Source organism: Lepidochelys olivacea (genome assembly GCF_965140295.1).
Source record: "Lepidochelys olivacea isolate rLepOli2 genome assembly, chromosome: 12".
NCBI lineage: Eukaryota > Metazoa > Chordata > Testudines > Cheloniidae > Lepidochelys > Lepidochelys olivacea.
Genome location: NC_140422.1, coordinates 16,661,852 through 16,805,188, shown reverse-complemented (window position 1 = coordinate 16,805,188; position 143,337 = coordinate 16,661,852). Strand labels below are relative to the sequence as shown.

The 143,337-nt window shown below is 41.1% G+C and overlaps 1 protein-coding gene across 1 annotated transcript; it reads right to left on the bottom strand.

Moving 5' to 3' along the window:
• Positions 1–45,443: 45,443 nt before the first annotated feature.
• On the bottom strand, positions 45,444–125,865 carry LOC311528902 (plasmanylethanolamine desaturase 1-like; the record flags this gene model as incomplete). The annotated part of the gene is made up of 8 exons (XM_084644397.1): positions 45,444–46,008; positions 46,702–46,773; positions 48,067–48,279; positions 63,160–63,304; positions 74,055–74,146; positions 85,062–85,181; positions 124,774–125,160; positions 125,802–125,865. The coding sequence occupies 8 exons, from the start codon at positions 125,863–125,865 to the stop codon at positions 45,980–45,982; spliced, it is 1,122 nt and encodes a 373-aa protein (XP_084500523.1). The 3' UTR covers positions 45,444–45,979.
• Between the last annotated feature and the right edge of the window lie 17,472 nt (positions 125,866–143,337).

Here is a 143,337-nt window from a genome sequence, read left to right as displayed (position 1 = left end):
CATTACTTTACACCTGAAAGTCCATCAGAGAGTAGATGTTTTTCAGGTATCCACCGAGTAGCTAAAGGAACAGGTGCAAGGAGGAGTGCCACTCATCCTAAATGTCATGAGAACAACCTCAAACTGGGTGACTGATCCTAACCAACTACTTGGAGATCAGCATTTTCATCAGATCCCAGTGCTTAACAGGATTAAGCCATCGCTTGCTACACAATAAAAAGTCCTAAACTCAAAATATCTTTCAGAGTCACCATCACTTCACCGTTAGAATTGCACACAGGGATCAAGAGCAGTGGATGGAATTTAGAGTCAGAGTGGATATTTCATTTAATCATAAGTCCTGGTGATTGAGCCATTGAGCTAAATAGCCTTGCAGGGGCACATTTTCTAACATCAGTGGCTATGTTGCACTGCAAATTCAACATCCATCTGTGCACAAACCCCTGGCTTAGCATGTGCAAATGCATAGTTAATAGGTAACTGTTAGTGCAAGCACTTATTTGGCAGCCACAAACTAACCTCTTGATTTGGAAAAGTTGTCCCCATCATTGAAAGTGGATATTATTTTTCCTACATCCTAGAGGAAGCTGGTAGAGTCAGGAAAATATGGATACTTAGTCTCTTTCCAGCAAGTCAGTTCCTTACAAACTGACTAATGCAGTATTCATTGAGAGTATTCAATATTGAACCAAGTCTAACAGGGCTACATTGTGACAGGTGATTCAGCAGGTTTGCAGGCGGAGAACATTCCACTCTGTTGTACAGTCCAAGCATGACCTGTCAGATTGCAGTCTCTTGGTGCACCGCAGGGGGAGGCAGGGAAAAAGCATCCCGACCCCAAACTTTGACCTGAAAAGTCCTCATGGGAAGCAGGTCCCTTGGGAAGGAATCGTGTCCCCCCACAGGCACTTTCTTTCCCTCGAGTCCCCATGTTGCACTGCAGCTCTGAACATACTGATCTCTGAATAGTTGGTCAGGATCAGGCACCCAGTTTGGGGGACTGCCCTTCTGAAGTTGGGATGATCCCATGACATTCAGGGCAGTGCCTAATGCCATAATCTGACCTACAATAATCTTCCTGGAGACCTGTAGGGCAGATGCCCAGAAATCCTTAAAATGGAGGAACAAACCCTAGGTTATATTCACAGTGCAGTATCAGACTCAGGGCAAGCTCTTCAGAAGTGAACATTAAGAGCGAGTAGTAGTATGTTCAAACCGGAATTTTGTATGTAGTAGTAGTATGTTCAAACCGGAATTAAGCTATCAGCTCACATACAGTGGCCTGAGAGCATGTCATTGCAAACCTGGAAAATACCTGATATACTTCATTGCATTCAACCACACAGAAAGAACTTGAGAAGAACACTTACCAGAAGGCAGAGGAAAATTGGTGCTTCAGTTACAGTTGCTAAACATCAACACAAACCATGTCAAGTCAACATCTACTTATCACACCTCCTTTAGTGTATAAATATAAACAGTAATGTACGGTAGAGCCTTCCACCTCTTGTGAATTGTGCATACACCACAACCATCCCTTCTTCTAAAGGGCTGTCTGCCGTGAGTTGCTTTAGCAGAGATGTCTCTGAAATCTCACAAAGATTAAAGCACTTCCAAATACGAGGTGCACGCTGACCCAGGAATAAGCTAGGTTTGTAGTCTGCTTCCACTGTCACTGCTTGCCAGGGGAGTAGCACCATGTCCCCTGCCACATCAAATCCCATTTCTCAAAGCACCAGCTCCTTCAAAAAGGGGCTTCTGGAAATGTTTTTTCAAGGCTAATTTTAGAGTGCTCAAGCATCCTCTGTGGAAACACAGTCTTTCTGCTGCAGTTCTGTGCTCCTAATGCAGACATTTTACGGCAGGTCGCGTCTCTTACAGAGTTATATTACTGCTCCCCATATCTATTTATTAGCGGACAGGTCACTGGATTGGGTCACAGAAGACTTGTGCGCTGTTCAGAACTCACTCTGCCACCCACCTGCTTTGTGACTGAGCAATCAAATGCTCTCTCTGCTTCCCCTCCCATCCTTTATCAGTCTTGTCTAATGAGCTTGCAAGCTGTTCTGGGCAAGGCTGTCTCATTCTATATGACTGGACAGTGCCTTGCACCAGAGGGCCTGGATTACAGCTGGGATATCTAGGCACTACTGAAATACAAACAACAAAATAAAAATGTACCCATCATATATCTGTAAAGGAGAGTGCAATAGGCCCAGTGGGTTGGCAGCAAGGACTCCACTTGACACAGCACTGACCTCATGGGTTCCAGAGTAACCTGAAATCTTTGCTCCCTAGGGCAGCTCCAGGACATCACCTCCAGGCTGGGCTTGTACTCAAGGGGGCAAGAGAAGTGAGAGCTCACTGGGTGTTCACTGCATGGTCACGTTGCATCACATAGTCTGTACAGTAGTCTGCTCAAGCAAATTCCTGGTCAAAGATGGAGGGCCACATTTCCAGCGGCCTAGAATAAAACCGGGAAAAGCTATTGTCAGTGAATGAAGATGTAGCGCTCCACAGGCCCCACCCTAAAAGATGGCCCTGAAGCCAATGACCAAGCACTCACACAATCCTGGACAAGGGAGGCCCCACCCCGAAAACACTGTGAATACATTCAAAGAGTTAATGCCTGTGTGCTAGAACAACAACGAAGAATGATTTCTCTTCCAGATCCAGAGAGGCCGATGCACTTGTTTTGGTCTCAGAAATGAATCACCATGTACAGAAAAAAATTCCTCAACACTTGTATGAATCATGCTCTCATCAATAAAATAGGAGAGAAAAGGAGTATTTTGCATTTCTGAAGACTTAAATGCTTGAGATACATAGGTGTTTGTGCACGCACAAAGGTCCATTCAAGAAGCTAAACAACAGATGATGAAATCAACCAGTGGAAAGGTGCACTGACGCATCCATTTGCTCATACACAAATTAACGAAAAGCAGGTGAACAATGAGCCACCACTTTTCTTCCCTGTACATTTTTGCTGAAAAATAATAATAGCCAGAGTCAGTTCAGCAATTGCCTGCACACAGCTCAGCATGTAGTTCAGTGAATTATTTGGCACATTGCACATTCAGTAAGATCCAACCTGTTTTAGGCTAGGATTTTCAAAACAGCCTTAGGGAACTAGGCACCCAAAATCCATTGAATTTCCAGTATGAATTTTCCTTAGGATGTTCTGAAAACCCCAGCCTTAACTAATAGAAGGAATATTTTCACAATGAATGGTACCCTAAGTACCTGCCTTATCAAATGGGAAGAGTCAGGTTCTACATAGCTGTGGTATCCTTTACATGCAGCTGATGCTGTATTTTGCAAAAACACACATCTGGCTTGTTCATACCACTTTCTCCTTCAGTTGATACTAAATATTTTTGGTCAAGTTCTGTGCCTCAGTTACACCTGAACAACACAGTGAAGCTGAGGCTGTATGAGAATTTAATCCTTTGTGTTGCTTTAGTACTAAATAAAAAAATTAAACCTATTTTATTTTTTCATTTTACAGTATACTAAATTCTGTCAGCATATTAAAAGGACAAACACTGAGGTGGTGATAGCAAAAATAAAAGTTTTAATTGTTATTTATTTTGGTGCAACAGAAAACTAAAAAGTGTGTGCTACTCTGAAGCTGAAGAGAACAAGCCTGCTGTTTTTGAGGCACTTCCCTTGCTTTCATTTCCTAAATTTATTTTAAAAGATTTGTTATTCATTTCAAATGTTCCTGGTATTGTGCAGCAATAACAAGGCGAAAACCATTTTTGCCAAATGTAGACCCTTGTTATGGAGAAAAATCCCAGCTACTCAGTTTTTTCTAGTCTGATTTTATACCAAACTCACCCTCATAAAAGCTACTCTTAGCACCCGAAAACGGTTGTCAATTGGGTTAAACAAGCGGAAAGAAAGGACATGGCAGTTTCCATAAGGATGGAATGAAGGATTTTCCAGCATTTTTTCCATTCAGTTTTGCTCCTAAATTTTTTTGGGGAAGACTACAGACAGAGAAGAGCACCATGCACAAATACACCTTACACAATAGGTACTTAAGAAAATAGCCCACTGTGTTTGGGAGAGTAAATCAGAAATAAAAATATTTAAATAATGTGCAAACAGAAAGTTAGAGATTGGCTCAATCCATAAAGTTCAGATCATGATCCAGACTTTCCCAAAGTTCAAGGATGTTCAGATCCATGTGATCTGGACTTGGGTATATCTCTAGGAAAAAGAAAGAATAAACGATCTCATTACATAGATCCAATACACTGAAACTCTCTTCAACACATAACGTGAACACATTTTATGTTTAGAAATCTATAAACCAGATCCAGTGTCCGTTGAAGGTAACAGAAACGCCCCCACTGACTTCAATGGGCTTTGGTTTCAGAGCATGGGTTTTAATTCTCCCCCCACCCCTTCCCGCAACTAACAGAGAGAGGGAGACAGAAAAGTGTAAGAGTTTGCTCCTCCTTCTTTGCAATATTCCTCTCCAGGCTACAGACCTCAGCAGTATCCACAAAAGTCTCCTTCCATCTTCTCCCATGTTCTTCTCTGATGGGCGTTCCATTGAACCCTCCTTGTTGTTACTGTACATTGTGGGCTCAGATGGATTTGATTTTTATTGTGTATGATTATCAACAGTTAATAACAGTGTTTACTTTCAAGCACTTCTTTCCATTTTTCTGATATTTTTTATTTGTATGAGGAAGTACCAAAAAAGGCTTGGATGTTCTTTTTTAATATAAAATCTAAAAAAGGCAGCTGTCACAATTCATAACAGATTTGAAGTAAAACCATAATATTGAATGACATATCTCATGATATCAATTTCATAATTGAGCATTAGATAGAACTGAGCACAAACGAATGCAACGGTTTTCCTGCATTCATCATAATAAAGACGATAAAAACATAGACGTTGCACTTACATTTTTGAAAGTTTCAGTAAACAGTGGAAGAAACTGATGACTGCAGCATGGGCCAATTAAAAGCTAATCCTTCCCAAACCTATCTGTGTGATGCTGTGGGAGAAATGGGCACACAGGGAACCATTTTGAGGCATGAGGACAAAACATTTGTGATTTAATGTACGACCCTGGGAGAAGTTTTCAATGCAGACTTCCTATGGTACCATGGATTCATTTTGTTCCATCAAATCCATAGCATGATGTCTAAACATGGTCCTCTAATGTATACAATTGCCAGGCAGGGTGGATGAAAACGAGAAGTGATGTTTATTAGGAACAGGGAGTAGAAAGATCATTTATAGGTTTTAAATGCAATGGATGGATGGCCAGTGAAATTATCCATTGCCAAGGCAATTTTCCTCTGCAAGGCTTTGTCCCTTTGAATAAAGACAACCAGTAAAAATGGAGGCAGTCATCCATGATGATACAGTGGCCATTCTTCTCTTTCAAACACTTGGGCATTTCCAGAATTGTAAATTGGTAGAGGCCAAAGTTTATCACGCTGTCATATTTGTATAGAGGAAGCAGAGTAACTGCTTTTTGTTTTCCTGCTGCCAGAAAGTTTAGTATGATTAAAATATAAAATGGTGTCTGGAATAGCCCTATAAACATGTCCACTCCCATCAGCATTAGAAATGTTCAGATCAAATTTATTTAACACAGTCCTGGAACAACAGCTTCAGACCGGGCTTTCACTGCTCTTTTCTCATCATCGTGGGAGTTACCACTAGCTCCATTTCCATGCTTTGACCAATTTTGAAACACTTTAGCCAACCCTCTGTTGCTTGAAATACCTCCCTTCCCAACTGCTCAACCAAATGCTCCATTCTCTCTCTCTTGCACTGTTCCACCTGCAAGTGCATCCAGCCCTTTTCTTTTGTTCAGGACTGCTACCACAGCTGCTAACTTATTTAAGGAGCGTTGTCTCTGCATTCTGCAGGAGAAAAGAGAGTGCAGAATCTTCAGATATTATTGAGTAACTTTTGGTTGGTTTCTTAAGAGACTGTGTAGTGTTATTTCCTTTACAGGCAGCCCCTTACCACTAGAATTTCTAAACAGGGAGGCAAATACAGACAGCATGTGAATTTGTAAAAAGGGACGCTTTTTCTGGTAAACAGATATACCAGGCAGATAGTTCAAGGATATATAGCTTAAGCAGCTGGATGGAGCAGGAGGGCCTTGATGATACTTTATTGGAGGACTTCACACAATTTAAAAAATAAATCTGCTTTGAAAATTGCGGAATGTCATACAGAATTTCTCTTATTTCCATCCATACTGCACTATTTACAATGACACATTTCAATAAACTCAAATCTTTGCAATTCTTCAGCATTTGAGAAACCTGGCTCTTCACTGAAGTCAATGGGAGGCTTTCCATTAACTTCAATGTGCATTATTGGATCAGGCCCTAAAGGATTAGTTGGATTTTTATATGGGGAGTGGGGAGGCCGCAAGAAAGAAAAATTCTGCTCTCGGTTACACTGATGTGAATGGAGCTACTCTCCATTTACCCTGCAGTATAACCGAGAAGAGAATTTAGCTCCCATTTAGAAAGTAATTACAGAATGGAGTTAAAGATATTTTTTTGAAGTGTGTGCTAACCAGTAAGAACTGCGCCACAAACAGAGCTGGGCTGGAATCGGTTCTCTCCTCTCACGAAACTATGAAATTTCAAAAACTGTCCCGTTCTGCATCAGGATGAACTCAAGACCTTTCCGAATATTTAACAAAAACGGAGAGAGCCCAAGACCTACCTCACAACTGGTTATGGGAGCCCTGGTCAAATCCCTCTTTGGCCTGATTTAGAACAGGACTTGAACCGGGGACTCCAATGTTCAAGGAAAGCGCCATAACCACCACATTACTGGGTAATCTGGGGGGTGGAGAGTGAAGGTGTCTCTTTTTCTCTTCCATCCTCTGCACATTCCCAAGGAACATTTCCTCTAAACTGACCTTTTGTGAGAAAAGTTTCCGTTTCAATAAGTCAGCATTTTCTAACCAAAGAAAAAACAAAAACATTTTGACTAGCCTCCAAGAACTGGTCATTTGACCCAAAAATTGATGGGTAAAATTCCTGGTACATCCAATGAGAGGTCTTTGTGATAGAAGCAGCTAGAAAAGGACTGAAGCTTTTCTCCTTAGAACCTACAGCTACAGTGTACTAATAAAGGGCCTGATTCTTACTGGCCTTACTCACACTGTGTTTGACATCAGTGGGACTCCTTGAAGAGGAAAGTACTAACCGTTAGGTGCATGGCAGAATGAAGCAAATGGAATTGTGACCCAAAATACAGTATTGCCAAACCAATAATAACCTTAGTAACCTCCCACTGGTTACACAACAGGATACAGATTTCCTGCAAAGAAATAGAATATGCTCAAATAATCACCCTGTGTTTAGATTTCAGTCTGAGAGACAGACAGGTTGATCATTTGCATTTGTGTATTAGTCTCCACTAAAACAACCAAAACAGGAAAAATAGTAAATGGGAAGTTCTTGATTAGAACTCTTCATCTGCTCTTACAGCTGTTACACTAGCAGTTCCTGGTGGCTTTAATAGGACTATTCGTGTGAGGTAAAATTACTGGTATGACAAAGAGGTTGCAAGATCAAGCATTATATTTTTAATATTTTAAAACCAGGAAAATACATTCTGTTGACCTAAAGACCTTCAGGTCTGGATTGGGATTTATAGGTATAGGGCTTGCTTTGGAAAGAATAGGAGAACTTTAGACTGAGTGAAAAGCACTTGTGGACAGGAGTAATTTGCAAAATTATGCAACACTTAATAAAATTGCCAGGATTCTGTCCCATTTCCTCTGGGGAAATGTGCAGAAAACTGCACTGAATGGACCAAAAATTGTTCTCTTGTTGCCAATAATTTCCTAACAGACTATTTTATTATTAGATATGTCACATTCATTGAACATCTCTGCAATTTTTACATTTGCCCTTTTCACACATGAAGCCCAGGACTGCACTAACATGAAGACTGAACCATGCTTTCTCCTTTCAAATCACCACTAAGCTCAGGCACAAGGCAAGCACAGATACAATTTGCTCTGTATTTGACTTGCTTGTATGGTACCTGGCGGTGTGGGTTAACAAAACTGACATATCCTAGCATTTCTCAGCTAAAACACTGGCTAAAACACTGCATTTACTGCCACCTAAGGGAACTAAGTAAGAATAGGATTGGAAAATAAGAGATCGTACAAAGCCAGTGACAATCTTGTCTCTTTTTCTCTGACTGCACAGTCTGTGATTTGAACAGTGTTTGTAGAGGTGGTCAAAAATTTTCCAACAGAACATTTTTCTTACAGAAAATGCTCATTAATTGATATGAAAACATTCTACAGGAACACGTGTGTTTTGTCAACATTTCATTTTGGAAAAAAAATTGAATAGAAGCATTTTCATAAAGCGAACACTTGAATGAAAGATTTCCATTTGTCATTTTGAATGACTTGTTTTATAATTTATTTTATTTTATATCATTTTATAAAAGATAAAATCAAAAATCAAAATAAAATAGATAAAAAGTTAAAATCAGAACAAAACATTCATTTATTTGACCTAACAAGAATTTTATTTATTTTTGGAAATGTCATTTAATAGGAAATCTCACAATTTTTTAAAATGTCAAAATTGCCCCAGAATGGAAATTCCCAGTGTTGACCAGCTCTAATTATATGAAATAAACCTTCTTTGGTATCTCTTGAGGAGATACAGCACAGCGGGCTCACATTCTTCTATACAGCTCAGATCAGTTTCAGTAACTTTATCAGCATGGCACATGTTGCTAAAGCTCATACATCATGGATGTACATGATTAAGCCTGCTCTCACAATTTTAAAAGTTTGGGACCAGATACTCCCATGTTAGGACAGCTTTACACAACTCTGCTGGCCCAAAGCTATATTAAAGCTAGCTGAAGCTGCCCATAAGAGGATTATCTCACAGCAGTTCCTACACCAGTAGGGTTGCCAGTTTTGGTTGGATGTATTCCTGGAGGTTTCATCACATGACAATAATTAATTAAAGATTAATCTTTAATTCCTGGAGACTCCAGGACAATCCTGGAAGGTTGGCAATCGTATACACCACCAGTCCTTCTTCCTGTAGCCAGTAAAGGGCAAAGCTGTGGGGGAAATGGGTGTAGCCAGGTCATCCTGTAGTGGCTTTGGTGTTTGAAGGCTTTGCTGGGGTGGCTTCTTGGGGCTTCCTTTGACTATGTGCTTCAACCCTTCTTCTCTCTCTCCCGACCCCACCTCCACACACAGACACTTTAAAAACAATGGTTGAAAGCCCTGCTTTTCCAGAGGAATAAGCTGTTTTAGTCACTCTCAATCCGAAATTTGGTGATACCACCTTTGCATTTCCACATTATGATGTCAGCTGTTCCCATGACATTGTTTTGTTTGTGCAGCACGTTGATGGTGCTGGTGGGGAGAGCTCAGATGTTAAATTATCCTGTCGCCGTAGTCTCAGACTACAGTCATCAGGCTTTCAGGGCTCCTAAAGCATTCCATTCTTGTAGGAAATACTTGAATAGCCATTGGGCCAGACACAGAGTTAGAACGACTCTGGAGCCCAGTGGTTAGGGAACTCGCCTGGGTTTCTATCCAAGGTCCACTGAATGCTGAAGTATTTATACAAAGGGGAACAGCTTCAACAGGAGAGATTCAGAGAGCCCCACCCCAGAATATCCTATAGCTTGGTGATTAGGGCACTTAGCTGGGCAAAGGGAACCCTTGGTTTGAGTCCCTGCTCTGGAGCAGGGATTTGAACTTAGATGTCCCACACCCCAGGAATGTGCCCCAACCACTGGGCTAAAGTTATAAGAGGGCACCACACCACCACCACCACCTCCATTGTGTAAGTCTTGCCCAACAAATAAAAACAAGACAGTTCGTTAATGAGTAAATGAACAGTTCTGACAGTTCCAAAATTTTCTTTTTTTCATTTCATATGAAATAATTGGCCAAAAATTAACATAAATTGGTGACATGTTTCAGTTGACTGGAATCTAAATTTTATGGCCAAAAAAAAAAAAAGTTTCAGCTGAAAAATTTCAAGCAGCCCAAGTCCAGGACACTTCTAACTAATCATGCCAAAACCCTGGCTCTGCTCCTCATGGTCTACATCTGTTTTACAGGCTCTGAGAAACGGGCTACTGGGTCTTATGTACTTCACTTTCATTTGGCATGAAAGGAAAGGAGATTTAAATCTGTAGAATTCTTAGGCCATGTCTACAGTACCCACCGGATCGATTTATCGCATCTCATGTAGACGCGATACATCGATCCCCGATCGCTCTGCTGTCGACTCCAGAACTCCACCAGGGCGAGAGGCAGAAGCGGAGTCGACGGGGGAGCAGCTGCCGTCGATCCTGCACCGCAAGAACGCGAAGGGATTCTAATTCGATCTAAGATACGTCGACTTCAGCTACGCTATTCTCGTAGCTGAAGTTACGTATCTTAGATCGATTCCCCCCCCTTCCGCCCCAGTGTAGACCAGGCCTTAGTCTATGAAAAAATACCTCCTCCCACCCCACTGTCCAGCTGGTAATAGCTTATCTAAAGTGATCATCAGGTGGGCCATTTCCAGCACAAATCCAGGTTTTCTCACCCTCCACCCCCACCCCTCCACATGCTATTACCAGATGGACAGTGGGGTGGGAGGAGGTATTTTTTCATATTCTCTGTGTATATATAAAGTCTGCTACAGTTTCCACGGCATGCATCCGATGAAGTGAGCTGTAGCTCACGAAAGCTCATGCTCAAATAAATTGGTTAGTCTCTAAGGTGCCACAAGTACTCCTTTTCTTTTTGCAAATACAGACTAACACGGCTGTTACTCTGAAACCTGTCTAAATCATTTGACTCGCACTGGCGTAAAACAGATATTTAGTCAGGAGGAGAATTGTATTGTATATGGTCACTGATGCTAATGGATCCAGATTAAACAGACTTTCTACCAGGTGTCTAGACTTCCCCTCCCGCCCCAGCATTTTTTTCAGTCTCCTGTAATTTTACTCATTTTGCAGGTAAAAATCTAAATACAGTACATCGCCATTAGAAGAAAAATGCACAGAAAGGAGTATTCAGATTCAGCTGAATCACAGCTGCTCAAGTCTGCGAGCCACACATAGATGCTGCAAAGATCAGATACAACATAATATTAGCTGTCAAAGATAATTAAATCTCATGTGCAGGTTAATGCATGCAAGTCAAAGCCTCAATTGAAAAGAGAGCCTGAAGTTGCAACAGAGAGAGAGGAGCATACAAAGGTCTGTGAATGAAGGTATCAGTCATCTACGGAGAAAGTTCTTGAAACTTTTTGGCACATAGTTAAAAGAAGAGAAAAGTTTAATAAAGACATGTAACCATTAGGGCCTACGTTTCAAAAAAATCCAAACTCCAGGCCATGAACAGAAATGTAATATACAGTTTTCATCCACAATCATGGTACCTGCCAGCTCAAAGTACTTCATAGTAAGTACCTGCACTGTGAGTGAAATTTACAGTTTCTGTGCCAGGTATATAATCTCTTAAATCCTAGTATTCTGAGATCATAAGCGGGACATATGCCTCTTATGGGATGAATTCACACTGGAGTGAATTTCACACTTCGTATGTCTGGATCTGTACATCAGATTTTAAAATTCAGGCCCTTCTAATATACATGAAGAGCCATTACTAGTATTAAAACTGTATGCTCTTTCAGAGGTAGGAATGGTATTCTGTAGAGGCATTGGGATATTTTGTGTTTTTTCCCTGATGGAATAAGCATGAGGGAGAATTTATATCTAGTTAATGCCCACACCTGCCAAACCTCATTCAATTCAGGTTGTAACTGTTTATCACAGATGTGATCTTAACAGGGAGTTTTGCTTTACTAAGGACCACAGAATCAGGCCCTTAGCTGAGTTCCAAACAGAATTAATCAAAAACTTACTTACCCACTTCTAGTCAGGAAAAAAGCCACTCACTTCTACAAATACCTTATTAAAGTTTCTCCACATTCAACAGGCTCTCCTCTTTCCCAGACTCTTGGAGACCATTTAACAAATTGATTGCTAGAGAACAGCACCTTTCACAAGCATCAGAGTAAAAAAAAATAGAGAAGTAAACCCCATATAACAAGCAGATACCCTAAAACAATGGAGGGTCACAATTCCACAAGCGCAAGACACAAGGATACTATCCGCACAGATTGAGGACCAAGGCGTATTAACATTTAAAAAAAAAACTTACACTGCTCAAAAATATTGTTAAATAATTTTAAGCTAAACATATTGAGTTTGGATTTTTAAAGAGCTAAGAGAGTCTGTTGGAGGAGAATTCAAGCCATGTGGTAAAACGTACAGCTGAAGTGCAATTTAAGGTTGATATTCCCTCCCTACCCTCTGCTCCATCAGAGTGGCTTTTCTTTTAAGCTGTCCCCGACACTCGCCTCTGAAATGCTTTTGAAGAAAGGAAAAAAAAAAAGTACTTGACAGTGCTACTAAGGAGCACAGCTCATGCTCAACTCCCTCCTCTTTGTGTCTGAATAACCTGGCTTGGCAATCCACACATACACACATATTTACTAGGAGCAAGGTTTCTCCTCATAGTAGGTACTTCCTACAGCCCCCATTACTGTAACACCTGTGTGCCTTACAGTCGTTAATGCAGCTATCTTCACAATACCCCTCTGAGGTAGGGAAATGCTATGACACTAGCTGCTAGGTGGGTGAGGTGATGGCAGAAGGAATGGAGTGAGGATGAAGAAAAAATGCGGGTCGTCGTCTCTTGCCTTAGATTTAGATTGTAAGCCCTTGGGGAAAGGACCTTCTTTTTGTTCTGTGTTGTACAGCGCCTAGCACAATGGGGACTGGTCAAATGACTGGGGTGCTACCATCATGCAAATAATAATAATAATAATGAAGCAAATAAAAATAATTGATAAGAAGTGTCGATGTTTCAGACTGGAACTGGTCTAGAAAGATTTTAACAGCTCAAAATATAAGAAGTTAAAGGGGCATTGTCCAGAATAAAAATGAATGGAGACAGAAATTTACTGAATATCCCTCACATAACCAGAAGTGCTATTGTCCAAATAATTGTCACATCATTGTGCACCCTTGTTAAGACTAAAATGGATTTTTTTCCAACCAACTCAGAGGTTTTTTCCTTTAGTTCCATGTGTAATTCCTTAAATAATTACACATGTAATAAATTAGTGAAAATCAAAGAAACTGCCCGTCCTTAGAAAACCAGCTTAATTTGGCATGCTCTGCTGCATGCTTCTAAATGCTCCAATTCTTTCAGGCCCCGCTTCAACCAGCAGCCGCCTCTTTGTGCAAGTGATCTTTATAAATAACAGCAAATTGAATTTGGCATTAAGTGAGGTGTGAAATTCTTAAGCAGGCTCCTAAAAAAAGGAGACATCAGGGTCATACAGGGGCTGCCATCATGTTTCCTTCAAGCACATGAGCTGTATTTGACAAAGAAATCAATTACAAATTACCAAGAACACAGCACAGTGCAAATCCCTGATCTCTGTACAGGCCTCAATATGTTTTTTAACTGTTGTTTTGAAATCAATTCATTATGTAGATTGCACTGGTCCTATTTAGCTATTTCAGTTCACCATCTTCACATGGCAGACCCAATCCTCAGCAAGGTGCCAAAGCAGCTATGCTGATTTACACCAGCTGAGGATCTGGCCCAGTGATTTGCTTACCATTGCATGGCAGATCATTTTACAATGCTCTCAAGGTGTCAATTCTGGAAACAGAAAACGTTTTCCATTCTGAACGCTCCACCGGCTTACTTTCAGTAAACATCTCCCACATATTCACATCACCCTCCTCCAATTCTACAGCAGTTGTGATTAACACAAGACACTCAGGGAGACTCCTCGAGTATGGAATTTCCACCCCCTTGGTCAATCACCTGCGTTTTACTGACATACAGGGCATGCTGCGTAACCACTATGCTGACTCAGGCTTTTCCAGGCAAGAAGGTAGACACTGAATGGGATTCCTTTGGCATTTATCCTGACCACTAGGAGTCAGTTGGCAAACATTACATTTGTTTAATATTTTGCTAATGTTCTAGGATATGATTCATTAGTATCTTTTAATTTCTTTAATTTTTTCAGAGCCTGTTGGTTCTTAAAGTATTTCCTGCCTAAACTGCAGCAATGTAGGAATGTACATGGAATGTAGGAATGTAGGAAAATGATGTTTTCGTATGCTAAAAGCCTAATGAAATATTGCAATTGTAGTTAAAAGCTGTATTTTAAAAATATATATCTCTATAGCTCTATAATGAAATATATAAATGAGACAGATTAGCTAGCCAAATCTTCTGAAGTGCTATCTTTTCCCTAAATATGATTGTACCTCTCTGAGACGTTTGGACCATAGTGACTGACATTTCAAATCAAGATGAATATCTCCTTGGAGCCTGGAATCAGCACTCTGTCTGCACAGAGTTGATTTTTTGTTTGTTTGCTTACAGTAGTTAAGTATATGAACACCAGTGCCTGGGTCAGCATGTCCACTTCATTTCTGAAGTAGTCTGACAGTGGAGTATCACTTAAATAATGGAACACACATCTGGCAGGCAATTGCTGAGGTTGGCTAAGTTTATACAAGGTCAATTCAACCTCTACATTTCTTTTTTATTTTAAAAATTAAGTAATAAGATGACATGGCTAACTGAATCCCCCGGATAGGCCTCCAGGGGGTCGTTTGAAACAGAGTGACCTTTTTTGGAGTTTTCTATTATTAAAAAAGTAAGCACTTTTTTATGGTATGAATCTGAGATACTTCCTCTTCAGAACATTGCAGTAGCTAGCTTGTGCTTACTGCAGAATACTATGACATTTCTTTTATAAAGAGGGTGGACAAACCGTAAGGTAACATATAATGTGAAGCATAAAGTACATGTCCCCTCCTTTAAACGAGGTAATATATCTAATCCAGTTCTGTATCTTGCAAATTAAGGCCTGATTATGCAAGTCTTCTATGTGGAAGATTCCCTAATAGGAATAATGTAGGATCAGGCTCAAGAATATATATGGTTTGTGTTTTTTTACTTAGTTCCTTCCTTTCACTTGTTTTTATGGAAGGACAATACTTTACAACGTTGAAAACACTGTCCAGCCCCTTAGTGTTCCATTATCTTCTTCCTCAAAACAATTGCTTTTAAAAGGATTAAAATCCAGTGTCTTACTTATAGGTACAGCTACATATGTTAAAAGAATTGCTTTAAGATATTTTTATAAGCAGCCAACCCGAGAAATGTCATGACAAATCAGAAAGATTTAGTGAAAACTTCATTTGTGGAGTGCTAAAATCAGCTTAATCCATACTATAAAAAGGTAGCAGCAGGGAAAAATCCAAAAATCCTAAATCTGCTTTATTCAAACGAGATGAACCTTTATCAGTTTTCATACATCTGTCCAAAGTAGATTGTTTGTGGCAGAGTTGGAAATCAACACCAGATATCCCTAGTCCCAGTTCAGTGCTTTCAGTACAAGACAATTTTCTGTCCTTTGAGTCTTCAGAATTTAAAAGAGAAACTCAAATACTTTTTACAGTTTATTTTATTCTCCATTGTTAGAAGATTTAAACTATAAACATCCTTTTGCTGCTACTTGGGTAGTTTTCACTTTCTCCATTTGGCAAACATTGATTTTCTATTCGTGTTTCTTTCAGAACACAAGCCAGCTGCTATATCTGATGAAGTAGGAAAAGAAAAGAAAAGAAAGAAAGAAAGGAAGAAAAAGGCTGCACTCTAAAGGATGGAAAGCAAACATACAACTACAAAAGTTTTTTTTCTCCTGCTGCTAATAGCTCATCTTAATTAATTAGCCTCTTACTCCACCTTTTCATGTCCTCTGTATTATGTATACATATATCTTCTTACTTTATGTTCCATTCTATGCATCCGATGATGTGGGCTGTAGCCCATGAAAGCTTATGCTCAAATAAATTTGTTAGTCTCTAAGGTGCCACAAGTCCTCCTGTTCTTTCTGTCAGCAGGAACAACAGCCCACTTTCAAACCCTCAGATCCTGCTAGTTCATCCCACTTTGGACTACACCAAATAGCTATTAACTAAAAGGGTCAGACACAACACCATCACAGCTCTGTTGTGTTTTAGTTCCATCTTTGGGAATTAGCTTCATCAATGATCATGTGAGCAGAGATCAAATAAAGAACAAGTTTTGTTCGTTAAGTTGTGCTCTTTTGGCCAGCTGGATGGCTCCTTCCTCAGCAGAGCACTAAATATTTTCGTTACCACAGACAGTATCTTCTGTTCTCATTATTTCTTGGCATCAAAGCGGTGGAAGCTTTTTGTGGTGCAGTGTTGTTTTGTGTTTTTTAAAGAGACTTAAAATTCAGAGGACAATCCCAATAGATATCAACATTAAGGCACAAAATCCAAGCTGAGATCAACCAAAACGTTACTTGACAGTATCCCTTATTTGGCTCTCCCTAAGTCTAAAGTGCATCTCCTCAGCCAATTTATGGTACTACCTTAGAAGAAGATCAGTCTCCTTTGTGCCAATATCATAATGAGGAAGCTAGCTCCTCCCTTTCTCCGTTTCCCACAATAACTGTTGCTTTCTGCACCAGCCAGCAACTGCCCAGATTACTGCCTCCAATCCAGCCCTTTTGTCCTCTGATTTTAATGACTCTTTAACAAATGTAAAGACCAAAGTAAACATGCCTTTGTAGACCCTGTGGAAAACAGTGCGAGACTTGCACTAAGCTTTACTTACAAAGTATTGAAATACAACCTGGATGCTCACGCAGCCAAGAAAACCATTCTCTCACATATAATCTAAAGCGACCTCTCTCATTAGCTGTGTTGAGTAACACATCCCCAGTTATGCATGGGGAGTCAGGTAAGACCCTCCTTTCACGTGGGAATGTGAGAGTATTTGATACATCTTGTAACAAAAAGTTTTCTGTTATTCAAACCATATGTTGCCATGCAGAACAACCACCTTCAGGCATTGCTCACATTATGCTTCCTCCATTTGTCCGAGTGGCCTTGAGGCACAGACAGTGCCATCTTCTGCATTTGGAAAGCACCTAGAACATTCATTTAGGAGTATCACTTTTCACTACCTCTATTCTATTCCATATGTAAGAGAATGATCTCCAGCAGTGCTAACCAGTTCACCCCATTTGCACCAACACCCAATTCCCTTCTAACTCAGCCACTCAGTGAGTCCAGAACTTTCAATTTGCTACCTTAAACAGGCAGATAAGTCCTTATTAACAATTTACTTGGACACTCCTTCCCAGCTGACTCCTCCTTCCCAACAGCAAAAAGTTATTTGGATGTGGAATTGCAGTCAGAAATTTATATAATGTTGCTCCTTTGCCAAGCAACAGCAGAATTTGGGGCCTTGTAAAGTATTACATTCATAGTAATAATTCAGGGGAGTTAGATTAAACACAGAAAATACTCTGTAAGGAAGGTTGCAACAAAACACTACCTTATTTCTTAAAATCCAGACTTTAAAACACAAGAACCGAGAGAGAGAGAGACAAAGCAGACTGCTCCCTAAGGCAGAGAGGCACAACTCACCCCACCTTGCTCTATGCTGGCTCTTTGTAGACTAACTGCTGCTAGGCCCAGGATGCAGGCTTCCCTATAGAGTTCTCCAGCCTACAAGCAGAACCAGGAAAAAAACCCATTGATTTTAAAGTGACAGCTCACAATTTTAACACAGTTTTCAATACACAACAAAAGGCCGATTGGAACAGCAATTGGTAACATGGAATCAGACATTTTCTTAGTGTAATTTGTTAATTTACAACATGTACATGAGTCCTGGAAATAAACCAAGGTGGCAACAGACACGCAACTCCCTTCGGTGGAAACCTCAAGTGAGGCACAACTGCCCTGTACCCAGAAACAGCTGTCTTGCTCCTCACTCTCTCTCCCAGGGCTCTCAACAAATCCCACCACCAAACCTTCTTGCTTAATGCACAGCCTCTTCTTCCTGCCCCAGGCCCTGCATTTTTCACCTGAGAAACTCCTAATCCAAGTCTGTTTATTGAGATCACATGGCCTGGAAAAGAGAGCCTGGGCAGCTACCCTCTTTTTGTGTAGCGGCTTTGCTGTACAAAGCAAGCTGAAAGCCTTCACTGCAAGGGCATTTAACTCACACAATATCCTTAACAACCCTCTGGCTGCCGATGGCACGTGACTATTTACGAAGAGTTTATTTCTTTGTGCCCACAAATCAGTGACCCCCTAGCGGAAAAGCTGTAACAATAAGAAATATGGCAAGTAGAATTAGAACCTGAACAACTGGACCTTTTTGTCACAGGCCCTTTAATGAGAATTATTTTAAAAACAAAATTCATATTTCAGTCTGGGGTAGCTCTTGAAATACAACTTTTATATACTTATAAAGAGATTGAGGTGAGCATACCTGTAGTTATCAAAGTGTGGTCAAAAGGATGAAAATTAAAAAATAACCCAAGGGACAATGTATACACTGAGTTGATTAAAAACTTACCTGAAGTTCAGTCTAACTAGCTGTTTGAAGCAGCAGTTACTCAATAAATACTCCGGCTGACATGTAAGTCAAGAGCAAGGGACGAAAAGCGGAAGATCCTAGTCTAGTTTCTGATCTGCGTTATGCCAATGTAAGTCCTTTCAGTGGCAGAACCTGGCACTTTGTGCGTGTGCCTGCAGGCACGTATCTGAGGGCATGTGCACAAAGGAAATATAACAGTAGCACAACAATCTTCATCCTGGAATGCTCATGCAGACAAAAATTCTCATGGTAATCAATAGGAACTTTGCCTGGATTGGGGCCACCCGGGCAAACCTAGGCACACCACAGTCCTAGGGCCATTGTGGTTCAGCCTTCATGACCTCATCCCTATGTCATGGCCCTGCTCCCACTTGGAGGGGCAATGGCTCCCTCTCTTGCCCATGAAGCAGTGGCAGTGCCATGGGGTCCCATAGGAGTGACAGTAAGGACCCTGTACTGGGCCCCTCTCTCTCAAGGCTCTTCCTTGGAAATACTTCCATGTTTTTAGTTTCATCAAGTAAATGCACCCTGGATGCAAGAGCAAGATGGGACCCTTCCCCTTTGGAGAGGTATGGGTAGCAGGGGGCTATTACTGACATTCATGGGCACCAGGTTTGTATAATTTTTGTTGGCACCCAGAACAGGTCCAAGCAGAGCTGTCCTGCCCATAGGATAGACCGGAACAATCGCCCCCGGCCCCATGCTTCAGAGGGACACGGGGGCCAGGGCAGCCTGAGGGGCTAGCGGGGGGGTCTGATGCTGGCAGCAGAGAGCAACCCAGCCCGAGCCTGCCTCGCTGGCTCCCCTCATCACTTGCAGGAGGGGGTGGAAGCCAGAAAGAGGTGGGGAGGGGGCTTGGGAAAAAGGGTGGAATAGGGGCGGGGAGGGGACGGAGCAGGGGCAGGAAGAGGCAGGGCAGGAAGAGGCGGGGCGGGGGATTGGGGTGGGGTGGGGGCAGAGCAGGGGTGGGAAGAGGTTGGGTGGAGCAGGGTGGGCTGGGGCCAGGTCACTCACTGCTTCTGGTGCTAGGCCCCCTCTAATGCCCCAGAATGCTTTGGACCTCACGTCCCCCTGAAACGTGGGGTCCAGGATGGTTGTCCCAGTTTGTCCTATGGACGGGACAGCTCTGATTAAATATAAGCCCAAACATTAGTGGAGCTGGGCTCACGTTCCTGCATATTGGAGGATCACGGGCACTACGGGCCCATATTACTCACTGCCTATGCTTACATCCTAGCTGCAGGGGTTTCTGGGAGGGTGGAGAGGCTGGACCTGCTTCATTCTTCTTGTCCTGTCACACACAGTTTTCAGGGGTGGTGGTGATGGTGCGGTCCCCAGAGCAGTGCATGTTGGAGTACACCATTGAGATACATGGCGCAGTTCGCCCCACTCAGAGTTATTATTCCAGGCTGTCTTCAGACTCAGGCAGACATTACTGTTACACTCCACTCAGATTTTCAGGCTTTTCCTCGCAACTCTGAGGGCTAGAAACTTACTTTGTGCCTTTTTTTTTTTTTTTTTTTTTAATGTGGAAGCTGAATTTCTGGTATATTTACAAGACTTCAGGAGCCCTTGGCATAGGCCTGTAATGCCCATGTCTTGATCCAGCCCTGTGTATAAAAATTGCAGGATTGGGCTCTATATCTCCCTACTCTAACTTGTTGGAAAGCAGTGTAGCTCACCCCACTGTATTAATGATCACACTGTAAGAGTCAAGGAACAGTCTTGAGCGAGAAAAGCTCTGGGTATAGCTCCCACTGGCAGTATGCCCAGAGAGCAGCTTCACTTTCGCTCCCTTAGAACGACAGTGACCACAAGAAACAAGACATTTTGCTTTACTCACCGAGCAGAGCTGCAGGACAGCCACCAAAAGCATCTCAGGTGCTATCTAAGCTGCACAGGGCCACCCACCACACCCAGTGGGTGGCACCAGGACGCTGCAGGGTCTAGTTACAGTGCTGGGACCACCAGGTGGCAGGCACAACAGAACAAACTTAATTCTGTCTCCAGCAGATTCCGTAAATTACACTAATGACAGACACAACGAATAAACCCCCCAACCACAGTAGGAAGTGCTATTGTTGGTGGATTGTACCTATTTTGGACAGATACCTACAGAGACGGGACCGTTATTTAACACCTGTATCTTACATTGCTTCTCATACCAATATTGAACTGTGGCCAAATGGAATTGATTATCCAGCTGGTCACATGTTAAGTATGGAATGTGACGCTGCAGTTAGACGGCATTGCTGCTCTGTCCCTGTGTAGGCCATTTCGGAGTGACATTGGCTGGAACTGGAGGAGAGTTGCTTTTCAATTTTATCTATCGGCCTGTAGCAAAGCAAGAAGGAGTAGAGCAGTGGTTCTCAACCCATGGCCAATCAGCACACAGCTGCAGCTCATGCGGCATCCTCAGGGCCATACAGGTAGTATATATATTGTGTGGATGCAAGCCCACATAACACAGAGCGCTGTATAGGCAGCCCACAATGGTAAATAGGTTGAGAACCACTGGAGTAGAGGAACAAAGGGAAGTGGAGGGGATTATCAAGAGTTGATGAAGGTGGTATCACACTGCTATGTAGGGAAGCATGCAGAATGCAGGCTACCACCATGGAGACTTTATCCAGTGCTGCAGTTCTCTCTTTCAGCAGCACATTCATATTTCTCTCTCTTCCTTCCAGGAAAGCGCTGCTTAACAAAAAGCTAATTTTACACTGAGAGGCAGTATCGGCAGCCCAGCTGGCCATGAGAATAGGGACAAAGCAGGTATTAGATGCTATTGTCTCCTAAACTAGACTTGCCTATCTGCAGGGAAGAAAATTTTAAAATGTAGCAAAAGAATAAGCATCGTAGCCTGTATCTGGAGGTTTGATTTAGAATGACAGCCTGCTCCATCCAAGGATCTCAAAGTGCTTTAACCAACATTAGTTAATTATCCCTTAACAAACATCCCTAACAAGAAGGTGTTATTCCCTGTATCAGATCGGGAAATTGAGGAACAAAGGTTCAGTAACTTTAATTCCCAAGGCTGTACAGTAAATGACTGGCAGAGCCAAGAACAACACCCAGATTTCTTGACTGCCAATCATGTACTCTAACAGCTAGCGGAGACTTTGGTTGAGGCTGGATAATTACCACTACAGTGGACTGATTAGCTCTAGAACAGGCCAATGTTTTTGCTGCTTTTTAATTGAAATTCAACTTTTCACTGTTGCATTAACAGAACTCTGGAACATTTTTCCAAAAGCAAATGACACTTTCTCCCTTTCTTCCGACCAACTCTGAATATGTGGATTGCATCCATACCTCTTGGGTGGAAATCTGATAAGAATAGCGCCCCCCCCCCAAATGATCTGCCTCCAAGTAGGATGGAAATGCCACAAGACTAGCCTTTTCCATCATATTTTGTCAATATTCTTCCAGACCCAACCAGGACTAAAAATATACATCTTTGCATTTCAGTTAGTATTGAATTGAATTACAGTAGAACCTGCAGGTCACGGCCTTGTTGTGCTAGATGCTGTATAGACATTTAACCAAAAAGACAGATGGTTCTGGTTCAAAGAAGTTGTGTGTCATGACACAATAGAACAAAACAAATGGAATGTGGGCGGGGGCGGAGAGAAGGTATGCATGAAATAAGCAGGTGTTGTGCCATCAGTAGTAGCCATTTCTTACCACCAGACTAGCAGTGTGGGAAATTGAAACACAGAGATGTAGGGAGTCAAAAATAATCAACGTTAGCCAAACAAGGTGGGTGAGGTAATACCTTTTATTGGACCGACTTCTGTTGGTGAGAGAGACAAACTTTCAAGCCACACTGAGCTCTTTTTCAGGTCTGGGAATGGTACTCCCAGCATCACAGAAGAGCTCTGTGTGGCTCTAAATCTTCTCTCTCTCACCAACAGAAGTTGGTCCAATAAAAGATATTACCTCACCTACCTGGTCTCTCGAATATCCTGGGACTGACAAGGCTACCATTACACTGCAAACAATGTTAGCCAAGCATTTTCAATTTCAACTCCAAACTAAGGTTCAAGCCAGTTATTTAACTGAATGAGTTAATCCTTTCCACAGCATTTATCTGAAAGAGAAGGATTCTGCAATTCCATTACAAAGAAGGGAAGCATAGTGCATTGGTTAAAGCCCAAGACTGAGAAATGGAAGACTCTACTACGCCATAGACTCCCAATATGCATTTAAGCAAGTAATTTAACCTGTCTGTCTTAATTTACTCATGGGCACAATGGAAACACTTGCACAACTCATTTGTGAAGCTTAATTAAATGTCTGCAAAGTGCTTTGAAATCCTTGGAAGGAACGTTTTGCAGAAGAGCTATGGCTTGTCATTCTAAAGGACAAACATTGTGGCATTTATGGCTCATATAGTCATTGACTAAGCTCATCCTTCCCATTTTTAAAGTTTTAACTAAGCAATGTTTAATGAAATTTGCTAGACTAACTGCTTGTGTTGTCTCTGCTGGTAATGCAAAAGCAAACTGCTGTAAGTACGGTACCCTGAAGGCAGACATTAGGAGTTTCTCTGTTGAATCCAGCAGAGAAGTTTCTTGCATCTCTGTTGAATGCCATCATGCTGTGATTAGTTAATCATTAAGTACATGGTGCTTTTAATTAACTGCCAACTCTGCTTGGGCATCTGTTCTAAAAATCACATCCGATCATGCTTTTCCCACTCTGTGGTTATGGAGCTCTTCAATAATACAATTGTTGCTCCGTTCTTCAGCTCTCCCTGCTGCAAGAGATCTCGTGCCCAGAAAACACTGCAAGGAATTAAAATGTAAATTAGTAGTGGATGGGTTTCTTTGAAGGGAAAAGTAGTAAATAAAAATTTTAAAAAATTCTTCAGTAACTGGTAAGAGAAAAATAATTTTTAAAAGCCAGTTTTGATTTTGGAGAGGTTCAAATTTTTGCTGGTGGAAAATGTGTGAAACAAGATTTTTATATTTTACTCTCATTACACAATTTTTGTAAATACTATACAATTTTTTTAAATTAGGGAAAATTTTCTCTGTTTTTCAAAGAAGACTGATCACAAATATAACAACCTCTGAGCCATTTCACTACACTCAAAGAAAGGAACAAATGTATGGGTCACATGCACACATCCACCCAGTTTACTCCACATTCAGCAAACACACTTCTCCAGCAGCTTCAGCTACATCTTTGCACACTTCACTGTTTTTAAAAAGGCACGTTTTGAGGATATATTTAAAAATGAGTTGATCACACACAACACAACAAACCTGGTGTAAACACCTCGGGGAATGATATGAATAGAAGAGGGTTTTTTTTTAAAGAAAGTACATATTGGTTTCAAGGAAACATGAAAACTGCAAAACTTGGAGAATGAAAAAGGTTTGGGAAAGATAACGAGATATGGAGACTTTCACTGCTGCTGTAGGTCTGGTTCAAATCTGACCCCAACTAGTAGCGTAAAAGCTGGCTGTGGCTATTTGACGGCATTTCTGAAATGGGAGAGGGGGTCAGTCCATTTTCTTGTGGGCATGCATCCAGATTACAACTGGTTCTTAATGGAAGTCTCAAGGAACCAAGAATTTGTGGGTACCTAAACCAAACTCCACCTCTCTCCCCTAGAAATGGTGGGCCAGATTCAGGTGGTGCAAAGTCAGCAGAAACTGCCGCCATCTCCCTTGCTGAGGGATTCCCGCAGTGTGGTGTTATGGCTAGTGTAGAACCAGCCAGAGAATCAGGGCATTGTAGCTGCCTATCTGCTGTCACTGGACCCCTCCCCATGCAGTCCTACTCCCTCCAGCTCAGGATTGGTACACACCAGCTCCGAATTTGGTCTGATAAGCGGTATAATTCCATTAAGCACCCACTTTCTCCAGCGCTGAGCTTGGCCCATGGAAAAGGCTCACAAGTGAAGTGGCCATTGCTGCTTCTCCCCATATTGTACATATTCCATGGTTTATCAGAAGGCAAGAGAACACATCAGTATGGCATCCCCAGTACTAAGAACAGGAGGAAGAGGAAACGTTATGAAGCTTTAAAAGATTTTGAAGGAGTGGAGTTTTGCTAGGTACATCTATTGTAACGTATAGTAAAACACCTATAGCGCATCAATAGCCAGTGTATAGCAAGTAGGCATGAGACCATTTTGGTTACTGTGACTTAAATGACTGTATCTAGAGCTATTTTTACATAAATAACGCCATTAGAACAGAAGGTATTCTCTCTCTTCTTTAAAATTATTTTTAAAATGTGTGAAGGGGTTGCATTTTACAGAGAAAAGAAATGTTTAGGAATTACATAGCAAACATGGTTTTCTAATTGTTTCCTGTCTGAACTATATCAGGACGCAGCACTTACTGAGTTCAAGGTGTTTATTGGAAGAGACTGTTTTCTGATGACATCTTAAGAACACTGTCACTTAGGCAACTGAAAGTGTTACTATAGTAACTACATCTTTTACAGCTCTGCTATTGAAGGACACTGACCGAGACGTTGAAAACGTGAGCTGGAGATTTGCTAGTTAAATGTTTGCTGATACTGAGCAAGCAGAAGGAATAAAGCCTATTTCAGACACACGCGATAGCAAACCACTTTAGACCTTCCTGAGAGTTTGAAAATGGGCATTCTTGTATGGGTAATGCAGCTTTGCCTTCAAAAACTGTAATGTTCTTAGAATATTCCAGGATTTCCAGCAATGACATTAAACATTACCTCAACTTGAGATAGGCCTAAGCCCTGACCTTTCCCCTAGTGCAAGGCTGTTAGGATCTGGGGGATTGCTTTAGAAAAAGCAAACAGCTGCTACATGTGCAGGTTATGAGATCTGGAATTTAGATTCTCTCATAGCTAGGGAGAGCCCATTGGTATGTGAGGACAGCAATTTGCATTCAGCTTGGTTCCATTCCGGGGTAGTGCTCTGAAAAAGAAGGGAGTTTGATGTCAGCTGGCTGTGAAGAGTTGTGGAGATGTAAAAGGGGGCATAGGAGTGAAGCTTCTGTTTTTGTCATCAGCAGTGCTGTCCAGATTAGGATTGGGTTAAACCCTCCAGTTCCACACTGCTTATAGTTTAATTAAGAAGTGCCAGGTTTGCGGCAAATGGGTTTACACTTCTTACTAGGTCCAGTCAAACCTTGAAACTTAAAAAAACCCTGAGAATGAAGCCACTGAGTTTCACCATCTCCTTCCCCCTGCAGGACCACCAAATCATTTGCTATTCTAATTATGCTGGTTAGCTGTGTAAACCGTATGGTATTGTTTCTGTTACCTGTCTGACTTATGCAACTAGCCAACAAAGCATGAATCACAAAGTTTTTACAATCAAGTACACAGTCAGTCAGTTCTCCTTTGGTAAGCATCCAAGCTTAAAATTTGCCATTTGTGGATATTTGTGCTAATAAAGCTTGAACACTAAAATATTAGAGGGAAATATACAGGAAAGGGTCATGAACACAGTCAGATGAAAATTCACTCTTTAATCTGAGTGAACGTTGGCAGACTATTTCTCTTTAAAATGCAACACTATAAGCTAGTGTTGTGGGTGGTCTACTGGTCACAGCATATGGCTATTAAGAATTGGGGGGAACTATGCACAGTAGTTCATGGAATTCTTGCTAATGGCAATGTGGTAGGGTTATTCTGAGGCCAGTTGAATTAAATTGTATAGTAAAAATAGAATGTGAGTGTGAATGTAAAAGGTGAAGGATAAAATTCTTCACAGTGAATCTACTGCCACATTTTGCACTAATTAGCCTACTTGCTGGCCGTCTCAGTAGAGAGGTTAGAACCAAATTACACACTTACCTCTGGAGGTGGTCTCTCAACAACAGGACAATGAGATGCAATGGCAAGCAGCAATGTTATAATAAGCCTGTGTTGTACCTTCCTGGGGAGAATGAAAAACTTCCATTTCCAGGGCTGTAAATCCACCACCTTGCCAAAGCACCCATTTAGCTACATTGATCTGAAAGAACTTCTTTTTTAAAAAGAACAGGAGGACTTGTGGCACCTTAGAGACTAACAAATTTATTAGAGCATAAGTTTTCGTGGGCTACAGCCCACTTCATCGGATGCATAGAATGGAACATATAGTTATACACACACACACACACAGATACGTTGGAAGTTACCATAGGTGTTTCACAGGGCTCAGACAGTTTTCTTTTTATTGCCCCTCAAAAAGAAAAAAAAAAAGAGAGATTCAGGCCAATGCTACTATTCATTTCCCTGTATTACACTGTGTATCTATTTCCTATTGGCAGTGCAGTGCCTTCCTCAGCAGAAACGTACAACTACCCCATCATCTGTAAGAACAGGGATGTAGAAAAGGCCAATTACCTTTTGAAGACAAGGAAATTACTTGCTTATAATTGAGTTCTCTGAATACGGTGTCCGCTATTAGAGCTACACACATCCTCCCACCACCCCTTGAGAGCTGGGGTTTTATTCCTATTTAAGTTATAATTATAATAATTAGTCTGAAAAGGATCTGGGAGTTGGGGGCTATGATATACCATGTAGACCCCTCAAGGCATATTTTTGTACTAACTCATTATGACCAGGTCCAAACTTTACCATTTAATCTAGTTATTCAATATCCAAGGTCACACCAGCTGACCCACGAGCATGAATCCTTAGAGGCTCTCACCTTCAGAGAACTACAATTAAAAGGTAAATAATTCCCTAGCCACCCTCTCTGGGAAGCAATGAGATAAGTCAGGGAATGGGATCCAACCACATTCTCATTATTACTCTAGTAACTTACCTAATTGCAATGGTTACAATTTACCAAAACAAAAATGCAGGAGAAGTTACAGTTAATTTAGAATTGGACTGGGCAAGACTCAGCCATCAGTTAACTGAGGGTTGGGTCCAACTGTGTGTGAGGGGTGTCACTCAGACTCCAAGCAAATCTAAAGGGCTAAACCCTGAGAAATCAAATTAATCACCACTTCAAGGTTTGTACAATTCATGCACTGAAACTAGGTCACAGCCTTCTCCATAATAGAGCCGATTTGTTTGGATATTTCATAATACGTTGTATTGATTCAATAATGATTTTAAGTTTCAAAGTATTTGAAACAAAGCTTAAGTTAAAGGGGTTTTAGACAATTTTAGAGTCCGTTACCAGTTATCTAAACTGCAGTTCCTACATTAAAATGTTCTTTAAAATGACATCACGATCTGGGACAATAGATTCCAAGAAATTTTCCCCCACCTGAATTTCCAGAATAGGATCAGCCTCAAGCTTTGCAAACCATTGGAACAATAACTTTCAAGTGCATAGTAAGGGAGCCTGTGTGATGGGGTCAGAGCTAAAAATAGTTCACTAGAGTACTAAGGTAGTTAGGTTTCAGAGTAGCAGCCGTGTTAGTCTGTATTCGCAAAAAGAATGTTAGTCTCTAAGGTGCCACAAGTACTCCTGTTCTTTCTAAGGTAGTTAGAGCATCACTCTTAGTGGCAGTAAAATAGCGTTGCTCAAATTTCAAAAATATTCACTTTGTGACTGGAATTTTACAGCAGAAATTAATTTCACCTGCAAATCAGAGACCTCCACCAATATTTGTGTCAACAAAATCAAATCCATCATGCCATGTGTCAGCAATACATTCCATTGATTACAAGGACAAAATTAGAGGCTGGATAAAGGCCTTTTAGAACAGGTGGCTTTTCGAATCTAGGTTAGAAGACGTAAGGCAGAAGAAGATTCTATTTTCTAGGTACAGAATATATTTTATGTCTTCTAGAAAACCAGAGTTTGGTACATGTTGGCTTAGGGTCATTATGATGCAATATGTCAAATTTCTATGAGGACATCGTAGTACACATTGACATTGTGCTTCCAGATATCTCAAGAATTGTAATTCTAGGACTAACTGAGCACAGTGAATGTCGTGCAGCACATAACACACAAACACCTAGAAACAAAGCTATAGGAGTCTTTTTGTTTTGCCTAGAAAACGACAAATGCTGATACTTTATGCTGAAGGTAACCTGAAGTCCTGGGAGCAGCAGGTCTGGCAGCCTCAGCTTGGTTCCCGACTGCACCCAGGCCTTCTACCCACAGGACACAATTAAGTACAATAGGTAATCTTTGCTCTGAAGCAGGTCCGCAAAATGAATTCTTTTATTCCCAGCCAGGGTTAATATCACATGAGGGAGCAATAGGGAGAAGTCTGCACTGTTATTGTCTGAGCTATATGTTTGCTGGAGATAAATAGACTTCAATTTCTAATGTTGCTGGTTCTGAAACATCCCACTGTTTTTCTAAATTAAATTATAGGGGCACTACCATACTAACAGCCAGGCACATTAACCACAGAAGCAACATTTCAGACCATTTTTAAGTCCTTGTGCTGTGGAATTTGAGGGTCAGGAGAAGCAATAATTTCAGACATTGGTATCTTAATTTGGACACTTAAGTGCTGATATGAATGTACAGTCTTGAATTTGGGTATGTGATAGGCTTTCAGGGACTCACACCCTGTGCAGAGATGCAGAGCTATTCTGAGGACTTACCCTGGTAGCCAGATCAGGTGAGTCTGTCAACTTTAATGTCTGAAACTCAGCTCTTGCCCAGGGCCATTAAGCTTTTCCCACAGGTCCATTGACCCATGGCCCTGTGGGTGACACCATTTATGGGAGAAGACTCCTTCGTCTTTACCCTTTTGACGGAATCCTAAGGGTGCAGGCTCAACACACTGTTCCTTCACTGCTTATGAGAGGGTAAAGGTTGTTTCATTATCAGATAGTCTAAAACTCAAGTGGTCTAATTAATTAACAGGCAAATTTATTAAGGTGCCAAGTACTTGATTTGTGCTCTTGCCAGCAAATTGTCAATAACATGTCTAAATGGACATTTGAGAGTAATAGTATGGTACTTGTGTGTAAAATTATAACTGCATCTTCAGGAGTTCTCAAACGTGACTCTTATAGCAGATTTTTATAAATCAAAAAACATTCCAGGAGAACATATTCATACTAAAGTTTCCCTATGGTAAGTTTCCCCAGGATGATCTATTCTTGTATTTAAACGTTACCTCAGTCAAAGCTACAGAAATTCATTTCCAGATCCTCTCACTCATACTGCCTAGAAAAACCTATACCAGCAGATATTATGAAATACTGAGCGTCTCAGACAATGTGATTAAATTCTCATTCAATAACAAATACATTACCCAATCTCTTGGTCTGGTATCTAGCACATCCTATAATGGTAAAAGACCACAAGTCTCTCCATTAAGCCTGCTTTCAGTACACTGCATCACCAACCATTAGTTAATTTCCTCATCCAATAGTGTTAATGTAGGCCGGTTGCTATCGATATCCACCTCCCAGTGGAAACACTTTCCTTTGAGTACCCTGTTTCATCAAGCTATTAGATGTCCTAAAATCCCTTGGAGTCCTAGATTAGTGAATTTGAACTTTTTTTGTATTTTCGTTTTGACTTTCACCTTTCTGAGAGATGTTGGTAGGTGAATGATTTCTCTGCAGTTTCCAAAGATATATTGGTTTAATTTAATGCAGCTCTGAAAACAGACAAAGACTTCTTCCTTTCCTAGAACAGTTACCATTTGTGAACACTACCAAAGCTCCTACTTTTCCCTTGTTACCTACAATCCCTCATCTCTCGCCTTTCACCTTCCCCCCCGCATAAAAACCAAAACCCCACACTTGTTATAATCAATCTGTAGCTATGAATTCTACATTGCAAGGTAGAAGCTTAGAAGTTTGTAGGACTAGCAAAGGAGATATCTTTCCTGTACTTCTTCATTACAATCACAAAAGAGACTAAGCTCTAGTGGTTAGAGCAGGTGATTGGGTTCTCTTCCAGGATCCATCACTGCCTCACTCTGTGGCATTTCACAAATCACTTAACCTCTCAGTCTACCCTTCTGGAGTACTACTTGTCTAGCTCCCAGGGATATTTTGGAACAAATTAGAGTTTATGAAGCTCCATAGCAAACACAGTGAGCATCACACATTGGAACCTAGACATGGGCCCAGGCCGGATCTTGATTAGTCTGGGGGTGTTTAGATCGGAGGTTTTGGTTCAGGCCCATTTCCACAGAAAACAACCTCTCCCCTCCCCCACAGCACACACACACACCTTTTTCAAGGAATATATTATGCAGTTAGGCTAATTTCTCTATACTTGCCAATGAGAGTTCATTTCTGATGCAGCGCCTTCTCAAGCTTGGGTTTTGGTCCCAACATCAACATTTGAAATCTGCACCTGGAAACTTGGCATTCATACCCAACTGTGTATGTTCAGCTGATCTGTCCATGTAAGTGCCTAGATGTGCAATTTTTAAAACCTCTCTGAAAACTGGCCCCTAAAAATGCAGAAAGTTGCCTATTTATCACAGCCAATGGGCAAATTTATCTTGTAACTTTATTGACACAAGCTATAGGAAAGAAAGCATATATGTGATATCCCCATGGTCGAAGGTGATATTCTTATGCCAAAATGGTGATTTACGGTAATTCAGCTACATGGAAGGAGAAAATGCTTCTAACGTTGTGCATATATTAGGGAAAAATGTTTTCCAGACTGGCAATGGTTCAGCAAGAGAAGAGAGGTAAGAGAAAGGACCCACAGTATTATTTTGAAAAAGCTTTTACGATCACATAAACACACTGAGGTCTTTTATAGTGCCTCAAGTTTGCAGTCTGTAAAACACACATTAGTACCCTTTATTAAACAATAGAGTCAGTGTTGTTCTATAAAATATTCCCTTGTTTAAAATACTCTATTTTTAAATTGCCTTCAGTTTTTATATCAGTACCAATCAGATGAACAAGAGTACATTACAAAATTCCAATTGGGTAAGCTAGCTTTGCTCTTTTATTGAGGTCATTGTCCACGTAATGTTTTCATTCTGGTTGCCAGGACACCATTCAAAGGCATTATGCAAGAAAACCCACATTATTACCTCACAGTTCTGTATCCACATTCTGCATCCTCATTAACATAGGCCAGCAGTAGGTGTCTTTACATAGAATTGCTGAGTTTATTATAAAATGTAGGGCAATAACGTGAGCCATTTGCAGTTAATCTCTTTGCAGTGGCAGGCTCAATTACTTCTGAAAGCACACTAGGGGGCTCCCCCACAGCCCACAAGATAAAAAATGGCTGAAACAAGCTGGAAGGCCATGGATAGTGGTGTAATGGACTGGCTGGACAACAAAAGAGCTAAGACCTTGAGGGTCTCCAATGACAGGGAGTCATTTCAGGTATGGAGAAAGAAAATTAGATATTTATTTCCCTTAAACGTCCAGGCAGTTCGTGGTACAAATCTGTAAGAAAAAAAAACGTTTCTTACAAATCTGTAAGAAAAAAAAAACATGTGAAAATGGCAGCAGTTCAACAACAATATTCTTATTCTCCTAGACACCTAAGAAAGCCGCTGTGGATTTCTTACCTCTATGAAATAAGATAAAAGATTTAACCTCTCCAGTGAGTCATATAATTTTGCAATGGTTCAACTCTTCTCCCTAAATGTACATAGACTGCTGACATAATTGTAGAAAACGAACTTGTTAAGGGTAGTGCAATTTCTCTCTTGTCATTCAGCTGAAAAAGATTCGGCGATCACTTGAGACTATGAAGAGCATGAACGATAATCTGATGAAGCAGGAAGAAAGAAAAGTGAAAAGATGGCTAGCAAAACAAGCTGAATTATCACCATCATCGTCGTTGTCATATAAGAACTTATACAAGGTAATGAACTTATTTTCCAAGGGACATCATGCAATACATAAAAACTATATAATAAAAACAAGAGTTGTGATTTCTAAATCAGTGGCTCTGCATGCTGCAGATGTAAGCAGACCATGCTGGTAAGGCAGGCCAGAGGTTGAGAGGGGAGTTCATGGCTGGGGAAAGCGGGACAAGTTAGGTTTTGCTTCATCCTCCAAAAATTCTATCCCACACAGCAACTTGAGCAGCCACCAATAATCCTTTGGGCCAGACCCTCGGTCACTGTAAATTGTCATAGCTCCACTGACGTAACTTGTTTCAATAGCCCCATGACAATTGGCTCCAGCTGAGCATCTGCCCCTCCTCATATGACCACACTTGAGGATTTCACCAATTTCCAAATAAATGGAAATTACATGAGCATGCCTCCAAATTCATGGATGCTAAAACACTGCAAAAACAACAATGCTTGGAGAAAGCAAACACTAGTGAATTTTGGCTTCCCATAAGCTTGGCTTGGACACGAATTTCTAGCAGCTGTCTCTGGTTTTGGCATTACACAGCAACAGAGGAATGTTTCTCAAGTTTTACTGTATTAACACTACCACTTGGCAGAAAAAGAAAGACCTGGACCCAGAAGATATTTGCAAATGTTAAAAAGAAAAACAAAACACACCCCTTGTACTTGTGGGTATTACTCATTCATCAGTGACTGAGGGGGCAACTGCGGCTGCACTGGGTCAAGAAGGTTTATAAGGTATTTTGTTGTTTTGTGGAGGGGGTTTGGGGGAGTTATGTGTGTCTACAGTTTACTGGCTGAAAGAAAAGGAGTACTTGTGGCACCTTAGAGACTAACCAATTTATTTGAGCATAAGCTTTCGTGAGCTACAGCTCACTTCATCGGATGCATACTGTATACAGTATGCATCCGATGAAGTGAGCTGTAGCTCACGAAAGCTTATGCTCAAATAAATTGGTTAGTACAGTATGCATCCGATGAAGTGAGCTGTAGCTCACGAAAGCTTATGCTCAAATAAATTGGTTAGTCTCTAAGGTGCCACAAGTACTCCTTTTCTTTTTGCGAATACAGACTACCACGGCTGTTACTCTGAAACCCGTTTATTTGCTGAAATTCGGTAGCATTTTTAATGTGAATAAGGCACCTGGAGGATAAGACAGGTGCATGAAAATTGGATATAAATTAACAAACCCCTCAGACATTTGGAGATTTGCATGAGAAGAAAGGTTGGAGAAGATTTTAAAAGCAAAACCTATCATTATCCTAGCTTCCCCATCAACCAATAGTGGGGGTATGGAAGGTTATTAAAATATACCAATTAAAATAAATTGACACTTCCTTCTCCTCCATACCCCTAACATTCCACCCCCAACTGTAAATGAGTCCATCCTTCTTGGGGAAGAGTTAAAGAAACAGCTAATTTTTCCCCTTTTTGGCCACTTCATTCCAATTTGTGGGTTGGATTTCATCTGGCTCTAAAGTTTCTAACACTTCAGATCCTGGTATCCTTAAGTAGTAGCTCAGCATCCCTTGGGAACTGTTTCTGGCATCTGTCTTCTACACTCTCTTGTGAACACAGAGGCAAAGAACTTTGTTGTTGTTGTTAAGCAATATGTCTACCCACTTTCTGTTAATGAAAGGAAGAACATGCCAAGAAGTTACATAGCTTTTAAGGGCCTATTTTTCTGCTATTCAATTTAAAATGCATACTAATAAGGATTATACATCTGTTACACTTATGTTTATCTTAGTTGATATTGGCAAGTTTAAGCGGTCACTGTACCAGATTGTATATATTAAAGATACTCACTGTATGCATTATAGGACATCTAAACCAGCACCATTTGCTAGCTGTGTCTACCTGGGATGAGTTTTCATTGAGAATAAAATAAGTAGCCTATTCTGGAGCAGTCTACCCCCAGTCCTGAAAAACTAAACCACCAACTGGATATTGCATAAATCTACTGCGGGACTGTCCAACCTTTGCCACACACAAGGCAGCACTCATCATTATAAACATGCTGCCAGATAACACTACATTAAATTGGAGTTCAGGTTGAGTACGTATCAGCAATTTAAGAGTAAAAGCTATAGGGATGTTGTCATTATCTAACAAACCAAGCATACAAAACCCAGGTAAGGTTAAACTTACAACAAAAAAATCCAAACATCTTACAGTTCGGAAATGTACAGTGTAGGCTCTCAACCAACCTTATTTCTGCCCTGTAGTTACACTATGCAATAACCATACAATTATGATTAGCACATAATAGGATCAGCATAGGGGATGATCCAGCTTTTCTTCACTGGCAGTAGCAATGGTGGGAGGGGCTGACCATTCAAAAAGAAGGCATCTTTGCTGGTCACCAGCCATTGTCCTCCCTCCCACTGAGAAAATAGGAGATGGCAGACATTTTGAAAGAGGGGAATTCCTCATGGAAATCCATGTGGAAGAAAATTATTTGTCACCCTCTGCAGAAATTTTTTTTGTCATTAAGAATTATGGCAAAATGCTTTTTTTTTTTTTTAAAGAACACCTTAAAATGTTTCCTGTGCACAAGATCTTAGTGAGTTTTAACTGTATGGGAGCTTTGAAGGTTCTACATTCGACTACTATTAAGACCATTAGAAACAAAAAATGGTCTGACATATGGTGCTAAATTTCTTAAAGGAACCATTTTAAGTTAATTTTAAATTATAAACTAAATTCACTCTATGCTCATGAGAAAGTGCTGTAATTTGTGGTAGGAAAGACTGTAAGTGCAGAATTCAACCACCCTTAACTAAGGACTAGGTCTTCTGTAATATAATTTTTAAAAGTAGATTATACCCCTCTAAAACTTGCTTCTACTTGAGATTTCTCCTTGATAGGTGAATGTGAACTGGTTTTTTGTTTGAGTTCACCAGTAATTAGAATGTGCTTATCACTCAGATACCACTGTTATGAAGATACATATATTGAAGATAACATATATTGCACCCCTGCTTTGTCCTGAACCTACAGCTAAAGAGAGGCCAATAATTTGGCCAGCCATTCAGCGTCTCTGACCTACACCCGTGTGCTTGACAGAATTCAAAACCTGTTCCCAATTTATTTTTTAATTCCTTTGAACCGCAGTGTCCAAAGTGCCCTGTGTTGCATTTATAGCTCCACGCTCTGCAGAAGCACAAGCACCATTTTTTTTTAAAAAAAAAAAAGACGACTACTTGCACCAGCAATTAATATGAATAATAAATATTTATTTTACAAGATACCATCCAGTGAAGCGAACCAAGAGGCAAACCAAGAAGTGAAACAAGTCTCCGAGAGAGGCTCCACTGAAACTCCTTGGAACCAGTTTGGTGACCATTTGCCCAACTTTGTCAGCTTTCTGCGCCTACCAACAAAAAGACCAGGTTGTGGTAGGGAAGATAACATTCAAGTCTTTATGAGGCTTGATTGTCTTTCCAGGTTTTAAGCAGCATAATCAGTTTTTCTTATTGCAATAATTAGAGTTTCTCTGACTCTGCTCAGAACAGTACTCCCTCTCTACTTTATTGGTGTAGCCCTGTGAATGGTTCTTTTAGAAATGCATCCCTGAACAGTAAAGTATTAGTTCTTCTTCTTCCTGTCATTTAAGTATAATTAAGAGATAATGTCAATGGAACAGAGCCTGGTCACAGGATGATTTCCTGCTGATAGGCAAATGGCAAGGTGAGGAGGCATTTAGTGAAAATTATATTTTATATATCCATATTCTGTGACTTAAATTACTATTATAACTACTGATTATCATCCAAACCATAACAGACAGGTGCAGCAAAGCCAAAGCTGCTGCGGGTAAGTCCTCATCAAAGAGAAAAACAATATTTTCATTGTCTTTGAAAATTAGCTTCCTTGATGCCCTAATCAATGAGAAATCTTTTCCCCTAAATGTAGTGCTTTACTATTACGAATAAAGAGGTTAATGGATTTAAATTGCAGTAGTTAAGAGTCTAAACATCAAGCAACTGATGTGGCAAATCCCAATTGTGTGTGTTCTAAAATCTGAAAGGAGAGACAGACATCAAGACTACAGGTGCCCGAGGCCTTGTCTACATGGGGAAGTAGATGTATCACAGACTGAATGACTAACCTATTAACTATATTTTCAGGATCACAATCTTTATACAACATTCAAAAGTAACTGAAGCAGCATGGACCTGAACTCTTCTCAAATCCATTTTTTCCTTCTAAGTTTGTATCTATTTTTTTGCCCTGGAGTTTTACTGAAAATTATGAGGTCTTCTTTTCACATATTGTTTGGATGCCCCTTTTATTATTCAATACACTTAAGCATCTCTGACAGCTAATTTTGTCACAAACTCATTTTATTCACCCCTCCAATTGCTCTCTTCTTGCTAAATCCACCTTGTAAAGAACCTTCCGTATTCTTATAAAAAGCTGTTCAGTATACAGCCAGTTTATCTACAAATAGATCCCTATATGAACACATTGTGTTCTCTCTCTTTTACTGGATGTACCCACCTATGAGTACAGTACAAAATGCTTCAGGTCCCTTTATGAAACCTGCCACTCAAACCCAATAAAGGAACTCCTAGTCTATTGCTCACCATCACTTAAACCAGTTCTCTCATAGGGTCTGATCCTGCAAGGTGATAAGTGCTCTCAATTCTCATGGACTTCAAACACCAATTTTGTGTGTTCCAATATCTGAATGGCGAAAAGGATATTACAGTGATCGTACCTTGCAGGATTGAGCCCTTAGTGCACATATTCAAATCCCAATCACAATGGAACCAACTGGATTCAAAAAAGATTTACAAGCAAGCCTCACCCTCTTCATCTGACCTTCTTTTGTGCACTTGTAACTTTGCTCATGCTTATATCTGCACATACGCTTTTCAAGCAGTAACACTAGTGAGTGCAGTAGAAATACTTAACACCTTCCTGCTGGGTTTGTAGGTGCAGGTTTTCACGCCTGTATTTTTCAGCTGCTTGTGGGTGATTGCACCAACAACACAGGTCATTTTTGAAAACCGGCCCAGAGTGTCCAGCCTATAGCTAAAGGGAACTGAGTTATCTTCGACGGACTGCATTTTTATTGGGCAATATTCTTTTATGTTTTCATCAACCCCCCAGGAGGTGATGCATAGTCAGCCATGGTCAAGCTGGCCGAGGATGTCTAAATCTGAGGGATAGGCAAGTCACAGGAAGAGCATACCAAACAGCAACGGGACCTGTTAAGATGGGAACTGTATGCTGTAAGCAACAGGCTGAAACTCTATTTAAAATGACAGTTTCAGTGCCACAAGTACTCCTTTTCTAGTTAAAATATGCATTACAGCTTTAAGGAGTGGAACTAAACAGAACTTGTGCAGGGGTGGGAGGTGCTGATAAAAGGCAACAATCAACATCTAATGATTGATGGTAGGTGGCAAATTGAGAGCTTACAGCATAATATCGGGGTGGGGGGGTTAGTGCAGATCTTGGATGAATATATAGGAGGACTGAGTAATGTACAATAGGGTGATAACAGTGCTTCTCAGTGCTCCAGCATGTAGACCCTGTATTTGGTTCAGATAGTTAGAGTTTAGGAATGGTGTTTAAAATATTAGAGAAAATACAAAGAAGGGCAACAAAAATGATAGAAGAATTATAGAATAAGAGATATGAGGAGAGACTGCAGGAACTAAACTTATATGGTCTCAAAAAGAGAAGACTCATGGGAGCGTGATCACAGTCTATAAATACCTCCAAGATAGTAATATAAATGAAGGAAGGGAATTCTTCAGTCTCAGAAGATAGCAGGACAAGGAGCAATGGCCTGAAGCTAAGGAAGGAAAAGTGTAAAACAGATTATAGCCTCAGCCTCAGTGGATGAATTCACTGTGGTAGGGAGCAATTGTTCTCTATCGACAGAAATGCACCTCCGCCTCCCCACTCCACTCAATTTGTCAAGGGAGGGAATAATCACTGCAAAGTCCTCTCAGACTTTACCCCTGTTGCCAGAGTGAACAGCCCCACCGTGTGGGTGTGATATGTTGACTAATTTTTCTCCAGATGTGCAATCAAATATCTGATTTTTAATAAGAACTACATGAAGAATAAAGACATTGTACACGGTAGGACTGCCATATGGAAATGTGTTAACACAGCATCATGAATTCTAGCAGAGAGGTAGCATTGTCTCCAAATAGAGGTACACCCTGTTTTCACACACACACACAATTAGATTTCTCTCCTCCTTCTAACGGTATTATTTCAAAAGATATTTTTGCACCTTCTGCAAACAGTGAATAAGATCCAACCCACATACTTACCCAGTGCACTTGGTGGTTTGCCTTCCATACATCTGCTTGACTCAACAGGGAATAAAAACTAAGGGGAGCTGCTCCAAATGAAAATCCTGTCACATGAGCACTCATTTGCTATCTATTTCAGAAGGCTCATCTACTAATCCAGGGATAGGAACAATGAGAATATGTCCCATCTCCTTACATTAGTGATAATTTTACAAGGGAAAGTTCTTTGACATTCAACCAGCCCTTTGTCCTGGGAAAAGCCTAGATGAGAAGGATTCTTTTTATGCTGCACTATAGACCAAATATCACATTTCAGGCGCTTGTGCCATCTTCTTGTCTTTCACCCTCTCTGACATTTGCAATGGTGGCAGCCTGCAAGTCCTGTGCATTTAGGAGGAAATATCTACAGACTTAGAGAGGCATATGCGTCTATCAGAGACAGAATGAGACCTGCAGGATAGATGAGAGATGACTGCAGAGACCATGATGGTGACCTGAAATGGTGTGGCTGTCTACTGAAGACGGGGCTGGAGGCAGATTAACACATCAATCCAGAGAGGTGGAGCTGAGATACAGAAAGCCACAATGAGGCAGTGGATCACTATTGATATTCTGCAAAGTCTTCAAATCACTAAGAGTAAAGCAAATGTACGTTAAACCCTTAGACCCCCAAAGAAGTCCCAAGGGTTCAAAGTTGCAGGATGGTAGACAAACAAACGCAGCTTCTCTCTCTCTCTCTCTGCCATCAGAAAAGCACCCTCCCTTTTTCTAATGAGACCCTTCTAGCTTGTCTATATAGACACTTTAAAAGCCCATCATCACATTCCCTGCTTGTCTCACCTCAGTCCCTAGCCCAAACTCCGCATTCTGCTCAGGTTGCAAGGTGCTGTTCCTTTTCAGTTATCCTGCTGACACTATTGGTGGGAGGCGGGTGGGATTTTAAGTAGACAAACTGGAATTTGATCCAGATATTGGGGGTGCACTACCCAGGCCCGATCCTGCTCAAATTGAGGATTGGCTAGATCACAGCTGAAAGTAGTTTTGTTGCAGGCCGTCATTTGCTCTGCTCTAGATTTGCACTTTGTCTGAAGTCTGATTTCTTGCTTTATGTTCGGAACTTTGGTACAAAAAATTCCACTTTAAGGCCTCAACCAAGAAAATCGTTGTAATTGTTAAACAATTATTATTTTTTTAAAAATACCATCCAAACTGGTTAAGTTATAATAGTCTAAAATTAAAAAAATATGGCCAGACATTTCATGTTTGGGTGCTCAGCACCTCTGAAAATCAGCCCTCTTATTGAGGTGCCTGCACATGGATGCTGGTGTCCAAGTTTATAGGCAGCCACGTTTGAAATTGTCGACCTATTTGTTTAAGACTCACTGCCTTGTAAAACAAACAGCTAAACATTCCATGTAGTAAGCAATTAATCTATAGAATGATTCAATTCAGTTTCTTTTTAAAAAGATCCTAAACCACTGAGATGATGCAGTAAAAAAAGAAAGATTTACACAATATATTTTGTCTACCCAGTTTTAAAAGGTGTTTTTATGGTTAGGATGCCCCCTCAATAAATTATTGCATGATAGAGCTGAACCTCTGTAAGACAGCAGTGGTTTATTTTTTAAATGTTCTCTAATCACATATTTACCAAACAGAGCACCATTGTCCCAAATGGGGCTCTTGGCTAATATGCTAATAAGATATGGCTCAAATCTGGAGCCAACATATATTTGATTGAGAGGCCAGACATCTTTGTATTTACACTTTTTTTTTTTAAACCAAACACCTTATTTGTGTGTTGCCTATAGACTGGAATATCTTCTGGGCAAATAAGATGCATTTTTAAAATCTCCCTGTGTTCAGTATTTAACCAGAAATATGTAGCCATTTTGGTCCCTTAGGGAAACAACATACATGTTTCATAACTTTAAAATAATGTTGTCTAATGAAATATTATGAAATAGGACAACATTAAAAAATTATACAGTCCCACTCTGAGACAGGTTTCAACTAAGTCTCGCATTTGCACTGCAAAGGCTCTTGCAAATTAGGTAACTGCTCATTTAACTCCCTGATTTGCTTACAGAATGTTCACAGCTGGTAGGAAAATATGGCCCCAATGTTTTTCCCAAAGCTAACTTCTATGCTCCCCTTAACTTTATGAACCATGGGCCTTATCCTGAAGACCTCCCTCAGGCAAAGAGTTCCACTAATGTCAATGAGACTACTTGTGTGACTAAAGTCTTCTTGCATAACTAACTTTTACAAGATGAGCTCCTATGAGAGTTCAGATGGCAATATTACTCTTAGCACTGAATTTGCTTCTGTAGCTTTCATTGTTTTCCTACCACAAAGGATATTTTAGAAGGCAGAGCTTTGTATTTAATGTACTCTATATGAATCGGAGAAAAATCTCCCAGTTTATGTTCAACTTTATATAATATTACAATTTAGAAAAACATACTGTTCTTATTTACAAACTAACAGGTAATAGTGGTTACCACTAAAATCTCAGCATTTGCTATCAGATACCACAGCTTGTCAAACTTAGAACAGTAAATAAACAGTGATAATTCTGATATTTTTAACAGCAACCAATGTACATGGTTCTCTCTGAATTAGCAACAACAAAAAGCAGATTTCTTTTTTTAAAGGAAAACATTTACTTGTCATTAGAGTTCTTTGGAGGCTTCATCCTTAAGCAGCTCCATTCCCAAGTAGTACAGATCCAGAAGACCAGGTCCAAAACTGGTGCAAAACTAGATTCACTGAGGGCTTGTCTACACTTACCAGGGCTTTGACACATGGCAATTGATGCATCCACGGTCGATTTTGCAGGTCTAGTGAAGACCCGCTAAATCGACCGCTGATCGCTCTCTCATCAACTCCTGTACTCCACCTGAACAAAAAGAGCAAGGGGAGCCGACGGGAGAGTGTCTCCAATAGACATAGCGTAGTGTGGACCCCAGGGAAAGTAGATCTAAGTACGTTGACTTCAGCTATGTTATTCATGTATCTGAAGTTGAGCAACTTAGATCGATCTCCCCTCCATAGTGTAGACAAGGCCTTAGCCAATTTCATCCTGGAGATGGCACGCTTTAAACATCCAGACTTGTATTTTATTTTCAAAATATTTTATAATAGTCAACAGGCATCTATTGCCAAGAAATCTATAATCTACTTCTACAGCTCTACACAGCAATTACAATATAACAATGGTCTCAAAATGGAAAATATTTGTTAAGCAATAGAAGAGAAAGGATGGGCCAATGGTTAGAGTGCTAATCTAGGCCTTGGGAGCCCTGGTTTCAATTCCTTGCTCCACAACAGACTTTCTGTGTGACCTTGGACGCATCATGTAGTCTTTTTATACCTCAATTCCTTACCTGTAAAATGGAGATAATCTTACTTCCCTACCTCACAAGGGTGTTGTAAGGATAAATACATTAAAGATTGTCAGGTGCTCAGCTACTATCGTAATAGAGCCCATATAAGCACCTTGAGTAGAGAGAGAGAAGCCGTTTAATATTTCTGATTTTTTCAGACCAGAAACACTCCAAGGATTTCACACCCTTCAGTGGAACTGACTTGTCCATGCAGACAGTATCTGCTGGAACTTCCTATGGCCCAAGAGGCAGCTTTTACAATCCTCACCCAACTGCCAGTGTCTCCAAGAAGGATGTCAGTGCAAGACAACTTTACGTGGATAACAACAGTTTCTCCATGCAAGAGGCAATATCCATGTTTCCCTCCTTGCAAAAGCTATCGGTAACAGGAGAGAAGTTCTCTTTTTCTAAACTTCATCTGCATGAAACAGCCTCTGGATCCCCAGCATTTGAAAGAAGGCTGAAGGGCATGCTTGAAAGAGCTTGGGAAGAGGAAAAATTCAAACAAACAGTGACTCTGCCACAGATCAGACCTGAAGAATTTTTGAGCTGCAGGTTAGAAAATGTTTTGTGAAAATAGCAAAGAGAACTCCCCCATAGTTTACAGATAAATGAAAATAGGTATAATGGGTATCATTAAGTCATCACTCTCTCCCAACAACAGCTAGCATATAGTGCTGCACAAAATATTTATTTTCTGGAGCTTGCATAGGAAATAACTGCATGTAGCATTTTGTGCTAGCTTTTGGCAAATGACCTTTTAATGGTGACTAGTAATGTGGGTTGGTTCAAAATGATGATGAATGATAATGAGAAATGCTTACTTCTTTTTAGAACCATTTGAAATATCAAATATCCTTACTGCTAGAGAGTGCAATCCAGGGAAAGCTTTAAAACAGAGGCAAAAAATACCTTGTAGACATACAGAGTAACCATCTTAACCCTGAAAATCTGCAGTTTGCAAATTATTTCATTTGACTCTAGGTATATAAAAATAAAAATACAGCTCAATGTTTTGAAACACAAATACCTAAAATCAGAAACTTAATAGAGGACCTGATTTCCAAAGGTGCTGAGCACCCATAAGCTCCCATTCTTGACTTCAAACCATTTTTACCTAGTTTTCAAAAGTTAGATTTATGTGCCTATTGCTATACACCACATATGGAAATTCTGACCAAAGTTTTTGAGATACTTGCAAGATACTTTTGCTCTCTCTTTTTTCTTTTATCCAGATACCTACGTTTGTCACAGAGCAATATTAACACCTTGCTACAGTTGTGTAAGGAATCAGGAGTTCACATAGACATTCATCCCCATATGAAGGAATCTGAAATCGACATCAATACTGTTCTCTCTTCAAACCTCAGTAGGATAGTGTAGAGCTTAAATTCCCTACCCTAAATTTTACTGTCATTAGATCAGTTTGTAATTTTCCGAAGTTCTGACAACAGCACATTAAATTAATTCCCATCTGTTGCTATCCTTTAAAGCTTTTCATGTTTTGATTTTTTTAAAAAAAAAAAAAAAAAAAGAGAAATCAACTTACACAGTTTTTCAAAATGTTATGGTTAGTAAAAAAAAGGCTAATTGGATTCAAAAGATGTTATTTGAATAACCAAAATTAGATCCACTTATTAGAATATTGTATTTCACTTACTCCCACTGGCTCAGACTGGATTCCAATTGGTTGTCGTTAGATCTAACCCCCTTTTACTACAATCGAATCTCTGATCAACACATTAATAACAAACAAAACCGTATTAGCAACACCAAGCCGTAAGAGGGAACCCTAAAGATAACTGTACCAACCCAGCCATCGGAGTTACACTACATCACACATTCACGGTGGCAGAACAACATGCCCGTGGCCTGATCAGAAGCAGCTGAATAGCTTCAGCTCCCCTTTCTTGAACCCTCCGGATTTGGCCCTAATTATACAAAGAAACTAGTTTTTTTACAAAATGGTTTTGTTTTTTTTAATTTTAACTTCCCTCTTCCTCATAAATCTGAGTTATAGTTCCTGTTATACAATATGTTCAGTTTGCTGCGTGCACACACACAAACCACCAAAGAGTTTAAATTGTTGTATGTGAAATGTTTGTTAACATGGTAGGAAAAAAGGAAATAAAATCACCTTCAACAAACCACACTGCGTGTGCCATAAGGACCATATTCTGGAAGGCCCCATCCTGGAATGTGTCAACCTCCCGCTCTGTTTCCTACAGACTTTAACAGGAATCATGGGTGTTCTGCATCTCCCAGGAGTAGGCCCCAATAGTCATGTCAACCAATCACATATCAGTGTTCCTAAATCCTAGTAACCGGTTTCCTGGTTTTGCCAGAGTGGTTGTTCTGCCCCTTTGGGTTCAGATAAAAACCCAACACTCCAGCAGCAGAACCTCTCCTGAACCTCTCCAGAACCTTTCCTGCCCTGCCTCTTCCCCCCAAAGCCCCGCCTCTTCCCCTGAGGCCCCATTCCATCTACTCCTCGTCCCCCCCATCCTGTCGCTCACTGCTGTTCCCCTCCCACCTCCCCACCCAGGTCATGAGGGACTCACCTGTGGAGCCGGGGCTGGGAGCGGCCCTGGCTGAGTAGGTGCTGGCACAGGTGATGACCCGGCACATCGCCCCCCGCAGTAACCAGACTTTGAGTGTCCAATCAGTAGATCTGACCAGACACTGTCAGGTCCCCTGTTCGACCAGATTTTCCAGTAAAAAACCGAGCACCTGGCCACCCTACTTTCTATATGGGATTGTTAGTCAATTAACATTTTAACTGCATGTACTTAGACTGAGCCTGTCAATTTGTTTATAGTGGGTAAAATTTTCCAAGGTGCCAAAGTGACGTAAGTGCCTAAGTCTCACTGATTATAAATGGGACCTTAATTGCTTTTGACAATTGTAGCAAGTATTCAGAACAAGTTCACAATTTATATGGGATCATTTTACTGGGAAAAAAATCTTGCAGGACAACAGGAATAAGCAACAGACATTTTTGTTTCGTCTGAGACGTGGCTGCGGTCATGATCATGGATGGCTGGTGCCTAAAGCGAACAGCTGAATTATTACCACAAACCTGTATTGCTGAGGATTAGCCTTTAAGGAGAGGCAAAGTTCTTCACTGTTCAGCACTGTTAACCTAGCACCATACCATTTTGCAGATGAACACTATTCAGGGCTCTGCACATGAAAAAATCCCCTACTCTCTCCTCCTAATGATTTAACACATGCAAGAGTGCCCCTTTCCAATCAGTAGACCTCTGAAAATCTGCGGATAGCCGCTTTATATCGGTAGTATCTGCAGACAATAGTTGTGGATCGGACATCAGATGCAAAGGGGCCCAACAATCAGCTTAGCTAGATTGACACACTAACATTTTGGCTTTTTCTGAATATAAATTCTGCCCCATTCCCAAGATATTTAAAAAAAAAAAACATTTTGGGGGGGTTGGGACAGCAGGTGAAAGATAGATTCCAAGTTTAAGAACCAGAGACTGATTTTTATCTCATTTATCTCATCAGGGTTCAGTCAGATACAATTCCATAGAAATCAATGGCATTACACCGACATATAAAAGTGTGAAACTAGAATCAGGTCAAAGACTCATAGTAAATCTGCTTCCTAGCATTAAAAAAACATCAACCCTACAATATGCTCCACTCAAGCAATTTGGTAAGGGGGGTTTCATTTGATAAGTATATTACAGATGGCTCTAAGATGCACGTATTTCTCTCATTGAAATATGCCTTTCAAAAATCAAGACATTAATTTTAGTTAAATTAAGATTTCATTCATTCTAAAGAATTTAAAATCACAGTTACGGACCCCATTATTTGTATGTTGTTTGTCTACTCAAATCATAAGATCATTGAGGTAGGCACTATGTCCTTGTGCTGAGCCTACAAAATGGAAACCACTAATTTGGAGTGGAGCCTCTGAAATATAAACATTTAACAACAACAAACAACAGTGGTTAAGACTTCCTAGTATTAAACAGTGTAAAAGGCATAATTTTCAAACCTGAGCTTCATTTCTTTTGGTGCAATTTTGTACCTACAGTAGATTGCCTCCACATTTTATACCTGCAGGAAAATAAATGAATGAACGGATTAAAGGGAAAAATTGAGTGAACAAATCATTGTGGGTTGCAAAACTGTGGCAAATGGAATCTCAGTTTAAAAATCATGACCAAAACACAGAAGTTTAAAATTTGGCTGTTTAAAAATAAAGATCTAGTCAAATTACTTTTTAGCCCTATACTGAAGCATTGCATCATGCAAATTAAACAATACAAACTCTTCAGCATAAAATGGCACAAAGCCAATTTATGTATCTTACTTGCACTGAAGCCAAAAGGTACTTCATGTTAATTAACATATCTTTTTTTTCTGGGTGCATTTATGAAGTCAGATGCATTGTGAGTATCCACCCAAGTACAGTAATAGGATACAGAAGTCCTAATAAATACAACATCAGGCATAATAGTCTCTTAAAACCAATCAAGATTAGCAATTACATTCAATTATTGTATGTTCCAAATACCATTGTATTTCAACTCCTTAGGATATCCAAGCTGGCAAATCATCAAATTTTTCTGTGACATTGCAAGCAATGCTCTGCAGAGTTTCAAAGTTTTCATAAACTCATTGTGCCAGAGGTTAAAATCCATGGTGCTAAAGAGATGCTTGTTTTCTGTAGATGACATAGTAGTTCTTTTTTTTTTTTCCTTTAAGAGTGCTTTATTGCATGTAAATCATCAGTTTGAGGTTTCTGACCTGTTAATGCTTCTATGATATTTTTCATTTTCCTCCAAAATCCTATTCTGTCCAATGGGTAATTTAGCCAGCCTGGAAAGGAAAAAGTGTTGGGAGTTAAAAATATTTTTTCAATCATGTCTCTTTTTTGTCTTTCCCCTTGCTAAAATATTATAACTTGCTAGTTACTGCTCTTCTTAAGCATAACCTAAGGCCATTGCCAACCCATACATTAATGATAATGTTTAAAGTACATGTCAAAGGACTGTTGCAAAGCACCGTTAACGCCCTCTGCCCCCATTCTCTTTCTTCCGCCGCTGCCATGCATTCTTACATTTCTAGAGTATCACATCCTTGAGAAGACAAGCTGTTACTAGCCTGGGAATCGTTCTCTTGAGCTTCATTCACTATCTTTTATGCACCACTAGATCACTGTACTTTCAGATCCGTGCATTCTGTTCAGTGCCCCAATCTCAATACTCCTTCTGTGGGCATTATAAACGCTTTCCACTTAAATTACCCTATGAGCTGTAGCTCACGAAAGCTTATGCTCAAATAAATTGGTTGGTCTCTAAGGTGCCACAAGTACTCCTTTTCTTTTTGCAAATACAGACTAACATGGCTGTTACTCTGAAACCTATTTGAGATCTATTTTTAAAGCATGGACGATCAAAACAAATTTTTAAAGGCATCCTCAATAATGGAGTAAATAAAAAAAAACAACTTAGTAGATGATTATGGATTCATTTGAAACAGTACCAAAGAATCATCAACACAGAGTTGGTACAAACTAGCTTCACTAAATCATAAGTAGCTTCTATCCTTGAAGCCATGAGCAATCTAAAAACATATTTCCTTTTATAGAATTTCTAGTCAATTTAAAATTACAGCTAACAATTTACAGAGAAGGAGTTTTAATATAAGCACAGGTATGTTAAATAAAAAATTTTTGACGTTACTGCAATATTTGTTTGCCAATTATGTGTGTTACATTCAGTTATACAAATATGTTACTATCTGTGATACACACATCATACAATATATGAAGGGTTGAATGCTACTACATAAAACTGTTCCTGTAATACGACAGTACTGTATAACATTGAAAAATCTCTCTCCTCTATGAGTAGAGTTTCTAACAGTCTAACTTAGCATGAAAGATAAAGAATTCTCAGCATTGCACTCTAGAAAGCACCAGATTTATGTATTTAAAACTCCAGTTTTAAAGTGAACACATCTTATTAGGAAGCAGCACCAAATGAAAAATATCCAGTGTGCAATAATCCATTCCGATAGCAATACATTTTTTCGACTTTCTAAATTCTTCCTCCCTCCCCCCATGTCACAACATGAGACATGTCATGGTTCTCAGAGTTTTTATTTTACCTGCAGTGATGCAAAAATAGGTTTCGTGGGGTGCTACGTGATGGATTCTGTGGTGGTTCCTCGGTAAAATGATGTGCAGATCTTGCAAAACTGTGACCCATAGAGGCAGCCCAAAGTAGGAATGGGACCACTTATGAATCTGATTAGTCACTGTGACAAAAATAGCTAGTGCAAACATAAAGCACTCCCAAGCATATGTCTCATGTATATATTCTGTACAGGGAAACAACCATTTGATTAGTAAGCAGTTTGTAAGACTTTATGCAAACACATTCAATTTTAAAAGCAAATTGTGCAAGAGAAAGCTAAGATTATGTCATTCAGTAATACAGAGATATAGTTATAGGCAAGAGAACAGTTCAGACTTTAATAGCTACCCTTATACAATAGCGTCAATGACTAAACAATGCTTATGACATAAACCATGAGCTGCTTTTTCCTGAATAGGTCTAAGCCAGAGTTGGAGAACTCTTACAGAGACAGCCAACCTATGCTATTTTCATTTTGGGGGTCCTAAGACATTAATGAAAAGCAGACATAACCCACAGACATAATAGCAGCCACAGCAACTACAGATGAGTCCATGCTAAACACCGCGTATTAACTTACACTCCGCAAAGTAAAAAGTGCGTTTTTGGGGTTTTTTTAGAAAAAAAAGCTCAACAGTCAAAACAGCTGGGAGTAAAAAAAGTTGAACTCTGGCATGGAAATAGGTCTCACTGAGAAGTGCCGAGTGCTGCAGTGGAAAACTATTTCAATCTGATTTACTTACAATTCACCAAAAAGAAAAGGAGGACTTGTGGCACCTTAGAGACTAACCAATTTATTAGAGCATGAGCTTTCGTGAGCTACAGCTCACTTCCTCAGATGCATATCGTGGAAACTGCAGCAGGCTTTATATATACACAGAGAATATGAAACAATACCTATTCCCACCCCACTGTCCTGCTGGTAATAGCTTATCTAAAGTGATTTCCAGCACAAATCCAGGTTTTCTCACCCTCCACCCCCCCACACAAATTCACTCTCCTGCTGGTGATAGCCCATCCAAAGTGACAACTCTTTACACAATGTGCATGACAATCAAACTGGGCTATTTCCTGCATAAATCCAGGTTCTCACATCCCCCCCACCCCCATACACACACAAACTCACTCTCCTGCTGGTAATAGCTCATCCAAACTGACCACTCTTCAAGTTAAAATCCAAGTTAAACCAGAACATCTGGAGGGGGGGGGGGTAGGAAAAAACAAGAGGAAACAGGCTACCTTGCGTAATGACTTAGCCACTCCAAGTCTCTATTTAAGCCTAAATTAATAGTATCCAATTTGCAAATGAATTCCAATTCAGCAATTTCTCGCTGGAGTCTGGATTTGAAGTTTTTTTGTTTTAAGATAGCGACCTTCATGTCTGTGATCGCGTGACCAGAGAGATTGAAGTGTTCTCCGACTGGTTTATGAATGTTATAATTCTTGACATCTGATTTGTGTCCATTTATTCTTTTACGTAGAGACTGTCCAGTTTGACCAATGTACATGGCAGAGGGGCATTGCTGGCACATGATGGCATATATCACATTGGTGGATGTGCAGGTGAACGAGCCTCTGATAGTGTGGCTGATGTTATTAGGCCCTGTGATGGTGTCCCCTGAATAGATATGTGGGCACAGTTGGCAACGGGCTTTGTTGCAAGGATAAGTTCCTGGGTTAGTGGTTCTGTTGTGTGGTATGTGGTTGTTGGTGAGTATTTGCTTCAGGTTGCGGGGCTGTCTGTAGGCAAGGACTGGCCTGTCTCCCAAGATTTGTGAGAGTGTTGGGTCATCCTTTAGGATAGGTTGTAGATCCTTAATAATGCGTTGGAGGGGTTTTAGTTGGGGGCTGAAGGTGACGGCTAGTGGCGTTCTGTTATTTTCTTTGTTAGGCCTGTCCTGTAGTAGGTAACTTCTGGGAACTCTTCTGGCTCTATCAATCTGTTTCTTTACTTCTGCAGGTGGGTATTGTAGTTGTAAGAAAGCTTGACAGAGATCTTGTAGGTGTTTGTCTCTGTCTGAGGGGTTGGAGCAAATGCGGTTGTATCGCAGAGCTTGGCTGTAGATGATGGATCGTGTGGTGTGGTCAGGGTGAAAGCTGGAGGCATGCAGGTAGGAATAGCGGTCAGTAGGTTTCCGGTATAGGGTGGTGTTTATGTGACCATCGTTTATTAGCACTGTAGTGTCCAGGAAGTGGATCTCTTGTGTGGACTGGACCAGGCTGAGGTTGGTGGTGGGATGGAAATTGTTGAAATCATGGTGGAATTCCTCAAGGGCTTCTTTTCCATGGGTCCAGATGATGAAGATGTCATCAATATAGCGCAAGTAGAGTAGGGGCTTTAGGGGACGAGAGCTGAGGAAGCGTTGTTCTAAATCAGCCATAAAAATGTTGGCATACTGTGGGGCCATGCGGGTACCCATAGCAGTGCCGCTGATCTGAAGGTATACATTGTCCCCAAATGTGAAGTAGTTATGGGTAAGGACAAAGTCACAAAGTTCAGCCACCAGGTTAGCCGTGACATTATCGGGGATAGTGTTCTTGACGGCTTGTAGTCCATCTTTGTGTGGAATGTTGGTGTAGAGGGCTTCTACATCCATAGTGGCCAGGATGGTGTTATCAGGAAGATCACCGATGGATTGTAGTTTCCTCAGGAAGTCAGTGGTGTCTCGAAGGTAGCTGGGAGTGCTGGTAGCGTAGGGCCTGAGGAGGGAGTCTACATAGCCAGACAATCCTGCTGTCAGGGTGCCAATGCCTGAGATGATGGGGCGCCCAGGATTTCCAGGTTTATGGATCTTGGGTAGTAGATAGAATATCCCAGGTCGGGGTTCCAGGGGTGTGTCTGTGCGGATTTGATCTTGTGCAATGCCATCCACAGCCTCAGAAACAACTCTGACATCATAATCAAAAAGGCTGACAAAGGAGGTGCTGTTGTCGTCATGAATAGGTCGGAATATGAACAAGAGGCTGCTCGGCAGCTCTCCAACACGAGTTTCTACAAGCCATTACCCTCTGATCCCACTGAGAGTTACCAAAAGCAACTACAGCATTTGCTCAAGAAACTTCCTGAAAAAGCACAAGATCAAATCCGCACAGACACACATCAGGTGATCTTCCTGATAACACCATCCTGGCCACTATGGATGTAGAAGCCCTCTACACCAACATTCCACACAAAGATGGACTACAAGCCGTCAAGAACACTATCCCCGATAATGTCACGGCTAACCTGGTGGCTGAACTTTGTGACTTTGTCCTTACCCATAACTACTTCACATTTGGGGACAATGTATACCTTCAGATCAGCGGCACTGCTATGGGTACCCGCATGGCCCCACAGTATGCCAACATTTTTATGGCTGATTTAGAACAACGCTTCCTCAGCTCTCGTCCCCTAAAGCCCCTACTCTACTTGCGCTATATTGATGACATCTTCATCATCTGGACCCATGGAAAAGAAGCCCTTGAGGAATTCCACCATGATTTCAACAATTTCCATCCCACCACCAACCTCAGCCTGGTCCAGTCCACACAAGAGATCCACTTCCTGGACACTACAGTGCTAATAAACGATGGTCACATAAACACCACCCTATACCGGAAACCTACTGACCGCTATTCCTACCTGCATGCCTCCAGCTTTCACCCTGACCACACCACACGATCCATCATCTACAGCCAAGCTCTGCGATACAACGGCATTTGCTCCAACCCCTCAGACAGAGACAAACACCTACAAGATCTCTGTCAAGCTTTCTTACAACTACAATACCCACCTGCAGAAGTAAAGAAACAGATTGATAGAGCCAGAAGAGTTCCCAGAAGTTACCTACTACAGGACAGGCCTAACAAAGAAAATAACAGAACGCCACTAGCCGTCACCTTCAGCCCCCAACTAAAACCCCTCCAACGCATTATTAAGGATCTACAACCTATCCTAAAGGATGACCCAACACTCTCACAAATCTTGGGAGACAGGCCAGTCCTTGCCTACAGACAGCCCCGCAACCTGAAGCAAATACTCACCAACAACCACATACCACACAACAGAACCACTAACCCAGGAACTTATCCTTGCAACAAAGCCCGTTGCCAACTGTGCCCACATATCTATTCAGGGGACACCATCACAGGGCCTAATAACATCAGCCACACTATCAGAGGCTCGTTCACCTGCACATCCACCAATGTGATATATGCCATCATGTGCCAGCAATGCCCCTCTGCCATGTACATTGGTCAAACTGGACAGTCTCTACGTAAAAGAATAAATGGACACAAATCAGATGTCAAGAATTATAACATTCATAAACCAGTCGGAGAACACTTCAATCTCTCTGGTCACGCGATCACAGACATGAAGGTCGCTATCTTAAAACAAAAAAACTTCAAATCCAGACTCCAGCAAGAAACTGCTGAATTGGAATTCATTTGCAAATTGGATACTATTAATTTAGGCTTAAATAGAGACTGGGAGTGGCTAAGTCATTATGCAAGGTAGCCTATTTCCCCTTGTTTTTTCCTACCCCCCCCCCCCCGACGTTCTGGTTAAACTTGGATTTAAACTTGGAGAGTGGTCAGTTTGGATGAGCTATTACCAGCAGGAGAGTGAGTTTGTGTGTGTATGGGGGTGGGGGGGATGTGAGAACCTGGATTTATGCAGGAAATAGCCCAGCTTGATTGTCATGCACATTGTGTAAAGAGTTGTCACTTTGGATGGGCTATCACCAGCAGGAGAGTGAATTTGTGTGGGGGGGTGGAGGGTGAGAAAACCTGGATTTGTGCTGGAAATCACTTTAGATAAGCTATTACCAGCAGGACAGTGGGGTGGGAATAGGTATTGTTTCATATTCTCTGTGTATATATAAAGCCTGCTGCAGTTTCCACGATATGCATCTGAGGAAGTGAGCTGTAGCTCACGAAAGCTCATGCTCTAATAAATTGGTTAGTCTCTAAGGTGCCACAAGTCCTCCTTTTCTTTTTGCGAATACAGACTAACACGGCTGTTACTCTGAAACCTTACAATTCACCAAAACTCTCACTGCACATGTAGTCGATTTTACATGGAGTTTGTGCTAAGCTCCTAAAAATCCAGCAGCTAGTGCTGCATTAGGTCCCACTGCACTGAAACCAGTGCACCTCCCCCCCTCCCTTTTTGGCAAAGTGATGGGGGTGCTAAGCATGTAAGAACTGTGCATTGCAGGACTGTGCTGCTGTGTGGATCCTCCTTTTCCTACCACTTCCACAGGGGATGGCATAAGTTCCCCTATAAACGACTTCAGCCATTCCTCTTCATAAAGCAGCCTCTGTGAAATGGCTCAGCAGCTGCTGAATAGCAAATGCGTATTTTGCCTCCCTTATGCACTGGATAATAAGGTGATACCACCTAGCTCTTATCTAATACTTCGGGCTGGATATTAGCCAAAGTGCACAGGTAAGGAAAATGTACTGTGTGTGTATAGCAAATTTAGTCAGATACTCAATTTCTTAGTCCCTTGAACTAACAGGAGCCATTTCCCAATGATTTCGGTAAAAGGAATCCACATCCTGCCCCATCCCCCCCTCCAAAGCCTACTTCATCAAAGGGAACATGCACAAGGGCAGGAGATAGGAAAGCCGAACTTCCGTTCCCACGTCTGCCATTCTTTGCCCTTCACAAACTTTATTCATTCATTTGCTACCCTTTTATTATGCCTATTTCATATGGCACAGCTCAGCACAACAAGGCAACATTTACCATTCTGTGATACCCTACCCGTAACAATTTTTCTGTATATTTAGGACAGAAAGGAACTGTGGAATCCCTGACCCCACTGTGGAAACTGTTGACTCTAATCGGTGACTACTGGATGTGTGCCCGCAAATAGATAATGTGCGTGCATGCACATGCCCATACACCCACAGCGCTCTGGCCATGTTGTGTAACAATAACTGAAGCACTGTTGCACCCACAGGTCTTTAATAGAGGACTGCTACCTGCTATCTTCTAGCAGCCAACTCGGGAGACCGTGAGATCCCCATTCTTTCTTTGTGTGTTTGTTTTTGGACACTGATGGGGGGAAAAGTCCCATGAAAGTGAAAGATTAGCAAGGAGCAAAAAGTGGGATAGCCAAGCTTTGTCAATTACATTAATGAGTCCACACAAATAATTTAATCTGTTTTCTGGAATATGTAACAACTTGTCGAGCATTTTTTTTGGATCAGAGAGAGCGAAAAGGCTTCCTAGTCAGTGCAGCACAGGCAAGCAATGCTCCAGATGACACTTAAATCTGTATTTCTCACCAAAGCGATCGCATTCACAAACCCTCAAGACACACACACACACACACAATTATAAAGACAATTATTTTAAGATATGACTATCAGAAAGGAATATTATGATTAAAAGTGATACTATTTCATTAGCCTCACATTTATTAGTTAAGACTTAAGTCTTTTGAAAAAAGGTTTGAACTCTTGTGTGAACAATCTCTCTCTGCCATTGCAATAATTTATCCGTTGTTCCCTCATACCACCACCAGATGGGGCTCAATTATAGCTGAATTAGTTTATCATTCTATAATTTTATATTCTATACTCACACAATTTATATTAGACACATTATTACTTTTAAAATACATTATAGTTGCATACTCTCTCCTCTAACAAAAATACATATTTTAATTTCCAACATAACCAGTATTATACCCACAGGACTTTCAAAACTATTTGCGACATTGCATGCCCTGTTTAGATTAAGTTTGCGTAAATAAGAAGAGCAAGTGTGTTCAAGAATTACAGTGCTAGTTTTGTAGCAGGCTTCTGCCTTACTGGGATCTATAACATATGGAGTGTCTCACTGCCTGTTGTGAAATCACTACAAGTACTTTAAAGCTTGCTCTCAAGCCAGTGCCTTGTCTAGTTCCGGGTTAAACGGTAGCAGCAGGATGAGATGCAATTTTATTAATTGTAGGTAGAAATCAATTACAATCAATCCAGAATTGTTTTTGCTTTATAAAAAGTAATTTTTACCTTAAAAAAAAAAAGAAAAAGAAAAAACCTCGTCATACAGCTTCAAAATTCAGTAATGGAAATGTCCTATTTTTATCACCTACTCTCTGGCTTTCTGGAGGCTTTCCTTATAATGTGGTGGGTTTTTTTAAACTTTCTCCTTCGCAGTTGACACAAGCAATAATTCCCATAGAAAATAACTGAGCTTCCATTTTAGATACTCAAATGTTTCAGGGCTGACTTGAAGAAGGAGAGAGCAAGAGCGAGGGCATTCGCCCACTTTCTCAGCCTAGGCAAGCCATGCTGGGCACTCTGGTCCACGTCAATCAGCAGCACTCTGTGCGTAGGATCAGCAGCAGCAGGGACCTCAAATGTCTGTTTGATTAAGAGGTGGCACCATGGCAGCCAAAAACAGGTGATAAAAATCACAAAATGGTAGAAAACACTGTAAGTTCTACAGATGCTTTGCTAGAGTGGTGGGAGGGACACGTTAAACATTAAGATGCACGCCCGTCAATCCATTCCCTTATTAATAGTTTAGAGCCATATTCAATATTTTAAAAGTGAATTTCTATGACTTCAGCTTTGCAGACTCCAGGGGGCTTATCAGGCCTAGCTCCTGCAGAGGCTAATCGTGATTCAGCAGCAAAGAGCAACACACCTCCCCTCATAGAGCCCCTCTGACTCAGGGGTTTGGCAGCACCCACTTGATTCACATGGGGCTTTCCACATCAGTATTTCCCGACAGATGTGGTCACAAGGGCATTTTCTCAAAAAAGGATTGACCTAGCAATTGATCAGCCCTCAAGATACGCTGGCTTTTAAATAAAATCTGAACACAGAAAGAGGTCTCTCTTTATATAACAATAGCAACACATCATGGTGTGAGTCAGCCAAACACTGATAATGTGTATTTTATGCCAAGATTTTTATCAAAAAGGGGAGGGAGGGTGCCTAAAGATGGGCTTCTAAATCCTTCTTTACCGCTGTAAACAAAACAGCCTGAACTTTTGTGAGCCCAGGTCATTTATGTAGGAGCCTAACCTTAGCCACCCATTTTTGAAAATCTTTGTCTGCATCTTCAAAACTTCCAAGTAGGGAATATAGGACTGTTTCCATGGCATTTTGATCATGGTGTCATTCCAACGTATTAGTATAAAAAAAGAACCTAAGCACCCTGCAACCACAAAGTTAAAATGAGACAGTCTCTTGGAGACCCTGAGCTTTCAGGGCCCTTTTCTGACTGTGTGTCCTGATTTCTGTCTTTTGCCTAGCATTGCTACAGCTCTTTGGTATTTTAGATCTTCACTTCCACTCTGTGCTGTGGGTGCTTTTCTGGGCCAGAAAGGAGGTCAGCTACCTTCTCTAGCCAGCTCCTTGTACACATGCTGCCTCCATCCTTGTTCGGCATACTTGACTGCAGGGTCTCAGCAGGGAGAAACATGGGCAGCGAGAGCAGAGTGGCCAGAGGCCACCAGGGAGAGGAGTCAGACAGTGAAGCCAGATATCTAGTGGGATTAGTACCATCAGTTCCCACCCGTTCTTAAGGCACATGATGTCTTTGGGTGATGGTCAGGAAAGGAACAGAAAGGCTAGCAGATGTGAAGGGAAAACAAGGAAAAGAGGTAGAGAGGATGGAAGTCACGATTTCGGACAGAAAGGTGGTAGGGGAGGGAGACAGAAAAGAAGATATCTCCTGCTGTCTGACTCCAAACATATTCCCAAGTAGCCAACCTGGCTACTAGTTCCACACAAGGGGAGAACAAAGGACAGAGAGGCCCATTCCAGGACTGTGAGAGTAAGTAGTGCGTCACCACAGGACACGGGGTAGGTTTGTCATAGGTTCAAAACACTTGGGTGAGCTTGGTGTAAAAGCTTTAAGAGCGTATCCTACCAAGCCCAGTCTCCAAACCTGTTGAGCTTCTCAGCTTTTTCAATAAATCATTTTGCAAATTCTTGTGTGTGTTTTTGTCAAATTGAGCAGCTCATGTTTTTATTTCTCCTGCTAGTCCTAGAAGCAGGCCAAGAACTATTTTAAAAGGGAAAATTGGAGGGTTTTGGTTATTTGTTTTTAAACTAAACCACAGCAATACTAGTTTTAACTGTAGAATTGAAGAGTGCTGTATAAATTCCTACCCAGGCCAATCCATCTAGGGCATTTCAGTTTCACACTGTCAGTGGAAATGAGCAGACAATACTTACAATGACCTTCCTCACTAATGTTTTACTACTTTATGTATTGGTATCACAATGGAATTTGGAGGGAGTAGGACAGGTTACCCTGTGGTAAGCACAGTAGCTTGGCAATGGCAGAACAATAGCAATACAATAGTACATTTAGAAGTTTGTATGTGGGCATGTCCTAAAACAAACCAATGGAAATACTAGGTGTTTATGGTTTAGAAACAAAGCAATTTTTGAAATTGTATAAATTCACCCTGTTGGCCAGTTGCAGTTCATGCCCTGATTAATGTAGCTCTGACTTCAAATCACTCTATACAGCTGTGAAAATACATTTTATACCAGAAGGAAAATACGTATTTAACTCAATTTAAGTTTCCTTTTCCTTTCTTTCTATGTCCCAGACCCACATTATACCTACAGGAAAATAACACCTCTGCAGCATGCCTAAATTTATTCTGGATTACTCAGACTATGCCTAATTTGAGACCAGATCCAGTTTCCCCAGGTCCCTACTCCAAAAAATGTGAGCTCAACGTGCTCCTGGCTCTCCCAGCTGACAACGTTACCTCCCCCACACAAGGTGAATCCCAACACTCCCTCTACATGGATCCTAGGAGCCAAATGTTGTGGCTCCACAAGTCCCCCTCATCCCAGATCCACGGACACTATCTTAATCTATTCTTGCATGGATTAAGCGTGGAAGCCAGATCCAGGACTTTCTGTATGCTCTGAAGGCACAAAGGGACTTGAGTTCTGGTGGATCTGGCCAGCTACGCATTTCTAGTTCCCAGCCTGCTGTATGGGGGTCATGGCTAGGGAGAAGAGGAGTAGCTGAAGTACCTCTACATGCCAGTTATTCCATGAGGCTGGAATGCGGCTGTGCACAGCTAGGCACAAGTTATACCAGTCATGTGGCAGTTTTAATTACCTCCTAAATCCAGGGAGTTCGAAAAGTGGCATAAAGACACCTTTGCATCTATATCCTGCCTCCCCTGGGTTCTGTGCAGAGTAGAGCTTGGTCACAAAGAGTGAGAGAACATTTTGAGCCCATCAGACTCCCTTTACTAGACTGACCCTGGGTGTTCCCCTGTACTTACAGTGCCCAAAAGCCTGCCAGATGCTGTACAGAAATGTATTAAAACACCTGTTCCCTGCCCCAAAGAGCTAACATGTTAAATACTGACAAGACAGGGACGGACAACAAGGGGGGGGAGGAGGAGAGAAGGGGAGGGTCCAGGTGGAAGAGAAGAGGCAGGGAAGAATCATAGTTATAGGATCACAAGGCAACTTCATTCTGGCACATGCACATCTTGTCATATTCCGTGTGATATGTTTGGTTTTTTTTTTTAATTACCACACCTATGGGTGATAAGGCAGAAGTGAGTTCACGTAAATGGGGGCAGGGGAAATTAAATGGTGGATTCAGAAAGCATGTTTCATGCATAGGAAAGAGGTGCAGCTGGGAGAAGGAAACAGAAGAGGCAGGGGGCAAGAAAATGCGATGGGTCAGGGAGGCAGGGCAGAGTGGCGGACAACTTTGGAAAAGTGAGAGCGAACAACAGAGTAACTACGGAAAAAGGGGATAAAAAGGTAAATTTAGGAAGTCACAATAAATAAGGTATTTAAGAGCCAAGTACTGAAATATGACATTTGTGCTGAACCCAAACGTCATAAAAATTTAACATTTTAGTTTGAACAGATGCTTAATTGTAGGCACTTAATGAACCACCATAAACCAAAAAAGATTCCTGATATGGTTGTAAGCCAGGTACTATACTGCAAAATGGCAGGGATAAATCAAGGAATCTCAGCCTGATGGTTTGGTAGTCACAATGAACAGTGTGTAGCAGATATAAAAACAATGTGCTAAATTCCAAACCAATTAACTCTAAGTGCTTGATTTAAAAAAATAGATTCTATTTAAAAATTAAATAGACAAAAATTATCCCTGTAAATGATGGGTAAGGACAAAAAGTTGAGTAGCCTTCATTGAGGATCATGGAGTTAAAAACTGGGCTTCATGTTAAGCCCTACAGAATTCAATGATAATACTGAAGTAACACAGAGGGTCATAAAACCATAGATCCTTAGTGGGGATTTTTAATATTCTAATGGTGAGGAAGTTCTAGTCTCATCTACTTCCTCAATCACAAGGCAAAACATAAAAAGGAGGTAAGATCTGGGGTTGTTAAAGGTCCAGTAGGCTCAGCATCCATAACATACTGCACACACGGCTCTTTTCATTTGCACTAAAAACGGAAAGGAGAGTGATTTATTTTGGTTACCAAAAAATGCCCCAAAACTTGACAGGTTCTTCCCAAAGTTTCTACGGCTTTTCTAACATTTCCTTAAGCTAAAGAGCTGAGCCTGAACTGCCAAGTTTTGATCTAGAGCTGCACTTCCCCAGAGTTTGAGGGGATTTGGATCTGATGTTTTAGTTCAAGTTCATCTCTATTAAATATCCCTTGTGGAATGTGAGGTTAAATGTCTCTTCTTTATTTGCACTCATTTCACACTGTCCCTTTTTCAGCCTTTGGACTGGTTTATCAACAAATTAACATGAGATGTTAGGAAGATTTTTAATGACTGATATATGTTCCTAACATTGTTGCCTGCAGCCCCATGACAGAGAAACTGCATAAATGTGAATCCAAGATTTTCAGCAGTTAACTCTTCCACTTGGAGCTGCAGCTGCTCAGATACCATCAGCTAGCTAAAACATGGCAAAAGACGGACATTGTCAAAAATCTTCTGAAGTGGCCAACAAGAATACCCATGACTGCTATGTACCGGACACTTGGGGAGAAAATGAAGATTGCATGCTATGACCAGATTCTCTTATTAAGGCCAGGGTTAGTTACGGGTACTCCGCACCTTGCAAGAGTGCTCAACACTTTGCAGGAGCAAGCCATAGACCAAATTACCTACATCTGGTTTGCATATGTACATTCTAAAATACAGTGCTGATGAACAGAGAGGTGAATTGATTATTCAGTTAGTGTCTGTCTCCCTGACCGCAGATTACGGAAGTTAATGTTGCTGTGGCAGGAATATAAGCACACTATGGAGAGCTCTGCAAATTATTTGAAGGAAAATTAATAGGAAATCTACACACTACGTTTATTATTTGTTAAATGCAATATGCTTGGCGTTGTACTAGATAGACAAAATCCAGAAAGCCCCTGCCACAAAAAGCTTTGAATTTAAGCATTATATAGGACATAATTCTCAAGGTACTATCATTTCTCTCACTTGAAAAGTTATCCACCTGTGTATTTTATGAAATCTTTTATTCCATTTTTTTTAAAGGATTCAGCTACGGCACCACATTTTGTCAAAGTGCTCTTGATCTGCATGTTTCTTCCCCCTCTTAAATGAGTTGTTAGTGGGAACTGAAGGGTCTGTTAAACCTAGAATACATTAACAAAATATATATAAAGCTAACTTGTGATATGCACTTTAAGAAACGGTTACACTGCATGTTTCCCAGCTTCTAGCTTCTTGATGCTCTCTGCCATGCTGTAGGTGGCATCCAATCAGAGAGACCGCCACTGAGGGCCAGGGAGAAGGGCTGCAGTTTTTTAATTTTATATTCCAGCTAAGTACAGGGAATATAAGACAGTAAGGTGTGTATAGCACGAATAATGAGTTGTGCTAATTCACAGAAATTCATTTTTTGCCATCACACACTGCTCCTTTTTCTATAGACCAACACTTTGAAAGTTCATTTTTATATGTCATTTACTTCCCTAGGGTGTAATGCTTCCTAAAAATACGGCCATTTCTTAGGCTTTGATAGAAAATTATTTATGTTAAAGTGGATTCATTATTCTGGACACACTGGAAGTGGAAGGTTTTATTTTATTTTTTAAATTAAGGTGATTTCAAAGAGACACATACAGCAAAGACCAATATTGTCAGCAGAGCCTGAACCTTACACATGGGTCTTCTAAGCACAGAAGGGATATCAGGAGGTTTATTAAATGAGGGAATGCTAGTCGCAGTTGGACAGGTCACTTGATTAAAAAGCACAAAGGAAAAACTGATTAAGACAACGAGGTTGCTGTAAGCAGTTACCCCACTGAACCCCAAAGAAAACAAAAACAGATCTTTGTGGTGTAAAAAAAGAATAGCAATTAAAGCTGCATAGAAAATATGAATGTGGGGGGAAGCCTGACAACTGGCATCAAGAGGTTAATTCTTCCATTCTTTTTAATCAGTAACTAGTTCTGTCATCTTTTGGTTCAGTGCAAAACCTCCCCAGAGAAGCACCTCCATTCTTTGAATGTCCATAAGGCAATTAGGTTTTACATTTTAAAACTGAAGGGTTTTACAGGATGAGCCAATTTATATGTTTCCATAATAAGAAAAGACTCAGGGCTACTGAAGGATCTATTACAAAATGGCTTAGGTAGTGCATTATTGAATCATACAAAGCCAAGAAGCTTCCAGGTCCCAAAGTCTTTAACAATCATTTTGTGGGAACCACTTGGGCAGAATACAGAACAGCTTCATTTTTGGAAACCTATAAAGAAGCCATTTGCTATTTGGAGTTCCTTCAACATGTGCAGTACAAAGCACTATAAACCTGAGGGTCAGGCTTGAACCCAGGCAGCGTTTGGTAGAAGGGTGCTGCAATAGCAGTGGGTGGTTAGGTTTCTTAGTTCCTGAGCCTTTTTATTGTCTTAATAATGCCAGTCAAGTCCCAATAATAAAAACAGTTGGGTGAATATAGCTGTGAGCAAAAATGGGTGATAGCTTTCAAACTGGAAAATTGTAACAGCTGTATCTACCAATTAAAGCTGTTCCATGAACAAATCTGATGATTAACTGGATATGTAATTAAGCCTTTATTATTAGTCTAATTGGATGGTTAGGGGAATTATTAAGGCTGTTAAGATTCTGTGCAGCAAGCTGGCTGTGCAGTACAGGCAATATGAAATTCAGCTCATTATTAGCAGGGCCAGGTGAACATGTGAGTGGAAATTCAGGCTAGCCACACCCCAGCCTTTCAGACCTAAACCAAATAACCCTGAACACAGAGTTCAGTTCAGCAGAGAATGCTGTGATATTCCACTGCAACTTGCATCAACTGGCCAAGCAAAGACTCACCACCGGGTTGCAGACTAAAGGGAGTTGATTCTCAGACACTGGCCCAGGACAGCCACAGTCTTGGACACCAGGTCCTTGAAGCCTATGTGGTAAGGAGCTCTTGCGACATAGAGATGTGGTTAGTTAAGAAGCAGTCTGCACTGCTGTAGTCCTTCTCCCTGAAGTGTGGAGAGGAGGAGAGAGCAGACTGATTCCCAGAAGAGTCTGGCACTCCAAGACTCAGTCCCTGGAGCACAAAGCAAAGGAATAAGATTGGTTTCAGATTCTTCAAATTTACCAATCTGTGTGGCTGCCTGCAAAACCTGAACTTTCCCAGGCTCACTTAGCTCATGACCCTTTTTGGATCAAGATTCTCCTTGCTCCATGCCTATACCTGCGACAGCAGTCAGTACACTTCAGCACAGACTCTGTGGAAAAGGAACAGCAAGAGACAAGCTGAGCATTAACGACAAAACGTACCTCCAGCCCACACTTTCAGCTGCCGCAGCTTGTGACCAAGGGACTGCACTTTGGAAAAAGACAATCCTCACCTTTAGACTCTCTCAGTGGTAAAAACCACAGGCCTGATTTCCCATTGCCCCATACCTTTTTTCATCATTTACACCTGTGCAGAGTGAGTGGAGAATTCCAACCTGCAAACATTAAAACTTTGCAGTGGCATCAATGACAATACAAATTGCAAGGCAGTAGAGAACCAGACCTCAGAAGTCCCTTGACAATGACCAGAGGTGCTCACCCCCTTTGTCCACCAAGAAAAAAACAAAACAAAACACAAGCTTACCTGGTGTTTGAGAAAGGAATTTATAGAACATGAAGGCCAGTGGAATTATGCTTATCAAACAGTTATCTCCATTGGTCTCAATGAAGTCATGTCTGGTTATTGCTGTTGGATCAATATGATGCTCTCTAAATGGCCTGATAAATGCCTGTTGGTAGAAAAAACAAGATTTATTTTAATTATTTTTGCAAAGGTCCTACAGACTTTCTCCCAAGTTTGTGTGTTCAGTGTGAACATACAATCCATTTTCCTACCAATATGAAAAATCTTGAATTTAACAAAGGTTACTAAAAGTATGATTTTATCAATTAAACGTAACTTGAGAGCATTAAAAAAAAAGTATAATTTATCACCAGAACGCAAAGTGTTCACACTGAAGAGGCTTGATGGAGCCCAAGAACTGTGGTTGGCTGATCGTGCAGGAATGCGGACATTTTCCTAGTTTGCATACCCATCCAGAACCAGCCACAACCTACCCAATACAGCAAAGGAACCTTCAGTGTTACCGCCAACACAGATATGTGACACAGATGCCATGCCAAACACAGCAAATAGCTTTATGTACTAATAGGCCGGGGTATAACAAATCTAGAGGACAAAATGGGCCACATTTTAAAAGACCAGTTCTAATTTTTGTGTCCACAATTAATATCAGTGGAGAAAAATATTAATTACAGTTAAGTGGCTAAAAATACTGCCTAGGGATAACCAGCCACAAGTAATCAATGGTGTTACATTGGAATGGCATGTGTGTGTGGAACATGTATGAATTCCCTAAGGGGTTGATTGTGGGTCTGGTATTCTTCAGCATACATCAATATCTTGGATGACAACACAAATCAGAACACACAAATTTGCATATGACACAAAAACTACAAGTTACAGATATCACAGAAGTTTGTGTTTTTGTTTGGATGTAAGTGCTAGCATTCCTGTATGAGAGCTAGGTATTGTTGTTATTATTATTGAACATCATCATCTTGGTGAGAATCTGCTACTGGAGCAATGCCGTAACTTGTGACCATTTAACATCCCAATTTTCTGTGTGGGTATATTCTATTCAGACAAGACCCTGGCACCTCAAATGCCTGTGGAATGAAAACAAATATGGGATATCATTACCTCGGGAGACTGCGAGAACTTTATCTACACTGCTACTGTTACAGGTTTCGTATGTTCCTCTCCTATAACCACAGAACTGAAGCAACATTTAGAAAAATGTTTCCTTTGACAACTAGCTTTTTACCAACTCGCATGGTTGTGGAGGTTTTGTAATTATATCAATTCACATGCTAGATTAGCTGCTAGCAGGTTCATTTGTTGTACTGCAGCAAGCTAAGAAAGTAAAATTGTGGGATTAAAGCAATCATTTAAAAAAAAACATGGTAAAAATTCTTTTGGATCCCCACTTCTATAAAGGAAATACTTACACAACAGCCTAAATGACAACAGGAATTTTACAACACAGAACAGATAGTTCCCACTAGAGAGACTTTCAAATACTTACTTTTCTGTATAAATATCATGTCACAGGATTACTACTCAAATTCTCACAATGAATGGAATAATTTACTTTAAAGAATAAGCAAACTCTAAGTAAGCCAAACTCCACAAACAAAACTAAGGTTTACTTAACACAACTGCAAAGAACCTTAGAGACATTTCAATTACAACTTCTGCATTTGAATTTCCAGACCAAATGATTTAATATCAGATTTTTACAGCTACAAGATTTTACATTCTATGGGTACATGGATATTGACTGATACTACAGAACAAGGAAGGAAGGAATTCATTAGAGAAAAGACAATATAAGAAAGAGAGAGAAGCTCTGGTACAGAAACTAGATTATTAAAAAAATAAGTTAACCAACCTATAATTCGTACAATTCAAAGTTCAAGCGAAGTATATTTCCAACAAAAAGTTGACCAGCAACTACATTACCTAGGCCTTGTCTACACTGGCAGCATTATGTAACGTACATATAGCTACACTTTATATAGGAAAGCAGGCTGTAGCCACACTGTGGTATGTAGCTACATGCAGCAGTGAAAAGCTCCAGCTGGGGAGAGGTAGCGGGAAAAAGCTCTGGCAGTTCCCCACTGCTGAAGCCTTTCTCTGGGACGGGAAAAGGCTCCAGAAGCAGGACGCTACATGCAAAATATAAGAGCGTAGACAGGAGTGGCACTGCTCGGGCATGTAAAGAGCCATATAGGGTACATACCCTAAGGTTCTGGCATGTCTTTGCTCTACTCACCTAGCAGTGTGGATGGTGAAGCACTGCTTATTTATACCCATGCTTGGGGGGGTCATGCAGAGTCTGTACTCTTCATGCCACCACAAGTGTAGGCATAGCCTCAGACAGGTATAGAACATCAAAATATCTCATTGTATTGATGTTCATAAAAAAAGCCATACTAATCTCTTCATACTAATTCTCCTTCTTGTCTATCAAGCACCTAGAACATGTTTGGGGCTGACTAGTGAACGAGTAACCACTCAGTACAAATAACCATAAAAAGAAGTCTATCCCAAGTAAGGGAGAGTTAATTTGTGCTTGAAGTATAAACATATCTTGGATCAGTAAGTTGTAAATTTCCTCTGATTGTTGCTAAATCATTCAATTTATTTTAATTGCTATATTTTTATAAAAACAACGAGGAGTCTGGTGACACCTTAAAGGCTAACAGATTTTATTAATTTTTATAAAACTCTTACAATCTTGTACACAAAATAAGTAATAGATTTGTGAATGACAGTCACTGTCGCTAGGTTAATTATAACCGTATACTGAGTTCTCCCAAAGTAAATTGTTTCCAGTTACTAGTAGACTCTAAAAGAAAAACTGCAGGTGGGCAAATGCAATGTATTACTTTTTAAGGCCCTGATCTAGCAACTGACAGCACACATGCACAGATAGGCGCCCAGACAGAACCCCATCCGTTGCAATGGGGCTCAGAGAAACCACAGTGGTGCATCTGCATGCGGTCAATTGCAAGATCAGGGTCTTAGCTGGTAGAAAAAAATTCTGGTTGGATGAAAGATAATTTTTTACATTTTGATGACAAGTTTATTATCTCGTAGAAAAATATATTTCTTAGATCAACTTTCAAAACACAAAAGTGAATCTGAAGACTGCTATGTATCTTTACAAGTTGGCACATGACTTCAGAAAAAAGAAAATGATCCCAAGAACCTTGAAAGAAGGAAACACCCCTGGTTCGAAGATGACTTATGGAATATTTTGTAAAATTTCTCAGGAGAAAGGGAAGCAAAGCTGCTTTTTCCCCCATATGAAAAAGAATGAAAACCTGTCATTCATCAAAGTGGGCTGCTGAAAGAAACAAAGAAAGAAACCCTGCAACATTTAAAAGACTGCAAAAATTTCTGAATGTCATTAGAAACATCACCAAATTTATAGTACAGCACAAATAATACACCTATGTATGCATAATGATAGAAGCAAATGGAAGGGAATAGCACCATGTTAAGGTTCTTGCATGGAAATGGGATTACAACACATGTCCCATTCTAAGAGACAAATCCCATGCTTTCAGACCAAATGGGAGTTCTGCACATATAAGGAGCTATTTGCTTTCAGGAGGATCTAAGAGAAGAATTTTACATGGTATTTCAACCATCTGTATCCACAAGTGCTTGAAAAGGGATTCTATGAATAGTGGAACAGCACTGGAACAAACGCCATGATGAACTGAAAATACTGCCAAGCAGCAAATAGTGACTTTTTAAGTGGTACTGTAGTTGCCAGCTCATTAACAAAAAAGATAATGAATATCAATTGCACAAAAAATATATTATTTTTATATTATTTAAGAATATTATTTGAAAGTTAATGTATATAAGTCCATAACAAACATTCTGATACTAAGCACTGCTCCAGGTAAAATAAAAACCTGATATATATCTGACCCATTACCAAATTCTAATCCTAATTTTTACGTATCCAGATAATGCAAAGGGTCACTTTAGTATGGACGGTCGAGATGAACATTGGGCTGAGGCTAACAGGGTACTATGTTTGCTCAGAGACTGGTGTGTGAGCGTGGGAAGGAGGAGGGGAAATCTCCTGCCCTGGGTCTGAGGTGAGGCAGAGGAAGCACTCCATCATAAAACCTCCTCATCTTACTCTCTCTTTTCTTCCTGGCCCTGCTTTTCAGGGCTAAACAGAAATTGTACTTCTGTGGAACATATGTTTCTCCTAGAGAACGAACGTACCAGGAATGCCAGTCACTGACCAGGATCACTTCCCAGCAAGTGAGACAATATCAGAACCCTGGTGATCTTGGCATATCTCCAAGCCGAGGGAGAACCTCCAAGAAAGGGGAGGGGAATAAAGACAAGGCACAATCCTCTTACAAAAACCAACAAATTCAACAATACTAAACACTAAACTAATAAAACTAACAACTAACTAAAGACTAGTTGAGGCAAGCTTGACTGACTGAAGTGGGCATGCTGGATGTGCTGTCTCAGGCCAAGGTGGTTGAGAAGGCACTGAGAGGGATTCATCCATGCAGCCCTATGTAGCCTTGTTGCATGGCATGAGGATGAGTAGGGTGCACGAGTGCACCAAACGGACATTACTACCAAAAATCTCCAATCGAAAGCACATACACGCTTGACATGGAGCATCCATAGGGACACTACTCAAAGATCTGTGTCTTTTGGAAAGAATGTCCCTTTCTTGTAACTCATGCTTTGAAAACATAAGACAGTCAAGCCTCAGACCTAGAAAGATCCTACATTACGAAGAGATTATGGCATTAAAAGATTTTGTTATCTGGTGTGTAAGAAGCAAGGAATTTCTCAAAGAACTTTAAAAAAACCCAGCATGTTTAATTGGAGAAATGTGTCAATTTATTTTCCTGGTATGGCTAATAGGGTAGTAGCACTTTTTGTTCTTGCAATTCTCTGTATTCATTATGCTAAGGAAGTACAGAAATCAATCTGAGAAAAGAGAGCTAATGGGAAGTATTCAATTAAGCACCAAACAATCACCATGAAAGAGCATATATTGAAATAATTGCTTAATACAAGAGCAATGATGCTGATGTGAAGTCCTGCAAGTTACAAGCAAGCTGATCTACTGATAGTTTCAATAGAACTTTCTCTATGAGTGGATTTCAGAGTTCTTACACTTCCAAAAGGAAGCATGAGAAAAGTGAACAATAGGAACAAGAAAGGAAACATAACAAAATAGCATTCATTTGTTTGAATAAATAATCTGAAGTAAACTGAAGACTAAACTGATTTACACCAAGTAATTATTTGGAATTCTACAATAAGAAATTTAAAATACTCATATCCTCCACAGCTCCTCCAATGGACTTATAACAATGCTATTTATGTAAAGAAGATGTATAGTAGCCACTTAGCAGAAGATTAAAATAACTGCTGCAAAAGCAAAATTATGTACTGAAGCACTATTAGAACTATACCACCTCCTCCTAAAATAACAGCATTAATGCACTGGCTCTGGAAGCATGGATGGATCTGTGGTCAACACTAACCACCGAGCTAAAAATATCTGTCACACAGCAAATGATAAAAATGACTGCTAAGACTATACTCTGAATAAATACATAAATTTGAGAATTGTAAACTTGTAATCTGAATAGCTATGCAGGAGTCAAACTTCAGAAATAAGATCACTGATAGCTATTAAGTGGGAGACATAGCTTCAATGTGGTAAAATAACTAATAAAATCTCTTGGCATTTCTTTTGGCTAAAATACATGGCATACAAAATGACAATTGTTATGAAAAGTATGATGGCACAATGCTTTCTAGCCTTTACAAAGAAGGATTTTTGCCTTTAAAATCTTTTAGAAAGGCCATTCAGAAGAAAGATTTTCAAAAGCACCTAAGAGATTTGGGAGCACAATCCTCACTAACTTTCACTAGGTCTTGTGATCTTAAATCTCTGAGGTAGCTTTGAAAATTTCCCTATTAGCTACCCTTGGGAAGTCATAGGCTAGTTTCAATTCATTTTTTTTTTTAAGTGAAAGAGAAACAGTAGCTTGCATTGTTGGGTCCCAAGGCCCTTTCCCCTGTTTACTAGAGTCGTGTTGGGTCCCTGTAAAATAGGATCTGGCTGGTGCCCTGAGAGGATGCAGGTGACACAGTGAACAAAAAATGACCAAGGAGCTGCAGGAGAAGTAACCACTAAGGTAAGATGTGGTAGGGGGACAATCTTGCTAGGGCAAGCAAAATATACAAGTGATATTGTGCTGGCAGGAGACTGAAATTCCTCTTGTAAGACATAGCTATGTGACAAAGAGCTGTATTTGTTAAAACACTGAGATTTCCATTCTGGAATCTGCAGGATGGGTAGTTCCAGAATGCTTCTGGCTATATTGCTAGAAAATGGGTTAGGGGTTGGACACCAAGAAACTATACTGCACCAGAGAACACTGGAGAAAGATTGTGCATCTGCACCTCTGAAAACCAGACCCCTAATTTAAAAGGACAAGTTAGAACATTTTGGTCTCCAAGTCCATCTTCGGGACCAGATTCCTTCCATAATTGCTCATCTCATTGTTGGCAACTGTGTCAGTACATAAGCCAATTAGAGGGCTAATTTCCCGTCTGCAATCTGAAATTATTGTTATTGCATGTGCACTTGTGTGTACAGAATTATGAAATTCTGGCACTAAATCATAGACCTTCACCCTGGCCTGCGTGTCCAGTATTACTTCAGACTAATTCTTTGATGCTTCAGGCAGGAGCCTGGGAAGATCTTTTGTCCCTTTGTTCAATGTGTCTTTCAGGAAAGTCGGAGACCTCTCTCTCCCTGCCTCTGTTCTATGTCAGTTTTTCAATCCTATTGCTAAATGATGCCCGCCTCTGCACAATGACTTCAATGCAAGCAGTAGAAATGGAGTACTTCTGGGAATCAGGCCCCCTTCCTTTAGGTTCCAAAACACGGATTTAGGATTTAGGCACCCAAGTCTGGAATGTTCTATAGTTATCTGCCCCTTCTTCTAGTTTAAGCCTGTTATTAGCTAGATCCTAAATATGTTGTTATGAGTGGGAAAATGGTTCAAAAATAATATCTCATCTCTTTCTGATAATATTGGTATAATACTTCCTGTAATCTGATGTGCCTCCCCAGAGATATTAGTAAAATTAATGGTTGCAATTCTGGCATTATGTAAGAGAGAAAGATCCACCCTCAGAAATGGGTAGACTGACATTTAAGCTTCATGTGTTTGTACAGTCTTAGTATTACAGTTTCACTGTAAATTTCTTTGCCATGGAGATTGTTACTAATATGCGAACAACAAGTCTGAGGGTAAGCACTCTACCTTGAAAATGAATAAAATATAAACATTACAGGAAAGAAAGACCTTGCAAGGTCAACTGTAGAGCAAGGGCAAACCCAGAAGCTACACACAGAGGCATCAAGCTGCAGTATGTGTGGTTCACCGACAGGACTCTAAGGAAACTCTGAAAACAATGGGTCAAAGGAGAAAAGGGAAGAAGTATTACAGCATCAGATAGGTCATGGTCTTAGCAGCTCAGCAGCAAAAATATGTGAGGATTGCAGCGAGTATGAGAAAAATCCAACCACTCTGCCAGCCTCTCAAATACAGTCTCAAACCGGTCACTGTCTTGTGACTGATTTTTAAAGAAGGAGGTAAAAAGTGCTTAGCAACCACAAGCTCCAAACACAGCCATGAAAGGTCAAGAAATATGATATAAAAACAATCACCTAAATGTAAAGGGAAAATTCCCACCCCTCCATCAAGAGCAGTTAAAATAAATGCACAGTTCAGTCTCAACTATCCAGCCTCGGGCTATCTGAAATTCCAGGTTAAAAACAATGGTACAGCTCTTTCATATAGTTATGCACAATGCATTTCTATCCCTTTTATACAAAAGCCTATCTTCCAAAGATTAAAGAAAATTTGGAATATAATAGGGCAGGGGGGAAAAATCAGGGCTGTACTGCAGAATTTAGGAATAACAAGTTATTTTTACATAATCTTTTCATACTTATCTCAAAGCACTTTAAAAAGAAAAGCAAATATAATCTCAATCTTACAGATATGGACGATGAGGCACAGAAAGATAAAGGGACATGCCCAAGATCACATAATAAGTCAATGGAAGAAACAGAAATAAAACCCAGTTCACCTGATTCTCAATCCAGTGCCCTGATTACACTGCCTCTCAGTTTAACAGGTATATTGTACACACACAGAAAACACTTACTTCCAAAATATAAAAAGCTTGATTTTGCAAAAAAAGTGGTAACCCAACCACTCCCCACTGATTTCAATATTCGATTTTACCCTGGCCTAACAACTTTAGGGACTTGAATTCAAGGGGAGCTGTGAATGCTCTGCACTTTTGAAAATCTTGGCCATTGTTGAAGACACACACATTGCTCCTTCAATACATACAAAATGCAGCTGTTAAAGTCATCTCCCTTGATCCAACTGATGCGCATGTCACTCCCCAGTATGAATTCCTTCCACTATTGCATCAGATACAAGTTCATCATCTATTTCAAGGCTCTGTCCATTCCTAATTATCCACCTATATCAAGTTTAGCACTACCCCCCAGACCATCCACTCCATCAATATTACTTCTCATCTCCATCTGCTTCTCACAAAGTCACCTGACCTCCATAACATCTGCCATGCAACTATCTATGCAGGTAATTTAAGCTAGTCTGCAAGGGCCCTTTCCATGTCCAGAATTAAGACCCATTTCTTCCATCCTTCCTATCTTGAATCTAGTTGACTAATATAAACATTCTTATCTCCCTCAACTTCTTGAATGTCTGGAAAATACATTAGAGAGACAAGGTGGATGTGGTAATATATATTTTATTGGACCAACATCTGCTGATAAAAAAAGAAAAGCTTTCAAACTACACTGAGCTCTTCTTCAGGTCTGGGAAAGGAACCCAGTGTCAGAGCTAAACACAAGGTGGAACAGATTGTTTAGCATAAGTAGTTAACACAAATTCTGAGGGACTTGCCTCTTCCACCAACAGAAGTTGGTCTAATAAAAGGAATTACCTCACCCACCCCCTGTCTCTCTAATATCCGGTTACCAACCTGGCTACAGCACTGCAAATGGAAAATATACTGTGAGTGCTACCAAGTAGCTAAATATAAATAAGTAAATAAATAATATGCATTTAAAAAAATTCACCAGATAATGTTAGAGAGGACTGACTTTAGATGGAGACCCATAATTAATTTAATTGTACCATTTCTGCTAAATAAAAAGGTAAAATTATTTTAATTACAAAACACTTCTAAAGTAGTTACATTATTACATATTGTTCCTGGCTGTTGCTAAATTGCAATTAATAATTTTGAGACTAGTCCTTTAAAATAATCCACTCTTTCTTAATGAAAACTATAAGCATTTATATATTGGAAATTCAGATCAGAAGTCAGAGTGGAAAAATGAAAACATAAATATGCACACAAAGCCTAATATCTCTCTCATATATATGACCAAAATTGTTGATATCTAAGAAGTGTGTGTACCTGTGTGTAACACACACACACACACACACATACTTGCACTTTATTTATTTGTACACACCTCAGATGTCACCATTTTAAGCCCATGCCTCATTTATGTCTATTAATAATTTGTTTTGTGAAAGGCAGGCATATATGTTATACCACATACAAAATTAAGTGAGGATAAAATGGAGCTTTTGCTATGTATATCCTACGAATGGTCTCATCAACCATATTATTTTCATATTACACAGCAGCTTCTCATATAGTATTTCAATGACCTGATTAAGTGCCAGATTTGGCAAGTGTGCACACATACACACACACAAAAATGAAGATAAAATGGATTCTTTTGTCAAAGATGTATTTGAGATTAACGGCAAGCTGGCAGATTGAATGTGTTACACTGCACTAAGGCAATTACTGTAGTAGGTAAAGGAAGTGATAAAGATTTATTTAGTACAAGGCTGATATTCATTAATCTCTTTAAACCCCATGTTAAGGTTGTTTAAAGCACTGTAGATCTTCTCTGGGAAGGTCTGTTGAATCTATGACAGAAAAGGCAGACCTGCATAAATGCAGTCCAAGTCTCCATGGACTATGACATTTCTATACCTCCACAGGGAGGCCAGTATTTTAGATTAGTTTGGTTAGCACTGCAGATGTAGCATGCTGATTTACTAAACTCTGATGCAAGTACCGAAAATAATTAGCGTATCAAAGATCACTTTCTTTCCCCTCTTTTATTAGTGTGCTAAATATGGCATTGTCACAAGGAAATAACTTATTTCACTGGTGTTCAGACTTTAACTGCAGACTTACAAAAATGTACGTTTCTTATAAGAGCTGTTTTTTTCCAGTGCTGATTTTTTAAAAATGAACATATTACACAATTGCACAGAGATCACTCAATTACACCCCTCCTTCCACATATCTCAGTATAAGGTACTAATAAGCATTTCTAAAAATTAAACAGTTACGTTGGTGCTCGGATACTGTAGTAATAGGCATAGTAGAAATACCTAGATTTAGTGCATAAGCTTTTCTGTACTGCATTTTGTGTGTCACAGATTAAACTTGTTCAATGGATAACCTGAGCACTAAAATTTCACGCTTTTACAGCATTTACTTTATAAAAAAATAATTCTTATTGGGTGGATACAGTATTCCCAGTGTTTAAGTGAGATCCATTTCTCAATACATAAGAAAGAATGAACACTGTCTCAAGAGTTTTGGGCAAGGTTCCCAGATATTGCTGGTGGATGGGTGCGTAAAACCAGAAAGACACCCACAACCCTTCCTGATTTTTTATCTTCAGAAAGCATATTAAAATGATTTATTTCTAGTCTACTGCTCATACTGAATACAAGTCAACTTCTCCTTACCTCGCCAATGACAGGGATATCAACGGAACCCCAGGTATCAGCTCCCCAGTGAACCATGCCTGAGGCAAAATCAGCTGTAATAATTCCAGCAACTGGAAATAAAAAAGAATGTTAACAGTAGAAGCTAATCTACACACTGAAGTTACCTCAACCACTTACCCTATGCAGCAGATAAAATTAAAAAAAAAAAGTCCTGATTTCCAATGCAAAAATACTTTTTATGAGACCACACAAAACTAGCAAAATTCAGTTTAATCAATTTCAGTTAAAAGAAAGGTAAAGTCTACATTTAAAAACATATTAAAAAGCTGCTTCTGGAATCATGCAGAATCAGAAAATCACTTTTACATATAAAAATCCAGCAAGTCAGCAGGTGCCAACTTCATTTTAATAGTAATCCATTAATCAGTTTTTAAAGGTTTCTCTGTTGTAGGTTTACTTAACCCAACCTAGCACAAAATAATGGGGCTAGCCCAGTGTTTCTCCAACATTTTTTCAACCATATTTTTCCTTATCTCTCTCTCTCTCCCCATTTTTCTCTATGTGGCCTATACAGTTTTGTATCTTCATTGAAATACCTTCCCGAAATGCCCTTCATTCCAGCAACATAAAATGGTTCCATTGTGCAGAGAGCCTTTTCCAAAAGAGCAAAATTCTCCAGAGACTGCAGTTTCCAGATCTGAATGCTTAATTTCATATACTAGCTCAACAAGGGCAAGGATTCAAAAATACTGGATCAGGGGTTTATTGTGATCAGACTACAAGAGCTACTTACACTGAACTATTCCCTCATTTTCAAATGCTGGTTCAATATTAACATCTAGCAAAAATGCTGAAGTTTTATATTAATATTTCATAAGCTTTATATACAGCATATCAGTAACTCAATCCACTATCCATGAAACTCTATTCTAGTTATTAAAATACAACTAAAAGGAAAGGATTTTTTAAATGGGCTAATTATCTAACTCCAAGATTCATGATTTGCCTGTCAAACTAAAGTGAAGAAGTTAATTCAAAACAATTGCCATACCAGTTACATTTCCCCCATCAATTATTAGCATTGTCCTCCTTAGCTACCATGTAAACAAACTCCCCTTCACAGTAAATAAATTCTTCATGCAAACCATCTTTGTCCTGAATTTAAAAAAAATATTTGAAGTCAGTATGACATGTTGTCACAGCAACAACTAGATTTAATAACCACCCTGAACTTCTATTCATAGATTCCAAGGCTAGAAGGGACCAGTGTGATCATCTAGTCTGACCACCCATATAACACAAGCCATTTAACTTCCCCAAAATAATTCCTAGAGCAGATCTTTTAGTAAAAATATCCAGTCTCAAGTTAAAAATTGTCAGTGTTAGAAAATCCACAAAGACTCTTGGTACATTGTTCCAACAGTTATTACTTTCATTGTTAAAAATGCATGCTTTATTTCCAATCTGGATTTGTCTAGCTTCAACTTCCAGCACTGCATCACACTATATCTTTCTCTGATAGACTGAAGAGACCATTATTAAATATTTGTTCCCCATGAAGATATTTATAGACTGTAATCAAGTCACCCCTAAACCATATCGTTGTTAAGCTAAATAAATTGAGCTTCTTGAGTCTAACACTATGAAGCATGTTAGTATTCAGACTAAAGGATTTTCCTAAAGTCAACCGCAATTATCCTAATATTTCAAATGGGCCATTAATTTCATAGTCTATTTTAACGGCCAAACCCCAAAGTCCGATGGATTTTCGTAGGAGTTTACTTGAGCATGGGCTGGCATAAAAACAGAGCGAGGACTTCAGGATTTCTAATAGTGTCATCTACGTCACAGGAAATATCTCTCCCTCCTTCTGGGGATCTTATTTGTCAAAATCCAGAAATGTAGATAATTTCAGTGGGAGCAGGATTATACCCTTAATTCAGTCTTCCTCTAACATGCAAACTGGGCATAATTCACAAAAATAGCATTATAGTAACAAATGTGACAGTTAATTATGTTTCATGGAGTGACTACCACCGGTACAGACAAATGGGTACATCCTTGTCTTCTGTCAGGTAAGCGGTGCTGCCCACATGAGGTACAGAAATTTTTATGCACAGCTCTGCCTCCTCTTCCATGCAGGCAAACTCCCCAGCTGATGACTGCAAAGTCTGTATAATATAGGTTAGTCTGCCTTGACTTCCTAATTTCAGTTATTCAGCCCAAGCTATACATCTGATTAGACAGTTTTGTGGGCATCTGTACCTCTGTGGTCATGCCCTGGAAAATGTGATGTACAGAAAATGTATTAAAATGTAAAGCTAGCATTTTAATCCTCAGGGGTTTCCTGGTCCTGCTTGCAGGCTAGGGAAGCATGAAGGCAGCAAACAAAAAGCCTAGAGTAAGGTGGGACAAGTTATGCCTCTGTTTTAGGGAGCAACCTGCTTTGTGTTTCATCATTCTGAATTCTAAGAAAAAAATAGTGTTAAAATACTCTTTATGGAAGGTTGCAGTGTATCTAACTTCTCTGTTGGTATGCTGTTACACATACCAGAAAACCATCAGGATAGTCAAAAAACTAAACTGGTTTTTGCAACACAAATTAAACATTTGAAAGTTTCCAAATATTTTTTTTCCATTTCTGTCCACTCCCATGATGTGACTGTCACTGCCTTACACAAATAGGTTTGACTAGCAATAACCTCAGCTCAAAAAATAGACCATTATTTTTCTGAGTTAGCCCATTGCAAGAACATTTGAAGGCCTCACTCCTGCTCAGGAATCTTTCATTTGACAGCGGAGATTTTGGAAGTCAGTGCCATACGAGAAACCAGATAGGCCCACTGGTCTGGCAAGACCTTCCAGGGATTTAGTGATAAAGGAATAGGGTTGGGACAGGGAGAAAGCAAATCTAGATCTGGGAATCAAAGTCTACTTCCCCTCCTTAACCAGTTTATCCCATTTAAAGAGGCAAAGGAGACAGCGAAGTGACACCCATGACAGAGAAGTCGGGGACAAGATCGGAAGCAGACAGGTGAGACAGAGAGCTGAAAATGGGCCTTCAGTTAGGAAGATTTTAGGTGAAAAAGAGAAAAGGCCACCTATGAGGGAAGCTCCATATGCCTAGCTGATACAGGTAATGGCCTCTGGAACCACATGTTTTCCAAGTGGGGGCACAGAAAGGGGTAAAAGGATACCCTTACCTTGGGCTGGACAGCCTCCTCCTTGACACTGCTTTCCTCCTCTTTCTTCTACCTCAGGGGCGGGGCAGCTAAGAGATTTGTCCAGCCCTGTGCCAAGTGTCTGAAGCGTCGTGAAAGTGCCCTTATCAGCCTTGCCTCAGGTGAACCAGTGACCATCTGCGAAGAGGACTCCGTGCCTCATGTTCATACAATGCCCACAACAAAGTGCTGGAGAGTAGAGTTGCAGTCAGTTCCTGGCCAACTTCTTTTTCTTTCCCAGCTGAAGAATGAAGCAGGTTGAAAAGGTTCAAGATGCCACCTCAGCATGAGGCACCTGCTGCTTCTTCAGCACAGGCAAGAATCAACTGGGGAGTCTGGCTGCAGGGAGGTGAGAAGCAGCTGGAGTGGACATGAAAATTTCTGTATCCTGACTGAGTACCCCCAGTCTGATGCACAGATGATAGAAACACACAGTGCCTAATTTGTAATGAAAGAGGTGCCGGGGTTCAAGCAATTTTTTTTATATTCATAAGTGATGCAGTAAGCCCAGAGGTGCCTGGCTATGGACTGCCATGCCTAGAGGTGCTGGAAACATGCCTATTTGCCTGTATCAGTGGCAGCCACACCATGGGAAACAGAGAAGGCATGATGGTGGAACATGAAGGTTGTATCAACATCAACTTGGAATGGCCACATTACTTACAAGTGGTAAAGGCACATGAAAATTATTCAAATACATTAACAGTGCTGGTACAATCTTTATACCATACAGTCACATATTCTATGCATTCCACATCCTTTACAGAAAAAACATTTTAGAAACTGTTTGAAGGAGTTTTTCAAAATTTTTATATCCCTCAACTTGTAAAGTCAGATTCTCTTTGTGCCTTAATCCAATGATACAGGCCTCAGAATGATAGAAAGATGTTCTCAAATACATTTTAGAAACCTCTAAAATGTGATTACAATAGATTGTCTATGCAGAATAATGTGATTTTTTTAAGGTTTGCTCTTAAAGGACTCAAAGCAAGTTTTAATATTTGGCATCTCAGAGCTAAAAGCCAGTGGCTTATGCACTGGAAAGCTGGCAACATCCCCATTACACTGGCTGATATAAAGTTTCATTTTCTAGTCTGATGGGTTTCAAGATAGATATCTGACTTTAAACTTGTCACTGTTCCTAAATTGTTCCTATGCTTCAGGCAAATGTAATTCTGTGGGAAATTCCACATTTATGAGACAGGAGGAAACAGGCAAGTTGTTTAAAAATAAAAATAAATGGCAGCTGTCTGGAGGGGTCTGAATGTTTGAAGTAGTCCCAGATGAGACTGATTAGTGATGGTGAGTTGGCCAAAGGTGTTCTGATAACCATTATCACACAGCCTTTCCACTTACCACCACCACGTGTGTTATAGAAGGTATTATCATAATTGTTTTTGATACTGTTTAATTCTTGCACTATGCATCTATATTGTAAAACACACTATTTGGAGATTCATAAGTGACTGGAAAAATATTGGTTTTTTTAAATAAATTGTACACGTATATATTTTAGTATATTGGAAGTTTTTAAGTCCTCCATTTAAAAAAAGATAATGTTTAACAACAGTGCAAGAAACTAAAACCCCCCACAGGCTTTTGGGTTTAACTCTCAAGGTCAACTGATATCATTAGACTTACATGAACTCACTTAAAGTTACAGCAGGGAAATCATGTTAGGAAATATGGGTCAAGTCATCAAGCAGTAATAAAGCTGTTACCTCCAGACTTAGTATTTGAAACATTCTTTGAAACCTGTCATAGTTTAGTATTTCCATTATTAGAATGACATTTAACAATGAAGTATATCATTTAAATGACTTTAAAAAACCAAAGGCCACTTAAAATGAATATCAAGTCAAATGTATCAGGAAAAAAGTTACAGACCAAATAACATCACATTTTATTTAGTCGATAGCCATTTTGTCCCTATACATAAGACATGAATGAAAAAAAGTGGAGAAAACTTCTTAAGCTTCAGGGTAATGAAATAACGATGCTATTTAGAGAGCTTCAGAAAGGTTTTTGTATGGCAACTGATATGGGCCTACATTTTGTATGGCAACTCATACGCAGCATATGAGTACCAAAGAATAAATTATATGTAAATATGAATTACAGTGCCAAATCCACATCAAATGGATGAAGTGACATCATCAAGCATCATCAAGCAGATGAACTCACAAATGTAAGTCACTCAAATAGCACAATCATAAGCACGGTATAAAAATTTATGTTGTGATATCCTCAAATGTATATTCTCATTTACAGTTTAGGGAGAAAGAAAAGGAGGACTTGTGGCACCTTAGAGATGAACAAATTTATTTGAGCATAAGCTTTTGTGAGCTACAGCTCACTTCATCGGATGCATTCAGTGGAAAATACAGTGGGGAGATTTATATACATAGAGAACATGAAACCGTGGGTGTTACCATACACACTAGGGAGAGATTTTCAAAAGTGCTCAGCTTTTGACTGACTAACTTTGCTCCCGATTAAATCAACAGGAGCTTTATAACTGATTTGAAAGGGAGCTGGGTTAGACCAGTGCCAAATGCTTTTGAAAATCCCACCCTAAATTGTTTTCATGAAGAGAATTTAAGCTTGTGTGACAACTTTGGTATTCCAAGTACCTCCACGTGCTTCAAAAAAGGAAAGATTAGATACAAACTGAATACTCATTATACTTGCACAAACCCTTGGCATTAGAACCTGTTTAACTAAGCACAAGGATTGGTGCAACAGTGCTGGCCCTTATTCTTTTCAGAAGCTGCCAGTCGTCCAGATGAACTGATAAAGACAATCACCAGACACTGCCAGAAGGGATTAAAAGGCCAAAAACCCATCCCTATCAACTGCTGATTCAGTGTCTCCCCTCTGTCTATCTTCCGCTCCTGATTTCACAATCCAAACACTCCTCACAGTGCTTCTCGATGGATCATTCTTATATGGATCATTATTAAATTCTAGCAACCCTGTTACCCTCTAGCCCCTGCACAGAATTAGATGGAGCTACTACAGAGGCAGCTGCGCAGACAAGCAGGGGACAGCCAAAACAGATCTTTGGGGCTGCTAGCAGGAATAGGCACACACATGCTAGAACATCCACATTGCCTGTATGCTGTCTGGGTTACTGGGGACCCAAACAATTTTTCAGGAGTTAAAAGGAAAGTTTCTGAACACCTTCAAACACTGTTTTATTATATAATGTATATATTGTTTCAAACAATCATAAGAATCAACCAAAGTGGTGTCGCTTTTTGTACATTTGTTTTATTTCTGGATTTTTAAATTACATTGAATTCAGTAAAGGTGTTATATTTCATTTATACAGGTATTCCACACATACTAAATAAAATTTACATTTCCATAAGTTAAATTTAGGGCTAAAAAATAAATGGCTGAGTGTCCTTTTAAAGAGCTAAGTAGAATAGAGTACAGTTTAAATGAATAATGCATTTTTTTAAAAATGGAACAAAGTAATATAAGTGGGGCACATTAATTCCCAAGCACATTAAATGTATTGTCATGTAGGTGCCCACTGGGAATAATTTATGCAACTTCTATTAAGAAAATATTTTAAATTTAAATTTGCATATTTTGCTCATTGGGACTAACCTTGCCAGGATCCTTTTTGGAGGTGCCAAGCCCTCTGCTGTGGACTTTATAAAATGTCCACTTAGCAGGAAAAATAATGAAACACATACATGGGTAAAAAGAAAAGGAGTACTTGTGGCACCTTAGAGACTAACCAATTTATTTGAGCATAAGCTTTTGTGAGCTACAGCTCACTTCATCGGACACATACTGCGGAAGTGATCGGATGCATACTGCTTCACTTCCGCAGCATGCATCCGATGAAGTGAGCTGAAGAAGATTCATGTGGACACTCTGCCACGCAGGACAAAAACAGGACATGGCTAGGATTGGAGAGGTAGGGGGTTGGGGAAAAGAGAGAGACACACAGGAGAGGTATATTCCTCTCCAGAAACTACAGAAGGATATACCACTCTGTGACACTCCCACACCCCTCCAAGAGTTCACAGTGTGTTATCAACAGATGGGGTACAGTAAAAAGGGGAATTACAACCAGAATGAGCCAGAAAGGTGATATGGGGATTGTGACCCTAGATATCCATGGATCCCTAGCTTTTTCAGGCTGTGGCCTCCCTATACCCTGATGGACCCCCCCACGCTGGGTGAATGAGCTGACCCAGAAATATTGCATTAGTGAGTTCCACTTCTTGGGTTTGAGAGGAGGGCTCAAAATACTTCACAAAACAGTAAACTTGGAGGTAAGACGTACAAGAAAGCATTTATATAAGGGTTTCCCACTTATTTTAGATGGCTTTAGAAATGTAGATAGTTGGGATGAGCCTCCAAGCTATTCACCTATTAGCAATAATTACAATTGATTTAAAATATCTTAAGACATTCCCATGCTTCACCTACAACACCACTGCCTTCCTATAACTATAAATGTAGATAATTGGAAAGAGATTTAACTAAAAAAAGAAAAACAAATATGAGACCAACAGTGGTCATACTAAAAATACCTTTGGGGAAAAAAATTAAGCCATATATAAACGGGGAAGGACTAGCTGGGATAGATGTCAGGGGAAAGGAAATTCCACATCCAAAGTCTCCGCACACAGCAAAGGCCAACCCAAAAAGCAACAGAGTGGAATTCTAGAGCACAACTAATCAATAAAAAGGAAACTTCAACAAGGCTGTTTTCAATATAGCCAGGGCCTATACCATTAAGGGAATTAGAAACCCAGGGGCCAATTTAAAATTAATCCACCACTTTATAGGCAGCCAATGTAAAGAACAAAAAGATGGAGGGGCATAATATGATTGTTCAAAACAATGAGCAAGGATACTGCTTCAAGCAACAGAGGGGCAAAACTGGAAGGAGTCATGCTATTAGGGAATTAGAGACACAAGCCTCATGGGCAGGGGACTGCAAAGTATTAGAAAGCTAAGACAACCTGCACATATTATGTACAAAGGTTCCCAAATAAGCAAACTCACACACTCACTCATCCCACACATGGCTTTCCACAGTCAGATCAGTGCTTGCTTTAACAATAACTGAGATGAGTTATGTCTCTAATTGGCCTTAGTATTAACACTCCTGTATGACCACATAAAATCACTGTACAGGCAATGAAATTCCAGGCAACCTCAGAGGCTTTTGTAGTTTATATTTTTTTAAATCATGGTTATCCTTTTAAGAGCTTCCTAAAGCAAGAGGCCATATTAAACTCCTAGTAGCACTAAACCAATTGTTCTATAAAGTCAAGTAGAATTACGATGGCACATCAGTTCCACTACAGCTAAAGACTAGGTGGACTTTCCAGTACAAATCCTTTATTAGTGCTTCAATCATTTCAAAACAAGTCAGTTGTTTTACAGCTTATTTCCTAGGGAGTATTGCCAATTTCTAAGGGAAGTGGGTGGGAAGGACACTTTTAAACAACTTGGAAAAGCTGGTGATGAGCAGTATAAGTAAGGGCAGGTCTACACTACCGCTTAAGTCGATCTAACTTATGTTGCTCACGGGTATGAAAAAGCCCCTCCCTGCCTGAGAAACGCAAGTTTCACACTGTCCACACCGCTTTCCCACTGACATAGCTTCTGTTTCTCACCGAGGTGGAGTAATTATGCTAATGGCAGAGCGTTCTCCCATTGGCATAGTGCGTCTTCACCAGACATGCTACAGCAACGCAGCTGCATCGATGCAGCTGTGCCGATGTAGCGCTGTAGTGTAGACTTGCCCTCAGTGACATGTAATGCGACTCCAAATACCACTGCACTCAACTGCATTACATGAGACCGAGTGAGTAATCAGTGTCAATTACAGATTGAATAGGAAAAATTCATTTTTAATTTATATTTATACGGTTAGGCCCCCTGCACTTGAATCCATGGAGCTGGGCCCCTATGACTGCAGGGAGACCCACCAAAGTCACTGGGGCTCTGCTGCATGGATCAGATTGCAGGATCAGGGCTTTAGTCTCTGAAAGCTAACAAGTGCCTTCAGAATATTTCAGGAAATGAAAACTGGAAATAAAATCAAGAATGCCTTTATAGTTGTTTGAGAATTAGGTGAAGAGAACGCATCTGAGCTGTTAAAATATTTGTATTATGGTTGTGATAATATGTCCATAAGGTATTCATGAGAAAGTACTCTCATATCCGTACTTCTCAAGACTATGCTCTCCCGTGTATAACACTCATGGAGCGTGGCTGGAACAAACTTTTGTACAAGTTCCCCTTGTGAATTAAATTCATACTTGCAGTACAGGAGCACTACATTATCCATAAAGTGCTCCTCTCCCTGCCTCATATACCCAGCACTTGAGAGGCCTTTTGTTGGGTAGAAAGTGAATAGGGATTTCAACTGAATCTGGTCCTAAACTGTTTTTCCACAGCTCAATTGGCTGAACAACCTACCATTGCAATTGCAAAGCCAGTCGGCTTCACTAGAGAGGAATAGCTACTGCTCTAAATGGACACCTGAAATGAAATCTGTATAGCACCCTGAGAATGCCTATGTTTGTACGTCAGGTTCTCATTTACAGTTGAGGCATTAAAATAGACTTTGAGGTTGATTGGTTCTTCTAGACCAGTGGAATTAGGCACTCTAAGTACCTTAGTATTTGGAGTATGACAGTGCAGACAGTACAGATGGCAAAACAATTAATATAGATACAAATAAATTATGATAAACCAATTCTTTTTATTTTTCAGTGGAAGTTTTGAGTTTGTGTTACTACAGACAGACTTGCCATAAATTTGTTGCTACATTTATATTTAATATGTTTAAAAGAGGGATGAAATAGACTTTAGAAATGCTGGTGAAATATTTATAAAACCACAAAGAAACTATGTAACTGGAAGAGAGGAAAATAACATAGCTCACACATGTTATTAAATATACAAGTCTACCTTTTAACCTGACAGTTTCCCAATTGAGTACACTGCCAGCATGCAATTGAGTACACTGCCAGCATGTCACAGATCTGCAACACCTGAGATGGCAGGGGGGGAAAAGTGATTAAAAGAGGGTGCAATAATGTAATTCTGTCTTTAACATGTTCATCCCAAAATACTCTTGCACATCTGTTCCACACAAAGGCATCCTCTACTACACAAGTTTCTAACAAGTTTCTCCCCTTCATGAAAATATCAGCAAAACACTCTTTCAAGGATTGCACTAAAGTTCAGGATTTCTTCCCTCCTTTTCTCATTATTTCAATATATTCAAGTGCCACAGATGAAAATTTCACAAACCATATGCCACAAAGAGCAACTTAGATGTGGCATTAAAACAATGTCCAGAAAGTCTATAAGCCTGTGGTAATGTCATCTAGTGAATGCTAATTATGGTGGAAAAGACACTGTATAGACACCAATTCATCTGAATAGTAAATGTGATAATAGAATCCACTGATCCTTTCTCAGTGTTTTTATATATACACATACATAAGTTATGCACATAACTGCTTTGCTGATTGGGGCCTATAATTCTATATCCTGCTATTTCAAAAATACAAAACATAGTAGTTTATTCAAATCCTCTGGCCTAGAACAATACTGCTATATTACTGTGTATCGGGGTAGTTGCAGTACCAACCTTAGTTCTGAATTTCTCTACATTTCTGATTTTGCCATTCTTACAGTTAATTAAAAACACATTTACAACAATATCTGCCACATTGCTGCAAAATGTGAAGATTTGAACTGTGCGTATTGATAATTTTAAAATATGCTGAGGGTTAAAAACTGAAATACTTACCTATACCTGCTATTATTTTATAAAGATGATTTGCTGAAAAATGGATTAACAGGAGCAGAAAGTCAACTGTGACCAAGATGATGCAAAGGATAACAGAAATCCATTCTTGCAACCGTTTACCTAAAAAAGAGAAAAAATAAGAAAAAATAAATTTAGTGCAAACTGAATGGAGAGGAGGAAGGAGAAGAACACCGCGGAAGAAAGCGGTGGGAAAGAAGTAAAGGAGGAAAAGAAGAAAAAACTACAAGTATATTACAAACACTATTTGTCCTACTAAAAAACTATTTGTCCTACTACTGTGATTCCTTAATAAATCTTGCCCAGAACATAGATGTTAAAGGTATGCAAGTGAGTGGATCAGAAGAAAAAGAAATAACCAATTGCAGTCAGCAAAGTCATCTGCTCAAGGTCTAATGTTTATAATGAGGAAAATAACGCTTGGGTATGGAACCTGACTATCCCAAGGAACTCTCCCATCTTGAAAGCAGTCAACTGCTAGTCTGCATAAAGAAAGGATTAAGCGGAGCTGAAGTTAACCTGTTATTCACTGAGGAGCAAGGTAGTGCTCAAGCAATCCGTCAGAAAACATAAAATAAGGCCTCAGTCTTGCCAAGGGATCCACTGTACTTTTTCTATCTTAGAATCATAGAATATCAGAGTTGGAAGGGACCTCTGGAGGTCATCTAGTCCAACCCCCTGCCCAGAGCAGGACCAATCCCCAACTAAATCATCCCAGCCAGGGCTTTGTCAAGCCTGACCTTAAAAACTTCTAAGGAAGGGGATTCCACCACCTCCCTAGGTAACGCATTCCAGTGTTTCACCACCCTCCTAGTGAAAAAGTTTTTCCTAATATCCAACCTAAATCTCCCCCACTGCAACTTGAGACCATTACTCCTTGTCCTATCATTTGCTATCACTGAGAATAGTCTAGATCCATCCTCTTTGGATCCACCTTTCAGGTAGTTGAAAGCAGCTATCAAATCCCCCCTCACTCTTCTCTTCTGTAGACTAAACAATCCCAGTTCCCTCAGCCTCTCCTCATAAATCATGTGTTCCAGACCCCTAATCATTTTTGTTGCCTTTCGCTGGACTCTCTCTCCAATTTTTCCACATCCTCCTTGTAGTGTGGGGCCCAAAACTGGACACAGTACTCCAGATGAGGCCTCACCAATGTCGAATAGAGGGGAACGATCACGTCCCTCAATCTGCTGGCAATGCCCGTACTTATACATCCGAAAATGCCATTGGCCTTCTTGACAACAAGGGCACACTGTTGACTCATATCCAGCTTCTCGTCCACTGTCACCCCTAGGTCCTTCTCTGCAGAACTGCTGCCTCACCATTCGGTCCCTAGTCTATAGCGGAGCATTGGATTCTTCCATCCTAAGTGCAGGACTCTGCACTTGTCCTCCTTGAACCTTATCAGAATTCTTTTGGCCCAATCCTCCAATTTGTCTAGGTCCCTCTGTATCCTATCCCTACCCTCCAGCGTATCTACCTCTCCTCCCAGTTTAGTGTCATTTGCAAACTTGCTGAGGCTGCAATCCACACCATCCTCCAGATCATTTATGAAGATATTGAACAAAACCGGCCCCAGGACCGACCCTTGGGGCACTCCGCTAGATACCGGCTGCCAACTAGACATGGAGCCATTGATCACTACCCGTTGAGCCCGACAATCTAGCCAACTTTCTACCCACCTTGTAGTGCATCCATCCAGCCCATAGTTCTTTAACTTGCTGACAAGAATACTGTGGGAGACCATGTCAAAAGCTTTGCTAAAGTCAAGGAATAACACGTCCACTGCTTTCCCTTCATCCACAGAACCAGTTATCTCATCATAGAAGGCAATTAGATTAGTCAGGCATGACTTGCCCTTGGTGAATCCATGCTGACTGTTCCTGATCACTTTCCTCTCGTCTAAGTGCTTCAGAATTGATTCCTTGAGGACCTGCTCCATGATTTTTCCGGGGACTGAGGTGAGGCTGACTGGCCTGTAGTTCCCAGGATCCTCCTTCTTCCCTTTTTTAAAGATTGGCATTACATTAGCCTTTTTCCAGTCTTCCGGGATTTCCCCTGATCGCCATGAGTTTTCAAAGATAATGGCCAATGGCTCTGCAATCACATCACCAATTCCTTTAGCACTCTCGGATGCAACGCATCCAGCCCCATGGACTTGTGCACATCCAGCTTTTCTAAATAGTCCCAAACCACTTCTTTCTTCACAGAGGGCTGGCCACCTCCTCCCCATGCTGTGCTGCCCAGTGCAGTAGTCTGGGAGCTGACCTTGTTCATGAAGAGAGAGGCAAAAAAGGCATTGAGTACATTAGCTTTTTCCACATCCTCTGTCACTAGGTTGTCACCCTCATTCAGTAAGGGGCCCACACTTTCCTCGGCTTTCTTCTTATTGCTAACATACCTGAAGAAACCCTTCTTGTTACTCTTAACATCTCTCGCTAGCTGCAACTCCAGGTGTGATTTAGCCTTCCTGATTTCACTCCTACATGCCCGAGCAATATTTTTATACTCACCCCTGGTCATTTGTCCAATCTTCCACTTCTTGTAAGCCTCTTTTTTGTGTTTAAGATCAGCAAGGATTTCACTGTTAAGCCAAGCTGGTCGCCTGCCATATTTACTATTCTTTCTACACATCGGGATGGTTTGTCCCTGTAACCACAATAAGGATTCTTTAAAATACAGCCAGCTCTCCTGGACTCCTTTCTCCCTCATGTTATTCTCCCAGGGGATCCTGCCCATCAGTTCCCGGAGGGAGTCAAAGTCTGCTTTTCTGAAGTCCAGGGTCCGTATTCTGCTGCTTTCCTTTCTTCCTTGTGTCAGGATCCTGAACTCGACCATCTCGTGGTCACTGCCTCCCAGGTTCCCATCCACTTTTGCTTCCCCTACTAATTCTTCCCAGTTTGTGAGCAGCAGGTCAAGAAGAGCTCCACCCCAGTTGGTTCCTCCAGCACTTGCACCAGGAAATTGTCCCCTACATTTTCCAAAAACTTCCTGGATTGTCTGTGCACCGCTGTATTGCTCTCCCAGCAGATATCAGGATGATTGAAGTCGCCCATGAGAACCAGGGCGTGCGATCTAGTAGCTTCTGCGAGTTGCCGGAAGAAAGCCTCGTCCACCTCATCCCCCTGGTCCGGTGGTCTACAGCAGACTCCCACCACGACATCACCCTTGTTGCTCACGCTTCTAAACTTAATCCAGAGACTCTCAGGTTTTTCTGCAGTTTCATACTTGAGCTCTGAGCAGTCATACTGCTCCCTTACATACAATGCAACTCCCCCACCTTTTCTGGCCTCCCTGTCCTTCCTGAACAGTTTATACCCATCCACGACAGTACTCCAGTCATGCGAGTTATCCCACCCTGTCTCTGTTATTCCAATCACATCATAATTCCTTGACTTTGCCAGGACCTCCAGTTCTCCCTGCTTGTTTCCCAGGCTTTGTGCATTTGTATATAGGCACTTGAGATAACCCGCTGATCGCCCCTCATTCTCAGTATGAGGCAGGAGCCCTCCCCTCTCACACGCTCCTGCTCGTGCTCCCTCCCGGTATCCCGCTTCCCCACCTACCTCAGGGCTTTGGTCTCCTTCCCCCGGTGAACCTAGTTTAAAGCCCTCCTCACTAGCCCTCTTCTCAATATGTGAGGTATTTTCCAAGAAGCTGAGAGAAGAGAGACATCTTGTTACTTTGGTCCATTAGACCTTAAGAACCCCTCATAAAAAAAGTGGACTAGCCTCTGCCTTCCGTTTATCATCTCTCTAAGGAGGTCATGGGAGGAAAGTGCTAGGACTTATTCATTAAAATTGTGTTTTCTAAGTTTTCTACTCCTTTTAAATAATATAAATCCTAAATAAATAAAATGTAGCATGGAAGACGGTGCATCAGGTGCAAACCTAAGTGTCAATGTCACCCACACATGGGGTCTTCTGCAGTGTCATGGTACCAAATCTTGTCCTGCCACAGTTTAGTAACGCCTCAGATTACCTACAGCAGAGGCAAGTGCCACAAGCTTCAGCTGTAAAGGCTCTAACACAGTGGTGGGCAACTTGTGGTCCATCAGGATAATCCGCTGGTGGGCCACCAAACAGTTTGTTTACGTTTGCATGGCCGCCCGTAGTGCCCAGTGGCTGCGGTTTGCCATTCCTGGCCAATGAGAGCTGTGGGAAGCAGCGGCCAGCATGTCCCTGCGACCTGCGCTGTTTCCCGCAGCTCCCATTGGCTAGGAACGGTGAAGTGCGGCCACTGGGAGCTGCGGGCAGCTGTGCAAATGTAAACAAACTGTCTGGCAGCCCACCAGTGGATTACCATGATGGGCCGCAGGCTGCCTACCACTGCTCTAGCACCCGGCTGACCCCAATATACACTCTTCCACTGCCTTCAACTCAACGTTCTGCCCTGGGCCACAGACATCCTACTTCTGAGATTCACTTCTCCCACCTGGCCTCCTAACGGCCAAAGAATCTCCTCCTGGGTTTATGGCCCATCTTCCTCCTCAGCTGGAGGTTTAGAGCAGCAGAACAACCACCATTAGCAGGCTCCCCATACTGCTGTCTGCTGACCAGACACTGCTCTTCAGCTCACCAATCCACAAGGAGCCCAACCCTAAACTTCCAAATTCCACCTCTGATACTTCTCCCAAGCCATTCAAGACGACGGAGCTAGCCATATTAAGGCCTGCAGTCAATTTACCTGATTCAAATTACTTAAAGGGGGCACAGACTTTAGAAACTATCCACAGCTGGTGTAAAATCATGTCATCTTTGAACTCAATGAAGCTATCCTGATTTACACCAGCCAACGATCTGGCCCCAGAATTAAATCATCAAAAATCTTAATTCTCAGGCAGACTCAGAGAGAGATGACAAACTGAGGGCAGACGCTAGTCTAATCCTTATAATTCAGGTTATGTAAGGACTAACTGCCTCGACTAACAAAAACATCTCTTCTTGCACCTTCTGAAAAAATCACCACACAGGCTGAGAGTACAGGAAAAGTGAAAGTATTATTAATTAATGACAGTATTGACTTTGAAGAAGCGCACAGAAATTAGTTAACTCTTTTCAGAAGATCTTGCACTGACTTGCTGGAAATGTAAGTGTCCAATTAGCCACCTCTCCTTATTACAGTGCCACCAACTGACTCTTTGTAAAACCCTAGTTACTGAATTCAGGCTATATAGTTTTGCTGAATTTAAAGAAGCCTTCATAGAAATTGAGAACTTGATTCTGCTCCCATTGACTTCACTGGTGCATGACTGAGTGTTTTAAGATTGTTCTACGCCAAGTTAAAACGTCAATGTTACAGATATCTATTAAGAAATTTAGAAGCTTTTAATTGCATAAGAACCTACAAGTATAGAAAGCTGGCACCATAAACATCATGCTAAACACAGTGTAGTAGAATCAACCTTCAAATGCATATTACACTAGTTTTTGCATTTGGAATTAAGTTCCAACATCACATATAGCATAATATTAAATCTCACACAGTGTACTATACGCAATTCTCTACTGGCCCAATCTACTAAAATGATTTATGCACAGAAAGTTTAACTGTATAATAGGGAGACTGCTGCACATTTGCTCCTTCACAAAGAACTCTTGTCATGCAAGTCACTGGTATAAATGCTGTTTGGGCAGATTTTAGACTGGTAAGAGATTTAGAATTTTAAAATAAACCCACCTTCTTTCAGTGCAAAAGGACAACAAACACACTATATGGAATGTATACCATTTCTTGTGCACAAACAAATATATTTTATGGCAATCACATCACAAAAAAACCTCACCAGCATTAAATAAGAGACCTGCCATAACACAGCCTGTTACTCCTCAGAGTATCAGGTAATTAAAATATGATTTTGCCATACTGAAGCACTTTCACCCCCTCGCAGTCAGCAACGCCCTCCCTCCTCACTGTATTCATGGTGTTTGTTTTAACAGATTACCTGCACGCCTGTCAATACGTTGATGAACAAATATAGGAGCATTTATGATTAAGATGCCTCTATTCTTCTACATAAAAATAAATACTTACAAGGAAATGTGTTCAGGTTTGTTTTGGTTTCTGCTCTCTGTTTCGTTCGGGAAAAGCGTAAATAAAATTACTGAAAACATTTTTGTGTTTCCTACTTGCAAATATAGAAAAACTTTTGTTTGAAAGGCCTGATTCTGCAAACGGTCTGCCCTCAAAACTTCCCACTGATATCTTGATTGGATACAAGCTACTCATATGACCATTTATGGCTGTAACAGAAATTCAAGAAACATTGCTAGAATGAGCAGATACCAAAAATATGGAGTTGTTTGTTAGCAAGTAGAATTTATATCAATGAAGAAACTATCTTCCACCATTCTGTACATTTAAGTAAGCTTGAAACATTCAGTAACTATAAAATTAGAACCTGATATTTTCCATTTTATTTTGTCTAAGCACGTGTTTCTCTCTCATTTTAGAGTCTCCACCGATTTTCATAAAGTTTCCAATAAAAATGATTTTGTTGAAGCTACAATAAAACAGGGTCTCAAACCCACAATTTAAAGCACATGAAACAACAAAATTACATGGGATTCCAGTATAGCTGTGAAAAGGGGACTGCACAATTTGCTACCAAGCGCCTTTCTCTCACCCCTCCAATCCTGTACCCTTTTACCCTCAGCATCCACCCTCTCCCCTGTTGAAATCAAGAATGCAGAGTAGATATTAAAATTAACTAATACAGTAAATGAACTGAAGAATTAGTGCCAGTCTAGCAAATTAAACAAGGGAATAACATAATTTTCCCCCCCATTTTTTCCTTTTTTATTACCAACAAATTAGAGGGCTCCAGTAGATTTTATCAAATACTGAGCTCTCCACTCTCTTTCTCAAGCTGTATAAATGCCTTGAACTCCCAAAAGAACATCGCCATTCCTTAGCCCCATGTAGTTCTCTTTCATTTACCCACTTCCACAGCACCATTTTCAAAGATTTGTTACAGCCAAAGGGAACAAAGTGGAAATCCTGAAAGGATCTCTGCAGATTTTTCCAGAATTTTTACTCTGCCCCCTCCACCAACTGTCCATAAGACCTCAACTCCCCTGCTGCCTATATCCTTTATGGATGACTCCTAAGATACTTAAAGATTAAAACAAAGGACAAGCCTCACAAGTCTTCCACAGAAATGCCAGCCATAATAGTTTAGTCACACTATCTGAACACAAAAGGGAAGCCTTACCTTACCTTTGAAGTTGCAAGCCTTAGTCAAGTCCAGAAAACAGAAGATAGGCACGACAAAAACATTATATAATTTGTTTCATTACCTACACCCATGCAGACTCATGCTATACAATCTGAGCAGACACACTAAATAAAAAAACAGGTCTCATCTATTAAGTTCAATATATTTCATTTAAAAAAAATAGTATTAAGCTATGCTAAAATAAAATTTATAAACATCTTCATGGAGCAACATTGCAAACATGTAGGAAATAAGAAAAATGTCTCTTTAATGCACAAGCCTTTCAAAACTGGGCCCCAAGTGTTGCGAGAGGCTAACTACAATAGATAGCCTGCAGGCTCCTTTAGAACTGTACAGGCACGGAACGTAAAAAAGAACTACAGTGCTTCTATAGCAGCATCAATTCCAATTGAAGCAAAATAATAGGAAAGAGCACAATATTCTACACTTGTATCACAAAAGGCTAAATTTCAAATATTTGTGTACGGTCACTCAGCCAGATGCTAAAAAAAACAGTCATATGTATTTTTTAAATATGATCACATTTTGCAAACTGCAGACCTCTAATTCACATATGTCTAATTGATGGCAATTTTTCCCCCCCGTTTAAGATACCATTTGCTTTGCTTTCAAATGAGCCACAATTTCTAACTATTTCTGTGGTGCATTTTAACCTAAATAAATCTATGCAGGTATACTTTTGTAATCACTTATTTTGCAGTTTACTAACCTCTATTATCAATTGTATATAGATATGAGATTCCTCGGTGCTCTGGCACAGGACTGCTTTCTTTGAGTAGAACTGTGCCTACAGGGCCATCTCTGTAAGGGTTCACCACTGGTAGATGCTGTGGTCATTATGGTCACACAACTACATTGACTGTGCCATACTTAAAGCTTTCTGTATGTGAACGAAGAGCAGATATGTATAGCGATCACAGACTGAGGTGCTCCTAAACAATGGGCCAGTGTCACAACTGGACTGAGATCAGAAGGTAGCATGCAAAGTCATATGGATGGAAGCCTCACTAAAATGACTGGTCAAAACCACCAAGTCCCAGTGTCCTTTATGGAGCCAAACTAAATGCTAGAGATTGCAAGAAACTTCCTAAACTATGAAAGTGCAAAAGTTGCTTAAGATCCAGTCTCCTCCTCTACTGTGTGAGGGAAGAGGGTACGAATTACTTTACAGGAGGAAGCAAAAAGATCACTGAAAGCAGACAGCCTGGGTGAAGGTCCAAGGCACAAAGGCTGTCTCTGAACCTCAATCTACAGGACAGAGAAGCATTCTCTCTCTCTAAGGCTATGTCTACACTGCAAATTACTTCAGTATAATTTACGTTGCTAAGGGGTGTGAATAATTCACATCCAGAGTGACATAAATTATACCAACCTAAGTGTCTATGTAAACAGTGCTATATCGGCGGGACAGCTTCTTCTGCCGATATAGCTACAACCTCTCACAGAGGCAGGAGTTATTAAGCAGACAGCAGAACTCCCTCTAGTTGGCTTAAAGCATCTTCACCAGAATATCACCTAGTCTGACCTCCTGTATAACACAGGGCACAGAATTTTACTTAGCAATTCCTGCGTTGAGTTCAGCAACTTTTGGATGAACTAGGATATCTTTTAAAAAGGCATCCAGTCTTGAAGTCATGATTTAAAGTGACAAAGAACTGCAGCCACTGGGAGGTGTGGGCGGCCGTGCCTGCCGACAATCAACGTAAACACTGTCTCGCAGCCCGCCAGCGGATTACCCTGACAGGCTGCAGGTTGCCCACCGCTGCTCTAGATTCTTATATCTAACACCACAGGATAGACTTTGATTCCTTAAAATATGTGCCCATTACTGTGTCCGATAGGCATCAGCCACGTAACCCAATACAAAGTGTCAGGTTTGGAAAGAGTACCTTTTCATGTTCATGTACTGGGTGTCACAGTGAGCTGAGACACAAGTAACAAATAACACGCACACACTAACAAATGAAGACCAAGTGACATGATGTACAATACACAATCAAATTCTGTAAATTAATGATAGTGTGTCTAGAATATACTGTACTTGAAAATAAACTAAAATAGGTTTAAAAGCATGAATTTTCAGCCACGTCTTTTAAGATGCCAATTGTATGAGACTACCACTACACAAGATATAACAAATATCTAACAAACCTCTTGTTAATTGATTTACCCACCTTTAATCTTTTAAGGCTAGACAATGCAATGAATAATACATTCAAAAAATATAAACACTTTTCATCCCAAAGTACTTTAGAAACTTTGGTTGTTGTAAAACAGGGGTTCTCAAACTTCATTGCACCATGACCCTTTTGGACAATAAAAATTACTATGCAACCCGAGGAGTGGGGATTGAAGCCTGAGCCAGCCCAAGCCCCCTAGTGGGGAGGGGGCCAAAGCCGAAGCCCAAGGGCTTCATCCCCAGGCAGGGGGCTAGGGTTGCCAGGAGTCTGGTTTTCGACTGCAATGCCTGGTCAAAAAGGGACCCTGGCAGTTCCAGTCAGCACCGCCAGCCAGGCTGTTAAAAGTCCGGTCGACAGTGGAGCAGAGTCCCAGGGCTAAGGCAGGCTCTGCATTGCTCCTGGAAGCAGCCCCCAGGTCCCTGTGGCCCCCTAGGTGCTGGGGCAGCCATGGACTGGGAGGTTCCACACACTGCCCCCGTCCTGACTACCAACTCCACAGCTCCCATTGGCCAGAAACTGCGACCAATATGCACTGTGGGGGGCGGCACCATGCAGATCCACCTGCCTGCCCATGCACCTAGAGGCTGCAGGGATCTGGTGGCCACTTCCTCAGAGCTGCAGTAAGCTCTGCTGGGACCCCACACCCGAACCCCCTGGTCCAACCCAGAGTCCCCTCCCACACCCCAAACCCTTCATCCCCAGCCCCACCCCAGAGCCTGCAGTCCCAGCCCAAAGCCCATACCCCCTCCTGCACCCGAACTCCCTTTCCCAGCTCAGTGAAAGTAAGTGAAAGTGGGGAAGAGTGAGCGACAGAGTCAAGTGAGGATAGAGTGAGCGGGGATGGGGCCTCGGAGAAAGGGTGGGGCACGGGTGTTCGGTTTTGTGTGATTAGAAAGTTGGCAACCCTACAGGGGGCCTGTAACAGGAGTCCTGATGCCCAGGGCTAAAGCCCTTGGGCTTTGGTCTCAGGCCTCAGCAATTCTAAACCAGCCCTGGCAACCACATTAGAATGGGGCCGTGACCCACTTTGGGGTCCCGACCCATAGATTGAGAACCGCTGTTGCAAAAAAATGACTGAGTAGCACGAATAATTTAACCCAACTGTGAAACGCCGTTAATTTGAGTTCAAATTCATTTGAGTTCAAACTTAGAAATACTGGACTTTTGAAACAAAACCCCCTTTTAGGAATATAGTCCTACGTTAGACATGGGTGAACTATGATTTTAAATTGAGATCAGATGTTGGCATGGATAATTGGTTCAAAACATGTGACCAAAAAAGAATGAACTCATGAGAAAGGGGATTGTTTGTGTTAAAATTGTAGAGACCCTGGGAATATCAGTGTAATCTTATTTAAGGTTTGGGTGTAGGAAATAGAAATTTAAAAAACTATGGTTAATTGGGTACCCCCAAGTGCAGTAAAAAATTGGTTTGTTTAATTAGGCAGAAATATGGCAAAGTTAGACCAGAAGAAAATCACAAAGAGAGCAGATTTCACTGTTTCATCTGGTCTTAGTTAATAACTAGCAATGATTGTACTTGTTTGTTATAATGTAAAAAAAGCAAGGTTTTGTAGGGGTTTCTTTGTCAGAGCTTTTCCTTACCCCTCCTGAATCACACCATGATGGGAAGGTATCTCCCAGACCGGATTCTGTTGCAACTATTTTGGCCAATACTAATAACAGTATTGTGGCTAGGATATAGAATAAAAGACTGTAAGTATATATTTATATTGGTATTTTGGATGTAATCAACACTTGGTTTTGGACTAATAAAGGAATACTTGTGTGGAAATTGAGTCATGGAAAATCTTAATAAAATTATTAGGAAAATTATTTCCAGCACTTAGGTCAGGTAGACTGGAAGGCACAATTGCTTATAAAAACCTAGTCACAGTAATGTTTAAGATGGACTTTCAAATGACTAATTCACCTTCTTCCCCAAAAGCAAAAGCAACCAGATTTTAAACAACATCATAATATATTTTTCTGACAAGACTCAATTGAACATCTGCATGTCAGTTAAATAAAAAGTTTAAATACATTTGAAACGATATTTGGTTAATTTATAGATAACTATACACACCCAAAATACATGTCTATATCCCCAGAATGGTTAACTAAAGTTTTAATCAGTTAAAATACTATAATATTCTAAATTTCCACATTAAATCTGAAGCGGTCTACATTAGAGAAATTTTCACTGAAGCAATGATTGATGTAGTTACACTGATGCACATCCCTAAATTAAACTAGACACGTAATTCACACTGAAGTAAACCCAACTTTATACTAGTGAAACATGTCTATGTTGGGGAATTACATTAGCCTAACTGTACCAAATTAGCTACAGAAGAGCAAACTTCCCTAATGTAGACTGGGCCTTATTTACTCCTCAAAAAAAAACAAACAAACCAGGGAAAAATAAAATCCACCACATAACAGAATACATTAGAAGATCCAAACACCAGACATGCATCCTTACCTGGTATAAGTTTTTATTCAACACGTAGTGTTCAATATTGATCTTAGATACATGGGGGCGCATCTCCAAACATCTTGTAACTATTGTCATAGTAGCTGATTTTGCAAACTACGGTTACACACCAGTATCTGATGTCAACATTACACATAATGCACTTTTAAAAGTATTCGCCTCTCTCTTTGTATACTATCTTTTTCTCCATTAAACAGATGTGATCCAGAATTTAGGAGCTTTGCATTCATCATGATTCAAAGCCCTCATTTGTTTAAGAAAAATCTCTCTATGTCCATGTGTTTCTTTAAAATGCATGTTCTAATAACCCTGTTTCCCACGTAGCAGACAGCTGAATTGGCAGACGAGATTTTTGTGAAATAGACAACTCCAGAAGAACTCAGACCTGAGGGAATACCACAATTTATTAACTCAGATTGTGAAACATTACATTTATTACTCTTCTATCAACACGGAGCTGTTCCATAAAGGTAAATTTGGAATTAGAAAGCTGTGTTAAAAAGGCCGCTGAAGGAAGTTTAATGCAGTAGATCATAAAATTGTAACATGTTTACTCAATTCCAAAGACTTTCAAATTTACTTTAATTAAAAAAAAACCCTCCTCCCATGCTTCAGCATCCAACTTTGACGTTATCAATTCAAAAACTAAATAAAAATATATATTTGAAAGATTCTCTTACAACTGACCAGTAAGCAACTCAGTGAACATTGCTGGCTTTCAAATGATATTTAAGTCTTGGAGAGAAAAAACTCTTCCAAAGAATAATAGACTTTTTTTATTTTATCTTCAATGGTCGTATTTCCATAATATGAACTGCTTGATAGTCCCTTTCCCTTTAAATTATTTTTTAACCATACAGGCAGTCACATCTGATTTCTGATTTTCCTTACCTTACTTTTCCTTTCAATTACTTCAGTTCTTAATACGAACAATAAGAGTGCTCATCGCATGTCCTCTGTGGGACTCCTGGAACTTAGATACTCTATAGACAGGTGCATAGACAAGGATTCAAAGTCTTTGTTCCACTGTCCAGACAGAATATGTTTAATCTTTTTTCTACCTTTTCTATGCCATTTAAACTTTAACCTAGTAGTAAGTTTTACTGCCTTGATTCACAATTCAAAGGTTTAAAGATGAAAAGTCCTTGCCTTGGAACATAGCTTGAAAACTTCATTCTTAGTCTTTATTTCTTTTGAACTTCTTCTTGCGGTTTTTGTCTTTATTTTTCCAGGGTTCCAACTTTACAGTATAGCACTTTCCAAACCTAGCAGCAGGGCTACTCAGAGGGAAGAAAAGTGGAGCAAAAGTCACTGGAACCAGCTCACCCTAATGGAAAAATATTTAAATTGCTGACTGAGGCTACATCGTTTCTGATGTAGAGGGTTAGTCGGTGCATTTTTTTTCCGTACAACAAGCTACTGCAAGTCCCTTATATACCAATTACATACATACATCTTGATCTGCTAAGGCATCAAATGTGGGACAAGGACGAAAACAAAGTAGTAGTGGAACCACGCTTTGCAACATGCCCAACTTTTCCCATAAATTCATTATTTCATTATTCACAATTTTGAAATAATAATCACTCGCAAATGTGGAAGAACAGCAAGTTTATATGTATCAAGCTGGTTGGGTGTCTGATATGAAACACCCTGTATGAGGAGGAACCGTTCAAAGAGTTGTTAAAATATCCTTCATTCAGTGCAGCTAAAACATCCAGGTTCTGGAAAATTCAATAACTTTCCTGCGGTGTAAATGGTGTTTATGGAACACATGTGCCTCTAGGATGTTTGCAGGACCTACTTGTGGGCTGAAAGCAGCAGGGGGAAATGTCTGGTCTTATGGGACATGTAAAGTAAAGAGACTGAGCACAGAGTCATTCTGCTCCAAGAGTATTTCTTTTTATTTATTATCAGTGTAATAGTCCTGCCCTGTGCACAGGTAATTCAACAACATCAACAACCCCTCTGTTACATGGGTGGCAACGGAGGGCTCATATATAAACCTCCCAACCCATTAAAACAGCCCCATTCCCAATTTACAGCCCATTCCTCTGGCCCCTTGTGTGGCTGCACAGGGGATCTGTTGTTACTGTGGTCCTAGGCACTATAACTATTACTGCTACTCACCACAGATGAGAGCTCTCTTAAGAAATGGGAGGTTTCACTATTTACCCCCAACCTGTCTCTTCACCTGTACATTGGTTTAGGGAAGAGGGAGTGCTGGAGACTGTATATTGCCCACTTGCTCTCACACAATGAATTCCCCTTCAAAACGATCGGCTAGGAGACCTCAGTTTAAGGCTTCCTCAACAGACTTAGTCAGCTATGAAAACCAGTATTTCCTCCCCCACTGCTGGGAAATCTGTAAGGCCTGGAGAATGCTCCCCAAAGTGCAATTACCATATACAGCAGTCGAAGTAGAGGATGTGCAGTCTGCACTTCAGGGCATGGGTCTTGTACAGGTGACTACATAAAAATAAAACCAGCTTTATACAGTGAGAGACATGGGGCTGCAAGTTGCTTGGAATAAGGAGCAGCCCCCAGAGCCAGTGTTCCAAGGCAGGCCATGGAGTTTTCAAGGGCTCTACAACCTTTGAAGATAGAGCCCAGTGCTGGCCAAAACTATCTGGTCTCTATCACTAATAGCCTTCACATCCCATCACACTAAACCCAGATTTGACACCAAACCATCAGAAAGGTATTTCTAACCGTTCTGGTGCCATTAAATTTTCACATCAAAACCATATCATATTTTTAAAAATATTTTCTCAAATGTAAAAATGCAACATTTTAAGAGTGGCCTCTAAATTATACCACGACTTTATTAAAATTACCTTCATCCATGGGTACTTCGAGATCAAGAATTCAGGGGCAGTCATAAGATGCTTCAAGAAAGTAAAGATTGCTTGTAGATGCTGTTACATTTTCTCACATTGTTCAAGTTATTTTAGTGTTACTATGTACTCTTTGATAAAATTATCGCTATCGGTTGAAAGGGAGATCTAATGAATGTCCTCTTCAACAAGGTGAAAGCCATCATGAAGGCAGGATTACAGCACACAGACTGTCAGGTAGCAATGTGATAAAGCTACTATTACAAGCACAAATCCGGAAGCTATAAAAAGCATTTAAAGTAATTATGTAAAGGATATGCCCTCACACTCTGCCATTTAAATACCATTTAACTCATCATTTAAATTTACTAACAGATGTAAACTCGGATCAAACACAAAAACGATGTCAATCAGTGCATTCTCTGTTCTTTTCAAGAAATTTCAATTTTAATTTATTCAGTCAGCACAACTTTCTAAAGTGCTTTATTCACTATTAAATTTAGATTTACAGCCAGACAATTAAAAATTTAAAGGGCATATGTACACTATACTTAGTCACAGTATATTTTTTAATTGGAAAAGTTGGTAAAGGTCTTCCTAACCCTCAGGAAGGAGGCCCTTGAAGAGTGGAGTGGAGGACCAGACAAAAGTACAATAGGATTGTGCTTTGGGAGGGCGAGCCAAAGGTGTTGTCCAAACTAGAACAAAATTAGTTCTCAAAAATGGTTCAAAGTCCTTCTCAATCCCTTTTTGGCCTATTTTTGTGGAGCTTTCCATATGCTGAGCAGTTCACCAACATTATCTCCATGCCTTCTTGCATTTTCACTATTTCCCCATGAATTGGATCGGTCTCATTTAGGGCACAATCCAGAAAATACCTCCCACTAGTCCCATGTTCATCACTGTGTATATATATATATATATATATATATATATATTTGGGAGGGGATGGTGCAGCAGGTGAATTAATAGGAAACAAGGTGAGGCAGGAAAAGACAGGGGACATTGAAAAGGAAGGAAAGGGAGGGAAGAAGACAGGAGAGATGGAAGAAGCATGGAGTCTGGCAGTGGAAGGATTGAATCTACCTAGAGTTTTATAGTGCCACCCATCACTGGTATCCAAGCACCTTCCACATAATAGCAATAGCTATGGACTTCATTGAGTCTCTGACACGTCTCCCTTTTCAGGGTCAAAACTCTTCTTGAGGTACAGAGACTGTGAGGGAAGAGATCAAAGCAATCAGCCAATCAGAGGAGGAAAGAACAGCCAGAGTCCACACTGGAGAAAAAAGGTTGTGATCATGTGTAGAGCCCTGCAAATCCATGAATATCCACAGATGTGGATATCCATAGACCATTTTTGCAGATCACAGATCAGATGCGGGTACAAGTTTTGTATCTGCACAGGGCTCTAATCACGTGCATCCAGACCTTTCTGAATACACCCTTGTGCTGCTGCCACCTCCACTACAATCCTTTGCTCACCTCTTTCCCCCCCTCTAGGGCTTTTCTTTTAAGACTAGCACAAATAAAAATAAAACCAAGATTACATGATTCAAAGGAAAGATATCAAGACACTAACAAGAAAGAAAAAATGAGAGAGTGCCAGATGAGTCATTGCCATGCCTTAACCACACTGCCATAACTCTGCTCATGGACCTTAACTACACCTCTGACATAGGTATGCGCATCTCACTTGCGCCTTTACTACATCAGCTGGGTTCTAGACGGCAGTGTATTTTTATACTGTTGTGCACAACGTAATCCACAGAAACAGAGTCTGTGAGTTTCTCCTCCAGGGGCTGTAAGATTAGCCGAGGAATATGTAAACGAAAGGAAGACTACAGAAATATACAAGATGTCGTTTGAAAATCCTGCAGAGAGATTTTTTTTCTTCGCTTATATATAAAAGAAGGCCTGATGGGTTTGAGGTTTTTTCTGCTTGTTTTATACTTGAGAAATATGAGATACCTCAAGTCCGTTCTTCCCAGATCTTGCTGAATGACCTATAGATCATATATTTTGAACTTGAACACTTTAATGGAAGAGTGAGGAAAATATTCCTTTCTCCCAATGTCAGCTGAAGAATAAGTATTAACCCCACACACAAAAATTTTAACACAGCAATTTAAAATTTCTTTCCCCTCTCATTTCCTCTGCATTCCTTCTCTTGGCTCTTGTGTTGTCATCATTTCACTAGTTCTCTCGTAATCATACAGTTTTCCAAACACAACATGACTCAAATCTCCAGTGTAAAAAACAAGCAGAAAACAAACCTTTTAAGCACCTTCTACATTATAAAGCAGCAATAATGGGCACAAACTGATTTTTTTCACCTTGTAGGTCATTTTTTAACAAAAAGGAGACGAGTTGAATCGTGAATGATGGAGGCATGATGTTATGAGTTTTCATGGTATTTGAGAATTTTCTCATCTTGTTGCTCTGGAAGCAAGGAGATAGTATATAGAACTCACTACACAAGACGGAGAAGTCACTCACCTTGCAAAGTAACTGGAGTTCTTTGAGATGCATGTCCCTGTGAGTGCTCCACTTCAGGTGCACATGCACTCCAGGTGTCTCTGATTGGAGAATTTCGACAGCAGTGCCCGTTCGAACTACACGTGTCCAACTCATCCTCGTGCCTCGGACCAAAAATAGAAAGGGCTGCACGGGCAAATTTGCCCCAGTTCCTTCTCCACCATATAGGAAACTCTGATGCAAAGGAGAAGGAGGGAAGGTAGTGGAAAATCCATAAGGACACACATCTGGATCTCCAGTTACTGCACAAGGTGAGTAACCACTGTTCCCTCTAAGCTGTGTGCGTGCACGCTCGCACACAGATTCTAAACCCTGCGCACATGGGGAAACACTGAGCGCACATTTGTCTCACGTCCTGACCACACATTGGTCAGGACACCCACTCACCATCACCGCCAAAGTCCCGGGGCTGGCGTGGCGGCACTTCCTGGGGCAGCTCCCAGTGGCACGCCCGCCCTCTGGCAGGAGCCTGCAGTGCAGGCGGCTCCCTTCTGCCCAATCAGAGCTGCAGGGGCGGGGCTTGCAGGTGCCACCTCCCCCCCCGACCCAACCAGATCCGACCCTAAGAGCCAGAGGGACCTGCTGGCTCTTAGGGTCTCTGCATGCTGCCAGCACCTGCAAGCCCCGCTCTGGGGCTCCGGCAGCTCCCATTGGCACTTTTCCCAGCCAATGGGAGCCACGGAGCTCACACTTGTGGTGGGCACAGCACATGGAAAGTGGAGACCCCACCCCTCACCGCTCTGACCCTAGGAGCCAGAGACCTCCAGCAGGGCTGGTGAGTGCAGCCAGGGAAGGGGGCAGGGTGTGGTGGAGTGAGTGTCTGGGAGGTGTGTGGGAGGTGCTGGGCTGTGAGGGTGTGGAGGGCACTGGGCAGTGGGGGAGGTTTGTGTGTGTCAGGGCACTGGGCATCTGTGTGGGGCATTGTTTAGTTGTGGTGGTGAGGCTGTGTGGAAAGCACTGGGAGGGAGGAGAAATCTGTGTGTATTGGGAAACTAGCGAGTGGGGGGTTCTGTGTGGGGTGCTGGGCAACTGGGGTGTGGCGGTGTGCACAGCACTGTGCATTTGTGTCAAATATGCAGGGTTGTGGGGGGCTCTGGACATAGTGGGTTCAGGGGGTGCAGGGCAGGGCAGGGGAGCTGTGTGGCTCTCTTCTCCCCTCCCCCCCGCTCACCCAATGTGTCCTGAAATTTCACTCTTGCGATCTGGTCACCATATTTACGGGCAACTTTTGACATTGTTCGCCCGCTATCTATCAACACAGCCAGATTCTACTAGCTGGCAAGGGGGGGAAAGGGAAAGGAGGGCAATGAATCGTACCCCTCACGGCCAGCATTTTTAACGTGGAAAGCTGATCACGTCGGGACGGTCGGGCGGGGGGGGACCCACACATCTCCTTGTAGTCTGTTCATTTGGCTGTGTACAAACTCAAGTACGTGCGAATAAGTCAAAATGCCTGGCCATAGTTGCTAAGGAACTGCAAAGATTTCCCAGAAATGAACAAAGGTAAGTGTTGTTTTCATGATTGAAATCTTTCAAAGGCATTGGACTTCATACATTTACTCATGATGTTTTACCATTTTCCCACTTTTTTTGCCACAGATACATGGACGTGATCAGATCTATGCGCAAACTTCCAGTATCCTGATCTGAATGATCTCCCGTTTGCCTTTTTGTCGAGTCATGCTGTTAAGAGCATTGAAATAGTAGCCATATAATAAAAGTATTAATTTTAAATAAACCAATCTGGTAAAAAAAATCAATCCCAAAATGTCACTGTCTAGAGGTCAAAAGCGTAAAAGAACAGCGACTTCATTTAAATCTGGATGGCTGGATGAGACTATAGAGACGGTTACACCAAAGTCACATAGTGTAATGCCTGTTAAACTTTGTGAAATATTCACGTATGATGAGGACAACGAAGTGGTTTGTGTATATTGTCAAGATGCCAGAGCTCTGGAAGAATTTTCAACAGGAAGAATGTGGAACGATGTATGGAAGTTGGATTTCTTAAAGTGTCATCTGTCAAATAAGTCTCATTTAGATGGTGTAACAAGACTTAGAAACAAAAACCCTTCCTTCCGGTGCGGATTGCTTAGCATGATTCTTGAAAGTCCAGCTGAAAAGCAGAGGCGGCAACTGGGGTACGCAAGCACTCAAACCCAGAAGAAATCAAGGTACTTATTGACAATGTATTGTTGGCTATTAAAATGAACAGCTCAATGCTTTCTGTTCAGGATATTAATGACCATATTGAAAAGTATGTGTGCATACCAGCGAGCTGGAGAAGTAAAAATTGTGCTTTTGAATTTCTTGAAATTATCAACTGCATTGTCCAAAACGACCTCATGCATGAAATAGCATTAGCAATGTGTCATACTCTAGCTGTTGATGAAAGCACTGATATATCCACTAACAGATACTTGATACTTTACTTTAAATATAGATCCATAAATTCTGCAGACTATAAAACTTCGTTTGGTGGACTATTACGATTGCAAGAATGTGATGCTGTTTCAATAGTGTCTGCAATCAAAGACTTTTATAAAAAACACCAACTTGATCTAATGAAAATGGTAAGGTTCACATCTGATGGTGCCTCCGTGATGTTGGGCAAACTCAATGGCGCAGCAGCTCAGCTGAAACATGATATTCCACACTTAGTCCAGCAACATTGCATTACACATCGGGAAGACTTGGGGGATTTCCGATGCATGGAAAGAGGTCAAGCTGATAAGAGACATCGAAACCTTAATGAGAACTGTCTACATGGTGTTCTGTCAGTCATCCAGGAGAAAATGCAAATTTCAGGAAATAGTGTATGTTTCTGAATGCGAATCAGTGGCTTTCAGGCCACTCAGTGAAGTGCACTGGTTATCTAGGCACTTTGCACTTCGAGCAATTATTCACAACTATAATCCTCTTCTGGAATATTTTGAGCAAGACAAAGATACTGATCCAGTTTCTAAATACTGCCACAAAAAGCTGAATACCATGGAATACCGAATAACATTAGATGTTTTGAATGATGTTTTGTCGGAGCTGGTTTCACTATCCACGCTGCTCCAGAAACGGGGCCTTACACCTCTTGAAGCATTTCACCCTCACCCAAAGTAAACTGAACAAGAGCAGAAGACAGTACCTTGGAGATTCAGTCTTATGGAGTGACAAATTTAAGGCTCTCTTAGATATGAGCTCTCAAGAAAATAATGAAACTGATACCATTTCCATAACAACTTTCATAAACATCTTGTGTGCACATTTGACAGACGGGTTTCCAGAGGATGAAGTCCAGGAGTGGTCCGCTTTTGATTGTGCAGCAATAGTTAAGTGTGATTTCAATTTTGAAATTCATCAGGTCAAATCCCTATGTTCAAAATACAAAGACTTTCTTGCTGAAGAGATTGTTATAGTCAGTCAGTACGACTTCAAGTTTGCAGTAGCCGAAAGAATCAAAAGCCAATTAGTTTTAAGTTTTCTGGATATGGTGACAGTTGCTCACCAGAACGAACAGTTTCAGGATCTTGCAAAGTTGATGGATATTGGAGGAACATTCCTAGCATCAAGTGCAGACTGTGAGCGTGTCTTTAGCTTAATGAACACTCTAAAAACCAAACTATGGAATCGTTTACAAGTAGATCATTTGGACATGCTGATGTGTATTAAGAGTTACCAGCTGGATGGAGGACTGATAGATCTGGACAGAGTTTATACCGAATGGGCAAATGAAAAAGATCGCAGGGAAAAACAGTAAGGTTAGTTTAGCAGTCTTTGACATTTTGACCAATAAGGAAATTAAAATGCATTTGTAATTACATATCTTATTCTTGGCTGATAATCATTTATTGATATTTTTAAAGAAAATTTTAAATTTAAAACACAAACTCTTGTTTCTCTTTTTTTACTTATGATGTCTCTATCTGAAAACCCATATAAATTGACACAAATTGAAAATTAAAACTTTTAAAATGTATAAGCATTTTACTTGCTTGGGCGCATTTGCCTCATGGCGCACAAATTTGCACAGAAGAAATTTTTTGCGTACACGGCCTGTCAAAAATTAGAGGGAACACTGTGAGTAACCTTGTCTTCTTCTTTGAGTAGCATCCCTCTGGGTGCTTCTCCTCAGGTGATTTCCAAGTAGTATCCATGAAGTAGGGAGCTTTGGATCAGAGTCCAGTGCTGAAGCCAACTCTGCACTCCCAAGGACTGCATCCGACCTAGAAGAACGAACCACTACATAATGCTTGGAAAAAAGTATGTTTCGAAGTCCAAGTAGTAGCTTTCACATCTCAGCAATGATAATGTGTTTAAGTAATACCATAAAGGTAGACAGAGACCTCATGGAATGGGCTAACACCCTAGGAGGAGGTTGTATATCGGCAGATGCATAAGAAGAAATCATACGCTCCAAAATCCACCTCAAGTTTCACTGGGAAGAGACCGTGGACCCTTTGGATGTAACAGAAAATGAGATGAACAGCCTGGGAGACCTTTTAAATGATTTGGTTCTGCCCAGACAGAAGAAAAATGCCCTCCTGACATCAAGAGTATGGAAGGCAGCATCTTCCCTAGTCTGATGTGGCTTCAGGAAAACAAAAATGGAGATGGATGACGTAGTTGATGTGAAACAATACCTTCAGGAAACTTGGGATGTGGACATAACTAAACATCATCTTTGAAAAACACTGTTTAATGTTTTCTCCGCAATGCTTTCACCTGAAGAATAAATGTGCTTTCTTATAAAGGGCTGCCTGGCAACTTATAACTGTTGGCAATTATGCTGTTCATAAGATTTCTGAAAGAAACCAAAGCACTGGCCCGTTTAGACAGTCTGGCTTGGTAGGAATAGCACAGTGTAAGCAGGGAACTATGCAGTCTGTCAGGAGGGAGAAAGATGTGGATCTCTGCCCAAAAGAGGTGACAGCTAAGGATCCAGGAGCCTCGTGTGGGTGTCCTCAAGAGACCATGCAGGGGGAATACAGGTGCAGTTGCTCTCTACTGTGACAACCTCAACAAGCTGATTATCTATCTCTTACTATGCCACATAAAATTTCTGCAGATAGTCAAAGTGGGAGGATTTGCAGAAACTGTAACACTCAAGGAAGATCATTCATTTTTACCAAGTTGACTCAAGCAAACAAAGAAAAAACATACCATTTGAGGGTCACAATGTAAGGTATATAAAAGGGGTTCTAGATTTAGTGTTATTAGTTTGGTTAAATTGGGTGAGATTTGTATCCCGAAGTGTCCAAATCCCTCAAAGGGTGGGAAGAGGATTATTGACATGAAAAATTAGAATATGCTGAATTAGTACCTAATGGTTTCCCCTCAGCCTTGATTAAATATACATGGACAGTTATAGTGACATAGGCCTTTAAGATACTGAATAGAGGGTGTGCTTCCAGACACAAAGCAAGAGGTCACATCTGGAAAGGACAATTTATGTTCTTTATAGTGGCTCGGCATGGCCTAAGTCTCAGTATAATCTCTGATAGCTAGTGCAATTGGTTCAGTGGAGACAACAAAGGGAAGATGGTGGTGCTCTTTAAGAAGAAAGCTTCTGCTGTTATGTGCCATTCAAACGAAGGAAAACCGTAGAACAGTTGGACAAAGGTTATAAAGCGATGTCCAAAATTCAATTTCTCTACTACTACTGAATGATAGCCCCAAAGAACCCTGTTGAATGTCTTCTCTGCATCTAATGCTAGGAGGTAGCCACATTAATTCACTTGGTTAACTTGATCAATATGCTTAAATGCTTGTTAAATTGTTATGAATTGTGCCTGCTCATTGAATAAAGCCAGACTGGTCAGCATGAATGAGTAGTGGTAGGGCAAAATAAAGTTGGTTTGCTAAGACTTTCACCAGTATTTTATTCATCAAGATTAATTAATGTATTAATCCTTGGAGCCCACTTATAGAACCTGCACAAAAAATGTGGCATTATGTTTAAAAGGGACGATGAAAGAGGAATCTTTGGTCCTCCTGCATCACACCCATCACCTGTCACTTTCACGCCTCTACAACATTCCACAAGACTAGAACGTTTCCCTTAAAGCACCCCCAATATGAGAGCAATAAAATTAGCTTGCAGGGACACAGTATAAGCACAACAAAGAATCTCAAATGGACTGTGCAGATTTGTGCAGAACATCTTCTTTCCTTTGGGGCATAGCCTCAACATTCACGTTTTTCCACTTTTTTTCTTTCATCTAATACATGGATAGTTCTACTTTCTACACCCCTATTCTTGTTGCAGCCACCACTATTGCTCCCGCATCCTATTTCTGCTTCCCCCAACCATCTGACTAGTTTCCTGAACATGTCCCACGGTCTTCTTTGACAGCCAATTACTTCCCTACCACTCTAGCACACTTACTTGAGTGTTGGAGGCAATACCTACCCTTCCATTGAGAGGATATGCCTGTCTTTTTTATTCAGATTTGCAACTAAGGATCCCTCTTGAACTTGCAGATGCTATTGGATGTACAGTGAGTGACTGTGGCCAAGTATGCTTTTTGAATCTGCAGTTGGCAAGGAGACCTATCCTTTCAGATATGAACCTAGTCATCAAAACTCATGCCTTTGTCACCTCCAAAACAAGTCACCGAAATGCATTTTATATGGGGGTACACTTGGAAGCTTCCTGTAGTGCAGAATGCAGTTGCCAGCTTACTTTGAAGGTATTTGCACCCATGCTCCAGAAGATGCATTGGCTGCTGCTTTCTTTCCATGTGCAATTCAAACTATTATCTTTGATCTATAAAGCCGTTTTCATTTGGACTCTCAGTATCTATGACACCCCCTCTTTCTGGGAGGTATCTCAACACTTGAGATCAGCTGGATAATTGTTCATCTGGGAGCTATGGGCAAGTCATTCTCAGCAGAGGGCCCTTCACTCTGGAATTTGCTTCCTGGCTTAGTCTGCCGGAGCTTGAACCTATTGACCATCAGGACACATTAACATTTTTCTTGAGAAGGATGATTGGGAATAAGAAGGCTTTAACTTGATGGAGAATCTTAGTTGGGGCTGAAAGATTGTAATGTTGGTATGAATCTGATCACCGCACATGTTTTTAAAAGTTTGAAAAGTGCCTAAAAGTAGTGTATAAACCAAAAGAATTAATAAATAATGATCACCACCCAACCACTTCTGCTTTAATCACCACCAGAGCAGCAGCAGTTTGAGCAGAGGCCAAATACAGCAAGTTTCCAATTGGCTAAGCCTCATCAATTAAATTTGGGATCTCAATCTTGTGAAATCTAACACAGGTTACCGTCAGAGAGTTTAACACTGCAGTCCATTATATTAAAAATACATAGCTTTTCAGCAGAAGGAAGGAGCCTGTCACAAAAACTGCATGTAAAGGGGGAAGCCCCTCTATTGTTCATCGAATTGAAAGAAAATTCAAATCAACACTTCTGTATTTCTCCAGCCACTCACCCATCAGTGAATCTCAAGGCCTTTTGCAAATGTTTATTAATTAAACCTCACAATGCCCCTGTAATGGTAGGTAAGGCACCAGATACAGGAATATCACAGCTGAATTTCAGCCATCCCTAGGGTGGAATACAGCAGCTGTTTAATGACACACACAGCAGTACTACACAACTCTTTAGAGCAGAAAGTGAACAATACCCACCATATCCAATCAGAACTTTGCTGGGGATTCAAATAGATGGCATGTAATTATCCAAGCTGTAATTTGGCCAGGACCCATACTCCTCCAAGAAGTCCCATAGGATCTTTTAATGATCGGACAATCTCTTTTGTGTCCCATCCAAAAGAGGACACTTCCAGAAGCACAGAGAAAAGCAACATCAGCAGAATCACCCACACCTTCCCAGAGCACCTGTTTCTTAGAGGTCTCCCCTGCAACTACTGGCCTGATCTATGAGATCTGGTATAGCAAAAATGGCAAAAATTATGCTAGAATGTATTTCCTAAAGAATAGCTAGGAAGCTAATCTCAATTTGTTCCTGAGAAAGAACACTTTTAATTTTTAAAAGTTTGCATGCTTTAATTTCAGACACCTGTTCTCTGCCAGTTTCACACAGGCCCAAGCCTTGAGATGTTGTGAATGGAAAAAAGAAACTTTTAATAAAATTTCTCCATGCTAATTAACAGGAAATGGAATAATATGATGCAAGGAAGAGACTACATTGAAGCAGGTAAAGCTTTAAATTAAGAAAAAGAAAAAAAAAAGAAAAAAACGTATGGACCTAAAAAGTGGGGAGAAGAAAGCTAATCTTAGGATAAAAAAGAAAAAAATCTAACACATTTTAGAAACCTAAAACCATAAAACAATCATATAAGAGAAAATTGAAAGTATGAATAAAAAATTGCAATATAAAAGCTTAGGCAAAGATGATAAAAGATGGTAAAAGATCAAAAACTAAAGTAATATCTCAAACAAAGACACTAAAGATGAAGAAAAGAGAGTTTGTATAAGAGCTAGTAAGTGTTCTTCAAAAGAATTGTATTTTAACTTTAAGGAAGATTTTGCCTTCTTAGAAGAGAGCCTTTTATGTGATGCTCCATTACTAAGGGTCATCAAGAGAATTACAGTAAAAACCTAATCTTTCCATTACATGAAAAATCAATCTAGCATATTTATTCTAAAAAACTATCAAAAGAGACACAATCACATAGTTAGGTTCTAACATTTGGGTTTTGTATATGAAAAAAATAAACAAAACACATGAACACCAGAAACCACAAGATAAAAAACACTTTTTTTGCTTTAAATTTAAATATGTCCCTGCCATGTTTGCGGCCCAAACACTGTATCAGAGAACTGAGTATTTCCTTGTCCTGGAAGAATGAATTGGAAAATAAAAAAAAAAAACAGAAGTCGTAAAGTGGTGAAACATAAATTAGAAATTAGTCTTAGAGGTCCAGATCCCAGGCTCTGGCCAAGGCGCACACACTAAAACTCAGGAGAGAATTGTGCAGACCGTGTGCCAGCATAAGATAGAAAAGCCTGAAGACTACTCTAATTTGCACCACTGCCAATTGCTCCAAGGGGCCAGTAGAGCAGCTAAGGAACAGCAAAGCACAGGGAAGTGCCAGGCAGAAACCCTTGCACCAGCCACGCCTCCTACAGTGTCTGCAGGTGAGGGATAGCATAAGGGCTGCTATGTATCTATCTATACAGACAAGCACACTCAAATTTAAAACATGAGATTCAATACACACATATTGTACCCCTAGGCATCTGTGATAATGTGGGCATGCATCCCCAGGGGAGGCCATATGCTGTTTTCATGGCTGCCCTTCACACTGGTTCTGCATTTTGCACAGGAGCCCAACCAACAAAAGCTGCATGGAGAATATACTGACTCAGCAGCATTCAGCCAACCTGGCCCATATTACCTTCTGAACTGTGCCATTTGCCTCCCTGACTCCTTCTGTACCACCAGAGTGGGCTTGCTACTGTCGGGCACCCCTGCAGGCAGTTTTTTGCTAGCAGAAGTCGGTGGAAAACACTCATGAATGTGTCCCAGGATTGTAACCCTCCAATACCTTTTTAGCAATCTGTGTACTTATGCAGTCCCTGTACATGAGAGCCTCCCAAGCACATTAAAACCCCTATTTTATGAACTAATTGGAGACTAAGTTCATAAAATTGAATATCTCAAAGTTATGGTAGGTATGGCGCACACCTGGCAGTCTGGTGCACTACTTTGCTTTCTTTTTGTCCTTCAAACCATGTGCTGGATGCTCCCCTGCTGCAGACCTCCTGATGTAGGTCTCTCCAAGAAATATTTATAAATCTATTTTATGGGTCAGAGATAAGGCTATTGGAATGCGTAAATCTTACTGCTGGTAACCAAATGTATGAGCTGCGAAGTATTACAATATGCTTTGTAAATGACCTTAACTCATCATTTTGATACTTTAACGTTTAGGTTTGTTTGAATTTTTTTTGCATAAAGGCTTAAAGTACTTACTGAAGCAACTGTAACTTTAAATGAAAGTATTTTATTTGAGAATATGATAGCTGTGCATTACACACACACATACACCCCTGAAAGATGATACAGTTAAAAAAAAAGAAACCACCACAAGTAATAGAACTCTCGGAATTAAAAAGTTTCAGCATTTCTCTCAAGCAGAAGGACACACCTGGCTAGTGACTGTGGATGCGATTGCACAAAAATCAGTATTATGGAAAGAGGGTGGTGGGGAAGCTAATAATTGGACCCTACTGATTCAATGTATAAGCTTTCCAACCTTAAGCAAGAACTCTATGGGAGACACCCACCACAGAGCCAGATCTGTGGACTTCTGTACCACAAAAGTCTGTGGTTCTTTTCTGCTGAACAGAGCCCAGTGAGATTAAGATAAAATGCTTCCTCTCTACATGGCTCTTTTAACAAATCAAGGATTTTGCATGTGACAATGGACTGTGTTAAAGCATTTATTTCCCCCTTTTTATTACATCTTTCAGTAAATTAGGATTTTAATATTGCCAAAAAAATTGCAGAAATATCCCCTTTATGTGAGAATAAGTATACTGAAAGAGACAACAACTTCTTAAAAATCCATACATAATAAGGAATAAGGGAACAGGCTATTCAGCTATTCATTTAAGACACTCTCCCCTTCACAAAATAATGCTAACAGTATTATTTTATTCCCAGACCCGCAACAATGCCTAACCCTACTCTTCATTTCAGGGTTCCCCACAATGAATGTAGCAAGCAGGATAATACAGAGTTCCCTACAGAGGTCCACTACTTAGCAGGGAAGGAAAGTTATTAGTGGGTAACATCATGAAGGCTGAAGTGTTTAATGCCTGTTTTGCTTCAGTCTTCACTAAAAGGGTTAAATTGTGACCGGCTGCTTAACACAGTATTAGCTACAAGGGTGAAGGAATCCAAACCCAAAACAGGAAAAGAACAGATTTAAGAATATTTAGATAAGTTAGATATATTCAAGTCAGCAGGGCCTGATAAAATTCATCCTAGGGTACTTAAGGAACAAGCTGAAGCAATCTTAGAACCATCAGCAATTATGTTTCATAATCCATGCAGGATGGGTGAGGTCCAAGAAAACTGGAGAAGGGCAAACATAGCACCAATCTTTAAAAAGAGGAATAAAGATGTCCCAGGGAATTATAGACAAGTCAGCTGAACTTCGATGACTTGGATAATGAATTGGCATGAATGCTTATAAAATCTGTGGATGACCTCAAGCTGGGAGGGGTTGCAATCATTTTGGATGACAGGATTAGAATTCCAAGTGTCCTTGACTAATTGGAGAATTGGTCTGAAATCAACAAGAGCAAAACACTTCAGTAAGGAAGGGAAAAAATCAAATGCACAACTACAAAATGGGGAATAACTGGATAGCCAACTGAACTGCTGAAAAGGCTTTCAGAGTTATAGTGTTTAATCACAAATTAAATGTGAGCCAACAACATGAAGTTGCGAAAAAGGCAAGCATCATTCAGGTTATATTAACAGGAGCGTCCTATGCATGACATGGGAGGTGAGGCCTCAGCTGGAGTACTGCATCCAGTTTTGTGCGCCACACTTTAGGAAAGATGTGGATAAAATGGAGAAAGTCCACAGAAGAGCAATAAAATATTTTTTTTTAGAAGATGTGATAGATGAGGAAAGGATAAAAATGGGCATGGATAATCCTGAAAAAAGAAAACGGAAGGGCAACCTGACACCAGTCTTCAAATATGTTAAGAGCTTTTTTAAAGAAGAGGGTAAGCAATTGTCCTCCATCTCCACTGAAGGTAGAACAAAAAGTAATTGGTGTAATCTATAGCAAGGGAGATTTTAGGTTAGAGATTAGAAAAAGTTTTCTAACTATAAGGATAATTATGCACTGGCTTCCAAGGGAGATTATGGAACCCCCATTTTTGGAGGTGTTTAAGACAGGTTGGAAAACACCTTTCAGGGAAGGTCTAGGTGTATTTAGTCCTGCCTCAGTGCAGGTGGATGCACTAGCTGACCTCTTGAGATCCTTCCCAGCCCTACATTTCTATTTCAAAGGAAAACTGCGAAGTGTTTTTTTTTCTTATACAGTCTGTAAAATCACAAAGCAGAGGCAGCTCAATTCATACTCACCCCTCCTTCCATTCTCCCAAGCAATGACATATACTGACATAACTCATGCATCCTTGCAGCCGTTATCAAAGACGTAGCCCAATTGGTGGGATTCATAGAAGTTTTAAACCTTGCCCTTTGTGGTGGGAAACCACCTCTCCTGTTATCTGTGGGGACGGCACCACCTAAACAGAGTCTGACCACTATATCTACAACTCAAGATCGCAAGGTTAGGGAGTTCTGGTTTAATTTAACCAACAGAACAGGAGCAGTGCTACTAGAAACAGTGAGGACTTGACTCCAGGAGATAAGATCACCTTTTAACCACACTAGCTTGATGGGGACAGGACAACACACAGTATCTGGATACTATAGTGAGGGGCAGAAATGTAACACACTAACACAGTGTATGATAAATATTCTGATTGGCTCCTGGAAAGGAATGGGGACAAATGGCCCTATAAAAGCTGTTCTATATCACTTGATAGAGGGTACGAAACAGAACAGCTGTGAAGCACTGAGGAAAGTGTTACAGCTGACTCTTAATCCATTAAGGGTATATATATTTATTGGGTTATTAGAAGCAGGAAAGAGGAAAGCATGACAGAACAAGGGTTATTGTGCCAGTTAAAAACTACACCATTTTACACTTTAAAATGGATTTCTCCTTTAACAATAGCTTCGCAATAACAACCCAAAGAACAGTTGCAGCTCATAACATCTACATGAAGTTGGAACTGCAACATGCAGTCAGGTAGTAATTGCAGGGCTTACACAGAGTTACAAAGATGGCTTGGTTAGAGCAGTTTGTCTGCAGCCTTGTCATGTGACTTCAGAGGGGGTGGTGACAGTGTCACAAAAGAACTATAAATTAAGCCTCAAAAATTCTATTATCCCATTTTACAGATGGAAAAGAGAAGTTATTTGGCACATAGGAGTTATTTTCCTGAAGTGATGCAGACAGCCTGTAGCACAGTGGGCAACAAAACATACACCTCCAGAATCCCTATGTCCTAATTTAGCTACAGTACCATGTTACAAAGATCATGATATAATATGTCAAAAGCATTATTTCACAATTACTCAAATTTTACAATCCAAGGACATTATTTTGCACAGATACTCGAAGCTACAGTTTCTATTTGTTGCACTATATATATATATAATTTTATTGACTAAAAGTACAATTTGTAAAGCATTCACAAAAACAGCATGAGTGTGCTATATTGATTCCTTTGCTTGTCTCTTATCATGAACAATAGTCTATTGCCCAATCGCACTATCTAAAATTGTCATCACTGTGGTATTTGAGTGCTCTATTGTCCAGCTTTCTAGCAATGGCAGAGAATAATAACAAGTTGCATAGTGCTGTTTACTCAGAAAAAAAAAAGATGCAAAACATTAACTCAATTGTTATTTTAACAAAAACAACATTCCTGCTTTTATGTCAAATGGTCAACACCTACCAATGTGGATACATCTTATACGCATTACATGGTCTATTGCTGGTGACATTAAGTATTCCTCTCAACCATTTCACAGCTGAAACTATGTTCTGGAGTTGTTCTTTCATTAAGTTTCCCATGAAAAAGTGTTTTAAAGTAAGGGGGAGGGAGGAGTTTACAAAACTAAGAAGTTAGTAGAATCCATTGGTCTCTTGGGTTCCATGTATCTAGTATACTAAAATCAAATTCAGGCACTGCAATAATAATACAACCTATATGGTCAGCTCTCATGGGGATGAAAATAATAGAATTACCTAGAATAGCCAGACGTTATGTACCAACGGTCTTTGGGAGGGGTTTACAATGAACAGTGTGCGTGTGTGGAGGGGTATCACATAGATAGTACTAAAGCGTGATGAGCTAGTTTTGCTAAGAGATGTCAGTGCTCCAGTTTGAGAGAATTGTGTCATGTGGGAAAAATCTCCCAGGAAACCTGGCCTTAGGAAAGAGACTGTCACTAGGTTAAGTTTGTTAAAACTATGCAACTGGAAGCTCAAGGCAATACAGAACATGCTGTCAGCATAAACTCTAAGTGAATCATACTTGGAACGTACCACATTAAAAGCTCAGGATCCTAAAGTTACATGGTAGTAACCCTCAGTTAATTTCAGCATGCTGAAAGCACAAATTGTAAAAGCAAATTGACATGGGACCTTGCCATTCCTCGGTAGTTTCAGAAATACCCCTGTAACTGGTGGGAAGTCACACAAATGTGATGGATTGAAGGTTGTTAAGAAAGACTACAGGAAGTAAAAAAAGAAAGCAAACACATAAAAACCCCACCAGTTCACTTTAGTTGTTAGAGGACATTTTTAAAAGTCTTTGGAAAAAAATTAGAAAACCTGTGGAAAATGTTTTTTTAAAAAAAAACAGCTTGACGGAATCAGTAGGGGATGCTCTGAAACTAATGAGAAAATGCAGGCAAGCAAGAGAGGTAGATCAGGTCAGAAATGCCAGATATGATGGAAGAACTGTATGATGTGACAGTGGAGGCCCTGGAGACAACAGACAAAGACAGAAAAGCAGAGAAAGAAACAGTGCTCAAGGGATGGTACCGACAGAGAAAGAAGCAGGTTTTCTAGCAGAGAGGGAAAAAAAACTTGAGGACCCACAGAAAGCCAATACATAAGAACCAAAACTGTTTGCCAATCCTATTTATTCTGAATTAATCATGCAGAGTGACAGAGCTCGAACTGGGGTGGGGGTGGGGAATACTGAAGATAAGAATAGTAGAGACGGTACATTGGTAGGTTGCTTAAGTTTTTGAAAGAGTGATTGCATAAGCCGTTTTAAAGAAAGGTGGCCACCATATGCAGCAGAGATCTTCTGAAGGATGAAAGAGAGAGAGAGCGAAGCTGCAGATCATGCTGATGCCAAACAGACAATGAACATGGAGAGAGCTGCAGCTTCCAAAAAGCTACAGAAAGCACTAAATCCAAAAGAGGGAGTGGGATAAGAAAGGCCACCCAAGAACATGTGGAATCAAAGTGGAGGTACTAAAAGGACAGCAGATTAGAAGAAGAAGAGGCACAGCAGATCAGTGGTCAGAAGCAGAGAAATCTCATTTTATAATCTGTGCAGCATGAAGGGCAAAAAAAAAAAAGTAACACAGAGCTGGAAGAAAGCAGTTGTTATACCATACAACAAGGAAATCATAAAGAATAGTTAAGAATGTCCATGAAACAGACCTGTCAAGGGTTCCAAGGAAAATGTAAAACAGGGTACAGGGTCACCTGAAATAAGTAAGAAACTGAATAAAGTTAGCACCAGGAAAGGCAAAAGTAGTACTTAGTTAAATTTCCACCTATAACAAATAACAGAGAAGTACCAGAAATTTGGATCTGACCTGTAGGCGTGTTTTCTGGACTTTAAACATTTATGGATTTTCTTTGGTGAAAGGAAGCTATTGGAGTTAAATGGTGTGCCAAGGAAGATCACACAGTTACTCACAGAGTTAAACAAGGGCACTGAAGCCTATGTTAGGGTTACAGGATAGAAAGTGCTGAATCTCTCTTACTTACTCTTTTCAACATTAATGAATCACATACTGAGGTCAATGGGAAACACAGAATAAAGTTGGAAGGAGCATCTGTTAGTTGATCTTGATGAGGAAGATTATGATACTGTACCTCGTTAGGAGAAAGGTTAATTGAGAGAAGAACTAAAGCAAGGAAAGAATATACTAATTCCCTTAAAGAAAAAATTAACGCTTGTGGGAAAGCAGGCTGAGATGCGAGTAACTCTCTCTTTTAGACCAGAAGGAACTAGAGAAAGTAAGTTATTGGATTCATTTTAAAAACATGTGCCAAGGACAGGACCTAAGTGAGAAGGAAGTAAAGTAAACATTTCTTTTGTGAAGCATGTTAAATGGGTTTTAATCCATTCTCTTATACTTTCAAATATTTGAGGCAGGGAGAGGACTGGGTAGGATTGTTTTTGTTGTGAAGTGCTGTGAGTTGAGCATGAGTAGCATCATATCTGGATTTTAGGACTACCACTGTAAGGAGGCAAAAAGCTAAATGAGCTAAATCCACATGAGAGGCAGAAGAAAGTAATCCAGTAGGTGTTGGTTTGCTGTTGAACAGCAAGTGACAAGTGACCTCCTGATGTCCCTTCCAACTCTGATATTCTATGATTCTAAGAGAGTTTGAGCAATTAATGCCAACAGGTACTTTTAACAGAACTCAGTCCACCCAGTACCAAGGTCCAGAGAATCTGTAATCTTTGCTGTCACACTGAATATCACTTACCACTCATAATTAATGGAAGTATTTTTGTACAGGAGAATTACTCAGTGTGAGCATGTGTCACAGAATCAGGCCCTCACTGAAGATGTGGTGATATTTAAGCTACAATAGTGAAGAATTTGCAGTGAAGATTCAGAGGTAAATACCTGGATCAGATTGAAAGAGTTACTTCCACGAGGTACATAAAAACACATGCACGAGGAAATCAGGACAAGGTGCTGGTGATAGAAATATCTCTGTGCTGTTTCTGACTGACTGACTGAAACACATATGCATAAAACTGTCACAGGGAGTAGCCAGACAGGATTTCCTTTGTATGAAGTTTTTTTTTTTAAAAAAATACGCAAGTTTTTCTGCATTGATTGAGTCATTGTGTAATGTGTATGTTATCATTTCTGAGCAACATCCAACCAGCGTCAAAATACCAGTAGATCATTTATTGAAATTATTTACCTGCTTAAGGATCATCACTTTTCCTGATGTGATGCAACAAAGCTTATTTTAAACCAGCTGTGCAGCAGTTTTTAATAGATGGAAAGAGACTGAAAGGTAACTTTGATGTGTAGGCTCTAGACACTCATTTGAAAATTATACTGACATCCTTTGTAAAGTGCTTTCAAATCTACTGATGAAGGTGAGATATTGTTATAACCATTTGTGTCTGCACATGGAGGAAGGTGTGAGGGTGGAGGAGCCAGCTCCACTTCCTTTGTCACACTGATACCAGCAGTAACTTCTCCAGCATGAGGGGAATTCTCTGCCTGATGGCTATGACCAGAATCCTTCCACTTGGTGCCACCTGAGCAGTGCAAAGTAAACGTAGTGGACCGGAAATTCCAAATCAAAGATCAAAGCTTTGGTATATTGGTTCTGAACATAATTGCTTGAATGAGTATCTTCTTATACATAACAGCAATAATATGCATGCTGAAAATGAATCCAGGTCAGTCCTTGGGGTCCACAAAGCTTGCAACCCAGGCTCCCCTGGATTGAGAGAGAGCGCATGTGTGTCTGTGTGCATGCAGAACATGACCTTGATTCCACAAACAGGTTCACTTGCACTGACCCTTTCACATATATTGAGTCCCGCTGGCATCAACAGCACTTAGCATAGGTGTAAAGATCTGTACCACCTATCCATTTGCAGACTGGGAGCCTGCGTTAGTAAACTGGGTCCTAGCTCTGTGGAGTGCCGCACCTTTTCTTTGAGACCTGCAATTGAAACAAATTCCAGAACTGTGACCCCCCCCCGCCCCCGATCTAAACTGCATTTTTCCAAGGAGGAGGAGGAGTACCATTTCCAGATTATGAACGCAACAGTGATATTAAACAAAAATACAAGTTACACCAAAAACTTCAATATTCAAAGAGAGACTTCACAAAATAGCATTTTTACCTTATATTTATTTAGCTGCACATGCTCCTATTCTGGACATACATTCAACACAGATTTTTAGCTGCAGAAAGAACTTTTCACCATTTCTTGATTGTTAGGGCTCATTTTTTATGTTTTAGTTACAAACATGTTGAAATTACAATTGTATTATTTTAAACTGTATACACAAATTAGTTGCCACTCTGAAGCCTAAAAATGTCACTGTTCAAGGCTAATTAAGAATGATTTTACTATTATATAATTACATCTAAAGAATTTTTTAGGAAAACGGGCATAGATATAGTTGTGCTATTCACATTAACATTAATGGAAGTCATGCGGCTCAATCTGTGACACACTGTGCCAAAAATACCCCCTAATCCACAGACATGACCTTTTCATTGTAAAATACAAGGTTTCAAAACCAGTTGAAAAATTAACCCTTCAGACCCCATCTCCATTAAAATTACAAACATCTTAGCAATTTGCTTTTCATGAAATAAACATGGATACTCCACCAGATGGGACCTCTTTTTAATGAGTAACATACACAAACCTCTTCAGAGGTTGGCAACAATGTCAAATTCAAGGCTTTTGCTTTCTCCATATTACTGAAAGTGTCATCATTGTCTCCAGTGACCAATTCCTAGACAAATCCAAAGGTCTCTTCACTCTATTTGTTCTCCTTGACCTCTTACCTACCTTAACATCATGGATTGCCCTCTTTACAAAGACACTCCCCCCTCCTTGGGCTTCCAGCACAGTGTGCTATCGTTCTACTTTGGGACTACTCTTTCCGCATCTCCTCTAGCTAGGTCTCATCTTCCCATCTCCCCATATCTGTAGGTAGCCCACAGGGTTCTCACTTCAGTCTCCTCCTTCAAATGCTAATTACTAAGGTGACATATCCACAGTTAAAACACAGATACAATACTTATGCCACCAAGTCCCAACTCCACCTCTCCCCATCTGTCACCAGTGACATCTTTCTGGATGTCCCGCCATTATCTTAACTCACTATGACAAAAGCCAAATTTCTTAGCTTCCATCCAAAACCCTCTTCCTTATTGCACTACTTACTTTATCACTGTTATTAAAACCACTACTCTCCCTGCCATACAATCTTGCAATCTTAATGTTCTGTTCTTCTCCCTGCTGTCTTTCAGCCCATTTCCAGAATCATGCTCTTGCCAAGTCCTGTCACTTCTTCCACTATATTTAAATATCTGACCCTTCCTCTCTGTACATTTTATGACAAACCCAGTCCACATTATGATCATCTCTTACCTCATGATCTGCAACTGCCTTCAGTCCTCCTACTTCACTAGTCTATCCAAAACACTGCAAGCTAAAACACCATCTGCCATTCCAACCACTTTGTCCCTGCTCTCAACTAACTTCGCTGGGCCTTCCACCTTTCAATCAAACATATGCTCTTTATTCTCAAATCCCAAGTCCTGCTCTAGCTCTGCTTGAGCCTACTTCTCAGCACTCATTTCCACCTCTACCCCAGACAGAAGCTGGAATACCAATCAATCCTCTCTCCCTAATGTTCCCTTTGTCTCTTCCACTTGACCTTTCTATTATCATGCTGTCCCCTCCACTTTGAGCAGCTTCCCTCTTCCCCGAAGCAAGCACCCTCACTCTCCCTCAAATTCCTCCTCAGTGCTTACTTCTTTCACTTATACTTCAAAGGCTGCTCTCTTCTCCAAAGCCCTCAGTTCCTGATCCTCTGTCATTTGTGTGGTATCTGCCTAAATTAGATTAGGAGCTCCTCAGTGAAAGAGCCTAATCTTCCGATGCAACTGTAAAGTGGTATATACAACTAAAACACCGTATAAACAACAGTAACTTTTCTACATCTTCAACATATTTGGGACTGTCCGGAAAAAAAAACACCCAAAAATACTGGCCACATAAAACTTGAGCAAGTGTAACACTTAACTTGAAAAAATTTATGAAGTGTTTATTAAATACTGATCTGTTAGAACAAACAGTGATTTGCTAGTAGAGTCCTCCTGAGGCCAAAGGGGGGCGGGGGGAGGCCCTGTCAAGCTCTTTGTTTGTTCAAGGCCAGGGTACATCACCACATCAATCGGCTTCACCCATGACTCCGGGAGCGGACCACCTCTTTGATTGAGACCACAGTTCAAGCTCCATTCAACCCCATTCTCTGTCAAGACTGCTGACAAGGAGACCAATTAGTGCTACGTTTGTCATGCGGACTCTCATTCAAATAGATTGAGATCACTAACTCATTTCACGTAGGACACTGAACAACCTGAAGATGGTAGCCACCTCCAGTCACAACCAACTTGTCTCACATTGAAGGTGGCAAAAAGTGGGTCTGGTGACTTTTGGTAAGAAAAAGGAAATGTTAGACAAAACGCCATTTGAAGAGTATCTACTACACGTATGCAATATCAAACTAGCATTCAGCTCCGCTGATCTGAATGAAACATTCTATAGAAGACACAATGTTAGCAACACTGACATTCCTAGAACCAAAGTAAATGCACCAGTGCTAGACCAAGAATGGAAAAAAAATGCCTAAAATTTTCAGTGTAGATGCAGTCAAGTGGTTAGCACACTAACATCATTCCACTGCCCGTCTAGTCAAAATTTTCAAGAGTGATTAGTGATATTGGGTGCCCAACCTGAGATGCCTTAAATGTGTGTGATCATCAGATAGTAGGAGCTCAGTCCCCTTCAGACAATCAGTTTGGGCACCCAAAATCACTGGTTACTTTTGAAAACCATAGTCTGTGGCTAGACGCTAAAGATTACTATCACAGAAAGAGATTACAGGGTGAAAAATATGTAAAATCTATTTTCCAAGAGAAAAGGAGGACTTGTGGCACCTTAGAGACTAACCAATTTATCTGAGCATGAGCTTTCGTGAGCTACAGCTCACTTCATCGGATGCACAAAAGCTCATGCTCAAATAAATTGGTTAGTCTCTAAGGTGCCACAAGTCCTCCTTTTCTTTTTGCGAATACAGACTAACACGGCTGTTACTCTGAAACTTTTCCAAGAGAGTTTACTTTGTGCATTTGACATCACTCTACGCAGCTAGTCAGTTTCCTCTCTAGTTGCCTGGCCCTTTCAGACAGCACAGAAAAATGTTTTAAAAGATTAGAAAATATGATTGTAAAACCACAAAAGTATGGGGGACTCAGAGGTGGCTATAATACCCCCCAAACTACTTTTGACTTTTTATTTTTAAATTAATTAGATTTGGAATCCCTCTATCCCCGGCCTGGACATCCATCTCTAAGGCGGTATTTAAAGTCTTCACCTTAACATTGTCACTTCTTCATATGTTGTTCTATTACACTTTTACAGAGGACATGCAGCAATGTTGCCCTGTCCATCTAGCTGTTATCTTGAGTGTTTCACGCTGTCCATTGAACTAAAAAAGCAGCCACAGTCACCCAAATGGGCTTGGACTGAAAACCAGGATATTAGATTATGAAGCTAAAAGGTGCCAGGGCGAAGAAGAGCCCCAGTTTGGGCTCAGGGAATGGTTAGATCAGTGCAATCTACATTGAACACCGCGAGAAGTACGCAGCACCTGGGGCTTTGGAGCCAGGGGATAAGGCCCCTCCACTTTCCGCAGCTGTGGGAATCAGTGCGATGGGCGCGAGGTCCCGGGCCGCCACATTCGCCCTCCCTTCACGCCCCGTATCCGCGGGGCTCTGGGCCACTTTGCACCACGCTCGCCTACGAACTGCATGAAGCAGCGGAAGCAGCTGGGGGGGGGCCGAGGAGGATTAAAGCGCCTCGGCAAGCCGGGGGCAGGATGGCATTAGCCCCTCCCTCCGCGCGAGGTCCCTGCGGGCGGGCCGGGGGCGCGCGCGGCTCACCGGGCGAGTGGAGCCGGGCCAGCGGGCGGGCCCCGGCGCGCTGCGGGCCCCCGCCCGGTGCTGCTTGCCGTTGGGGTCCTCCTCGGCCGTGGAGCGGTGCTCGATCTCCAGCTCGCCGCCATGCTCCCAGCTCCGCCGGAGAGCGGGGCTCCGGGCAGGCGGCGGCGGCGGCGGCGCCGCGGAGCAAAGCGAGAGGCGAGCGCACCTGAGAAGGCGGCAGCCCGGGCGGGGAGCGCCCAGCCCGGCGTAGGGGGAGCCGCCCTCCCCGCGGCGGCCACGCGCCCACACCGGGCGAGGGGCGTCAGCCCGGGGGAGATTCCCGCAGCTCCCCCGGGGTCCGGCCCCGCACACAGGGGAGCCCCGCCGGCTGCACGCGGCGCCAGCCCTGGGCGAACTCGCCGCAGCCCCCGCTCCATGAGCAGCGCCCGCTCCGTGTCCCCCGCCCGGGGCGGCGGCGGCAGCTCCCTCCCCTGGGGGTTGGGCGCGGCGAGCCCGAGGGGAGCAGCGCGGGAGCCCCCACTGAACCAGTAGGCCAGGTCCCCCCGGCGGAGACGCGGGGGGGAGCTGCAGCTGGGCAGGAGACGCGGGGCAGGGGCTGCTCCCGCTCCAGGGCGTCTCCACCCCGGCCCGCGCCCTTTCGGCTCCCGCATCCCCGCCTGGAGCGGGGGCGGCCGCTGGGGGGGGCCTTCAAGGCACGCGTCGCCCCCCCCCCCGGCTCCCCCGGGGTTACAGCTGGCTGGGGAGGAGACCGGCGCCCACCTGCCCCACGTGGGGGCGCCCACGGCTACCGGGCGGCTGGGGTGTCCCCCTTCCCTAGTTGGGGATGGTCGCCCGCCCGCCCCTCACCTGCAGTCCGGCTGGTGGCCCCGGCGTGCCCCCGCTGACGGGGCCGCCCGCCGACACCGGCTGCGCCCCTTCCTGGCCGAGCGGGGCCGAGCCGTCCTCCCGCTACTGCGAGCCCGGCTGCCGCTTGGGACGCGGCGGGGCTGCCCCTCCCCTGGTCCCGCGGCTCGCCCCACGCCTCCCTGACCAGCTGGCGGCTGCTGCTCCCCTGAGCCTGCCGGCCCCGGGCCCGGTTACCCGAACCACCCCGCGCTGCCGGGGTAACAACCCGAGTCTCCGCGTGCCCAATCCCGCCTGGCTCAGGACTGGAGTGCAGGGTTGGGTTAGGAAACGCTCTGACGAGAGCTCCCGCGACGCGGTGTGGGGACCAGGTTGTGGGCAATGGCCTGGCTAGGGGAAGAGATGAGATAGACTCATAGACTATCAGAGTTGGAAGGGACCTCAGGAGATCATCTTGTCCAAGCCCCTGCTCAAAGCAGGCACAATCCCCAATATTTTTTTTTATCCCTAAATGGACCCCTCAAGGATTGAACTCACAATCCTGGGTTTAGCAGGCCAATGCTCAAACCACTGGTAGAGGGGGGCCTGCAGGGACCCCTGTATTTGGGTTACCTAGCATGGTCCAGTGTAAGACTCTTGGGACCATATTCTGTGTAGCTCTGTCACCCCTGTGTTTGCAGCAGGCTTTTGAAATATGGCAGTGGCATGGCCTGGGGGTTGCAGGGGGAGTACCTTTTGTTGATCACCTGTATATCTGTTCAGATTTGGGAGTGATTATACACTATTGAAACAATTCTTTCTTGGTCTTGTTGTTAGGAACCACAGGGCTCCTCCTTGTGTCATAGGCATCCTCCAGGTACTGATTTAATTCAGGAGATCACACAGTTGCATTTTTCTATGCCAAACGCTGGACACTCATACTTTTCTCTCATTCACATAATTCTTTGCTATGATTACTGGGGACTTGTATAAATAGACCAAAACCAGTGATCATGGACATAGTGCTTTCAACTCCTAACTACTGTACAAACATGAACTAATGAATTTTAGCACTTCAACAATCTCCAGAGCCACCTGGCCTTCACCATTTCCCATACTTTCAGAAAAGCTGCAGGCTCAAGATGTTTAATGTAACAAACCTTAAAATTCTCCTCTCATGGCCACTCTTCCTTCTGCAACCAACACCTTTCCCTAGTCCACCTGTGCCATGCCATCAGTCGGACAATGGATGGGATATTTACTTAATTTTTGAAGCAATTAGCCAAAGATAAGGTCCACATTAGAATAATGGTAACTCACCTGGACCTCAGTAGTCATCTCAGATCAGCAGCAACTGAACGATAATACAGACAAATTGGTCTGAGTTTGACCTTTTGACTAAAATCAAGTGTAGTACTATCTAGTATCAAGGGATTACATTTTATAATGTATTGTATTCTGTAGGATATTTCCATACGGAAAATCAGCGGAGAGTGACCTTTTAAACCAAGTCGTTCCTTGCTCTCTTACTATACCTTTATATATTAGCTACTCCTTTTATTACTTTGCCCTTGCACCGTAGGGTTTCATCCTCCTTTTCTCTGCATAGTATGTCACAGATTGCAGTACTCCTTAGCCAAGATTTAAAACATTTTAACTACATCTCTGTTTCTGTGCTTCTAAATTAAGCTCAGATACATTACGTTCTTTTATTCCTCCTACGAGTGGATAGCAATACATCACAGGTGATCAAATATTTTCAGATTCATTGAGATCTCACCGAGTTCTCTGAAAAAATAGCACTCAATCCTAAAGTCAAGGAATTGTAGAGATTTAGTGATTTGATGCCCACAGGAATCAATGGCCGTTTTGGGGTTTAAATTGTGTGCAATTCAGGGGCCCAATTATCCTGGCAAGTTCGTATGCACTACTTCCATTGCCTTCAGTGGGAATTGCACACATGCAACTAACAGAATAATCAGGCCCCTGAAAATTTAAGCTGGTGTCCCTAAACACATCTACTGTATTTTTAACTCATTCAGTGTTAGATGCATATGTGGCATCAGAGCAACAGCTAGAACCAGGCACTGGCAACTCAGAAGGGATTTTCTCCTAGCGAATGCTCTCTGTTTCAAATGGGATATACACCAATCTATAACCTGCATTGTCTACATTTAAAACATAAACTTAGACATAATATAAGGTAAGTATTTCTGTTACCATGACATCAAGCAAGAAAATAAACATTACTCTCCATAGAAAATGAAATGCATGGTAACAGAACATTTTAGCAAGTCTAATGACAGAACTCAGCGCCATCATAACAGATTATAGGAGACAAATAAAAAGATTGCTTTTGATAATCTGAAATGAAAAAAAACTTAAATATTTTGCATACAGAAGGGGAGAGAGAGAGAGAAACCATTTTTAGATAATCTGTCTTTGTTCCAAGCAAATGACAGAAATGGACTAATTTAATTTTTTACTGTAATCTCCTTTTTCTCAGAAGCTGCTTTTTGTGCCTGAATTCACAAACTATGGAATGGGGCTGGAAAAGAAACTCTCTCTATATTTCCTACAAATCAAGTTATTTCTTGAAACACAGGAACAAAGAATCCAGATTACAGAAAGAGTTATTGTTTATTATCAGTAAAATATGTATTGTTGTGGTTCTCAGGAAAGAGAATGTTAGTTCAATTATTTCATACCTAATATTCATAGACATTTTAAACCCCAAGCCTTAAAGTTGGATTTACTCAGCCACCCACAGAGGTATGTAACAAAATATGTAACAATAAAATAACTAGAGCCCTGTGCAGATACAAAATTTGTATCCGCATCTGCAAACATGGTCCATGGATATAAAGCGGTTAGCTGCAGCTTTCCAGGGCTCTAGATATAAAATTTGGATCCGCATCCATCTGTGATCTGCAAACATGGTCTGTGGATATCCGCATCCATGGATACAAAGTGGATATCTGCAGATTTGCAGGGCTTTAAAAATAACTTTGCCTAAAAGCTAAAGGTTGCTTGACTACATTTGTGATTAAAATTACATAAATACATATGATTCAATGTAAAAAAAAAAAAAAAAGCTATAAACCAATATTCAAAGTGAACTCACATAAGGACAGAAATCAGACATTTCAAAGGTATACCCTAAAGCAGGCTAAGCATTCCAGAATCAATCTATCAAAGTCTCTTATGTTAGAGTAGATGAGATAAAGTCATTGATTTGCAGCTAAAGAGATTCTAATTCTAGTCCTAGCTCCTGTACTTGTTTGTAACAGATGTTAAATAACTTCTAGTGATAATTCAGTGGAAGTCCTGCTATTAGATGGATATAGGGGATAAATTAAATATCTTAGGCCCTGATTCAGGAAAGCACTAAAGAATATAAGTACATCTCTATTCAGGATAGCAATTAGGCCCCAGATCAGCAAGGTGTTTAAGCATGTGCCTACCCTTAAACACATGACCTTGCTAAATCTGGGCCTTCACTTTAGGCATGTGCTTAAGTCCCATTGTCTGTAATTAAGCATATACTTAAGTGCTCTCCTGAATAGGGATGCTTTCCTGAATTGAGGACTCCCTTCCAGACCTGAACAGTTCTATGATTTTCCACACCCTACTCATTTGTAACATTACATTAAGCAGAGCTTTCCAAGCTTCTTTGGTCTCATTCTGTAAAAGCCTCCCTTGGGCAGACAAGAGTCAGAGACGTTATTTTTAATGAGTCCCTCCACCTCCACCCAAATTCTGCCCAGTTCAACAAAGTAAAATAGAGTCAACACCACACAAGCTGATTTGAATTATTTATTTTTTAGCGGTATCTGTCTTAGAGCTGAATTAGTGAAACACATCTTTAACTGAGCCAGGAGTCTGGATTGTCATGTTGATGTTCTCATTGGGGAATGATGCTGTAAACACCCATACTTGATTCACATGCATGGTCTCTTGGTTGCCTAGAGTAATGCCCATCTGTTTGGATGGCATCATGCCCACACAAGTTGCCCCAGAGAATACGTGCTGGGCAATGATTGGTTTAGGTAAGTGTTTCTCAAACTGGGTCGGTGTCAACCTCTTTTGGGAAGCCTCAAGAGAAATGAAACAAAAAGAAATTTTATTTTTTTATTTTCAATGGATTGTTTCCATTTAACATTCAGCAAAAACATCACCACGTATTGAATATTAAATATTTAATATTCAGTAGATGGTTGTGTTAATTCTTAGGTAAATATGGCCCAACAGGAAGAAAAAATGAATAAGCACCCCTTTCCCTTTTTATAAACACCTGCACCATCTTCTTTTTCCAGGGGAAGGTTTTCTCTGTTCCTTTTGCAAAAGCCTTTACATCAGGGAAGGCTGAATATTTTGCCATATTAGGGATAGCATGCTGTGCAATGTTTGAGAAATCCCACTTTACATTATCATTCTGCATAGCACTGCAAGCACCATCCCATCTATAGAAAAGAAACCAGTCTCAGAAATGAAGCCATGTCACCAGCTAACAATTAAACCAATCGCTTTTGTTGATACCTAGTAGTATGTGCCCAAAAAATGATACAGAGTATAGTGGCAGGTGACTTTTGTGTCTCCAAATTATGATTCAGACCCAAACAAGTACCACTTCACAAACATAGCCCCACAAAAAAGAAATCACACACACACACACTCATACCCTTTATGTGTGTGGTGTCATGAAAGACTTAAAGCCCTTTTAATTTTATAATAATTGCCAGTTCCCAGAAGCAAAAGAACTTTCATATAATGACATGGACTGTACAGTGACGTTGTTGTCTGTCATAGTGCTCTATAATTCAACGGGGCAAGAGGGAGGAAAGTGTGTCAGCCCCCTTTTTAAATACATTGCATTAAGAGAAGCTATTACTTAAAAAGAAAATGATCATGATCTTTTTCATTTGAGAAACAATATCCTTTTCATTGCTGCATCCATGATCTTTGATTCTACTGTGTTGACACAGTGTCAAGATGCTCCCTCTCTGCTCTAGGTCTCAGATCACAGTTGGAGTGTCTTGATACAGTGTTGAATCAGGAGTGGCAGCAAGTATCAGAGCAGAGTCAAAGAGCCTCAATGCAGCACTGGAGCAGGTAACATCAGTGAGCCCTTTCCCCTCAACTAAAGCAGGGAGTGGGGGAAAAGGAGAGGTGGTGGTGGTTCTTTTTTTTTTTTTTTAACTGTTTATTTTGTTGCTCTTTGACCCAGTAGTGCAGGTTTCATACATGTAACCACATGCCCTTTGCAATAAGATGCCAGAAATATTATTCTCCCAGCACCAAATCACTGTTAAAAAGAGTGGAATAATAAGTATTCTCTTAAAAGGATTAAATGTAGAATAGGAACAGGAATCAAGGCACCAAGCTTCTAAATACCAGCCAGCATTGCCGGAATGCTGCATTAGCAGGACCAGATTGTGCCTTGGGGCACTGGCCCTCACTTGGGGATTGGGAATAGCTGCACCACCTCAGGGGGAGCTGCAGGGGAGATTGTGCCTCAGGAAGTCCCTCCTGGGGCTCCCCAGTGCAAAGGGGGACTGACCCATCCCTTCCTGTTAGAAGCCCAAATTTCAATCCCCCACAAACCTGACTGAGAATGTGAGTGCACAAGGGCAGTTTCATACTAATGACTGTGAGATTCTACACCCTTGTCTGGATGAAGGACAAGAAATCTGTGATTGTTCTAAAATGGTGACGCTGCTGAACGGCAGCTCACCCTCTGCCAACAGCATCACAAAACTTGGCATGTGGAATATTAAGCACCAACAACGACATGGGGTTTGATTCACCCTCAGAGGAGGCGCAGCAGCTACTGCCCCTCTTCAGCCCCTACACCGGACCAGTTAGTCTCATGTCCTTTTTTCAGAGTAGCAGCCGTGTTAGTCTGTTTTCGCAAAAAAAAAGAGGAGTACTTGTGGCACCTTAGAGACTAACCAATTTATCTGAGCATAAGCTTTCCTGAGCTACAGCTCACTTCATCGGATGCAAATCTCAATCAAATGCAAATCAAATGCAAATGCAAATCAATCAAAGAGATTGAAATGTTCTCTAATCACATCAGCCACACTATCAGAGGCTCGTTCACCTGCACATCTACCAATATGATATATGCCAGCAATGCCCCTCTGCCATGTACATTGGCCAAACTGGACAGTCTCTGCGTAAAAGAATAAATAGACACAAATCAGACGTCACGAATTATAACATTCAAAAACCAGTCGGAGAACTCTTCAATCTCTTTGGTCACTCGATTACAGACCTAAAAGTTGCAATTCTTCAACAAAAAACTTCAAAAACAGACTCCAACGAGAGACTGCTGAATTGGAATTAATTTGCAAACTGGATACAATTAACTTAGGCTTGAATAGAGACTGGGAGTGGATGAGTCATTACACAAAGTAAAACTATTTCCCCTTGTTTATTCCCCCCCACCACCACCATTCCTCAGACATTCTTGTCAACTGCTGGAAATGGCCCACCTTGATTATCACTACAAAAGGTCCCCCCCTCCCCCCGCTCTCCTGCTGGCAATCGCTCAGCTTAAGTGATCACTCTCATTACAGTGTGTATGGTAACACCCATTGTTTCATGTTCTCTATGTATATAAATATCCCACTGTATTTTCCACTGAATGCAGCTGATGAAGTGAGCTCTCATGCTCAAATAAATTTGCTCGTCTCTAAGGTGCCACAAGTACTCCTTTTCTCATGTTCTTGTAAGCGTGAATCCAGTTTCACCTTCCCCATCCCACCCCAACAGCCTGTTCAGAGGCTCTGTAACATCCCAGGGAGCTGGAGGCTTTTCTGTGCAGCTGCTGCACACCCAAACATCTCCCATAGGGGGCATAAGTGGTGCCAAGGAGTCTACAAGGGCCCTCCACACCAGGGTGAGATTCACCCCAGAGAATAACGTAAGTGCCATAATCAGCATAAGGAACGAAGCATAGTGGATGAACATGATTATGTTTTATGTGATGAGTTACAGTATTAGAGCAGGAGGGGATGTAATTGATGTGATATCTTTAGACAGTAGTGACACAATTGATAAGTGACTCAAAATCTTGGCAGAATTATTTCACGTTGACTTGGATCTGGATGCTGCCATATATGGGCATGAAAAATGGCTGAGGATTGCAGACAAAGGGTAATGAGGCAATGCAGCATATTGGGTTGGCAAGGTGGCAAATAGCGTGCTGCTGGGATCAGTTGTAGACAAGGTGGGTTTTTTGTTGTTGTTGTTTTTGGTTAAAATCCTTGTTAATTATCTTGATGAGATAAACACCATGGTAAACAAATGCTTAGATGACAATAAAGAGGTGCCTGTGAGGGCAGAGAACTAATGGAAAGGGACCTAAAGACAGATAGAAAATGGGATTTTGTCAAAGACGTGCTAGGCTACTGTACAAGCAAGGCACACACAACCTGTGTGTATTCCTGTAGCTGCCTGACCTTCCTCCGCATAGCAGCCATCTGCAAGGGAGGAACTTCCTTTTCTAAGAAGCCTTTTTAATCTGAGTAAGCTAAAACCCTAAGCTAAAACCTTGGTCCATGCCTTAACTGCAGCTCATCTTAACAACTGAAAACTCCCCTCTGGTCTCCATGCATCTTAGCCCTCTCCTTCCAATCAGCCCAAAGGGCTGTCACTTAGACCATCTTCCTTTTATGCCCTCTACCCAGAAATCCCTTCACTGGATCAACTGCCTTCTGATCTTCCAAATTCTGTAGAATTCCACCCCACGTTACGTGATACCTCTGCTGTCACTTAATACTTCATCTTTGTACCCCTTCTGCAGCCTCTGCTAAATGCACGCTTTGGCCTTGACTCTCATCTCATTCTTGATGTATACCAGTGTGCATAACTCCAGTGAAATCAATGGAGTCACACTGGTGTGAAACCAGTGCAAGGGAGATCAGAATCAGGCTCCTGCCTACTTGGACAGTGTTGTACTTTTTGTCCAGCTGCCTCTACACTCGGAACAGGCTGACACTCCATACAAGCCAAGCTCTCTCCCTCACCTCCTTCAAACCCCTCTGACCTCACTGCGTCTGTATACCTAATTGCCCTTTAACTGTTATCCTAGGTATTGTGTTTGCCTAAGTAAAACTGCAGGCCCTTTAGGGTGAGGATGCTGCCTTCTCTTTGTTTGGCACAGAGCAGTGTATGTTCATGGTGCTGTTTAAAAATATTTACTCTACTGAATGTACTTTAAACGTACCACCATTAGAAAAGTTTGCCAACATGCAGCTTTCAGGATGAAGAATACACACTCTTGGCTGACTCTTGGCCAGGACTTCACATATGGGGAGAGAGAGAGAGAGAGAGTGTGTCAGTCAATGGGAGCGAGCTACCCAGAAACCTGTAATGCTGACAAAAACCAAAGGGCAGCAAACTGTGTGTCAGCGTGTAGTACAACGTTGTAGCAAAAGAGCCAATGTGATTTTGTGGGCTGCATAAACAGATGGGTCATGGGCCTGCTCTTAGAAAAGGGGCTGAAAAATGCTGAGCTCCGATATTTTCAATGGGTGTTGAGGACATGCCACTCCTTGAAGGATTGAGCCTTGTGCCATGAATAAAGGAGGTGATCGTATCTTATGTACTACGGAGACTACACTGTGAATACCAACTACAATGCTAGTTACTGGCTTTTTGGTACCAGAATGATATTAGTATCTGGGGAGGAATATCCGGATGCAATAATAATCCCTAGTTTTTATATAGCATTTTCATCAGTAGATCTCATGATGATAAGATTGATTTATGAGGAAAGATTAGGAAATCCGAATTGTCAAATTCAACATTGGTGCAACATTATTGACTTCAGTGGAGTTATGTGGAATTTATTGTGTCCAGTTTTGGTCACCAATGTATAGAAAGGATGTGGAGAAACTGGAAAGAATCCAAACGTGAGCGACAAAGAGGTGGAAGGAACTGGGTATGTTTAGTTTGGAAAAGAGGAGATTGAGGGTGGACGTAACAGTGGTCTTCAAATATTTGAAAAAGATGGAGAAAAGTTTTTCTCTCTTGCCACAGAGGGCAGGACAAGAGGCAATGGGTTCAAACGACAGCAGAGCAGATTTAGATTAAATCTCAGGAAAAACTTCCTCACTGTAAGAACAGCAGGACAATGGAACAGACTGCCTAGGGAGGTCACGGAAGCGTCTTCACTGGAGATTTTCAAAAGGAGGCTGGATAGCTACCACTCTTGGGTGGTTTAGACACAACAAATCCTGCATCTTGGCAGGGGGTTAGACTAGATGACCCTTTCGGTCTCTTCTAACCCTGTGATTCTATGCCTGCCTGCACCAGGGAGATATGTGGCCACAGTGTATGAACTGAACCCATTCTTTTCATAATTGGGTCAAATTCACTGAAATCACTGTTACAGAAGGGATGAATTTGCCTTCTGTGTTTTATTGTGCTTCTCAATAGCACACACGTATGTTAACTATTAAAGCAAAAATAGAAAAAAAAATACATATAGGTACAGTAAATGCTCATGTATTGGATTTGAATCAAGTAAAATACAATTGAGTTTTAAAAACATGTATTTTAAATTATATTATGTAAATCTATTTAACAAAACAGTAGTAGAGAATATAGTCTAGTGGTTGGTGCAAGTAAATGGGAAATGGGACTCCTAACCATTTTGTGCCTTAGTTTACCCAAATGGGGATAATTACCTTCCTGTGGAATTATGGTGCTTAATTAGTATGTGTAAATTCTTTGAGATAAAGGTGCTATTGAAGTGCAAAATATTATTATTAAAAACCCCAGCTTGATGGTTGTAAAGGATGACTTATTGGAGGTGTCTTTATAGTGTTGGTAGAATCCCATGGTTTACCCTTCTCTTCCATTATGGTCTGCCCAGAATTGTCTATTCAGAATTAGTCACACTTGTCTTTGGTGGCAAATTATCTTTGGGAGCACTTGCCCTCCTGCACCTTAACAAGCAGTTAAGCTAGAGCAGGAAATGGAGGAGAGAGAAATTAAAGAATGCATCTTCCAGCACACGAATTAAAATCTTTACAAGTAAAGACCGGATAGAAAGTCTCAGAATAGAATGAATTATGTATTTGAACACTTAAGATTTTCTTGCTTTTATTACAGCATGGGGTCTGAACTCTGTTTTCTTCTCTGCACTTTATTACATGGTTAGAAGTCCCACAGTATGAAACTTGTCGTTTGAATTTTGAAGCACCTATATTGTCGTGCTTTTTATTTTCATATTTGTCACCGACAGTGCCGACAGCTAAAAAGTGCTGGCTCCCCATGGTGTGATGTGCGGGATTTTCAATAGAGCTACACAATTGCATTTACTAAGTGCTTGCGGGGCTCACAGTGCCAAAGCCCGCAAATTGCCCCATTCAGTCCACTGTGCAGCAGCCAGCCCTGCACTGAGGTGAACTGCATTGAAAAAGGGATTTACCTGCAGGAGGGACATTTGCCTAAATGGCTGATTTCTTTTTAAAGTCCTAAGCCATTGTCTTTAGCCATTTCTACCACACAATTCTATACTCGCAACTTTTAAGAGCTGGTGGGAACTTTGGTGTTGTTTACAGTTTATTTTATTTATTATGTGTGATTTAAAAAAAAAATCTGTGTTTTTCCATCCCCAAAATTTACTGGCCAAAGAATTCATGGAAATAAATGGCTCTAATGACAGTACGGAATCTACATATGTTACTCTTTTCTCTTCTTCCCTCTATATTCTTTTATTTTTCCAATTCTCATACTTCTGTCTTAATGTATGGCAGACCTTTCTTGTTGTTTGTGATCTACCTTCAGATCAATACTATTGTGTAAATCATTTGATGTGCACAGCAATGTTACACACTGTGACAGTTACGCTTTGGGTGTCAGGGGAGTCATTTGTATCCCCTGCCTACCTCCTTTGTCTTATTCACATGTCAATTAAAAAAAAGATGATTCCGACAAAAAGGTCCATGATGATAATTGTCAGAAAAAGATTTGGCTGAGGATTGGTTTAATGACAGCTGAACGAATCATTGGGAAATGCTACTTTTGTGGAGTCTAAGTTGTACTTAATGAGCCAAATTCATCCCATGGGGAGCTCCATAGGCTTTAGTGGAGTTACTCCAGGAATGAATTTGGCCCACCCTGCACATCATTGCAGAAAAGACAAATGATTCTTTTCAGAGTAACAGCCGTTTTAGTCTGTATTCGCAAAAAGAAAAGGAGTACTTGTGGCACCTTAGAGAATAACCAATTTATTTGAGCATAAGCTTTCGTGAGCTACAGCCCACTTCATGGCTGCATTGCGGAGCTTTGGTGTCCTTTATCAGTGTATGTAAGAGGCATCAACTCTTCCTGCATAGACTTGGTCTGCCTTTACTTTTGCACTCTGCAGTTACACGAGAGGGGAATTCTCCAACCATTTTATATATTTTGTTTCTGTCATTGAAGGAAATGAATTCTATGAAACAGATGGAAGTATAGGCCCAGATCATCTTCTACAAAGGAAAATGCCAGTCCAGGGGACTGAACAGGCAGGGATGCTCCATTCACAGAGTTTCCTTTGTATTTTTCCATCTGGGATTAGAGCAAGGGGTTCCTCTCCAAAACCTGCACATTTTGGAGATCTGTCAGGTGGCCTGTGTCTCTCCACTTCCTCCAAAGTGGCCTTTGATTAAGAGGAACTCAGCACCTGCAGCTCTTATGGACTTCAAATAGACTTGTGGGTGCTTAGCACTTCTAACAAAATCAGACACTAAGGCACCCAAAATCATCTTGGGCACCCAGAATTATTGGACATTTGAAAATTTACGCCTAAGTGACTTTCCCATGTCAATATCAGAGGCTGAGCCAGGATCAGAAATCAGGAATTCCTGCTTCCTGATGCTTAATCCACTAACTCTCACTTCCTGGACTTGGAAAGGTTGGTTGAAACCTTTCAACAAAATACAATTCCTACTCAATGTCATCTGCATTGCCGAAAGACAACTGCGAAAGACATCTCTGGAGAAGACTTCCATTACCAGGGCTATGCAGAAGAATAATGAGAAACTTGCATCTGGTTTGAAAGACATTAATGAGACTCTCTTGCATTCAAAATATTTGTTCAAACACCCTTATGGGCAAAGTAACACAAACTTGAGTAAAGCACTGTCAATGGGGAGCTCAGAGTGAATGAGATGCACCAGTAGGGCTCAAATAAGGAGCAAAATGTCATTTCTGAGCATGAAACTGGGCAGGAAGCAGAGTCAGTTTTTCAGACCCAATTTGCAGCTATTACGAGGTAGGTACAGGTATGTGTGTCAGCATTACTTTTAATATTTATTTTCCATATTCTTGCTTCTTTCCCTGTTGTTCCTTTGGGGCATTGTACAATGCAGGGATGTTCTTGGTTCATCACATAGTTTGACATCTCCTCTTGTTTTCATTTTCAATAGAAGAAATATTTTACACCCTTTTAAATGTACTAAGAAAACCTGTAGACATTTTCACCTAATTTTGCCCCCCCAAAACCTCCCCCAGCACAAACCACACCAAAAATTCCCAACATATTGCAGACTTAGTTTTGAGCAGACTAGATGTACAGTATCATTCTCCAGCCTAAGGCCCTGATCCTGCAAGCTGTTACTCATAGGCTTTGCTTTATGCATGTGAGTAATTCCACTGAAGTCAACAGAACCAGTCGTATTCTTAGAATTGGAAGCATGCACGTGTTTGCAGCATCAGGATGAGAGATGCAATTTGCTGCCATTCCAGGGAGAGTGTGGGGAGGGGGGCGAAGAAAAGGAGAGAGTGCCCAGAAAGCAGATGAATTCAGTATCTTAAAAATAGGAGCTACCTGCAGAATGAAAGCATCAGACATTCTTTCTGCGAGGCTAATACACAGAAGAGTTTAGTTTGGGCTTATAGTTTGTGCCCTATCTTAGTTCTACACACCTTAGAAAAAGGTTGTCCAGTACTTTATGATACATTGGACTTGAATTTGCTGAAGAGAGTAGGTGCCCTCTTCTATCATCAAGGCTCGCTTCCCCTGCGGAGATGGATGTGTTAAAACCGAGTCTCCGCTTTCCCTCTTCCTACCCACCCGCCCTAGCTGTAAAGATCACAACAAATGTGGCCAGTGTGAACTCGCAAGTCCTTCTCCTCCTTTCCCAGACAATCAGCCCAGATACTCTGAACAAAAGGAGATCACTAATTCTTAACCGAGGGCCTGTGCTCTTGGCAGACTCTCAACAGAAACATTGGCAAACCACAAACCCCGTCACACATGAAGATACCGTCGTTGGGGGGAAGTTGGAAAGGAGTAAACACGGCACTGGAAATGAAACACATCCAGCAAGCAGAGCCACAGGCATCCTGCCCCAAATGTCTCTCAGCTGCCACCACTAAACAGGGCCCCTTTCTTTTGGGAGTGGTCCATGCACTCCGACAGCAACCCAGGAAATCAGGCAGCTGGTCTTGGAGAGCTACAGAGCTGTTTCACCTCATTGTGTTTCAGCCAGTGAGTAGCACCATATGTGCGGGTGCTGCAGTGCCTAAACCTGCAGGAGGTAAGTGAAGAACCGAGTGGCAGCCTTTAAATGCTGAACTGGCCTCATTTTTGTTTGCTTTAGTCAGAATTCTACCATGGAACTTGATTGAAACAAAAGATGTGCTGGGTATTTTAAGCCATCATTTCCATGACAGTCACCACCAGGGGAAAAACTCACCATGGACTCCCCAAGCATTCCTTATTCAGGTGAAATGTGACAATGCAGATGTTGCCTCTCTCGCTCTCGGTTTCACTCATCATCCTTTTTCCATCCATCATCTGTTAGACTCCATTTCCTGGCTCTGCCAGCAGAAAGACAGGAGGCAATACGTGTGGTTTCATTAGGCCGCAACTTTATTCACTTCAAATATCTGGGAGTACCCAGCAATACATTGCACAGGGCAGGTCTTCATCATTTGCTTCATAATTTCCACATAATCCCCAACCTGGTCCCAGCCATCCCCACATATGACGTAAAAGAGGGCTACAAAAGGATTGGCTCCCCACTGTACCAGACATAGGAGCCCCAACCCCCCCTTAGCTCCCTTAAGAACTCTCTTTCCTTTATATCCTTTTCCAGTTCATTTTATCTGGTAACCGTAGCTCTTCCATACCAAGTACTCGCACTGGACATCTGCCACAAGTTCTGCATACTAAGCTGCAATTTTATAACTTAACCCCTCCTCCCCTAAACCCTGCCCTGCCCCACCAAGTCCCAAACCCACTGTGGGGAAGGTGAAAAACTCTACCCTGCCTCAGCTGATCTTGTGGTGTAGGAAAAATTCATTTCCAGCCTCCAGGGAAAAAGAGGGACTAGTGTAATGCCCACACTGGTCCTGAGGTAACCCAGTCCTTTTGCAACCTTCATGGGTGGGTGGGTGAGTGCTGCCAGCCTGAGTCAGGTGACAGAGAGCTTCTCTAGGGCTGCATGGGGTATAATTGCCCCCCCCCACACACACATACCCATTCTCCAGGCCAGCAGGAAGTGCAGTGCCCTCCCCTTGACATTGAGCTGTGGTGAGCACAGTACGTTCTGCAGTAAATGTAGCCCACCTCTTCAACTTCTGAATGTTTTTAGCACTCGGCATGAAATGCAGGAGAGAACATCTGATTAACCCTTAGACCACAAGACACCTCGTATGGAATGCGGTTCACTGTATCCTTCATTTGAGTGACTGTTTCTGCAGCATTAGTAAGGCAAAGTGTTCCTGCTACCTGGTACAAATGGAAGCTATTTACCATTTCCCTTAGTCTCATTACAATAGCAGTAGCTTTACAGTATGGTCACTTGCACACTTCCCTTAGCCCTCTTATGTGGCAAGGTTATATTAAGATCTTTTGTGAATAAGTCAGAAAACGTATAGTGGAAGCTATATCTTTTGCAAACAACATACATATTTAATAGCTTTCATGCCCAGAAGCCAGTTTCTTGAGGATACTGTCCATAAATTGCAAATGAAAGAAGAAGATGCACTTCTTTATTACATTACTTCCAACCAGGAAAAAAAATGCTGTCTCTAATTTAAAGGCCCAATGAAAAAAATCAAACACCTAGAGTATGTTGCTCAGACACGCCAAGTTTTGAAGGCTTTCCTGCTTGAGTATTTATTTGTGATGTAAGAATGATGCTGGGGACTCAGGTACCTCTTCAGCTCACATAAGGTTTAAGAGATAGGGCAGCATAATTGGTGAATTTCAAGGTGAGCTTAAGTACAGTGGTTGTACTTAAAGTTTCTTCCAGTTTGAGTTACATTACCGTAGCAGTATTTCCCTCAGAGAGCATAAGAGATGTCCCTGGAAGTGTTAGAGCCCTAGTCCATATTTTTTCATATATTATTTGTTAAGTGTGAAGGGTGTGCTCCGTGCTGCACAAGACTCTAAATACCAATACGCATTCTGGGGCACCAGGAGCAACAACATTAAGCAAGTGAATTCTTGCATTTTCCCAGCTACTCAGCAAATGTATTTGCATCTTTTCCCCCCTTTTGAAGTCACTTTTAATGCAGAATCTCATTATTGAACATCCAGTGTGTGTAAATTAGAGCTGGGCATCACTAGTGAAAATCTTTGCACAAAATTTCATCACTAGCTGGCTTCATGCAGTCTGTAGGTGTTGCCAATGGCTGGACAGTATCGGCATATATGTATGTTTTCATTTTCTGAATATCTGTATCCAAAGGAGATTTTCCACAATGCCTATGTAAGGTGATATTACTGGGTTTCAATGCTGGAAGGCCCCCCCGAAAGGGAGGGTGATTGAAAGGTTCAAGTCTGGCCTTGCCTTAGGAATGTGGGATTGGAGACAATACACTATTGGACTGATGGATTAGGGTGCTGGAGGAAAGAACAAGCAGATGAACTGCTCTGTATCAGAGAATAGCTGCCTGGAAAGGGGGACAGATGGTTTGGAGAACAGAAGGAGGGAGAGCAAGCAGCAGGGCAGCCTGCCATAAACTTGGAGAGACAGAGAGAGAAACAAAGCTAACGGGGCTGATGTGGTCATTGACATGTAACATTACCATGAATGTCCCTGAGCTTTTGTATTTTACACACTCATGGCCTACATTACTGTTGTTATTTATTGGTTGTGTTATAGTAGTGCCTTGGGGCCTGTAGCGAGGTGATGACTGGTGGTCGTCTGGGAATTATCTCTTTTCCAGCTTACGGAGCGCCCTCTGCAGGCCAACGTCTCGCTTGCCGCTGGCCCCATGTTCCTCCCAGACCCCGGTTCCCTTTGCCCTGGGGTTCTGCACACCGCAGTACCCCTACACTCTGGGTCTCCCCTCCCAGGGGACCCCCCCAACCCTCTAAACCCACCTTGCCTCAGTGGCTACTGCCAGTCATCATCTGGCCCCCGCGCACTGGGAGACTGCAGTCTTTAAACCACTCATCACTGGCAATGGGGGTTTGGACCTGCTGCCTTTCCCTGCCGTGCAGTGCCTCTCTTTAGGCCTTGCCAGGCTGGAGCTCTCCAGCTCCTCTTGCCTTTCCCCAGCACTTCTCAACCTCTGGTATCCTGCTCCCAGGCAGCTAGATCCTCCTTTCTCCACCACTAGAGAAAGACTCCTCTAGCTTCTGGCCCACAGCCTCTTATAAGGGTCAGCTGGGCCCTGATTGAGCTGGTCACAGATGTGGCTGCTTCCCCACTCAGCTTTTCCCAGCCACAGCCCTCTCCAGGGCTGCTTTTAACCCGTTCTGCGGGAGTGGGGCCACGCCACTACAGGACCTAATCAGGGACCTGCACCCCATTGTGCTAGGCACTGTACAAACATAAAACAAACAGCTGGTCCCTGCACTACAGAGCTTAGCACAATTTCTGGCAGTGGCATCTACACAAGGTATTGTAAACACTTTGCCGCCTTTTCTCTCTTTTTTTAAACAGCATCTTGCTGAAACACAGCTCTGATTGGCTAATACTGAGGTGCTGACTATACATCTTGGGAAACTAGAAAGGCTCTCGCCCTGAGAAGGAAGAACAAATGAATGACGCTTAACTGCTCAGCAGTGCCAGGGGCTCTCAAAGAGGTGCATGGGGTTGTGTGTGAAGTGCTCAGTGTATGTGTCTGGGGGGAATGCCCCGTTACAGTAGTTAACGCACACAAGACAGTTTCTTGAGGGTATTATTTAAAACAGTATTTCCAAACAGGGAAAAATATGCTTTTCCTAACTTGGAGACTGAACCAAAGGCCACTGAGGTCAATGGAAAATGCCCAGGCCTTGATTCAGCAAAGCACTTATGCACATGCTCACATCCCATTGAAGCCAATGGAATTTAAGCATGTGTTTAAATTTAAGCATGTGCTTGAGTGCTTTGCTGAATCAGAGCCAATCTGACTACAGTGGAACCAGGCCCATAAAACCAAAAGGAAAAATAAATTTCTCTCCAGAAAATTAAGAAAAAATAATGGTTTAATAAACATAAAGAAGTTCATTAATAAATTGACTTTCCTAATCTAATCTAATCTAATCTAATCTAATCTAATCTGTGTTTACTAAGTAATACCATAGTAACAAAACATAGATGAAATTCACATGCAATGCTTTCCCAAACATATCCAGCTATACTTTCTTCACGCGTATCAAATAAAAACTGTCCATGTAGTGAATGTCATAATAAAAAAATCATTTTGATTCCGTACTGAGATGCTCTCAAGCGATTAAATTACAGTTCATTAATAGGGCAATGAAGATTCATACTTTGTTAAGAATCCTGTAGGTGATGTGGTAATTATCTTATCTTACTCTTGGAGTGCTTGATTATTTTTTCCTTTGGATGCTTTCTACAGATAGGCATATGCTAGCTCTCTCTCTCATTTTATCTATTAAACTTTAGAAAAGTAACAATAATTCCTTTATAAATAGACCATAGGTCAGGCTGTGGCTGATACTATAAGAAGAGGATCTTGCAGTTAGGAGGACAACAACAATTAAATGAAAGATAAGCGAAACTAAAGAGCACACAGAATTGCAAGAAAGGAGAGTTTGGGGAGAAAAGAAAAGGTGCAGAGGGAAAAAAAAATCAGGAGGAGGAGATATTCATGTTCTGCTCAATTTAACTCCGAGGACCTTGTCTAAATTAAGGATTTTGGCACCCGGGTAGGCACCCCAATGTAAATTTGCAGCATGAAATCGTGCCTCATTGAAGTCAATGATAAAACTCCCATTTGCTCCAACAGAGTGATAAACTTAGAAGTGGAGGATAAGAGAAGGGCTGGAAGACCCAAAACTAACTGGATGGATGTAACACAAAAGGATTTGATTAGCCATGGAGTTTCCAAGGAACTGTTTCAAGACAGACTGGAATGTAGGAGGACTCAAAGAGCCAACCTGGGATGCGATTGGGCTAAGGCTAGAAGAAGAAGATAAGCTATCAGTGAAACGTATGAAATATTTAATGTTAAGAATTAGTCTACAGACAAAGATCTGAAGTTGTGGTCAGTCAAAACACAAATACTGTATGTAAAAGGTGATTGTACAGACACTGTAAAAATTATGTCCTGCAACATAGTTTAATAACTTATGCTTAGTTCAGAGTATTTGACTCTTCTTTTGACATGGAGGTATGC